Source organism: Canis lupus, chromosome 18 (genome assembly GCF_003254725.2).
Source record: "Canis lupus dingo isolate Sandy chromosome 18, ASM325472v2, whole genome shotgun sequence".
Lineage (NCBI taxonomy): Eukaryota > Metazoa > Chordata > Mammalia > Carnivora > Canidae > Canis > Canis lupus.
Window position 1 is genome coordinate 25,221,168 of NC_064260.1, and position 136,390 is coordinate 25,357,557.

Genomic DNA, 136,390 nt, shown 5'->3' on the forward strand with positions numbered 1-136,390 from the left:
TCGATTTGAGTCTTTCCTTTCTATTCGATTTGATTCTATTCAATTCTTTTCTATTCGATTCGATTTATTTTGAATCTTTTCTATTCGATTCTATTCGATTCGATTTTTTCTATTCTATTCGATTCGAATAGATTAGATTCTTTTCTATTCGATTTGATTCGATACGATTCAATTCTTTTATATTTGATTCGATTCAATTCGATCCTTTTCTATTCGATTCCATTCGATTCGATTCTTTTCTTTTCGATTCGATTCAATTCAATTAGCTTCGATTTGATTCTTTTCTATTCAATTCGATTCTTTTCTATTCTAATCTATTCGATTCGATTTGATTCTTTTCTGTTTGATTCGATTCTTTTCGATTCTTTTTATTCTATTCGATTCGATATGATGCGATTGTATTCTTTTCGATTCGATTCGATTTTATTCTATTCTTTTCTATTCAATTCGATTAGATTCAATTCGATTTGATTCTTTTCTATTCGATTCCATTCAATTTCTTTCTATTCGATTTGATTTGATTATTTTCTATTCGTTTCAATTCTATTCAATTCGATTCTTTTCTATTCGATTCGATTCATTTCTATTCGATCGATTTGATTCTTTTCTCTTCTATTCAATTCGATTCTTTTCTATTCTATTCGATTCGATTATTTTCTATTTGATTTGATTCTATTCAATTCTTTTTATTCTATTCAATTCGATTCCATGCAATTCGATTCTTTTCTTTCCATTCGATTCGATTCGATTCTTTTCTATTCGATTCGATTAGATTCGATTCAATTTGATTCGATTCGGTTCTTTTCTATTCGATTCAATTCGATTCGATTCTTTTCTATTCGATTCGATTCGATTCTCTTCTATTCGATTCGATTTGATTCTATTCGATTCTTTTCTATTCGATCAATTTGATTCCATTCGATTCTTTTCTATTCTATCGATTCAATTCAATTCGATTCGATTCAATTCTTTTCTATTCTATTCTATTCTTTTCTATTCGATTCGATTTGATTCGATTCTTTTCTATTCTCTTTGATTCTATTCGATGTGATTCGATTCTTTTCTATTCCATTCAAATCAATTCGATTCGATTCTTTTCTATTCGATTCAATTCGATTCAATTCTTTTCTATTCGATTCGATTTGATTCTTTTCTATTAACTTCAATTCATTTCGATTTGATTCTTTTCTATTCAATTCTATTAGATTCTTTTCTATTCTACTATATTCTCTTCTATTCGATTCGATTCTTTTCTATTCGATTCGATTCTTTTCTATTTGATTCGATTCGATTCGATTCGATTTTTTTCTATTGTGGTCCATTCGATTCCATTCTTTTATATTCAATTTGATTCGCTCGATTCAATTCTCTTCTATTCTACTTGATTCGATTTGTTTGAAATCTTTTCAATTGATTTGATTTGATTCGATTCTTTTCTATTCGATTTGATTCCATTCTTTTCTGTTCGATTCATTTCGATTCAATTCTTTTCTATTCGATTCAATTTTTTTTATTTGATTCGATTTGAATCTAACACAAACCCTAAACCTAACACCTACCCTCACCCGAACCTTACCCTAACTCGAAACCTAACCCTTACCCGAACCCGAAACCTAAACTTCACCCTAACCCTATCCCGAACCCTAACCCGAAACCTAACCGTAATACTAACCCTAACCCTTGTACTAAATCTAACCCGAACCCTAACCCTAACCCGAACACTAACCCTAACCCAAACCCTAACCATAACCATAACCCAAACCCTAACCATAATCCTAACCCTAACACGAACCCTAACCCGAACCTGAACCCTAACCCTAACACCTAACCCGAACCCAAACCCTAACCCGAAACCTAACCCTAACTAGAACCCTAATCCTAACCCGAACCTGAACCCTAACCCTATCCGAACCCTAACCCGAACCCTAACTCTAACCCTAACCCAAACCTAACCCGATCCCTAACACTAACCATAACCCCTAACCCGAACCCTAACCCGAACCCTAACCCTAACCCTAACCTGAACCCTAACCCGAACCCGAACCCTAACCCGAACCCGAACCCTAACCCTCACCCTAATCCCTTACCTGAACCCGAACCCGAACCCTATCCCGAACACGAACCAGAACCCTAACCCTAACCCGAAACCCGAACCTGATCCCGAACCCGAACCCAAACCGTAACCCGAACCCCTAACTCGAACCCGAACCATAACCCGACCCCGAAAATGAACCCTAACCCTAACCTTTACCCAAACCTAACCCGAACCCAAACCCTAACCCGAACCCGAACCCTAAAACCCTTACCCTAACTCTAACACTAACTGAACCCTAACCCAAACCATAACCCTCTAACCATAACCCTAACCCGAACCTTCACTCTAACCTTAACCCCTAACCGTAACCCTAACCCTAACCCGAACCGGAACCCTAACCCTAACCCAAACCTGAACCCGACCCCAAACTGTAACCCGAACCCCTATCCCGAACCCGAGCCATAACCCGAACCCAAACCCGAACCTGAAACTGAACTAGTTCCGCAACCCTAACCCGTACCTGAACCCTAACCCTAACCCTAACCCTTTAACTCTAAGCTTTTAACCTTTTACCTTAACTCTCTAACCCTAACCCTAACCCATTGTAACCATTTTGGCTAAGTTGCCTAATGATGCCTTATTTGTTCAGACATAGCAGTGCCTGGGTCAGGCCTTCAGTGCACCAGGTGCAGGATGAGCTGGCTTGTGAGGACCTTGCCAGGACATCGTGATGGCATTCCTCGTCTTCAGGTCATGTGATGCCACAAGTGATTGTAAGTCAGGGTGGATGATGTAAGCCTAGTTTCACTGAGAACATGACAAAAACATTTAAGTGACAGAACAGTATGTATTAAACATACACACATACTATGTAAGTGAAGCGAAAAGTAAACAATGGGGCCAAACCGAGGAATAGGAGTTCCAAGAATCAGGCTGGTGGAGCCAGGGTGTGGGGGTGTCGCTCTCATGGGGGAAGTGACCAGGGGACTTGCTACTGGTCATGACAGTGCAGCGCCCGGGTATGAGCTCTGGCCGACCCATGACCCCCGGGGCTCTGGGGGCATTCTAGCTACGGAGGATCTGCAGGTGGCACATTGGCCTGAGCACGGCCTCTGGGACATGTTCTTCGTTCCTGGGTGTGGCTCTTTCTCAGCTTCTTGAGGCTGTTGATTATTGTTTTGTTTTCCTCTGAACTGCACTATTATGTGTGGGTTCAATACTGTTAGTTGACACGAATTCTTTCTAGAAATAAGTGGAATACAGATCATACTTGTTTCCTACGGAGATCTGAATATATTCTATAATAGCCTTTTCCCAGGCCCCTGGGTCTTCATCAACTCGCCCTGAAACCAACTCCAAGAATTTAGAAACCTATTATACTTTTAACGGTTTCAAAAAATTAGTTTGGTTTTTTAAAAAATTCAACAAAATCATACTTTTAATAGTCTATAAAATGATCTGCAAACATTGAATGAGCCAGTTTCCCAGGACGAGGGAAGAGTTGGCTTCGTGGTGGGCGGGGTTTGCGCTAACGTGTACTCACTGTTGCCCTCGCGTGGCCACTCTGCACATAGCATATGGCTGAATGTGTTCCAACCCATCACATTCAAGGGAGAAGATAAAACGAGGTTGGTCGTGGATCCCCTAGCTCCTAAAAATCACCATATAGTTTATGAGCCATATTCTAAATCAGAGTGCATCTTAACTAGATATTCAGGTTAGGATCAGGGTAAAGCTGCGTACATTAATTATAGACAGCTTTTTGTATGTCAATCATACATCCATAAAGTGTTTAAAGAATATAAAATGGGAGGGAATATAGTCACTGAGAGCACTGATCACATTACTTGCCACAGTAAATGTGTAAATAAACATGATTGTTGTTTAACCCCAGCTGGGGACCGGGAGCTGGTCCTACAGGTACTTGGCAGGTAGCCTCTGTGGCCAGCTGCCCACCTCCCCCCAACACTCCACCCAGCTCAGCACCTCCTCTGCTGTGCTCCGGCGCAGCCCAGGCAGAGGCGCCGGGTCCAGGTGTGGCTCCCACCTGTCAGCCACAGCTTGGTTCCGACAGGTAGAGAAGGCAGCCAGCTTCACAGACACATGACATTTTCTTTTGGTTACTTGCTGTCTGCCTCCCCTTTTTGTCACCCTGGTTCTTAACCTTTAGCTCCTGTGAGAACCTGGGCTTGCAGATTCCTGTTGACATTTCAAAGTGTGCGGATCTTTGTTCTGTGTCCTTGGGTCTGGAGATAAAGGTGGGAAAATTTACACTGTGAAAGCAACAAAAATAAATATCAAGTGTGCTCTGCCCTCGGTACCTCAGACCTGAAAGAAATGACAAACTACACACCTCATGTTATACACAACAGCTTCAGGGACTCATCAAAGTATGTAAAGTGAAATTTTACTGAAAGAAATTTCATTATTGAGCTTCTACCTTGTAGAAGACAGTTTGGTATAAAAGCCCCTAAGAAAATGTTTTTTTATTTTTTATTTTTTTAAAGATTTATTTATTTATTTATGATAGACATAGAGAGAGAGAGAGGCAGAAACACAGGAGGAGGGAGCAGCAGGCTCCATGCCGGGAGCCCGACGTGGGACTCGATCCCGGGACTCCAGGATCGCGCCCTGGGCCAAAGGCAGGCACTAAACCACTGAGCCACCCAGGGATCCCCGAAAATGTTTTTTAAAGAGTGTTAATGTAAAGCATGTTTCGTGGGTGGAATCTTTTACTTCTCAGTGAAGGTGAGATGAGCAGATAGTATGGCTCAGATTCCTGCTGCATTTCCATCACTACCATCAGGGAGTGTCCCTGAGGTCCCCAGGGGGCTGGCCCCTGGGAGAGGCTTACAGTCTATCACTGCAAGGCTGGTGGGCCTCCCTGGTGGTCTGGGTCAGGCACAGCCTGAGGTGGGTGAGGCAGAGGGTGGGAGCATGGAGGGGTTGGTGACAGTTTTGCCCAGAGTTGTCATGGCAAATGGTGGTACATGGGGAACAGAAAGCCAGAGGAGACCTGGGTGATCCCGAGGTGCTGGCTGAATGTCTTGGACAGGACAGCAGTTGCTTTTTCCTGGTGCTTTAACCATTCGGCGTCACCTCCCTCCACCCCTGACCCCAGCCCTGTCAGTTTCTGGTCTGGCCAGTGCCTGGTCACACTGACATGTGTGGTCACACAATGACACAACTGTGATCATCCTCCTGGGGCATTCCCAGTCCCCTTACCCCCTGGTCTGGTCAACCCTGCACCCCCCCCCCCCACAGGCCTCCTGAGCATCTCCTGTAGTAGCACTTGTCACACCACACTGTCATTTATTGTCTCTCCTTTCTGCTAGGAGTAGATTTCTCCCACAGCCGCCTGGCTGGATGACAGGTGGATGAATGGAATCTGGATCTTTTGTCCTGGAACAGCAGGTATCCATCCAAACCCTGAGGGGCAGGGTGACTCTCCATCCCTCTGTGCACTGCCAGCCTCGGTGGAGTATAGTGCCCAGGACCAGGGATTTGGGAGTCCTCCCAGATGAAGTTTGTTCTATGAAGGTGGATTTCTTCTGACATCATTATGTAACCACACAATATGGCCATTGCTGTGGGACAGGAAGCATGCTACTGTGTTGTATTCCTGTACACTGTGGTTAACAAAGAGTAAACACATGCTTGCACTCTCACATTCACACTTAGACCTTCATTTCTGAGCATCACTACCATACAAACTACAGTGAATTTTTGTTGGGTTGCAGACATGCAGACAGGTCATTAAAAGTATAAATAGAGGAGGATGGATATGGAGTTCTGGCTAAAATGATGGAAGTCCTTGCCTCTGGGGGTAAAGAAAGATTTTTACCCCAAAGGTGCTACATTCTACTCAAAGGGGTGGCATGATAATATTATCTTTTAGAACAGGGATCTGCACATATTTCTATAAAGTCATCCGTAAAGGTTTTCTGTTACGTGTTGCAATCCACATGGTCTCTCTGACAATGACTCCACTCTGGCATTGTGGCTTGAAAGCAGCCACAGGGGACACATAACTAATGCATGTGGCTGTGTTCCAACCACATTTTATTTACAGAAAAGAAGGGGAGGTCACATTTGGCCCAGGGATCATAGTTTCCCACACCTCCTTTTATTAAAAGCAAATAAATTAACCCCAGGTAACCCCTACCCCTAACCCCAGCCCTAACCTTTAACCCCTGAACCCTAACCTGGAGGTTGAGTACTATATTAGTATTCTCCTGATACATGAACAAATTTCCACAAACTTAGTGGCCTAGAACAACAGAAATGTATTCTCCTCCAGCTATGAAGCTCAGAAATCTAGTCTGGGTGGGCAGAGCTGTGTTCCTTCTGGAGTCTCCTGGGGAAAATCCCTTCCCTGGCTTTTTCCACCTTGTGGAGGACTACTGCATTCCATGGCTAACAGTCCCTTCCTGCATCTTCAAAGCTTCTAGAAAGGAATGTGGCTCTGCTGAAACCTTGATTTAAAACTCTGCAAGACCTAGCAAAACAGTGACAAGTATACCTGTGTTACTGTAAGCCACTACATTGATGGAAATTCATCATGCCAGTCATAGAAAACCAACCCATGAGTGAAGGTGGGGGTCATATACAGGAACAAATTCAGCGTGGAGGTGGGGGTTAGGGTCACAATCATGTGTGGGTGAGTCAGGGTGTGGGTGAGCATCAAGGTCATCCTGAAGGTCAAGGTTAGTGTGAAAGTGAGCAGGGTCGTAAACAGTACTTCAGGATGAATGTCAGAGTGGGTTTTAGGTAAATGGTCAGAGTGAACATCAAATTATGACTCACTTTGAAAATAACCCACGAGGGTTGGGTCCAATGTCCGGTTCAGGGTGAGAGTAGGTTCAAGGTTAAAGTCATAATCAGAGTCAGAGAGAAGGCAAGGGTCAATTCCGGGTCAGTATCGTGGTGAATGCCAGATTCAGAATCAGGTTAAGTATATGATGCAATGTGAATAATGGAGTGAGGGTCAAAGTTGGTTATTTTCAAAGTGAAGGTCATGTTCAGGATCAAGGATAGGGTGAGTGTAGGGTCAGAATCAGAGCCAAGTGTGACCTCAGCATAGTGGCTGCAAGAGTCTTCCTTTTTTTCCTCTCCTCTTTTATTTACAACTACTTCGATATTCATGATTAAACAAAAGTGCCTCTGTTCATCACATCAGGACACCCAGATTTCTACCCACTTATGCAAAAGGAAGTAGGTAGACAGGACCATGAAGGGGGTTTCAGATCCAAGGAAGTTGATGAGCCTGCCCCACCCTAACTTGCTAGGATTGGGGGAAGCACAACTCAAAAGTACAAAACAGGGAAATACTCACTGGAGATAGAGAATTTGTTGTGGAAGCCCAGCCAGCCTGATGGGAAAACCAGGCACACCACTGAAGCAGGGTAGAGATGGGTTTGATGCAGAGGAGAAGAAAGAATTCAAGTCGGCCCCTCCCCAGGGCAACACTGGCAACAGCTTGCCCCTCAGTGCAGGTGGAAAGAAAAGTGGTGAGTGAGTCCATGAGCCAAGAGAAGTGGAGGAAATGGAAAGGGGCAGACAAAAGGCATTGCAGGAACATGTTCCCTGCTGTCTGCTTCAAGACTTCAGCAGGAGATGTGCCTGTGGATGTCTGGGAGTCTCGCCACTGTAAGATCCCCTTACTGGGGGCATGGGCACCCCCAAAGCCCTAGGTACAGCCACCTACCTGTCCCTACTCTGCTGCAGCCCTGAGAGAAACCAGCTCAAGTAGAGAAACCAAAAATATGAGCAATAGTGCCACCTTCTATAGAACCAAAGAAAGGTTTCTAATTGCCAGCCAGTTGAAACAAAGCTTCTTACTTAAGGAAGGTGTTCACTGGGTTCGCAGCGGTTTAGCGCCACCTGCAGCCCAGCGCATGATCCTGGAGACCCTGGATCGAGTCCCATGTCAGGCTCTCTGTATGATGCCTGCTTCTTCCTCTGCCTGTGTCTCTGCCTTTCTGTCTCTATGAATAAATAAATAAAATCTTAAAAAAAAAAAAAAGGAAGGTGTTCACTAACTCCAAATACCAGACAGAGGCACACTTCATCACATGATATGAGCAATCACAGTAATGTAGTGCCACAAAAAAAAAAAAAAATCTCCAGTAACCCATCTCTCAGGCATGCAATATTGTAGTCTAACTGATAAAGAATTCAAAATAGCTGTTATGGAGAGATTCAGTGTGTTAAAGAAAGTTCAGAGGGCAGGACACCTGGTGGCTCAGCGGTTGAGCATCTGCCTTCAGCTCAGGGCATGATCCCAGGGTCCCGGGATCAAGTCCCATATTGGGCTCCCTGCATGGAGCCTGCTTCTCCCTCTGCCTCTCCCTCTGTGTGTCTCTCACGAATAAATAAATAAAATCTTAAGAAAAAACAAAGAAAATTCAGAAGGGCAATTCAAGGAACTCAGGTATAAAATTGAAGGGCAGAAGGAGTTCTTTGCCAAAGAGATTGAAAGATTTAAAAACAACCAAACAGAAATTCTGGAGCTGAAGAATTCAATGAATGAGATCAAGACTCATTAGAGAGGTTAGGTAACAGGACAGACCAGATGGACGAAACAATAAAGGATTTGGGGATGGGAATTTAGAAATGACTCAGGAGAGAGAACCAAGATTTTTAAAAAGTTAAGAAACCCTATGAGAGCTATGGTTTTCAATGAGAAAAGTAAATGTAAGAACAACAGATGCCAGAGAAGAGAGGGACAAGGCAGCAGAGAGTCTATTTAGAGAATGACTAAGAACTTCCCAAACCTGAAAAGAATTGGACATATGCATTCAAGAAATTAATAAAACACCCTATTATCTCAATGCAGAAAGACCTTCTCCAAGGAAGGTCATTCATCACATTTGACATTACAATGAAGCTGTCACATAAAGAAAGCATCCTAAAGTCAGCCAAGGAACAAAAGAAAGTAACCTACAAAAGAACCCCCTTTGGCTACAGCAGATTTCTCAGGAGAAATTCCAAAGGCCAGGAGAGAGTCGAATGACCTATTCAGTGTTAAATGATAAAAACTGCCAGCCAAGAATACTTCAGCAAGCAAAGGTACCCTTCAGATATAAAGGAGAAATCAAGGCTTTGCTAGACACACCAAAGCTGAGGGAGCTCACCACCACTAGACTGGCCTTGAAGGAAATGCTCAAAGGGCTTCTTCAGCTGAACTGAAAAGGCTTTAATTAGTGACATAAATGCAAATGAAAGTAAACACAATTACAAAATGGCAACTGTGTTAGAAGGGTGTATTAACCACTTACTTATAGTTTGTAGGCTAAAGGAAAAGAGCATGACAAATAACTGAAGCCACTATCACTTCTCAGTGAATTTGCAGCACAAAAGGAAGTATACTGTAGCATCAAAAATAAAGGGAAAGAGTAAAATGGTGTAAACTTTACAGGGAATGAAAATAAGGTGCTATCAACATAAAAAGGACTATCTTATCTAACAGGTGTTGTTTGTAATCCACGATGGTAAAAACAAAGTAAAACTCTAGAGTCACAAAACCAGACAAAGGCGAGACCAAACACACTGTGGAAAGCCAGCACTTCACAAAGGGAGACAGAAACAGAGGGGGAAAATAACAAAGGAGATACAAAACAAACAGATGCCAAAACATAAGGTGGCAGTATTGAGTTCTTACTTGTCAACAGTTACTCTAAATACAATTTGAATTCACCAATCAAGGGGCACAGTGGCTGCATGGATTAAAACATGAGAACCAACAGCAGCAGAACATGCATTCTCCTGTAGGGCATGTAGGACTTTCTCCAGAAAGGACCACACGATAGGACACACAACAAATCTTAGCTCATTTAATCATCTTTTCTGACCACAATGGCATGGAACTAGAAATCAGTAAGAGGAAAGCTGGAGAATCCACAACTATGTGGAAACTAAAGAACACACTTCTGAACAAATCAGTGGATCAATGAAGAAATCAAAAGGAAAATTAAAAATTACCTTAAAGGAAATGAAAATGAAAAGACAACATTTGAAACTTATGGAAGGCAGCAAAGACAGCTCTGAAAGTTTCAAGTTTAAAGTAAGTGCATAGATTAAGAAATTGGGGAAAACCTCAAATAAGCAACCTATCTTTACACCTTAAGGAACTTAAAAAAAAAAGAAAAATTAAGCCCAAAGTTAGCAGAAGGAAGGAAACAATAAAGCTCAGAGCAGAAATAAATGAAATAGGGATAATAAAATAGAAAGCACTGATGAAACTGAGAACTAGTTCCATGAATAAGATAAACAAAATCAACAAAACTTTAGCTAGACTAAGGAAAAAACCAAAAAGACTCAAATAAAATTAAAAGTGAAAAAAGGAGACATTAGGGGCACCTGGGTGACTTGGCCAGTTAGGGGTCTGTCTCTTGATTTTGGCTCAGGTCATGATCTTGGGGTCCTGAGATCAAGTCCCACATCAGCTCTCTGCCCAGTTGGGGAGTTTGTTTCTCCCTCTCCCTCCGCTTCTGCTCTTCCCCCTGCTTGTGCTCTATCTCTCTCACAAATAAATAAATAAAATCATTTTTTTAAAAAAAGAAAAGAAAAAGTAGACATTACAACTGAGACTACAGAAAAACAGGATTGTGAGATTAAACCATTACAAGTCAAAACCTTAGATAACTTAAAAGAAATGGATCCATTCCTAGAAATAAACAACTTACCAAACTGAATCAGGAAGAAATAAAAAATCTGAATAAACCAATAGTGAAAAAAAGAGGTTGAATCTGGAATCAAAAACTTCCCAAAAAAACCTTCCCCAGGACCAGACAGCCTCACTGGAGATTCTACCAAAGAAGAATCAACACCAATTCTTCTCAAACTCTCCTAAAAAATTGAGGAATAGAAAGAGTATTTCCAAAGTCACCTTGTGAGGCTGGCATTGTCCTGATACCAAAGCCAGAAGACATCACAAGGAAAGAAAGCTACAGACCAATAAATAATTTGATGAATCCAGATGTAAAATTTCTCAACAACATATTAGCAAAATGAATTCAAGAACACATAAAAGGAGCATACACCATGAGCAAGTAGGATTTATCCCTGGAATGCAAGGATCATTGAACACACAAAAATCAATAAATGTAATGCATCACATTAACAAATGAAAGAAAAATCACATGATCATCTTAATAGATGCATAAAATGTATTTGACAAATACATCATTTCACAAAAACCCCTCAGCCAATCAGGTACAGAAGGAACATGCCTCAATATATTAAAAACTAGACATTATAAGCCCATGGCTAAAAATATACTCACTGGTGAAAAATTGAAAGCTTTACTTCAAGGATCAGGAACAAGATGTGGATGCCCACAGACACCACTCTTAGTACAGTATTAGAAGTCCTAGCTAAAGCAACTAGGCGAGACAAAGCAATCACAGGCATCCAAATCAGGAAAGAAGTGAACTTCTCACTATTTGCAGTTAATAAGATTCTGTATATAGAAAATCTGGAGGCTGTTAGATTTCAGTCAAGTTGTGGGATACAAAATCAATTTACAGATATCAGTTATATTCCTACACACTAAGAATGAAACATCTGTAAAAAGAAATAAAGTTATCCCGTAACAAAAGCATCAAAAAGGATAAAATACTTAGGAATAAATTTAACCAAGGATGTGAAAGTCCTGTATAATGAAAACTTCAAGACTTTGCTGAAAGAAATCAAAGAAATAGAAAGACAAACAAATGGAAAGACATCCTGTGTTCATGGATCAGAAGAATTTATATTGTTAAAATGTCCTTAAAAGAACAAAGCCAGAGATATCACACTTCCTGACTTCAGACTATACTACACACCTTCAGTAATAAAAACAGTATGTTACTGCATAGACAGAAAAAATAGACACATAGACCAATGGAACAGAATGGAAGGCACAGATTGGAACTATGCTTATATACTCGAGAAATACTCAACAAGGAAGCCAAGAACACACAACAGGGAAAGCACAGTCCTTTCCACAAGTGAGGTGGAGAAAATTGGATGAGCACAGACAATGAAATTAGATCCACATCATACACCAGTCACAAAAATTCACTCAAAGAGATTAAAGACTGGGACACCCGGGTGGCTCAGCAGTTTAGCACCGCCTTTGGCCCAGGGCATGATCCTAGAGTCCCAGGATCGAGTCCCACATCGGGCTCCCTGCATGGGGCCTGCTTCTCCCTCTGCCTGTGTCTCTGCCTCTCTCTCTTTCTCTGTGCCTCTCATGAATAAATAAATAAAATCTTTTTTTAAACATTTTAAAAAAGAGATTAAAGACTGAAACAGAAGGACCTGGTACTATAAAACTCTTAGAAGTAAAGGTAGGGATGGAGCCGCCTAACATTGGTTTTGGCAATGATTCCTTGAATATGACACCAAAAGCACCAAAGACAAAAGTGAAAGTGAACAAACAGGGCTCCGTGAAACTTTAAATCTTCTGCAAAAGGAACCACTAACAAAATGAGAAAGCACTTTACAGAATGGAAGAAAATCATTGCAAGCCATACATTGGACAAGGAGTTAACATTGAAAATATATAAAGAACTCATACAACTCAAAATCAAAAACAAACTGATTGAAAATTGGATAGAACTAGACCTTTCTCCAAAGAACACATCCCAATGGCCAATACACACATGAAAATATCCTCCACATCACTGACCATCAGAGAAATGTAAATCAAAACTACAATGAGGTTTCTCCTCACACCTGTCAGCATGGCTATTATCAAGAAGACAAGAGATAAAAATTGCTGACAAGAATATGGAGAAAAGAGAACTCTTGCTGCTCACAATGGAAAACACTGGAGTGTCACAATGGAGCACACTGTTGGTGCTCATAATTGAGAACAACATGAAGGCTTCTCAAAAAATCAAAAGTAGACCCACCAGGAAAGGGAGGTGGGTGGGGGTGGGGGTGACTGGGTGACAGGCACTGAGGGGGGCACTTGATGGGATGAGCACTGGGTGTTATGCTATATGTTGGCAAATTGAACTCCAATAAAAAAAAAATTAATTTAATTTAAAAAGTAGACCCACCAATGATCCAGGGATTCCACTTCTGGGTATGCACACAAAGGAATAAATAAAAATAAAAATAAATAAAAAACAGGATTTTGAGGAGAGATACGCACTCCTGTATTTATTGCAGCACTGTTTACAATAGCCAATAAGTGTCTATGGACAGATGACTGGATAAAGAAGCTATGATAAATAAATAAAACGGAATATTATTGAGCCATGAGAAAAGAAGGTATCTTGCCATTTGCAACAACATGATGGACCTTGTGGAAGTTATGCTGAGTGAAATAAGTCAGAGAAAGACAAATACTATCTGACATCACTTATATGTGTAATCTAAAAAAGCCAAAACAAACAAACAAACAAACTTGTGAAAACAGAGAGTAAAATGGTGGTGACCAGGCCACAGGGAGTGAAAGGGAGAAGGAAGATGTTGCCTAAGGGTACAAATTCATAACAGTAAGTACAGTCAACAATATTGTATTATAATCAACAAACTTGCTAGGAACTAGAACTTAATTATTCTAACCTCTAAAAAGAAAATAATTATGCAATATGTGAGAAGTGCTAATTGTTGCAATCATATGATATATAATATATTAAGATATATAAATGTATCAACATGCACACCTTAACTTTACACAATGTTATATGTCAAATATATTTCAATTTAAAAAATGGATCAGGGTCAAGATCTGGGCGAGTCTATAGGGTGAACATCAAAGCAAGGCTGCACATCAGAGTCACAGTCTGGGGCAGGATAAGGGCCTGAGTCAGTAAAGGATTTGAGAAAGGTTCAGGGTTGGGTCAGGGTGAAGTACAGTTTCATGACCAGTAGTGGGCGGGTCAGGGTCATGAGGGTCAGGAACATGATCAAGTCCAGCTGAGGTTCAGTCAGATCACTGTTAGGGGAAGGGTCAAGGTCAGTGTTATGGTGAGAATCAGCAAGAGGGTCGGGGTCAGTGGTAAGTGAAGGTCAGAAGGGTCAGAGTGAGGGTCAGAGTCAGGTTAGGTTGAGTTTTATCAGCAGGGCATCAGGGTGTCTCAGGGCCTGGATGACAATTAGTCCAAATCAATCCAGGGTTGTTGAGTGCTAGAATCAGGGTCAAGGTCAGAGTTAAGAGTAGGGTCAGATCTGGGTGAGATACAGAGTCTGGGTGATGATTGTGTTTCAGGGTCAAGTCAGAGTCCAGTTTATCAATGAGAGAAGATCAGGATTAGGGTCAAATTTAAATGACTGCTAATTTTATGGTCAAGGTCATGATAACAGTCTGGGTGGGATGGTCAGAGTCCAAGCAAGCATCAGTATTAAAGTTAGGATAAGGTCATAGTCAGCGTCCTGAAAGGGTCAGATAATCAGGATGATATTTTCAGAGTGAAGTTCTGACTGAAAGGGTTCTATGAGGGATGTAGCCAAAGTCAGTGTCAGAGTCAGACACGATCAGGGGAGGGTCTGGGTAACACCCTCACGTAAGAGTGAGGTTGAGGGAAGGCCAAGCTGTGGGTAGAGTTCGAGAGAGCGTTACTGTTAGAGGGTAAAGCGTAGGGTAGAATCAGAGTCAAGGTCAGGGATCAGGGTATGTGAGGGTATGTGACCATGACCCTGTTAAGTGTAACAGGGTCATGGTCAAGGTGAGGGTCAAGGTCAGTGTCAAAGTGAGCTTGGTCAGCAATCCCTGCCCCACTGCCCAGCACCACCTGCAGCTTTTGCAGATGCCACCTCCTGAGAGGCTCTCCCCTACTGAGCCATAGGTCTACCTGCCTCATCTGCCAGGAGTCCTCATGCCCTACCCTCCCTGCCCACCTGCAAGGGGAGACAAGTGGCACGAAGGCAGGGATCTTGGAACAGAATGTTTTGTTCATTGATGGATTCTAAGCATTCAGAAGAATCTGTGGCACAAACAATACTCGTTGTTTTAAGCAACGAGTATCCATTAAGATATTTCTGGAGGAAAAAAGAACATCTGGAAATAAACTGTTCACAGTAGTTCTCTCTGTAGAAGAATTACAAGAAACTTTCATGATTCTAATTGATATATATCCATACGGTTTCAAATTGTCAAAAATTAACACTGATTACTTTATAATCACCAAAAATGGATTTTTCCACTTTGAGAGAAAAACAAAGCACTCCAAATACAGTTCCTGATAAAGTGACTGGGACAGATACTCATTGCACTGCAGCTATTATCCAAACCTCAAATAACTGGCAGCCTCTTGGGGAGCCTTGGAGCATCCTCAAAGAAACCCAATTGTAGTTCTCTCCTCTAAAGAAGAAAGACAAACCAAGAGGCAAGACAATGCGGAAGGTCTAGTTATTCAACAGCAGCTTTGAAAAGGAATCCTCAATCCCCTGAGGGGATACATTTCCCCATTTCTACTTCACTCCTCTCGCAGACATTTCTGTCCTTTGTAGGCTAGAGCCTGGTAGAAAAAGGTGATTGTCTTTTTTTTTTTTTTTTAAGATTTTATTTATTTGTTCATGAGAGACACAGAGAGAGGCAGAGACACAGGCAGAGGGAGAAGCAGGCTCCATGCAGGGAGCCAGACGTGGGACTTGATCCCGACTCTCCAGGATCATGCCATGGGCCAAAGGCAGCGCTAAACCGCTGAGCCACCCAGGGATCCTCAAGGTAATTGTCTTAAATGTACTTATACACAACTGCGGAGGACACAGTTTGGAGGTGCAGGTGGACAGGACACCTGTAACAGTGGGACAGCGGAGTCTCAATGTAGCCCACCGGGAAGGAGAACTTGTGTGCAGGCAGCTGCCTCAGGACCAGGGCCCAGATGTGCTTTAGGATCGGTTGGTCAACAGACACCCTGGGAAGGTGCCCAGCATGAACTTCCAAAGGAAAACATCCTCCGCTGTTGGCTCTGCTGCATGGTCCTCACCACCCAGGTTCCCTGAAAGGAACAGGGCACCTCGAAGAGTCAGCGGAAACTCCAGAGCTAATATCCAAGTGCACTGTGCACTAAATTCCACCTTCACCCTGGCTTCTTCTCTTTTTTTCTACAAGTGTAATAAAAAATAACACTTTGAAAATAGTTCAAAGTACACTATTTCACTACATTCCCAAACAAATCCTGTGAGGTAGGTATTATCGGTTATCCTCGTTTTACAAAATGGAAGACTGAGGCCTTAGCAGGCACAAAATTCAGAGGATCCTTTCCTGTCTAGAGGATATTCTTTCTGCACCACTTACAGAAGCTGTGGCCATCCCTGGGCCCACAGAGAGGAGGCCACCAGCTGCTTCTGAGACTAGGGACATGTGCTCTCTCACCATCCAGGGCCATGACCCCCACCAGCGGATTCTCAGTGTAGATCCTGAAACTCCTACACCTCCACACCCATCCCCAGACCTTATAGAACCAGAACCTGAAAAGGATAGTTCAGGAATCTGAACTTTAAGTTCTCCAGACAGATGGATTGTGGAACATCCAGGTTGAGAAGTCTCATATGGAACAGAACACAGGTGATTTTCATTAGTTCCCAGTTCTCTAAAGTCACCATGAACAATGGCTTAGGGAACTGAACCATCGCTTCTAGGGGAAACACAGAGTTATGATAGTTTGGTCAACACCTCAAAATATAACCTTGCTTCATGTGTGTTTCTGCTTAACGACCCTTGTGTAATACACATGACAGATTAACACTGAACTCTGTCAACACCATAACTCCTGCCTGAAGGAAGCCTACCTACCTTGCGTATTTTCTCCGTGTGTACCCCACACCCTTCCCGTGCTTCACACTTCAGCATTAAGGGTATTTTAAGGCAGTGGAATCACTGACAAAAAGCACAAAACTGTAAACATGGGGCACTAATCGAACTAGAAAAGAACACTTGTTCACAGCAAGAGCCGAAACAAGAAGGTAGCGCCCTCGCGGGAAAGGTGTGTGCGGGGTGGCTGCTCGGCGGCCCACAGTGATTCACAAATATGAAAGCTGAGAATAAAATCTCTGAATAAGTAGGAGTTGAATCAAGCCTCTCGCACGTGTTTATCTCGTGTTTGTGTGACGGCCGTGACTCGTGGGGCCAGGGCCTCCCACCCACTGCACCGGCCCCTCACCTGTTGCAGCCACAGCCAGCCCTTGCGGTGGACGATGAAGTGCAGTGCGTGCGTCTCCTCATAGGTCACCGGCTTGTCCCCCTTGCCCACTCTGACCTGGACCCCCCAGTTCTAGGAGCACAGAGGCTGTGAGTCTCCACGCCCACCAACCCAAGCTGCAGTCCCCACCCCCGCCCCCAGTGCCTGCACCTCTCCACCCTGGGTCCTCATACCCGGTGCATGTCCGGTCCCTCCACACCACACTGTGCACCCCCCAGCCTCTCCACCTTGGCGCCCAGGCCCCCCGATTCCACTGGCCCCAGACTCTGTCGCCCCAGGCCCTCCTCCATGCCGCACCCGGATCCTAACCCTAACCCACACATTCAGCACACCCCTGAAACACCAACCCTGAGCTGGACCCTCACCCAAACCCTCCCTGCAAATCAGCCCTCTGGGGGAGGTCTCCACACTCCCAGCAGACTACACCCACCAAGCTCCTGGGCCCTAATCCTAACCCTAGTCATGGCTCTGGCACTACCCTGGCCGAAATCCAAAGTCTGGAAAACAAGGGATTTGGGACACCTGAGCGACACCGGAAGACTCAGTCAGCAACACAGAAGGAAATCCTGCCATTTGGAAGACCAGAGAGGCACTAGAGCAGGAAGATTTTGAATGAAAACCAAAGCCAAACCATACATTTAGCATCACCATAAACACAAACTCTAACTCTAACCCTAACCCCTAACCTAATCTGTTTTTTAATTCATAGTTTAACGCTGACTTAGGAAAGCACTCTTCACTGAGACTTCCATTGTTAAGAAGAGGCACTGCTTTTCTGAAAGGGGCATTTATCAGTAAATACCATGATGACAAGGACAGAGTTTATGTTCTTTGAACTCGGAAGAACAGTTTTGGTTTATTTGGTTCCATTTTAGTTAATGGTGAGAGGCTAAAACTTCTGTGTGCTATTTGCAGTGATAGACTAGCTGATGAAGCATTGGGACTATCAGAACTCGAGGGGCATTTACGTATCAAACCTGAGCGCAAAACCAAATTGCTTCAAAGAAGTGGTATTAAGCTTACAAGCTGACAGAACCAGGTTTTCAATATTTCACATACATGCACTTAAATACTTTGCAGGCTTTTGACAAAGTGGTACTTGGGTTGCAAAGACCCAACAAGTATACACAACAGCCGATGCGTTCACAGGAGGCTGTGTCACAGGCATGAAGCACCGAAGTCGCTCTTTGAAAATACTGTGTTTGTCTATGCCACAGAAAGAGCTTTGGCACAACTTTCCAAAGACACTGCTGCTCGACGTAGCAAGGAGCTGGTTAATGAAACAAAAGTCCAATTCAGAACAAATCAAACTACCAGAATATTTTTCATCATAACCTGATGAATCCAGTTACAAATGACATGGATATGCGTGATCTGAATACACTGATGATGCAAAATGAGAAATTTGTTTTTTGCTTCATTGCTGACAAAATTGTGAGTCTAAACCATATATGAAACCACACACAGCTACGTTGCCAACTGGTGTAGTTTGGAGACCGACTGTGTGTTGTGTCCTGATGGCCTAGCTGCAATGAGAAGGCGGCTGTGGAGCAGCCTCCTAGAGTGACCGGCTAGCACCAGGACCTCAGGCGACGGATTGCTTTCCCTAATGACCATGCCTCTCCTGAAAAATGTCAGCCGACCCAAGCAGTGTGCTCAGGGAGGCGGTAAAATTGTGGCTCGCATAACAAACGATGTAAAAGATTTCAGATTATCCTCTTTATTGTGTATCCTACAGAAGCTCCTCATGTCATAAGCAAATGCTGATGGATTTTTAAACAGGACAATTCTCAAGGGGAGGAGTCCAGCTGAGAATGTTTTACTGCAGATGAGCACCTAGGGTTTCTGTGAGCCATGGTGGCCCCAGCTCAGTAACATCACGAGATTGTGATAATGAATTCCATAATTAACAAAGATTATCTTAGTATCTGCACATCTGTGAAAATTGTAACCAAACACCTTAGGAATGAATAGAATGTCGGGTTTTTTGGTAGAAAGTTTTGAATATAATTTATAGGGATGGATCAAATAAAGATCCATCCCTATAAAGTCAACAAATGCTGAACATAGCTGCCTCTCATCGTTAAATAAACGCAATCAGAAAACAGAAAGCCAGGGATGCCTGGGGGGCTCAGCAGTTGAGCATCTGCCTTCAGCTCAGGGCGTGACCCTGGGCTCCTGGGATCGAGTCCCACATCGAGCTCCTGGTGAGGAGCCTGCTTCTCCCTCTGCCTGTGTCTCTGCCTCTCTCTGTGTCTCTCACGAATAAATAAAATCCTTAAAACAAACAAACAGAAGGCCAGGATCCTCCCAGAGCACTGAGCAGGATCTGCAGCAGTGTGGTGAGAGTCTGAAGAGCCAAGGGAGGGGGGGGCATCACCAGTGTCCAGGGGGCGTTTGTGTTTTGCTGCATTTTGCTTGAAGTCAGGTGATGTTACAGCACAAATGCACACTGATAGGGATGATGCACTAGAAATACAAGCCTAATGTTGCAGAAAGAGGCTTCCCTCGGGGAGAAGCGGCAGGAGCAGCATTGCCCTTGGTGTGCTGGAAGACAGGTCCTCTCACAGAACACGAGGACACACGAATACATGCCTGTGAAGGCGGGCACGCTTGTGGATTAGTGTTGTGACCGTGTATAGTTTTTCTTCTGATTTCTTCAGTTTCTCGGTGAAACGAGAGCTAAGGCCCAGAAGGTAAGGTGAGCGTGGCGGTGACTAGTGACCACCTCAAAGGATGTGAGGACGCCCACCCTGGAGGCCTGGAAGCCACGGGCAGCAGTGAGGACCCACCCAAGGCGAGTTCTGCATGTGAGGTGGGCTGAGGGGGCAGGTGCAAGGAGACTGGTGGGGTCGCCCACCTGGGGCAGGAAGCGACGGCAGGGGAGGGGCGCGTTGTCATGACGGTGCCCTAAAGCGGGGCCCAGAAGCGCGTGGGGACTGTGAAGGTCAGCCGGGTGCTCCTCGAACACCCGCCGGGCAGCAGAGCCATGGGTGCTGCGGGGACCGGGAAGTGGCCCTCAGTGCGGCCCGGAGGAGGGGACGGCGAGGTGGCCAGGGCAGGGGTGAGAGCTCGGTGGATTAGGTCCGCGCCAGCAAAGTCACCACGACCAGTCAGCAGGGTCCCAGGAGGAGGAGGACTGAGTCGCTGGCCGGGATGGGGGTTGGAGTGGCTGTCGCGGGCCAGTGCCCCCGGGAAGGCTGCACCGCCACGGCTGCCAGCTTGCGCTTCCGGGGCCGGAGTCTGGAGAAGAAGAGAAGCCCCAGCCCCAGCGCAGCCAAGGGGCGCCCAGTCCACCTCCAGCAGCGACCACACTCTGGAGACGTGGGCGGAAGATAGCGAAGACAAGGGACCGCTGGGCAGGCTGTCTCCCCTGGGCCGGCCCGACTGTCGGAATCCCCTGGGGGAGTCAGGACAGCTAGCCAGGCTCTGGCCCCAGGGACGCTGCCTCTGGGCCGCGCTGGAGTCCAGGCTGCTCTGCATCTGCCCCGGGGATGCAGCAGGCAGCAGAGACCAGTGAATAAAGGGCGGTGGCGGGCACAGCCCAGGCAACAGCCCGGGGACACGAGCGCACCGCCCTGAGTTCCAATCCGGAAGCTAACGTGACACTTTGTGCCAAACACACTTCAATAATCTAATTAAATGCAGAGGGTGATGGGCCTCGGAGCGCAGGTGGCGCCCACAGCCGTCCCAGAATCCACCATCCCTGGGCTCTTCGGGGACAGCGGCTCCAGGGGCCTTAGCTAGTCCCACGGACACAGCCGCACTGTCCCGTTACAGGTGATCCCCGCACGCGGCATCTGTCCTTCCCCCGCGAGTTCCGTGTATGGTGGGATAGAGGAGCCTGGCTCTTCCCGCAGGATACTTGTCAGCAGGCACCTGAGCTGGGAGAAGCTGTGTCGGGAGCGCTCAGGACACGGGTCGGCTTGGCAAAGACTCCCCAGCAGAGGCGGGTGAGGAACAGGGTGACAGAGGGTGACAAAGGCACCATAGTAATCAAGCCAGAGTGGTTTGGGGAAGACAGAGACCTGCCCCAATGCTGGTCAAGGGCTGAAGCTCTGCATCCCCAGGAGCACCCTGAGGACACCTCTGGCCACCAGATGGCAGCAGGGGACAGGACTGGCTGCTCCTGGGCAGGTCACCTGGGGACACAAGCAGGTGTCTCAACCCCCCTCCCCGGCTCCGTGCTAACATCTGCGCCACCTCCTAGACTTCCCAGGGCTGACCTCGCTAGGGTGGGAAGCTGTGTCTCAGACTGTGGCCCCTCCTCGCTTCCTGTGGTGGTGGGATAATCCCACCAGGCCTCGGGGTGGGGGGCACCTCAGTCTCTCTGAGGCCCACCTCCACCCCCTGGACCCTAATGTCCACTGGGGCCTCCTGCAGCCCTGGGCCCACCTCTCACTACCCAGATCCACAGGACCGGGGAGCCCCTACCCCTGACCTAGTGGAGAGCCTCAGGCGTGTTGAGCAGAGTGGGGGGGGGATCCCCCACACACTCAAGAGAAAGGCCTGAGCCCAACCCCAGAGACTACCACTCTCAATCACAAACCAGGCCTGGCCAGAGCCCCGTGGTGTTCTGGCCCCACCGACCCCACATCTCACCCTCTCCCATGTCACCTCAACCCCAAACCACATGCACACCACCCCTCACACGGCGCCCAAGCCTGCTGCTGCTCGACACCCATGTGATCCCAGGGTGAGGACACACCCCCAGCTGCCCAACCTTCACTCTCACTGCCAAAGTCTTGACGGGCAGGTTGGGGCCACCCCCAGGCCAGATGCCACCTGTGAGGCATAAAGCCGGCAGAGGCAGCTCCTGAGAGACCTCTGCTGTCTGCCATGAAGGGAAGCAGCACCCTCCTGCTGGTGGCCCTCTCCTTGCTCTGCTCCTGCGGTGAGTCTGAGTGCTCCCAGCACCCAGGGGCCCTGTGTGGGGGGTGGATGGGGACCTGGGCAGCTGCAAACCTAGGCACTAGGCCCTTCACAGCGATGGGCAGCAGCCTTGCCATGCCAGGTCCCCGACCGGCCTCCGTCAGAGAACGCAGGTGTGGGCATCGACCCTGACACCCCCACCGACCGCACTCCCCACAAAGCCCCACCCCCACCCAGCCCAGCGCCAGCCTCTGCCCCAGCCCTAGCGTCACCAAGCCCGATGTCACCAAGCCAGCCCAGTCAGACCCCAACCCTCCAAGCTGTGGGTCAGCCGACCTCATGTGGGAAGACTCCAGCCGAGGCTTCCCTCGTGACGCTGGGGGAACCGAGGGTGGAGTGAGGCAGATGAGGTCAGGAGTGACAGGAGGGGTCTGTGGGCGTGTAGAGTTGGGGGAGGAGGCAGGTGGTCATTGTGGGGGCTGGAGTGCTGGGAGGTCTGGAGTGACGGGCTAGGAGGCAATCCTGCTGTCCTGGTGTCATCCCGCCCCCGCCCCCATAGGGCTGGCCTCTGACGAGGACAGCAGTGAGTTTTTCATGGACTTCCTGCAAACGCTGCTGGTGGGGTCCCCAGAGGAGCTGTACGAGGGGCCCCTGGGCAAGTACGACGTCAATGCAGATGCCAAAGCGGCGCTGACTGAGCTCAAGTCCTGCATAGACGGCCTACAGCCCATGCACAAGGCGGAGCTGGTCAAGCTACTGGTACCAGGGCTGCGGCCGGGGTGGGGGAGGGTAACCCAATTCCTGCCCTACTGGCCTTCCACCAAATGCCATGGCTCCCAATTATGCCCCCAATGTAGCCCACCACCCCTACAGATACCCTGACCCGGCACCGTCAGAAGTGGACATCCCAGACCTCGCTCCCCACAATCACCCCCAGCCTCCCCTACATGCACATACATGCGCAGAAACATCTGTGTACAAGAACACGCACACATCCACACGGGCGCACACACCCCTTCCCCAGCTGCTGGGGGGGACTGGCCAAAAACTGCCAGAGCCTACTATTCCCCAGGGGCTGGCCTGGGCCTATCTGCCCAATGGAGATGGGGCTTTCTAGTTATTGATCACCAGCGATGGGACCCCCAGCCCCCTTGGCCTACACCTATCTGCCTTCCAGGTGCAAGTGCTGGGCAGTGAAGATGAAGCCTAACAAACCCCAGTCATGGCTCCAGGCGGCCACAGGACCAGCTACACAACCAGCCACAGCCACGCCACCCCATCACCACTTTCCTGTGCGTGAACTTACCCGAAAACTATTCAGTCAATAAAGCCTCCTGCAGATCAGGCACTGGCTCCTGTCTCTCCGCACACTCAGGGCTCACTTGCATGCACAGGGTCCCATCCACAGAGCCTGCACGTAGAAGTAGCCCCACACAGAGGGCAGACCCGCCAGACCCCCGTGAAGATAGAGCAAGACAGACAGACAGGCGGGTGGGTAGACCCAGGAAGGTCTGCGGAGACACTGGGGGAAGCAGAGCAGTGCCTCAGTGCAGGGAGGGGCAAAGCCCCCGGGGGAGGACCCGGCCAGGACTGGGAGGGTGGGCTGGGCGCTCTGTCTGAAGGCTGTCCTTCCAAGGTGATAAACATACACGATATGCACGTGGCACAGGGCCAGGGGTTGGAAGCCATCTCCCCAAAGGTACCCAAGAGTCTACCTGGAAGTAATGCTGACCTGCTCCGTAGCCCCAAGAGGAACCTTGACAGAGTCAAGAAGAAAGCGCACTTGCTCTTGAGGACACTCATGCCCCCAGGGGTGGGCATGGCCAGCAGTGGCAAGGGAGGAAGAGCAGGGTCTGAGAAAGGTTCCACAGGAGGCAGCAGCCGCCCACCGCAACTCCCCAGCCAGCGCCAATCCTACCCTCACCTTGGATCCCAGGGTCCCAACTACCGGAGCCTCAGCTCCCCCAGGTCAGTGACCTTCCCTGGAGGCGGGGCTGCCTAGGTCCATCTCTGTCCCTCGCAGCTTCACTCCCCACCACTCCAGGTCTGGGCCCCATGGCTTCCTCGTCCAGCTCAGAACCTTGCTGTCCCTTCTCCAGCCCTCAGAGCCTCTGCCCCACCTATCGCAATGGGGAGCAGAGCAAAGTCCCAAAGCCTGGTGAGGAGGGGTTCCGGGCAGAGGCCATTGTCTCCAGCACACAGATAGTGATCTAGAACCTGCTGCCCACAGAGCCACATTCTAGAGCTTGGAGGCTAGGACCCCTCCCCAATTCTCCAAGCCCCCTGGAAAGAGGAGAGAGAGGAAGGAGCCTTCCTCTCCATGCCCCTTTTTCGAGAACCCCCTGGCACTGAGGCCAGCTCGACGGGACCACCTCTGAGGAGGCTTGGTCCATAGGTTGCTCTGAGCGCAGCTCCTGCACCAGAGAGGTGAGGGTCCCCCTGGGGCAGCCTGCCCCCCCGACCATGGCACAGTCTCAGCCAGACATTTCCCACTTGTGCCCGCTGCCCCTTGCCCAGCAGTGGCCGGGGTCCTCTGAGTGGGAGGTACCTGCCCAGAGCCCCCTGAGAGCCAGGGAGGGGTGTTTGGTGAGGGCTGGGAGAGTGACCACAGTGCTGAGAAGGCTTCTGGGCTTGTGCACAGCAAGGGGCTGGCGCTCCTCCTCCTGGGGGTTGGTGAGGGCAGAGCAAGCCCACTACTCCGGGCAGATGTTCTGAAAGTCTGGGCCCCAGGTCAAGACCTCACTGAGGAGGCTGTGGCCTGAGGTCCTGCCCATCACTGCAGACAAAGTGGGGGGGTGCGAGTTGGGTCTTCCCGCCACCTGGTCACCCTCCCGTCCATGGACAGAGCCAGCCATGGCGGAGGAAGTATGGGTGGGCACCTGGAGGCCCCATCGCCCCCGGGGGCCCATTATGGCCCTCTACAGCAGCCCAGGACCCAAATACCTGATTCCACCCACCACGGGTAAGCACCTGGGATCTTGGGGGCAGAAGCCGGGGCTCGGGTGGGCCTGGGAAGGGTCTGGGGAAGGTCTGGGGGTGGGAGGCTGGGACACTGAGGAGGGTCGAGGGGGACGTGGGGTGGCCCTGGGGGTCTGGGATGGGTTTGGGGAAGGTTTGGGGGGATCTGGGACAGGCCTGGGGAGAGTTTAGACAGTGTGTGGGGACCTGAGAGATGGGTGTGTGGGGTGGGCCTGGGGGCTCACCCCTGACTCCCAGCCCTCGAACCCCTGTGGGGCCATTTGGTGGTTGGAGGATGGTGTCTGGCTCCAGGTCGCTCAGAGACCCTGTCCCACAGGCTTTATGAAGCACACTCCCACCAAGCTCCGTGCACCAGCCTATAGTTTCCGTGGGGCCCCCATGCTCCTGGCAGAGAATTGCTCCCCAGGGCCTCGCTACAGTGTGAACCCCAAGATACTGAGGACGGGCAAGGACCTCGGCCCCGCCTACTCCATCCTGGGGCGTTATTGCACCAAGACCATCATGACCCCTGGTCCCGGTAAGTAACTCCGATCTGCCTGCAGCCCTGCCAAGCCCTGTTGACGAGCACAGTGTGTCCTGCTGGGGTGAGGTGGGAGGGATACAGGCATCCTGGGCCTCCTAGCCCCTCATTTTCCTCACGAGGCCCACATCAGAGCCTGCGACCTCCTGCTCCACAGCTGCATCTATCTTCCCAACCCCCACAGCCCCTGGACACCCCTTGACCAAGGTATTGGGACCTGGGAGCCCTGCGGTGTTAGAGGTGTTCCCCTCCCCGGGCAGGGCCAGGAGCCCGTCGCAAGGTCCTTTCCCTCCCAGCACTCCCTGCACTCCTTTCCCGAGCCAGGTGACTACTTTCCAGAGAAATCTACCAAGCACGTGTTTGACTCCGCTCCCAGCCACTCCATTTCCGCCCGCACCAAGACCTTCCGAGTGGACAGCACCCCAGGTGTGCAGCCGTCCTGTCAGCCAACATCCGACCGCTTGGGGGTCCCAGCCAGGGTGGTGGGGGAGGATGGGTAGGCCGGGCGGCCTGGTGGCTGCACCCCTGGAAGTGGAGGCCCCCGGGGAAGGAGCCATCTGAGGCCCTGGAGGCAGCACTCTGTCCAGCCAGACACTCAGGGCTTGTGCTCCCCGCAGGCCCCGCTGCCTACATGCTGCCTGTGGTAATGGGGCCCCACACTGTCGGCAAGGCCTCCCAGCCCTCCTTCTCCATCAAGGGTCGCAGCAAGCTGGGCAGCTTCAGTGATGACCTACAAAAGGCAAGCCCCCCTCCCCACACTCCCCTGCCAGGGCACAGCACTGCTCAGCCCCCAGAGGTAGCCCTCGGGCCCCTTCCCCCAGACCCTGCTCCCACCAGACTGAAGCCCATCAACTGTCTGTCCTCTGGGTATCTGTGCCCCCCGCCCCAGCAAGGTTACAGTCTAGGGTGAAGAGGGCAATGGATAAGGGCACAGATGACCATGACCACAGTGCTGAGAAGGCTTGACCACGGAAGGGGTTTGCAGCGTGCTGTGGGGAGGACAAGAGGCAGCCTTTGATAAGGTGGCACCTAGTAATATGGAAAGAGAAAGAAAAGCTGTGAGCTACCTGGGGGAGGGGGGGTTCCAGCTGCAGGTGCAAAGGCCCTGAGGTGGGCATGTGCACGGGAGCTTGAGGAGCCTGGGGAGAGTCCCAAGGTGCCATCATAGCACTGCTGAGCTCACCAGCCCAGCCCATGGCCATCAAGTCCCACAGGACAGAGTCCCAGCTGGAGAGGGGCCTCTCTAGCACACACCAAAGGGACAAGCCTGGGACTGGTGCAAACTAGGGTGTCACTGCCACGGCGATGCTGCTATAGAAGGGCCATGTCCCACACAGAGGTCATCCCCACAGTGTGACTGCTGTCTAGAGACAAAAGGGGGACCCCTGACACAGACACACAGTGACCCAGGCTCGACACCCATGGCCCAATGCTGGCCCCCTACCCTTTGGGGTCCTACGCCCTGGCCGGCTGAGGCTGTCTGAGCCTCTTTCGCCTCCTAGACCCCAGGTCCTGCGGCCTACCGCCAGACGGATGTGCAGGTGACGAAGCTCAAGGCTCCACGGTACACCATGGCAGCCCGGGTGGAGCCCCCAGGGGACAAGACCCTCAAGCCAGGACCAGGAGCCCACAGTCCTGAGAAGGTCTAGGAAGAGCAGGGCCCAGAGGGGTGGGGGGTACAGTAGGGAGGGAGTGGGGATGGGGGTGACACGGCCCCGAGGAGGTGGGGGTGCAGGGCAGAGTAGGGGCACCATGCAGAGTGGGTGTGGTGGGGAAGGGCCTGTGAGGGTCCCAGGGGCCAAGCACCCCCGGTGGCAGGCCTGCCTCCCCAGAAACCAGCGAGTGTTCGTGGGCTGAGCGCTCGTGCACGCCAGCCTGTGTGCAAACCTGGCAGCGTGGTCTCGCTCTGGTCCCCCTGGCACAGCCTCAGGAGCGACAGCAAAGCTCCTGGCAGCGGCTCTGGCTCCAGGGAGGGCAGTGCATCGGGGGCGGGAGGGGAGCAGGCTCTTCTCACGGCCTCCCGCTCCCAGGTGACAATGACCAAGCCAAGCGCCCCCGTCGTCACCTTCGGCATCAAACATTCCGACTACATGACGCCCCTGGTGGTGGACGTGGAGTAGCCCCGGCCGAGCCCGGCACCCAGAGCCTTGGCACGTCCCGCTCCCGCAACAGCAGAGGCCGGGGTGGGCCCCGGAGGCCGCGGCACCCCCTGCGTGGCTGGGCTGTGGCCGCCGGGGCTGCGGGGCGGGACACACTTGGACAATGGGGACCGGTTATTTTTTCTACTCTTTTGCATGTGCTAATCTTCTTTCCTGCTGTGCTCAGATATTTAATAAATCAGATTTCACAGTAACAGGTTTGTCCTGGCAGCGCAATCAAGCTTTTCCAAAAAGAGGCCCCCCGGGGTCCTATCCTGGCCTCCACGGCCTGGGGTCCGAGTGGAGAGGAGGGCACAGCACCCCTGGATCCCCTGCCATGCCCACCCTCCTATTTCCACCCTGGGTCCCGCACTTCCCATTTCATTGTACACTCCAGGGACGGTCACGCCAGCATCCGTCCCCTTCCACATGGTCATCTCCCTGCGTGAGACTCACCCTGGAATCTGGACGAGAACCTGGGGCCACCCTCGGGAAAGCGATACTGCGTGGCCTCTGAGACCAGGCCATACAGCATACAGGTGGACCAGCTCCTCTGTGCAGCTAGACAGCCCCCTCCTCTGCTCACTCCAGCACCAGCCACTGTGGTGTGAGCATGACACTCAGCAAGGCCACGCAGGCGTCAACCAGCAGGCTCAAGAGCATGGATTTAGGTGACAGCAGCCGAAGGCTCAGGTCTGACGGCCGAGGCCTAAAGTTCTAGACAGACGCGGTCCCCACACTGTGCTCAAATTCCAACCACATTAATCCTAAAATGTAAATTACTTTAATTGTGACTACATCTAAAGTGATCTGTCACACAACAAAGGCAACACGGGGAGCTCGAGGATGTGGGCCAGGAAAGGGCCTCCCAAGTGAGGCCAAGGACTGGTGTTCCTAGAGGCTGCAGGGAGTCCGAGGCCAGGCCTTTGAGGAGTGGAGTGTGGATCTCACCTCATTTCCAGAGAGAGGGTGCCGTGCAGACTGCAGGGGGGGAGGGGAGGCCCCACTGTTGTCCCCATGAGCCCATCAGCCATAGCCATATGGAGCTCAGTACAGCCACTGACCTGGGACCATGTGAGGCTGTATTCTGAGCACCTCACATTTACTCATTTACCCCTGGGGGGTGATTACAGAAACCTGGCTGACACAGTAGCAAGCCTGTGACCGCCCACCTGTGTGTGTTGGGGGCGGGGGGCACACGAGGAAGGGACACAGCAGAACCAGAGACAGAGGGAAGCGGGGGCGCAGACCACCAGTATCCACGGCCAGCCTGCCGTCCGGGATCAGCGCCAGATGAAACGGTCAAGCGCCCAAGAAAATGAGAACAGCAAGACTGTTTACTTCATCACGAAGCTGTTTATTCCAAATGTGTATTAAGTGCCTTGTCCTTGAATGATGAGATAGAGTCTGGCAGTGTGTCCTCACTTGGCACGGGCTGAGCCCCCGGTCCTTGTCGTTTTAGGGGTCTCAGGGACCGTCAGTAAACCGTGTGTAAACCTGGACGGTGTGGTCTCAGGCAGGACAAAAGCTCCGGCAGGTCAGCAGCAGAGCTGCCACGCCCCCTTCCTGGGATCCATCCCAATGCGAGAATGAGAAACAAGACGGTGAATCAGAAATGAACTGAAACTCAGACCCCAAATAGCTGGAAGGGCCACACAGAGCTGTGGAGTGGAGGTGGGGAGGCAGGACAGTGTGCAGCCGCGGGCTGTCTCGAGGGGACAGCAGAAAGCACTTGTCAAGACTACCCAAAACACAAAACCTAAACCAGCCCACATCGACCCCGTAGTCTGGTGTGTCTCTCACAGCTGAGGCATGTTCTCAGGGAGAGGTCAGCAGCACAGGCCCAGGGAGGGGGGGGGGGACGCAGGCCACGGGTGCACCTGCCGTGTGGCCAGATGGACACTGCAGGCTCCATTAACCTTGGTGACCAGCGGACGTGTCCCGGTGGCAAGACAAGACGTAGCAGGAGACCACCAGAGAGCTAACTCAGATCCATGGTGTGTACGTGGCGACTGCGGAGGAAAGACCACAGGGCCCGAGAGGGAACGTCGAGTCAGGGACACAGCAAAGCTCCACAGGCAGGGAGGCCAGCTGACCTCCCTGGATGAGCAACTAGCATCTGGAGGCTAAGGGCACTCAGAAGATGAGGCCGAGCAGCCCAATAGCTGCTGTGCAGGAGATAAGGAAGCTATGATGACCACGTGCCAAGCTTGCTGCAGGGACAAGGGCAAGAGAGGGGAGGGAGGCAAGGAGAACACAGAGCAGCGGCAGTGCTGAAGGGGAGGCGCCCAGGGCCAGAGAACGGAGCTGATGTGTGGTCGGCGCACGTGTGATCACCCACGGGATGAGGGGGGGAATGGGCGGACAGCAAACCAAGTTGTCCTCTGGGAGGAAGGGGGAGCGACTGGGCTGGCAGAGGATCGGAATATAGGGGAAGGAACCGGGGAGGACACAGCTAGCAAATCATTTCTTATGTGTCTTCATGCACATACGAGGGTGCGGACGCCCAGCTGGGCCTGCACTTTGTGGTTTGTGTGAACATGGGGCTGGCCAAGCGGGCAGTGAGGGCTCAAGGAGAGGCCAGGGATGAGGCAATGATGAAGAGTCCCCTTATTCAGGGAATACTCACTGCTGAAAGGCCTCACATGGTGGAGGGAAAGCTGCCCGGTGACCCCTGGGTCTTATAAAACTTGTTAGGGAGCCCTCTCGTCTTGACCACAGAGGTGCTGCACCCCCACCCCAAACACACAGACAGAAACCCTTCTAGAGCTCCCATCTCTGGTCTCCCAGAAATACGTCTTTGGTGTTAGGTAGATCCTGAGTTCCTGCTCCTGAATACAAGACTGTGGATCCAGAAGGATCAGGGCCCAGTGCCTCTGGCCAAGGTTGAAGTCCACTTCTTCATCCACAACCCCCTGCCCTTCTCCGAGGGTCTGGGGGGCAGACGTGACCTCGGGGCGGAACCCCTGGCGCAGACCTGCCCATGTTCAGCAGCCCTACCGAGTAGCTGCTCCTCTGAACAGAGCAGATGGTGCTCAAAGTTCATAACCGAACCCCCTTCCTGTGTCAGCTCCAGGCTGCTCACGTATCGGACGTGACCTTACCCAAAGCCTCAAGACGTCGAAGCCCCAGGGGACAAGGAAGGGCTGCTGGCCACAGGTGGCCACGTCGAGGATTCACACCCAGCTCTGCCAGGGCCTCCACACCCCGAGTAGCACAGGGGCTGGGGCTTGGTGTCCCCAAGGGAAGGAGCTGCACTGCATGGGACCAGCCAACAGGAGCTCACTTGGGCGCAGGCAGCCGTCAACTCCCAGGCACACAGCAAGAAAACTCCCAGGCCGGGATCCCCCTTTCAAAGGAGTATTTTGCAGGTAGGTCCTCAGGAGCCTAGGCCACCAGGCGGGGGAAGACCCTGGTTGCCCCTGCACCCACAGAAGTCGGCTTCTGGTGGCTCACGTCCTTGCCCTTGACAGAAGGTAGGAGAGGATGAAGAAGACCACGATCAGGCCCAGGGCCATGCCACACAGAAGCTTCCGGTTGTCTCGCCCGGACCTCGCCATGGTGGAAAAGCGCTTCACGCTCCCGGTGAGCAGGCCTGTCATGCTAGTGAAATCCGAGTCCTGAGGGAGGAATCCCAGCAAGGTCACACAGGGCGGCGCCTCCACGACTGCCACGCAGGTGCCGCAGCGCCACCAGGGCCTGCCCGAGCGGCCCGCGCCCCGCGCCGACGGAGCCCCTTACCATGCTGTCCAGGTACCGGTTCTGGTCTTCTGCGTCCCTGTCGATGTCCAGGGCCAGCTGCTCAGAACACGGGGCGGGGGGCAAGGTCAGGCCAGAAAGACTCGGTGGGTCCCGCCCGCGAGGCCAGCGGACCCGCCAACACCCGCCGGCGGGATCAGGCCGGGCCTCCCCGGGCCTCAGACACCAGCGCCCCGAGGAAGCCCGGGACCCTCCCCAGCCTCTGCCCTCCTGTCCCCGCTCGCAGGGAGGACCGCACTGACCGACTTGAGCCTGGTGACCTTGGAGGCCAAGCTGTCGGCCATCCGCTTGTTCTCCCGGTCTAGAATCTCCTCCACGGCCGCGGGGCTCTGGGCTGCGAGAAGGGACAGTCTGAGCCTAGGACCGCGGGCGCGGAGGCCCCGGTGAGGGGGGCCGCGGCCCCTGCTCGGCCCCCGCGCTGCCCCGGGGCTCCCTCCGTCCTGCGGACAAGCCAGGGGCCGCGGCCGGGGCCGGGGCCGGGGCGGGGGCGGGGGCCGGGGCGGGGGCGGGGGCGCGAGCGCGGACAGCCCGCGGAGGACGGCGCCCGGGGGTGGGCCCGCGCTGGGAGGCAGTCACCCGGCGGGGCCGCTCGGAGCAGCACTGGCGGGGGCGCGGCGGCCCCGCAGGTCGGCCGGCAGCCAAGGCTGAGCAGCGCAGGCCCGAGGCCCCCGCACCCCGCGCGGCCCCGGGGCGACCCCGACCGTCGGCCACCGCCCGGGCTCGGGGCGCGGACGTGCGGCGGGCCGGACGCCCCGATGGCGGGCCCGGGTGCGCACGAAGGCCGAGGCGGGCTGTCAGCGTCCCGCCGCCCGCCCTCGGCTCCTGCCGCCCCTCCCGGGGAGACCAGGGGCTCTGGGGCACGCGAGGGGCCCGCCCGCCGGAGGCCCCGGGCGGAGCAGCCGCGGCCCCCCGACCCCAACCCGCCGCTCACCCCGCGCCCAGTCCGCCATGGCGCCCGCCCCCGGCCCCGCCCCGCCAGCGGCCCGGCCACCGCCTCAGCGGACGTGGCGCAACCGGGGAGGACCGGGACCCCGCCGCTTCCGCTCTGCCCGCCGACTTCCGGCCGACGTCCGGCCGACTTCCGGACTAGGGGGGCGGGCCTTAAGTGCCGAGGACGCGTGACAGACGCCGCCAGCGGCCAATGGCGCGGAGGGCGGGGCCGGGTCCCGCTCCGGGCGTCCCCGCTCTCCCCCGAGGGCCTGGCTGCTGGGGTCGCCGCGGGTCCCCGCCCCAGGCGTTGCCGAGGGGACGCGGTGGAGGCCAGGGCCTGGAAGACGCAGGGGTGACGCACTCCGAAGGGAAGCGAAGCCAGACGGGGGCCGGGAGTGTGCCGGCAGCAGAGGCCGTAGCGGCCGGTGCCTCTTGCCTTGGTCCCGGCGCCGCGGGAACGGAGGCGGCCCACAAAGGCTGGCTGCACGGCGGGCACCGCTGCGACCACACACACGGGAGAGGGAGCTCAGTCCAGGCCACACACCTGGGACGTGGCTGCCGGTGATCCTGACCCTCCCCGCCCTCCCCTGGAGCTCAGGGACATGTTTGCGTCCCCGCCGCGGCCACCGAACGACCTTCCCCCGGATCCCTTCTTATCGTCCGGCCTCAGCAGAAATGCTACTTCCGCACATCCCTTTGCAGCCCACTTTATTCGCCACAGCGCTGAGACCGCTGCCCGTGGCTCCTTGCCCTCACGTGCGAGCTCACGCTCCCAGAGGGCCGGGAACCAGCGGTCGGCGGGTCCCGGGGCCGCAAAGTCCTTCCCACTTCGCTTTTCCCCCGGACTTGCACTGGTGCTAGGCATCCAGGGGGGCGTGCGTGGGAAGGTGAGTGGGTCCCCGTTAGCTTCGGAGGCCGCTCAGCTCCGAGGTCGAAAAATCACCTAGTAGGACCTTTGAAACTCGCGCTCACTCCCCGGCAAAACACTCAAGTCCCAGCCAGCTGATCCAGGTCTCGCCCCCTTAATGAACCTACAGCCCTGGCCCCGCCCCGCGGCGCGCGCTCCCAGTCCCGGCATGCCGCGCGCGCAGCCCTGGCCCCGCCCCGCCCCGCGCGCTCCCAGTCCCGGCCTGCCCCGCGCGCAGCCCTGGCCCCGCCCCGCCCCGCCCCGCCCCGCGCGCTCCCAGTCCCGGCCTGCCCCGCGCGCCCAGTCGGGGCGGAGCGGCGGAACTCCGCCCGGAGCCGGGAAGCAGCTCCCCTTCCCGCCGGCTCGGCGCGGGATCCCGGAGGCGCCATGGATCCCCGGGTGGTTGCGGATGCCGTGGAAGCGGGCGAGGAGGACGTGATCATGGAGGCTCTGCGCACGTACAACCGGGAGGTGAGCGCGAGCCGTGAACGTGCTTGCACGGAAGAGGTGGGCCGGGCGGGGCTCGCGTGTGCGGACCCGGGCCTGCGGGCTGCGGGCGGCGGGCGGCGCGCGGCGGAGGGGCCGGGGTCTGCGCGCACCTTGGGGGGCGGGGAGAGGCGGGGGGGGCGTGCGGGCGCCCGCGGCGGCCGAGCCCGCTGAGCCTCCCCGTCTCTGCAGAACTCCCAGAGCTTCACGTTTGACGACGCCCAGCAGGAGGACCGGAAGGTGGGTGCGGACCGAGGGCAGGGGGCGGGGGCGCGTGGCCCCGGGGTAGGGGGCCTGCTGGAGCCGCTCTTCTTCCCGCCCACAGAGGCTGGCGGAGCTGCTGGTCTCGGTCCTGGAGCAGGGCTTGCCACCCCCCCGCCGCGTCACCTGGCTGCAGAGCATCCGCATCCTGTCCAGGGACCGAAGCTGCCTGGACCCTTTCACCAGCCGCCAGAGCCTGCAGGCCCTTGCCTGCTATGCCGGCATCGCCTTGGAGGGGTCTGGCCCGGAGCCTCTGGACATGGACGTTGTCCTCGAGTCCCTGAAGTGCCTGTGCAACCTCGTGCTGAGCAGCCCGGTGGCACAGGTGCTGGCAGCAGAGGCCCGCCTGGTGGTGAGGCTCGCAGAGCGCGTGGGGCTGTATCGCAAGAGTAGCTTTCCACACGACATCCAGTTCTTTGATCTGCGCCTCCTCTTCTTGCTCACGGCACTTCGCACTGACGTTAGGCAGCAGCTGTTTCAGGAATTGCGGGGAGTGCACCTGCTGACTGATGCGCTGGAGCTGACCCTGGGAATGAGCCCTGACGAGAACCCCCCGGAGCTTCTTCCTCCCCAGGAGACCGAGCGGGCCATGGAGATCCTCAAAGTGCTCTTCAATATCACCTTCGACTCCATCAAGAGGGAGGTAGATGAGGTGAGGACTGACTTGAGCCCACAGGTAGGCCTTAACGGTGTGGACACTTGCTGGCTCTGTTTGCCTATAGCGAACTCGTAGGTTCCAGGTATCAGATGGGGAGAGGACGGGAAGAGCTCTCAGCCTATTGGGAGGAGGCAGGGAGCTGTACATCATGTACAGGGGCCTTCAGAGACTGTCTGAGAAAGGCAGAGGGCATACCTGGCACTTGCAGCCTGGTAGGAGGGCTGTTTGGTACATGGAGAGGTCACGAGCAGGACACTAGAGTAGGTTGTGGTTTTTATCCCAGGAAGACCTGGTAATGGTCTTGGTTAAGGAAATGCTTTCAAGGCTACGTGGGGGAGGACGAGGGGTTGGGCACACAGTAGAGAAAATGCATAGTCCGTGCATGTGATCCCAGAGTGGGGCCTCCTCTCACAGGAACCCCTTTCTTTTTGGTCAGGAAGATGCGGCCCTTTATCGGCACCTGGGGACCATTCTGCGGCACTGTGTGATGGTCGCTGCTGCTGGAGACCGCACAGAGGAGTTCCACGGGTGAGGGTGGGGCCCGTTCAATGGAAGGGAAGTGTGCTCAGGGGTCTAGACAGCAGTTCTCACCTTGGCTGTCGGCTAGGCTTCCCCCTGGAGAGGCTTCACCTACAGGGGTGGGATTTCCATCAGTGCGTGTCTACGGTAAGGGGCTAGGACAAGAGAAACGAATCCAAGAACGGTATCTGTGTCTGCAGTGGAGTTAGTAGTAACCAACCACGTGGTAGTTAGCGAGTAACTGCTGAGTTCTGTTTCGGCGACTTGTGCCTGGGCAGGTTCGGGCGCTCCAGAGATTGTCCGTGGGGCTTCGACCCAGACGGAGCGTGCCCCCTTTCTTAGGAACTCACCCCACCGACTATGTGGGAACATCTCTAGGGTCAGTCTTACCCTCAGTACCGGCCCCTGGTTCTGGTCATCAAATCCCTAGATGCTAGTTCAAGTCACATGCGGCCTCTTTAGGGGGCAGCAAGGCTTGTACTTATGCTGGGGGGTCGGACCTATCAAGCCCTCCTCCTGATCTGTCCTCAGCCACACAGTGAATCTCCTGGGGAACTTGCCCCTCAAGTGTCTGGACGTCCTCCTTACCCTGGAGCCACACAAAGGCTCCCTGGAGTTCCTGGGAGCGAACATGGATGTGATTCACGTCCTTCTCAGCTTCCTGGAGAAGCGTCTGCACCAGGTGGGCAGAGGGACCTGACCTGTGGGGTCCTCAGTGGCTCTGACTTTCCCAAGCAGCCTTGATCACTGCTTTTTTTACGGTCACACTGGTAAGCAGAGTGTGATTCAGGCCATTTCTCCAGCTGCTTCGTGGTCCAGTTTGGCAGAAAACCAGATTCTTCCTCCCTCAGAAACACGTGGCCCCTCTCACACGCACACACTTGAAGGTTTTACCTGTGCTGGTTATCTTGACGGGTTTTCAGAGTCAACAGCGGAGTTTGTGTCTTAGAGCTGTTTGTGGCTGTCTCTAGAGTCCTTGCCTGTGCCGTCAGAGCGCTAGCATTGCTGTGTGCAGGCAGCCCTCGGGACGAGTGACACTTGTCTCTTGGCATCCCTTGGGGAACCCACCACCACCTCGAGCCAGAGGCTGCCTGGTTCCCATGCCTGCACACAGGACGTTGGCCAGCTAGACCTCCAACCAGCCCCTCTGGGATACTGCAAAGCAAGATGGAGTGAGATTAGTTGTCACGTTGCTCACGTGCGCTATGAGCTGGGTCCCTTGCATTGCACATCATGGTTGTGACTGCTTCTGCCACAACCCGGGGTGGGGGGGGGGTGGTCCAGGGAGGTCACTGGGCGGGGGGGAAGCCGGGGAAGGACAGGAGCTCTTTGCTCACTGGGTCCATGAAGCCCACAGGGTAGGGATTTTGTTTTTGCGTTTTGGTCACTATTTTTTGAGGACGGGTCACGTGCCACTGGTGTGCTAACGGCTACGAATGTTTTGTGTTTTTCCTACGACTTTGGTGTGTGGGTGAGGAGGTTAGAGCAGATGAGTGGCCCCAAGTCCCAGAGCACACGAGAGCCCTAAGTGCAGTTCCATCCGCGGCCCCTTGAGGCTCCCAGACGCCCAACGCCCACTCTTGGCCCCTCAGCTGACTAACTGTGGCAAGGCGTCTTCCCGAGCGCCTCCTGCCAGGACCATCCAGTGTGCGCGTGTAGCCCCCTGACCTCAGGTCAGGTGGGGGCGGTGACAGAGGCTCCTCTGCAGACGCACCGGCTGAAAGAGAGTGTGGCCCCCGTGCTGAGCGTGCTGACGGAGTGTGCTCGCATGCACCGCCCGGCCAGGAAGTTCCTGAAGGCCCAGGTATGGGGGCTAGGGGCCAGGACGGAACTCTGGTCAGACCCCAGCCACTCCAGGCCCAGGCTGAGGGACGGCTGCCTCCCAGGTGCTGCCCCCACTGCGGGACGTGAGGACTCGGCCTGAGGTCGGAGAGCTGTTGCGGAACAAGCTTGTTCGCCTCATGACGCACCTGGACACTGACGTGAAGCGAGTGGCCGCGGAGTTTCTGTTTGTCCTGTGCTCTGAGAGTGGTGAGTGCTGGGATCTGCCCCCACACCTGCCCCTCGCCACCTTCACACACTGACCTCTGCCCTGCCCCTCAGTGCCCCGATTCATCAAGTACACTGGCTACGGAAATGCTGCCGGCCTCCTGGCTGCCAGGGGCCTCATGGCAGGCGGCCGGCCTGAGGGCCAGTATTCGGAGGACGAGGACACGGACACAGATGAGTACAAGGAAGCCAAGGCCAGGTGTGTGCTCCTCCACCCTTGGCTGCCCTCACTTGGCCTGGTCCCAGTTCCCACACCCACAGGGTCCCGCAGGGTGAGTGGGACGGGATGACAGATGTGTCAGACTTTGGGGAGTCAGGCCTTGGTTCTTGGTATCAGGTTATTCCATTGAGAACATGGGCTGCAGGAGCCAGGCAGTTAGGGGACCAGCAGATCCAGGTGGCAGGAGCTGGTTCACTGCTGCTCCTGGAGGGAGGCCCCTGCAGCCACCTTGCTTCTTGCCATTCCTAGGAGAATGGGTTTCTTGGCAGTCCAGGCCCAAGCAGGATGTGTAGGACCCCACCCACCCGGGGCAGCTGCCTCTTGTTCTAGAGAGGCACTCATGCATTCCCTATGCCCCCTCCCCTGGGAAGCAGCATAAACCCGGTGACCGGGAGGGTGGAGGAAAAGCCGCCCAACCCCATGGAGGGCATGACGGAGGAGCAGAAGGAGCACGAGGCCATGAAGCTGGTGAACATGTTTGACAAGCTCTCCAGGTACGTGGTGTGGTGAGGAGGGGCCCCTGGCGGGGAGAAGGGAGAACAGAATCCCAGGCCCGGGTCCAGCCTAGTGAGCTGCAGGGGGTGGGGTCAGTGACGGGCTTATGCAGGGCTGCCTCACTCAGGTTGGAGACAAAGGAAACGCCTCAGGAAAGGATTAGATTTGAGGTTGGTATTACGTTTATCTCATAGATGAGATGAAAATTGAGACCTAGAGAAATTAAGAGACTGTGTAAGGCCCCAAAGCCACCAGGTAGTAGTTGGGACTCAGGCGTGTCTGACACAAGTTCCCACCCTGGCTTCCCTAGTAAACGGGAGCAGCTTGGAGCACATGCACGGAGCCAGGGGTAAGCGGGACTGCCTCACCTGCCGGGCCCCTCCCCCAGCCTCACCATGTTCTTCCCTCGCAGGCACAGAGTCATCCAGCCCATGGGGATGAGTCCCCGGGGTCAGCTGACGTCTCTGCAGGATGCTATCTGTGAGACCATGGAAGGGCAGCTCTCCTCGGAACCTGACTCAGACCCCGACTGAGGACAGCCAGGCTCTGGTTCCCCCTTCAGAACTGGTGCTGCTTCCAGAGATGTCCTTGGGACTGTGACCCGGGGAAACCATGTCCCTCTCCAGCTCAGAGATCCCTCTCTCTCTTTACCTCCAAAGTTCTGTTAATGATTTGTTTCTGGTCCGGTTTCTTATCTTTAGGACTGTGAGGGTCTGGTCCTGCTGCGACTCTGGGAACTCAGCCTTGATTTCTACTGATGAAGTGGCCTCGGGTGTATGCCAAGAGGATGGGGGCAGAGGCTGAGTGTGGGCACACCCAAGCATGTCCCAGTCTGGCATGCCTGCCTAGAGCTTCCACAGCAAGCAAGTGCTGCAGTTCACAGGAAAAGAGCTTGCCAGAACTGTACACACTAAGGACAGAAACATACATCCAAGGTATGCGCTGCTACTTCTGTCCCCACTGAGCTCAGGACTGGTAGCCTCTTCCGCATCCTAGGTCCTCGCTCAGCCGTCTGCTCTAGTATCCACAGCACCCAAGCGCTCACCGCTTGTGACAGTGGAGTCCTGACCTTCCCACTGGCGTAGACCATAAATACATGAGGAAAATGTACCTTGTAAAACCCTAAGTCTGGATTTCTATCACGTTCCACAAAGCATCCTAGAAACACCATCTTGGAATAAAGAGTTTCAAGCAGGAGCCTATGTATGAGGAATTAATTTCATTCCTTTCAGAATTCAGCCCTTTTTCTACAACATTAGTCACATCTGTTTTTGAGGAGTCTGTTAAGTGTGCCATGGGCAGGGAAATGATGCCCAGCATGAGGGACCACACACAGGGTAAGAGCCAGCGATCAGGAAGGTGTGCCTGAGTGGTGCTGTCCAAGCTGGGCCTTGCGGCAGCCCCAGCACAACAAACCTCAACAGGAGCAAGAAGTGCGGGGTGAGCCAGGGGCCAGCTGAGGTTTTCTCAGAAACGCCTTCCACCACATAGAGGTTAATCCTGGGGGCGTTACTGGGAAGGCCTGCTGGGGAAGCTGAGGGGGAGGCATCCAGGTAGAGTGAACAAGGTACGACGCCCTTCAATGAGGGGTGCTGGGGCTCTGTGGGAAACGGCACTAGGCCCCACTCCAGGGTGAATCCAGGGGCATGTTCTCCATCCTTGAGTTATTCCAGTGGGGAGGAATGTCCACACACGCCCAAGGTCCCCTTTCTACATCCATTGTCAACACTCACATTCCCTTTGAGGAGACCACAGTGTTTATTTCATGCCAAAAATGAACAATGTTTCCCTAATTAAAGATAACCCCACAAAAGAGGCCAACAGGCTATAGGACCCTATTGTATTACTTCGGACCCAGGACCACGCCTTGGGAACAGCTGTGGCCACTCAGCCCAAGACCAGGTCTAAGGGACAGAGGCTGAGTCTGCCCTTCGGATGGAGACCTGGACACTGAGCAGATTCAGTCTGGGCTTCCTGCTGGTCTGAGTTCAAGAGGGTCACTGTCAGAAGAAAGCTTTTGTTTGGCATCAAGAGCTTCAGATTGAAGAGTCAAACAGCAGAAAGATGCCGGCAGCTTGGCACCCATGATTGGGGTGGCCCACAGCGTGAGCAGAACACGACTTGGGCAGCCTCACACTCTTCCTCAGGCCACCGGTCCTGGTTCAGCCAAAATTGTTTACTCAGAGGTGGGCAGTGACTCCTTGGAACCGTTTCTGTTCCCAGGAGGGGTGGGGGACCAGCCATGATCCTATCCGTCCCGTCCATCGAGCTGGAACATGGAGGAGAAAGGGAATCAGTCCTGTAGATCTCAGGGCCTGGGTTCCAACTATTTAATCAAATAAAAGCTTTTCTGCCTCTGCCAATGCTGCCATTGAGCCCAAGTAACACGATGCCAGCAGGGCTGGGCGGCAAAACACAGGGCTTCATTTAAGTAACCAGGTGAGATGTGCTGAAGCTCACAAGCTCAAAAATAGGCATTATTTGTGGAATTAACCCCAAGGTGGACTGCAGTTCATCCCTCGGTATTTCCTATTGGATAGCAACTCTTCGTATGCGTAAACCAAAACCAGAACCCACTTTACATAAAATTATAAAGATTTTAATTACATCTTCACATAAGATTATAAAATTGCACAGACCAAAGTCTGTAGGACTTCTTCCAAAAGTCCTTGGGGGCCACTTGGCTTAGTCTTGTACGGAAATAGGAGGTCAGAGCCAGGAAGCTGCTAGGTGGATCTGACCAAAGCACCCGCTGCCTGTCTTCCTGATGTGCAAAGTATAGGCTCCGGAGCTACCTGCATTCTCTACTTCCCTAAAATGATCCAGCAATATGACTTTGACATTTATAATAAGATAAGGGGTGATACCAGCCTACATCTTAGCCATTAGAGCCAAACTCTGGAATGGAGAGATAGAAAAAATAGCAGCCACAATGTCTAAAATGTGTGGAAGTCTCCTGGCCTTAATAAGCCTTATATTCTTTCTTTGGTTCAACTTGGTAAGAAAGCAGACTGCAGCCAGAGGCTGGGGGCTTCTGCCCGGAAGGGTGAGGGGAAGGCCTGACCCCGGACCCGAGACCCCTGCCCCCCTGGGCGGTGTCACATGAGGATCCTCAGTGATGACTGGACTTTGAAAGCTTAATGCTGCCTCCTTTAGAAAATCAGCACTCACGCCAGGGCCACGCATGCTAACCGATTCTCCTGGGAAACTTCACTTGGAACAGGTTTGGAACCTCAGGAGCACCGAGCGTCTTTGGCTTTGCACCCACAGCGGATCGATACGGGCCAGCAGCTCTCGTGATCATCACAGGAATGCCTTCCCAGGGTGGGCTTCACCCCACACCAGCACACACAAGTTCAGCTCCTCAAAGCTCATCTCCGAGCCACACTCAGCCTGGAGCTAGCTGCTGGCGGTGCTTTACTTAGAGGACCCAGCCGGTCTGCCCGCACCCAACCGCAGCTCCGTCGCTGGGGAACAGGCAGCCAGCGTCGCTCTCGTAAGCACACGGACAGCCTCGGACAGTGGCCGGGACTGGGTTAACACCGATGTGCGCTATTCCTGTCACTGTCTTAGCCAGCTAGGGCTCCACATCAGGGGCACCTGGACCCCAGAGCAGCGAGGACCCTGCTTGCAGTCTGTACCTTTTCGGTTTCCTGCTGGATGAGGTCCTGCAGCTCTTCTCTCCAGCCCAGAAGCTCCACCAGCCTTTCCACGCTGTGAACCACATCCCCCAGCTGGACCACATCCCTGCTGCGAGGACACCAGGCAAAGGGCCCCACCACGTCCCGGTTGATGAGCAGTCGGGGCACTGAGCTCCGCACAGCCTCAGACAAGCTGGCGAAAGGTTCTACCTGAAAAATTGCCCACACGTGAGGAGGCCAGCACCCACCCTGTCCTCCAAGCCCCGCAGGACACGTCATGCACAGCCTGAGGCTTTGAAAGAGCAGCTCAGACCGATGGTAAGGCCTTGGATACAGGGCACATACACCACCATTTCCTTCTAGTCACGCAGCCTGCCCGGGCTCTAGGCCTGGGTCCCTTTATGTCTCTGTCCATGTCCTTCTGCTTCCCACACTCCTGGCCTCTGCGGGTCTCCCTGCCCAGGCGCATCTGGGGTCCAGCAACTGCGCCCTCTTTTATCTGTCCTGTCCCACCACACACGTCTCCTCCCAGCAGCATCTCGTCTGTCTGCCCTCACTCCTTGGGAGCAAGGACCTGGGCTCACAGGGGGCTCCTGGGGCACCCACAGGGGTGGATGCCCCACCTCTGCACACTCTCCACCATTCAGACTTCTAGGGAGTCCCAACTCGGTGCCTTTGGGCTGCTTCATCCAGCTCCCACGTGAAATTTCCATTCAGAAGCAATAATATAAGAAAGAGATAATTGAGACTGGCTTATTATCTGGGAGGAAAATGCTCAATTCCTGCCTTCGCTGAAAAAATTTCGGGTGAGTGAAAGAAATGTTACGTGATTTACATGTAAACAAAACAATTCTTAAAGAAAACTTAGGTTTTATAAGTAAAGGTAGGAAAGGACTCTTAAGGCCTGATAAGTCAAGTCAGATGAGACAAAGGAAAGTCATGATAGGTCTGACTACATAATACTATCACATTATTATCTACATAAAAATACGACGTAGAAAATAATTTTTAAACCTCATCACCATAAACTGCAAGCATTTTACAACATGTGACAAATATTGCTAATTGCTAAACTAATTTTAAACATTTTATATCATTTATGGATTTATATTGCTAATTTAATGACTAAGAAAAAAAAGAATGAAAATGAGCAAGAGATACAAATATTCAATCCAAAGAGAATACAGTGGTTAATAAAACATGAAAAGATGAACTTCAATATTACAGAAATGTGAGATCTCCCTCTCTTCCTCTCTCTCTCTCACACACACACACAATTTCTAGCCAAATCAGATGGATAAACTTAAACACAGGTAATGTTTGCTGTTGGGGAGGATGAGGAAAATGGCCACTCATATACAACTGGTGACAGTTTACGTAGTGTATTTTTCTGGAAGGCAACTTCTCAGTATTTACTGAGGTACTCACATGAATGTGTGAACATGTGTACACTTGGTTATTCACTACATCATTATTTTTAATATAAAATCTATATACTTTATTTTTGTTGCCCATCAATAGAAATTTGCTTATTCATCCATCATCCCTTATCTTAAAACTCTGGGGGCTGGGTGTGTTCCAGAATTCAGAATATTTCAGATTTTAGAAAACATCATTTGGTTTATATACAATTATTATGTCACAACTCAGTGGGATCTGGAGGGGCAATTAATAATCAAGTTTATTGCTGAGTATTTCTTCCACACAGCATATGAGATGAAGTTGGAGCAATACTGCAGATTACTCGGTGCTAGAGACAAGCACTCTGATTGGGGGGTCCCAGCAGGGACACTGGGCGCTAACAAGGTAGTTGGTCTCTATGCATGGTGCTGCCCCACCTCTGGTTAAAGGTCACCACAAGGTGCAGCAGAGAAGCTGTGAGGACACCGCATAACACTCGCAGTGCTGGAGGGGGTGGAGGGATTCCTTCCTTTGCCCTCGATCTATGTGATGTATGAACACTGCCCTCTGCGGCGTTACCTGGCCACCCGCCATCGCCACCCGGACCACCACCTGCAGGGTCTCCAGCAGCTCTCCCCGCCACAACACCTGCGGGGTCAGGAGGTCAGACCCTGTCACTGTTGCCCTCTGTTCGCTCACTCCATGTGGCTGTGGCCACTGCGCAGTGCCTGCTGCCAGACACCCTCAGCTGACACGTGCATCCCCTTCTGCCCTCAGCTCCGGGGTCCCCTTCCGACAGTCATGGAAACCAAGCTGATGTCCCAATCAGTTCCTAACCCTTCCCAGCCTTCCTGTCCCACTTGTTATTTCACCCATAACATGTGTCAGCACCTAACACTGTGTCACTTGCTTGCAACATCGTATTGTCTGTCCAAGGCCCTACAACAGGGCCCGGCACACAGCGGGCGCATTTGCTGGATGAATGCACCTAACTCTAGGCCTCTGTGGCCAACCACACAGGCCACAGAGTACAGGCCTTTCTGGCGCTTCTGCTCCTCGGCACCAGCACCCAACCAGGCAGAGCTCATCACAGGGTCGTGTTTGTTGCTCTTGTCACATCCTGAGCTTCAGATCTAGAGGTAGACCAGCTTCTAGAATGTGTCCACAGGTGTGTCCTAGGTACCTCAAACACAATTGTACAGAACTGAGCTCGGAACCCTCCCTCCAAATACCTTGTTACCAAAAAAAGGCCTGAGTGCCCACAGACACAACCAGACCACTCCATCTCCTGTCCCCAAGTCCAGCCGTTCTTCTCTTTGCCCTCTCTCATGGTCAGATGATCTGACCGGGCCCACAGCCTCACCTTCATGAGAACCCACCTCCCAGGCATCTCCTTCAATCCCCACTCCCCAGCAGGTTCTGGGACCTTGAGCACTGGCTAAGCCCCTGGCTCAACCACTTCAAGTCTACCGCTTCTAGCACAAAACCAGCCTCTGTGATGTGGCCTGGTAAGTCTGTCCTGCCCTACTCTCCAGGTCCCTCCTTCCTCCCTTCCCTTACACACCGTGCCCCACCCATGCTGATGGTGCCTCCAAAGCTGAGCACCCTCCCTCTTCCCCATTCTGCCCAGACTGCCAATCCCTTGGCCAGGAATACCTCTGCTTCCCGACCAGTTGAACCTACTCATCTTCCGAAGCTAGGACGCCAGATGTGAAGGCTCCAAGAGCAGCTGGTGCCACCCCCAGCAGCCTCACCTCCTCGGCCCTGTCCTTATAGCCTCCCCTGCCCCTGCACACTCAGTCCACCACTGGACCTGCTGACAAACCTCCAGGGAGGTCCCGAGGATGAGCAGCAGATCTGCCATTGGGAAATCAAGTACATGCAGCAGGAACCTCTGAGGCAGTGTCTCCCCAAAGAACACGATGTCAGGCTTCAAAACGCCAGTGCACACTGGGCAGCGGGGGATCTTGTCCATGCTCACGTCGGCCTGTGCAACACACATAGACAACAGGCCAAGGACAATGTCACGACATACTCAGGCTGCCAGACGGGAGGGGGCGGGGTGGGGAGTGCACTTGCTGTGAGGAGCACCAGGCGACGTATGGAGGTGAGTCACTAGATCGTACACCTGAAACTAATGTAACACTGTATGTTACCTAATTTAAATAAAACTTTTTAAAAAGACTGCTTTTACTAAGAAATTTTCAAACATTCATAACAGCTGAATAATGAACCCAGATTTGGCATTTATTGACATTTTGCCAATTTTGTTTCAATGGCTCCCTGAAACTGGGGACACACTGGAGTATTTGAAGGTGCATCCTGAAGAGCCCATGATATCTAGCACATGTAACGCCAGGCTGTGCCCTTTAGGGGCTTATCAGAGACATTCAGATGCTAAGGAAATAGTATGTGACACAGTCCTCAGGAGGTACTCTGCAGGCATTTGGCCTACACTAAACATGATTCAGTGAGAAAGCTGGTATAAAGTTTGTACCTGATTGAAGTGATCATGACATCACCCTAGACCTGGAAGGCATTCAAGCAGGAGCTGTAAGCAGTGTTGCCACAGACCACTAGCTTGCAGGCCAAGGTGAGGTAGACGCAAATCACTGCTCTGCCCTAAGATGCCTGTGTTCATGTGCTGGGCTGGGTGTCAAAGGAAGGAGCCTAAGAACGAGGACAACAGCTTCCTAAGACAAACCTTCCTGGCCCTGTCTTAGCAAGCTGAGCCCAGCCAGAACCAGCAGACACAACAGACCAAGGAGACACTACTCAGAGACTTCAGATACTATTAGAGACACATTAAGGCCATTTTGTGTTTAACTTTTTTTTTAAAAAAAGGGTTTGAAGTATCTGTTGGGGATAGAAAAATATAAAAAATAATGTAGTGGATTTGAAAAAGAACCAAAGAGAACTTCTAGTAATAAAAGTAACAAAAATTAGGAAGGCATTATTGTGATGAGCACTGGGTGTTGTATATAGGTGATAAATCACTAAGTTGTACTCCTGAAACTGATACTGTGATATATGTTAACTAACTAAATTTAAATAAAAATTAGGAAGAAAAAAATGGGGCAAGTAATTCAGATCTGGAAATGAGCCCACAGCTGGTTGAGGTTTCACATCTCATTAAACCTTTTCCAAACAAAAAACAGTAACAAAAATTAGCACTTAGTGGAAGAACCTTATTTTATACAACAGAATAGAAGGTTGGTAAACTGGAAAATAGATCAAAAGACATTATTCAGAACACAGCACAGAGAAGCAAGATGGAACACACAGAAGAGCCATGGGTGGGAGCGTGAGGTCTCATGGGAGTTTAAGTAGAGCTCCACAAGGGAGGTGAGGGAGTGGGAGATGCAATCGACATCTGAGAGGCAACAGCCAGGGATTTTTCCACTAATGATGAAAACCACAGATTCAGAAAGCCCTATAAATTTTAAGCAGAATAAGTAAACAAAAGGAAATCCATATGGAGAGTTACCCCAGTAACAGTGTAAAACTCTAAAACTCCAAAGACAAAGAGAAAAGATTTAAAAATAAGCAGAGAACAGATACAAACTGATTCTAAAGTTTATATGGAAAGCAAAAGACCAGAATAGCCAACACAATATTGAGGCAAAGAACAAGACTGACACTATCTGACTTCAAGACTTATTATAAAAAGCCACAGGAATCAGGACTGTGGCTCTATTGTAGGGAGCAGAAGAATAGATCAGGGGAACAGAACAGAGAGGCTGGAAGTACCCTCACACAAACACAGTCAACTCTTCTTTGACAAAGGACCAAATCTCATCTCTTCAACAAATGGTGCTGGACATTATGAAAATTAATAAAGGGAAACCCTGCTAATGTGGATTCAGGAGGTCGGAAGGAGCCCTACTGCTCAAACATCAATCACACGAAGAAGTGTGAACTACAGACCCAACAGAAGAACCCTCAACAGGAAGAACCATCAACGGCAGGTCCCAACAGGGGAAGATGTGCACCCCCCCTCTACAACAAATTGGCTACCCCAGCGATCAGCTGGTGAGACACCATCATTCCCCAGACCTGTCTCTCAAGCCCCTCCCTACTCCTTCCTCTCCATCAAATGTCCCTCTCCTTTGTTGTTTGGACGTGCCTACGGTTTTGTCATAGCTTGCTTGTCCCAAATTACAATTTTCCACTCTCCTGAATAAACCCATTTTGTTGGTAAAATAGTGAGCAGTGTTATTTTTAAGGAAAACTTTACCTGGTGTCAGAAGTGGGACGCAGGCAGCTACCTCCAGCGGCTCTGAGGCTGGTGAGCACACACACAGGTGCCGGTCCCCACAGACCTGGTCAGGCTTGCTGCTCTCTTGCCGGCCCTGGGGTTTGAGAATAAGTCGTCTCCTGGACATGAGCTTCACTCTGTTCTGAGCTCTCCAGCCTTTATTCAGGACCTGTTTTAAGGCTTTGTCCTTCCTGAGAGTACTTGTTTGGCCTTTGGTCTGACTCCTTTCTAAAGCTAGGCTGTTCCTACTGGAACTGTGCCGTTTAGACATTGTTCTCTTCCCTCTAGAGAAAAGCCTCTGGGAAGTGGGATGCCAGCGATCAAAATGCTGTGAGGACGGCCTTGCCCCCACACTTCTGGGACCTCAGCCAGTTCTAGGTTTCAGAATGGTGGCCCCTCCTCGTGTGCATTCTTAACTAAATGGACTGACTCAACCAAAAGGCATTCACAACCTCAACAGCCATCGTGGGGAACCTCCCATCTCCCCAAATTGACTTTTCTCACAATGGAATTGGACAGCCATGGCTGGAAACTTGTCAACACTGAATTGGATGCTTATTTTAATTGGTACCTCAAGGCTTCCAAACATTTTTAGGATTCAAAGTTTGTTTTGCCTCAGTTAATTTAGAAATAGTATTTTGCAAAGAGGCAAACAACTGTAAGAAGTCAACGGGGCTTCTGAGGCCTCTTCCCCTTCCCATCCTCTTTGTCTCCAGACAGGTGGGGCCACCTTATACTCGGGCCCTGCCTCTGGAGCCTTTTCCCTCTTCCTTTGGCACTGGCCCTCCCCTCCCCTATACCCATTCCTCCTTCTAATCCTTTCACTGAGCTTCCCTTTATCTCCAAACCTCTCCCCACCCCTCCTCTCCTGACCCTATTAACACCTACCCCTCTAAAGTAAACTCTGCTGGAGGTCCAAATGAATGCCAAATGGCTTATGCTGCCCGGACTAAGGCTGAATTTGGAGCTGTACTGAAACAATTTCCCAAAGTGACTGAGGACCCTATACGTTTGCTGAAGATTTAACACAGTTATTCAAACTTACTGATCTGATTTCTCAGATTTGTATCAATTGGTCCACATGCTTGCTGCTGAGGGTCAGACCAAACGCTGGATGAAACCAGCTCAATGGGAGCACCCTGAAAGGGATTGAGAGAAACAGATGCCTAAGTTTTGGCAAAGTGCTAGAACTCGCTAGAAATCTCCACCAAAGGATTACAGTACCTCTTCCCTAAGCCTGCTGACTGGACAGGATTCAAGCTTGCACAGAAAAGCCTGATGAAAATGTTCATGACTATACAACTGACACCACACTGTCTTCAAAGAAAATTCTTCCTTTAGATGCTAAATCCACCCAATTAGCCTTTAACTCTACTTATTAATGAGCTGAACCAGCATCTTATGGGAAACTGTACACTCCAGGTTTATTTAATTTGGCAAACCACCTCTCTGGCATCCTAGATGAGTCACCTAAAAGAAAGACCACTATCATTCTCAATTTTCACTCCAGTAAATGGAGGCCTCTAAACAACCAGCTCCCCCACCCCAGCTTCCCCACAGCTCCCCCCCACCCCACTTGTTTCTGCTGCTTTTTAAAAAAGATTTAATTTATTTATTCACGAGAGACAGAGGGAGAGAGAGAGAGAGAGAGGCAGAGACACAGGCAGAAGGAGAAGCAGGCTCCATGCAGGGAGCCCAATGTGGGACTCGATCCCCAGTCTCCAGGATCAGGCCCTGGGCCGAAGGCAGGCGCTAAACCGCGGAGCCACCCAGGGATCCCCTCTGCTGCTATTACACAGAGCAAGAGTTGCAGCAAATGACTTTTCAGAGATAACACCAAAGGCACAATTCATGGAAGAAAAATATATTAGACCTCATTAAAGTGAAAAACCCTGCTCTGTGAAAAACACTGTCAAGAAAATGAGAACACAATATTTTCAAAGAAGAAGAAAATATTTACAAAAGACATCTGATAAAGGATTGTTATCCATAATATACAAAAAATTCTTAAAACTCAATAATAAGAAAATGAGCAACCTAATTTAAAAATGGAAAAAATAAATAAATAAATAAAAAATAAAAAATAAAAATGGGCCAAAGACCTGAGTAGACAGCTCACCAAAGAAGATGCATAGGTAGCAAATGAGCATTTGAAAAGATACTCCACATCATATGTCACCATGGAATTGCACATTAAAACAACACAATACCATTACACACCTATCAGAACAGCCAAATTCTAGAACATGGACAAAACCAAATGCTGCGTGCTCTTACTCACTGCTGGTGGCAATAGAAAGTGGTACAGCCACATTGAAAGGCACTAAACATGCACCGACCATACAATCCAGCACTCATGTTCCTTGGTATTTACCAAAGATGCTGAAAAGTCATGTCCATGCAAAAATATCGCATGTGGATGTTTATAGCAGCTTTGTTCATAATTGCCAAAACACAGAAGCGGCCAAGATATCCTTTAGTAGATGAATGGATAACTAAGGCCCAGCCACACAAGGGAATATTATTCAACACTAAAAAGATGTGAGCTATGAAGGCATAAAAAGACGTGGAAGAAACTTAAAGGCATCTAACTGATGGAAGTCAGTCTGAAAAGGCTGCATATGTATGAGTCCAACTCTGAAATTCTGGAAAAGACAAAACCATGGAGACAGTAAAAGGATCAGTGGTTCCCCAGGGTTGTGTACCAGGGGTTAACTGATTAGTGGGTACAGTTTTCCTTTGGGGTGATGAAAATGTTCTGGAATCAGACTGAGGTAGTAGTTGCACAACACTGGGAAATATATTAAATGCTAATGAATTGTACACTTCAAAATGTTTAATTTTATGGTTATGTGATTTTCAACTCATTAAAAAATAAAACAAAAGAAAAACAAAAAAAACAAAAAAAAATAATAAAACATATGCCTCATCAATATTTCAGAGTTTCATCTTTATTTAAGATTTTCCAGTCTATCCTATTCTGATTGTAGAAACCCATCCTACAGAAACATCCCCAGAAGTACACAAGGGTATGAGCACAGGTATAATTGATGCATTAAACCTAATAGTAAAAATAACAAACATCAAAAAATACCCCACAGTAGGTGAATGCCTACATGTTAACACTCCGGTTACTAAAAATAGTAAGCAAAGCTGTAGTTATTGACACAGACATCCATGAAGTTTTGTTCTATAACAAAGCAGGTTGTAGAACATTAACCCTAATAATCCTATTACTGGGGAGCCTGGGTGGCTCAGTTGCTTAAGCGCCGCCAACTCTTGGTTTCAGCTCAGGTCATGATCTCAGGGTCGTGAGATCAGGCCCCACATCGGACTCTGTGTTCAGTGGGAAGTTGGCTTGAGATTCTCTCTCCCTCTCCCTCTGCCCCTCTTGCTCATGTTCTCACAAATAAATTTTTAAAAATTTCAATAATCCTATTAATTAAAAAAATTGTCACTGTGTAGTGTAAGGATACAGACACAGCCATGTACGTTTAGGTATGCCTTTTTTTTTTTTAAGGTTTAGAACATTATACACTAAACTGTTAAGAGTGGGCTATAGAAACTCCCTATAGGTTGAAGGGAGATATGTTTTTCCCTACATATTTCTTAATTTTTTACAAGTGTGTATTACTTTTCCAATTTGAAAATAAAGAAAAGCACTCCACAGCTTTACAGTTCTGGTGTCTTCCAATACAATGCTCATAAAATGTCACTATTCCAGATCACTCCCACTGCAAAGTGCAGAAGGGAGAGAACCATCAGCGTGACAACTCACCCAAATGTCCTTCCCTGAGGAGGGTCTTCGGCAGACAGTGCATGTGGCGGAGGCGAAGGATCCATGAGCTTCAACCAGCTTTGAGGCAGGGATCCCAGCTACTGAAATTCAAACCAAAGCTAAGTGCTGCTGGCCCCAGGGTGGGCGCACAAGCCCCAGCGCGTAAACTCTGAACTTGGCAGACCCCAGAGGGAGTCACAGCCTTCAGTGCAAGCCTGGCTGTCCGTGCCTCCCCCACCTACAGATGATGTCCCACTGACCAGAATGAGCATCAGGGATGAGGGCTTCCAGACGGAGCCAAATTACGGTAAAACAAAGCCTGTCAACAAGTTTGCTATAAACTCAGATAAAATTACATTTGATACCTAGGGAAAAATTACCTATTCCATAGAGACCAAGCAAAAGTGAAAAAACTATACAGGGGCACCTGCGTGGCCCAGTCAGTTGAGCATCTGACTCTTGATTTTGGCTCAGGTCATGATCTCAGGGCCGTGGCGTTGAGCCCCAGGCAGGCTTCACACTCCGTGCTCCACGGGGAGTCAGCTTGGGGTTCTCCCTCTCCCTCTCCCTCTGCTCCTCCCCCGATGGGTACATGCACGCGTGCTCTCATACTCTCCCTCAAGAAAACTATATAAAGACAGTAGCTTCCAAAAAACTGCAGAAAAACAGAGGTAACTTATGACAGTTCCCTGTTCCCACTGCCAGCCACTGAGCTGTGGGTGGGCAAGCAGCCCCAGCCACAAGTGGCTTCCACTGTTCCCGTTATTGTCAAAACCTCCATATGCTAAAGCCACAGCCAGATGCTCCCACCTTCCCACAAGGCCTGTCCTACTCCATCTCCAGAAAAGATCATCCCCGTGGGGTATCCACTGCTGCCTATGTAATTCCAAGCTGCAGAACCCTTCTAGCAAGGAATCATTTTCCTGAGTCCAGGAATGACTCCTTTTTTCAAATCACAAGATGCTAAGTCAGCTCTAACAGCACCCATCAGCAGCGTCGATGCCCATAAGAGAAAGGCTTGGTGAGTGCCTAAGATGCAGCGTCTGTGAACTACTGGTTGTGGCTGTTATCGACACAGTCAGAAACCATTACACATCCTGTTTGATAATACTAAGGCATTAATAGTGGTCTCTCTGTGGACAATGGCATCCTAATTATATTTTAAAAGTCTTGGGGCAGCCCGGGTGGCTGAGCGGTTTAGCGCCACCTTCATCCCAGGGTGGGATCCTGGAGACCCAGGATCGAGTCCCATGTCGGGCTCCCTGCATGAAGCCTGCTTCTTCCTCTGCCACTCTCTGTATATGTGTGTCTCTCATGAATAAATAAATTTTAAAAAATCTTTAAAAATAAATATATAAAAGTCTTTATCTTCTAGAGATAACCAGTGAAGTACTTATAGACTATTTATAGATTAAGTTTATGATGTCAGGGATTTGCTTCAAGATAACCAGGGTGAGAGAAAAGGTGGGGGTAGGAAGACACAGATAAAGCAAGGACTGGCTATGATGAAGGCATGGGGGTTCATTACATTCCTCTCTTTATTTTTATGTGCTCAAAAAATGTAATAAATTTCTTTAAACAAAATCACCCTACCAGCTTCTAGCAAAACTAGAAGCTCCTGATGTCAATTTTAGTTCTGTCCAAAACTCACAGCCCAGCAACTATGCCAGAACATCAGGTCCACCAATGAGATCCCAACAGTGACTCTTAGACACATGGTGCACTTTTTGTCAGGGACAATGGCATCACTAGTTGGCTTGAAATCAACCAGAGGACAGGCACCCAAGCCTTCTGTGCAGAGAGGAGGTGGCGACAGGCGGAGAGCTCACCTCTCTCGAGCCCATCAATATTCTGCGTGTAGAGCCGCAGAAGCAGCCCCTTGTCGTGGAGCAGTCGGAGGAAGTAGTGTATGATGTTGGGCCTGTAGTTCTTAAGGTACAGCTCCTTGGCCAAAGTGAAAAAGGGCTTGGGGTTGTGAGAGAAGAAAGCCAGCTCAAAAACAGCCTCGGGGTATGGGAGGTCATACTGCTGCAGGTTGCTATAGAGGCCGCTCCCGGGAGACCTGCGAAGAGGAGCAAGAGGCTCTGAGCCCTGAGGAAGAGGCAGGGCCATGAGGCAGACCGGGGTGCCAAGGGAGGAGCTGCTGGGCACCTGAAGTCCGGAATGCCGCTGGGCGTGCTGATGCCAGCCCCCACCATGACCAGCACCCTCTGGCAGGCTCTGGCTCGAATCAGTTCTGCTATATCCTGCAGAAAAAGCTTCTTCTTATGGTCACCTCCGCTTCCAAAGATGCTTGAGGTTCTAGTGGAAAAAGATATGGGTCTTCTTCCGCCTGTAATGCTGACAGAAAAAGAGAGTGGCCAGGTGACCAGGGACTGTCAAACTCATGCTAGCCCTCCTACCACCCCCAGCAATGAGAATGATCAGACACCTCCCTCCTGTACCCCAAAATGACCACTTTTCTCATCATGGGTGACTACTGGGCTACAAGAGAAAGAAGTGTCAACTCAGAAATCAAAACTTATTTGGGAGCAAAAAATTCAGATTACTTGGAACTGTGCAAACAAGGGATGTATCATCTCTTAATTCCTGCTATCCAGTGCCAGCACTAAGAGAACAAGGGTCCACACCAAAGGTGTAGGGGCTTAGTGGGGGCTCTGGGTGTGCTCTCTGTAGAGACATATACTGCAGCGTACCCGGGATGTGACAAATACACAGTGACATTTAAAGAAAGCCAATGTCTCAGACTTTACACCAAATATCATCAGGAGGAAAAATGGGTTCTAGAGACCATTCCAGAAAGAAACACTCATGCTCTCACTGCAGTGGGTAGACTCAGCTCAGGTTCTCTCTGCAAATCACTGGAAGGTTTCTCAAGTCACCCCCAGGAGCCAGGAGCCGAGACGCTCACAAGGCTATGGTAATAGGGACATTGGATGGTCTTCTGTAGGAAAAGAGAGCAAAACACAATGAACAAATCACAGGCTTCAGCAGGACCTCAGGACTTATAAAATATGACTCAATAACCAGGAAAGCAACAGGAAGAAACAAAAGTAGTATGAGGAACACAAAGCCTGTCTCGTCTCTGAAAATGTCCCACTGCAGTGAGTCTGCAGCCATGGGAGGTATGTGTCACTACAGCCTCACCTCATACAGGCCTGGAAGGGCCTCTGGGCTTACTGCTCTGCTCTTAGGGCCCCTGCCTGGCATCTGACCAAGCTGCACGACTTCTTCATCTCCTGGTATCACGCTGGCAACTCACCCAGAGTTCAGGACTGCCAGCTCCACTGCACAGGGCGCCTTTCTCACACCCCAAAGACTGGCGGCCCCCATGTCCATTCTTCCGGGAGAAGGCCGTTGATGACCCTCCCCCAGGACATCTCTGACTCCGGTATAGAGACTCCTCCACCCTGATGGGAAAAGAGATTCAACAAATGGAATTGACAACCCTCCTCAAATGAGTGACGAATCTAAAGTGAATACAGACATAAAGACAGGAAACTGACAGCACTTCTTTTACTCATTTGTGATGCAGGCAAGAAATAAGCACCCTAAAAGCGCATTGTCAGATACACATCAGAACAATTCAAGAGTATGAATCTTCTAGAAGTATGGCCCCAACTCACTCTCCTGTTTGCTCCTTGTCTGTTGTATTCCTTTGCTCCTTACGGAACTGGCACAGCAAGCTCTGTGCAGACCCACCCAGTGGACACACGGTCAGTGAGGCTTTCCCTGAAACTCTCTGCTCCCCACCCTAACACAGCATATCCCCCCCCAGTGACAATTCCAACTCCATGCCCTCTTATATACCCCCTTTCCAACCAAGTAAAAGGGCCCCCTGGCTCTTGTCTATGTCCCAAACCCAGCTCCCTCTGCCCTGAAAAGACCTTTCTTCCCCTCAGTATGTCCAAATCTCCCACAGCCAAGGCCAGGACCAAATGCCACCTCCTTCGTGAAGCGGCTGCTGAACCCGTGAGCAATCACTTTGCCCTCATTTGATTCCCTGCTTCTTCGGGGAGGCTCACATCTCTCCCTTCCTGCGGTGGCCCTGCACGGCACCTCGCACACTCTACCCTGGGGTCAGGGACTTGCTGCTCACAGCCCACTTGCTTCTGGGTTGCTGCTTCGCCCACCACATAAAGCATCATCTTGGTTTTCAAAAGAATGGATTTCTGAAACATATGTACCAGAGAAAAGGGAGGAGAACAAAGGAAGGTGCGCGTGCAGAGCCAAAGGACAGTCAGAGCCCTAGCTTGCTGCTGGTCTCACCAGGTCACTCACACATCCTGAGCCTTGGCTGCTAGTGCCAAGAGCAAGAAACGATTCTCACAGTCTTGCTCGAGAAGACCTATAGCTGTAGATCTTTTCCTCAGAAAGTATAGGAAGTACACACAGCACGGAAAACAGTGCCTCCCCCTTCTCCTCCCCACTCCTGCAGAGATGCCCACAGACCTAGAAGAAGTTGTGCTGCATCAGAGATTTCCGTAAAAGCACCTACCAAGCAGTTTTTCTGAGTTCAAGTTTCTAAGTCTCCAAAGGAGATTTTCTAGTGAAGACTGGCTGGATGGTCAAGAAGAGAAGGTGCTCTGGCCACAGCCACAGCTGTTAAACGCCCCATGTCACTCAGCATCTGGAACAACCCTTCCCCCACAGTCTTCACCCAAACATTTACTGAGCTCCTCCTACATGCAAGTTATTAGGAAAAACATAAAAGGAATTAAAGGGAAATTGTGATATTGTGATTTATAATAAAAACGTTTTTGATCTTCATCCCCAAACCCTGGGAATTTCTAAGAGCAAAGGGCACATCTCTTGTGACCGTGGCTGGTCTCTTGTCCTCAGTTCCGGAGATCCCCCAGAGCTGTGGAGGTAAGGTGGGCATCCCGTCTTACGTACCCAGCCCCTACCCACCACAGCTGGGTGTATGTTCATGAGGGGACTTTGGGAAGGTCCTAAGGATGGGGGCTGGGGGCCAGGGCCAACCAACTGTGATTGGAGGGTTGGAGCCTCCATCAAAACTCAAGGGGGTTAGGGGTCAGAGGGCTTCCAGGTCAGTGAACCGCCTGCCCAGGCCCCTGGGCCCCGAACTCCAGGAGGCAGAAGGGACCAGGGACCCCTGCAGACCTCACCCCATGTATCGCTCCACCTGGCCTCTCAGTCAATAAAACTGCAATCCACTCGGTCAGCTGGTCTCCCGAGGTCTGTGAGCTGCTCCAGCAAATGAACGAAACCAGAGATGACCCTGAGGACCCGGCTCCATAGCCGGTCAGTCGGAAGCACAGGAGACAAGCTGGTTGGTGTCTGAACTGGGGGCTGTCTTGTGGGAGTGCGTCCCTCACCCGCGGTGCTTTCTAGACCGGAACGGGGTTCACCTGCTGGGACACCGGTCAGCGCAATAAAGGGCCCTCGGATGAACAGAAGATCGCTTGGCATCCTTTAAACTCCTCACCGGTACTTGTAGTAACTGTAAGACGGCATCACGCAGATGCACCAGTCCTGAAGCATTAATCCGCTGCTGCGCACCTAAGGTACTTTAACGGCTGTGCGCCCACGCCATCCCCACGCCCGCGTTCGGTCCCCAGGCAACGAGAACCGGAAGAACGGGCGGCGCCTAACGCGCGGCGGACACCAGCAGGGGGCGCTCCCCCCCCCTTCCCGCAGACGGAGGAAGCCGGGCTTGGCGGCGCCAGCACGAGGAAGGCGGCATCCTCCAGCACAGGCGCCCCAGCCGGGGAGAGCCAGTCACAGCCCTGCGGGGAGAGCCCAGCCAATGAGAGCCCAGCACAGCCAGTGAGAGCCCAGCCAGTGAGAGCCCAGCCCAGCCAGTGGGAGCCCAGCACAGCCAGTGAGAGCACAGCCCAGCCAATGAGAGCCCAGCACAGCCAGTGAGAGCCCAGCACAGCCAGTGAGAGCACAGCCCAGCCAATGAGAGCCCAGCACAGCCAGTGAGAGCCCAGCCCAGCCAGTGAGAGCCCAGCACAGCCAGTGAGAGCACAGCCCAGCCAATGAGAGCCCAGCACAGCCAGTGAGAGCCCAGCCCAGCCAATGAGAGCCCAGCACAGCCAGTGAGAGCACAGCCCAGCCAATGAGAGCCCAGCACAGCCAGTGAGAGCCCAGCACAGCCAATGAGAGCCCAGCACAGCCAATGAGAGCCCAGCCAATGAGAGCCCAGCACAGCCAGTGACAGCCCTGCCCAGCCAGAGAGCACAGTTCCACCGATGAAAAGCCACTACACTTCCAGCTCCGTTTATTCCAAAGGATCTTTTTTTTTTTAAATTATTCCCAAGCCCCACCCCCTTCTTCTCTAAAAGAGCATTTCGGTCCTCTGTTTCGGGAACTCGCCTACGGTTTTGCCATAGCTTTCTTCCTTGAATGACAGAGAACTGAATACTAAATACATCTATTTTGCTGGCAAAATAACAGGTTTATTTCTAAGGTCAACAGCAAGGATCCCAAAATGTACAATTACTGCATAGAAGGGTATGAACATATGCTAGTAGAAGTATTAATTGCACACTTATTGGGAGCAAAAATAAACCAAAAACGTATGTGCCCTGAGGCTCAGGAGTTCCACTACGTTTATTCAAAAAGTGGGTATAAACAATACACCCGAGCATTATTTGTAATAACTAATTTCAATAAAAGAAAGATTCAATACATCAGGAAACCTCAATTGAATGGAATTTTACAGATCACCCCCAACCTGGGACGGGGTGGTGGGGCATTCTCAGTTTCCCGCAGAGACAGGCAGTGGGAGACTCCGAATGGTCAACGCCCAAGAAGTCCAGGCTCCATCTCGACCCTTCTCTGCGGGGACAGAAGCAACAGGTCCCTCTTCCCTAACTGTACGCTCCCCCCATAAGGTGAGGCAGAGTCTGGGGAGCTCTTCGTTGGGGTAGATCTGGTGGTTCGAATAAAAACAGTCGTGGGGAAAAAAAAGAAGTCTGCAGATTAGTGTAAACGACTGAGGAAACATTTATGTTTTGAGATGAAAGCAAGCGCAAGACCTACTGTCTAGTAGAACCAGCAAGCTGCACTCCAGAATCCGAGTGTCAACAACGAACACACAAGTGCGGCCTGTGCACATGCAAAACGCCGTAGAAAGCAGCCAAGCGCTGCCACGGTGACCTCTGGAACACCCCGGGCGTGTGGCAGTACTTAGCTCCTGCAGGTTCTCGGGTCCCACCGACCGCGCGAGGACAGAGCCGAACCCCGCTGGCTCTGCAAGCCTGGCCCGCGCCCCCCTCGCGGCTGCCAGCCGCCGGGCCGGACCGAGGCCCACTCACCTGCCGGGCCCCAGAGCCCGAGGGCCGCGAGAGCAGGCCGAGCGCACCGCGTCATGGCCCCGCTCCGCCGCCGCCCGCCCGCAGCCTTGACCCTAGGGCGCAGGTCCGCCCCGCTCCGCGAGCCAGGCTGGGGCGGACGCCAGGCGAGGGCGGCTTCCTAGCCGGTCGGGCTCCCGCCTCTCGCCCCGGAGACCAGAGCAGGAGCCTGCGTGTCTCTGCCCCGCTCCCCGTCCGTTTCCGCCGGGCGGGGGAGGCGCACGCTCCGCGGACTCCCGCCCGGCATCACATCTTCGGCGGTCCTCGCGACGCTCCGCGGAAGCCAGTCCTACCGAGGCCCCCACGGAGGGAGAACGTCGGCTTCCAAGCCGGGAGAGGGCCGGGCGGCCCGAGGCTCTCGAACCGCGGAACCGCTCGGCCGGCGCGCGGGAAACCGGGCCAACCGCACCCGGAATTCCCTGCGAGGCCGCGCGCGGTCACCCCGACAACCAGGGGGCGCCGCCGGACGCCGGGGCGCTCCCGGCCTGCCCCGCGCGGCGCGACGCCGGAAGTGAGCGAGCATTTCCGGCGGCCCTCGCCGTGGTGCTGACGCCTCCGTGGTGCCGCTCCCCGGCCTTCCCGCCGTCATGAAGGACGTACCGGGCTTCCTGCAGCAGAGCCAGAGCTCCGGGCCCGGCCAGGCCGCCGTGTGGCACCGCCTGGAGGAGCTTTACACGAAGAAGTGAGCGCCCAGCCGTGGCCCCGCGTCCCGGGACGGAGGGCGAGGCGGACGCGGGCGGCCGTGACGGGCCGGGGGGCTCGGGTCGGCCCCGCGTGCTGAGAGGAGGCGGGGGGCTGGGCCCGCGGGGAGGGGCGCTGGGGGGGCGGGGGGCTGGGCCCGCGGGGAGGGGCGCTGGGGGGCGGAGGGCTAGGCTAGGCTGAGGAGGGGCGCTGGGGGGCGGGGGACTAGGCTAGGCTGAGGAGGGGCGCTGAGGGGGCGGGGGGCTAGGCCTGCGGGGAGGGGCGCTGGGGGGCGGGGGGCTAGGCTAGGCTGAGGAGGGGCGCTGAGGGGGCGGGGGGCTAGGCCTGCGGGGAGGGGCGCTGGGGGGCGGGGGACTAGGCTAGGCTGAGGAGGGGCGCTGAGGGGGCGGGGGGCTAGGCCCGCGGGGAGGGGCGCTGGGGGGCGGGGGGCTAGGCTAGGCTGAGGAGGGGCGCTGGGGGGCGGGGGGGGGCGGGGGGCTAGGCTAGGCTGAGGAGGGGCGCTGGGGGGGCAGGGGGCTAGGCTAGGCTGAGGAGGGGCGCTGAGGGGGTGGGGGGCTAGGCCCGCGGGGACGGAGGACAGAGCCAGAGGCCGAGTTCGGGGGGTGTCGGGTGCGCTGGGCCCCTGCGCGAGGGGCCGGGATCTGAACCCCCCTTCGGCTCTCTCCAGGAGGGTTCGGGGCTCTCAGGGACGCTCGCTCTCGGTTCCCGTCCTTGTGACTGGAGGGTCCTGGTGTCGCAGCCCGTCTCCGGAGCCCATAAGCCCGAGCGCGGTGCAGCTGTTGGTTTCCCTGTTGCTTGTCTCCGGCCACTCCCCGGGCTTCAGCCCCGGCGCCGCTCTCCCAGGGCCCCTCCTTTCCATTGCATTTCACGTGGGGCTTCACGCCGCTGGAAGATCCCGAAGTTTGGGCTTGGAAGCAGGAGGAGTTTTGCGACAAATTACCGTCGCCTGGCACAGCCACGCACCAGCCCGGCCTTGAGTGGAGAGAAGAACCCGCTAGCCTTGTGTGGGAAAGGGCACCTCCTGTGGCGACTCCCCTGCTAACGCTGGCCTTGAGCCTGGTGCCTTGTACGCAGAGAGGGTGAATACATGTTTGGAGGATGTTCGGCTCTTAGTGTTTTTTGAGAGGAGATTCTTAGTGTTTGGCAATAACTGCATTTTGTATTCTTCAAAGCATTTTATTTGCATTCTTAAAAATTAGACTTTGGTTTCATATGTACGGTCATTTTTCTAGAGGGTTTATTCGTTTGCCCACCTAATCCTTCATTCATCCCATTTACAGGGGAGGAAACCAGCTCAATGTAGAAGAGCCTACATTTCAACTTAGGGGTGATTCCAAATTCGTGTTTTCAGTCAAACCTCATAGTAACTAGAGAGAAACTAAGATGATGTTCTCCGGCCTAACATACTGTTGCATAGCAGAGCCAGGAAAAGAGCTCAGGTTTAGCTTTCTTCCTGTTACACGGTAGAAACTGGCTACTGTTTGTTGTTTGATAGAACCACCACGCTGTGACTCGAGGGGCCTGTGACTCAATATTAGTTTATCTCTGAAGGGCCTTGTGTTTTTCAGATTGTGGCATCAACTGACACTCCAGGTGCTTGATTTTGTGCAGGACCCATGCTTTGCCCAAGGAGATGGCCTCATTAAGGTAAATGATTTGCCATGCCAGGTCAGATGATATAAATTTGCTAAAAGATTTTTAAAAATAAGAGGTGGGCTTTATATTAATACACTATACCCACTCAGCAGTCACTTGAAGTCAGGTACCATTCTAAGGGCTTTACTTATTTACTCCTTACAACAAGATTGGGAGATAAGCATTACTGTCATCCTATTTATTCGGTGTAGAACTTAACACCAAGACATTGAGTAACTTGCCAGAGATCACAGCTAACAGATGGTAGAAGAGACTTCACAGTCTGGCTGTTTTTAAAATCCATGCCTAAAATGCCATCTTACAGGATAGGATAAGATAGCCTTATATCTTATTGTTCATAAACTGTTTTTTTCAGTACTGTTTTTGGAAACTGTTATTCAGAAACTAAAAGTGCAAAATCGGGGGAGAGGGGAAGGCGGATAAACTACAGTGGAGGATAACCATCAGACTCTTACAGATAGCCGTCATCGCTGCTCTTCCTTCACTCTCTGATTCCGCCTGCTTGCCCAAATGCTTTGTCTTGGGTAGTGTGGAAGGCAGAGCCCTTTTAGAGTTCTATCAACGGGGAAAAATAAAGTTCTCTGCCCCAGCCTTCCCCACACTCCCTCACAAACCCCCAACAGTTTGTTCAGTGGTAGCTTCCTCTTTGAAATCTTTCCTGACATCTTACTCTTTGATGCCTTTCTCTCAGATGCTGAATGAATCAGAGATTTATGCTTGCATTGGAACAAAAACTAGTTATTGATAGCTTGAGGTATTCACCCCGGATACATTACTTTATACAAGCCTCCAGTGAAGCTTACTTGCCACCTTCTTACCCCACCGCCTGGTGCCCTAAGACCTCCTCGTGTTTTATACCCACAACATGTCACTACTTCAGAGGAACTTGTATTCATCTGCAAACCTAAAAATTTGGCTGGGCATTCTGTTTTCTGGATTATGTCAAAAAAAAATGACAAGTTGGGTCTATCTTAATATTTGTTCCTTGAAGTTTTAAATTCCAGTGATGAAGTAATCCATGATTATTCATCTCTGTTCTTTGCTTCCTTGTCTTTAAATCACTTTCTACACAGAGCAAAATATTCCTTCAACCCACAGGTAACATAACACTTACTTAGGTCGGCAGGCTAGAGTTTACTGTTTCAGTGGACAAGCAAACCTTTAAAAATTGTAGGGACTCAGCCCATAGGACTTGCAGATATATATATATATATATAGTGTTCATGAATCTGCAGTCACCAGTAGTAATTTTCAGTTTCCTTTTTCTTTATTTTTTTATTTTTTTATTTTTATTTATTTATGATAGGCACACAGTGAGAGAGAGAGAGGCAGAGACACAGGCAGAGGGAAAAGCAGGCTCCATGCACCGGGAGCCCGACGTGGGATTCAATCCAGGGTCTCTAGGATCACGCCCGGGGCTAAAGGCAGGCGCTAAACCGCTGCGCCACCCAGGGATCCCAATTTCCTTTTTCTTTGAAGAGGTTTTTGCTTAGGTAATTCCATAAATTATAGCGGGTATCAGAAAAGTTGAAAATATCTTTTTTTTTTTTTTTTTTTTTGAAAATATCTTATTGATGAAGAAGATATCTTTGAAATAGTCTTTGGTAGTGAAAAAGCCATTTTATTTAGATGGCTCTTTCTGGGTGCCAAATTTATTTATTTATTTATTTATGACAGTCACACAGAGAGAGAGAGCGAGAGAGGCAGAGACTAGGCAGAGGGAGAAGCAGGCTCCATGCACCGGGAGCCCAACGTGGGATTCGATCCTGGGTCTCCAGGATCGCGCCCTGGGCCAAAGGCAGGCGCTAAACCGCTGCGCCACCCAGGGATCCCCAAATTTATTTATTTATTTATTTTAAAAAGATTGTATTTATTCATGAGAGGCACAGAGAGAGAGAGCCAGAGACACAGGCAGAGGGAGGAGTAGGCTCCATGCAGGGAGCCTGACTGGGACTTGATCCTGTGTCTCCAGGAATCACACCCAGGGCAGAAGGCGGGACGGGGCTAAACTGCTGGGCCACTCAGGCTGTCCTGGGTGCCAAATTTAAATAATAAAGTGGCTCCTGGGGGGACATTCCCCCCTCCCCAGTTTTATTGAGAAATAATTGACGTGTAACACTGTGTTAGTTTAAGGTGTGCAGTGTAATGATTCGGTACATGTATATATGCAAAATGGTCACAGTAAGTCTAATTAACATCCGCCTCACATAATTATGCTTTTTTTTTCTTCTCATGATGACAGCTTTTATGATCTACTGCCTTAGTAACTTTCAAATATACAGACAGTATTATTAACTGTAGTCACTGTGCTGTACATTATATGTCCAAGATTTAATTATTTTATGACTGGACGTTTGTACCTTTTGACCACCTTCACCCGTTTCTTGCACCCTGCTCCCAGCCCCTGCCTCTGGCCACCACCAATCTGCTCTCTGTATCTGTGAGTTCAGTTTTTTAGGTTTCACGTAGTAGTGAGTCACACAGTACTTGTCTTTCATTGTCTTAGTTTATTTCACTAAGCAAAACTCCCTCCAGTTTCGTCCATATTGTCCAAAAATGGCAGGGTTTCCTTCTTTTTATGACTGAATAATATTCCGCACTCTGTGTGCATATATACCACATTTTCTTTCACAGGGACATTTCCATCTTTCTGTCTTCCTATCCCAGAGGAATTGCAGACTCTCCTTATCCGAGTAGACCTTATCTCGAGGCTCCCTCCTTCCACTCTGCCCAGTTACTTGACAAGCTCAGAGTTCACTGTCAGCTCCCCTTTCCAGCGAGCAGCAAATCTCTCAGACCCTGTTGTTGCTCCCTCATCTCCTGTCTTGACTAGTGGCCTCAGCTGGTCTCTGTCCCTCACTCTTCCCTCCCTCCCCTCCCCTCCCCCAGTCATGCTTATCAGGTAGGAGTGAGGTCAGGAGTTTCTATGGGTTCAGGCTTGACTTCGGGGCAAGGACGGGGGCCCCAGTGCCTCCCACTGTCTGTGTCCTTCAAAGTGCTCCTGAAACTGCAGCGTTTGTTTGCTTCAGTGCTTTTGCACATGTTTATTCCCATCCAGAATTTTCTCCCAATGCCATACCTCCTCTCCCATACCAAATTTGTCCAGGTCTCTAACTGCTCTTCCTTCCTTAAAACTCAGTTATCACCATTTCTGGAATCACCTTCTTTGGAACCTCTCCTTTTGGCTAATCGACCCATGTGGGTTTTTTCCCTTGTTTGTAAACTCACAGTATTGTCATTTATTTGTTCACAAGTCTGCTCTCCTGGGACAGGAATCCTTGAAAGCCCAGCTTTTATTTTATACATTCTGTGTCTGTAGTACCTAGCAAAGAGTCTGTATAAGTACTCAAGTGTTTGCAGAATAGCTAATAAATTTGGTAACATAGGCTGCAACCTTCTAAAATATGAAGGTTAGTGAATCTTTCAAATTGATAGTCTCTTTTACTGAAAGTATTTTGGAGAAAGAATGTAGGAATTGATCTTTAGGAGATTGTTATAGGTCAGGGATCTAATTTCCAGAAAAAAAAATCATAGGTTCTTTCATAATCCATTGGTGATTAATACATCTAAATATGGGTCCCCTGTCATTTCACAAACATTTCTGTGGTGCCTGCTGTGTGGCAGGCATTGCAGTCATGTTCAACTTTGTAGAATGAAAGACATCCTGTAATCACTCTACGTGTTTTGGTTCCACAGCTTTATGAAAACTTCATCAGTGAATTTGAACACAGGTAAAACACCTTTGTCAGTTTTTTACTTTGAACATTAACTTTGAACATTGATACTTAATGACACTCAAAGCCTGGTGATTTTTATTTCAGGGTGAATCCTCTGTCCCTGGTAGAAATTATTCTTCACGTAGTTAGACAGATGACTGGTGAGTCTCACTTTGTTTCATAAAGAAGCAGATACAAATGGTAATTAAAATGATTTCAAAATATAAGTTAAATAAACTTTACATTTTGATAGAAAATAACAGCCTCGGGCAACCTAGTTGGCTCAGCGATTTAGCTCTGCCATCGACCCAGGGCATGATCTTGGAGACCCGGGATCGAGCCCCACGTCGGGCTCCCTGCATGGAGCCTGCTTCTCCCTCTGCCTGTGTATCTGCCTCCCTCTCTCTCTCTTTCTCATGAATACATAAATAAAATCTTTAAAAAAAAGAAAATACCAGACTCTAAGTTACCTTTTTATTGTATGTTCTAACCTAAAGATTATCTTACCTAAGTGTTGTGATTGGTAGGAACCGATCTCTAAGGAGACACTGTCTTTTTTAAAAGATACTGTGCTTTTTTTGACATTGTTCTTCTGTCTTTTCTAGATCCTAATGTGGCTCTTACTTTTCTGGAAAAGACTCGCGAAAAGGTAAATGTGAAGTCTGAGTCAGATCTTTAGAATATGCGTGACTTATAGTTTGTGTTTACGTTTGCTACACACACTGTAGAGATCAATTTGTTTCTAGTCATGTAAGTGAAGCCATATGCAGATGTTTTGTTAATCTTCTGCCCACACTTCTCAGGTTCCCTTGTTTCTGATGTCTGTAGGTGAAAAGTAGCGATGAGGCAGTGATCCTGTGTAAAACTGCAATTGGAGCTCTAAAATTAAACATCGGGGACCTACAGGTTACAAAGGTAATGTTACCATAATACGGGCTTATCTTTAGTTTAAAAAGTTGTTTATGGAGTCATGGGGGAAAATCTCATTTTTTCTGTTTTAACTTTTAAGGTGACTTTACATTATAGAAAAGTTGCAAACAGCAGAAAGAACTCTCATTTACCTCCCTCACACACTCTCATTGCCCCATCATTCTCTGTGTGTGCTTGTAGTGTTTTGTTTTGTTTTTTCCAAAACCATTGAGAGTCAGTTGCTGATATGAGTCTTGTTACCATTTAACATAAGGGGACTGCCCTGGGTGAGCACAGCACGTCCATCAGCAGGGTCCAGACAGCCTCAGACTGTTCACATGGGCCCTCGCTGACCAGGGTCAGCTCACTCAGTGCACCAGGTCACAGGCTGCTCCTCCTCTCTCTCTGCCTCCTAATCTTTGCTGAAATTTCCTGTCCTTATTTTTGATTTAGTGTAATTTTGGGGACAGATGTGGATATCAGTGGCAGTAAAACCAACTTGTGTGGTCAGTCTACCTTAGTGAACCAGAGACTACATGTGTGTTTATGTTGTTTGGGTTTGTGTTAAGAAAATATTGGGGTAACCGTTCATGTTCTCATTGCCCGGAAATAACACTTCTTACTTTTTGTTGCTTCCCAGTTCTAGCCTTCATACATACTTATTACATTTTGCTTTGAAATATTTAACACCTCTCGAAAGCCACAGAATACTGGAAGGAATCCCCACCCAGCATAGGAATGACGCAGCACTGCACAGTCGGAGCTGCTGGGCCCTGACAGCACATTCCTGCTCCAGCAGCGCTCTCTGCGCATGTCCTGATGCTCACTAGACAGGGATGTGTTCCGTCTAAGTGAGGTTTAGTGTTGTTTTAAGTTCACGGGCTCAGTGTGAGGTTTGAGAATCATCGTGTTGGTACCTGTGACCCATTCGTTCTTACTGGCCCTTCATATTTCACTGTGACTTTCACAGTGTATGGGATTCAGAGTGTTCAGAGTGTTAGGAACAGTGCTGTTATTTATCTCGGCATTTCTATGGCTGCTTCCTCGTGTATGTGGGCACAATCTCACCAAGGCACGTGCCTGGTGTGTGCCATCTGCCTTTACCAGATGGGGTCAGACCTTTCCCCAAGATGGCTCACACTACCCTGGCACCATACAAGCACTTCCAAAGCTCCGTATCATCAACACTTGGTATTTTCAGACTATTTAATTTTTGCCAGTCTGGTGAAGATGAAATGCCATCTCATTGGGGGTTTATTGACCGCTCCATTCATGTCTCCACTTCTGTAAATTGCCTGTGAATACTTTTTCTTTTATCCATTTTACGGTGCTACTTTCCCCTCTGTTGATTAGTAAGAATTCTTTATATAGCTTTAGTTGTACCCCCTTGCGGGTTATGTGAAAAATGTCCTTTCCCAGTCCGTATAGCTTTTCTTTCTTCTGTCTTGGATGAACTGAAGCTCTCTATTTTAACATAGTCTTGTCTGTCTGTTTCCTTAAAAATGTTTTAAGTCAGGGCCGCCTGAGTGGTTCAGTGGATTGAACATCTGCCCTCAGCTCAGGTCATGATCCCAGGGTCCTGGGATCAAGTCCCGCATCAGGTTCCCTGCTCAGTGGGGAGCCTGCTTCTCCCTTTTTCTCTGCCGTTTCCCCTGCTTGTGTACATTCACGCTCTCTCTCAAATAAATCTTTAAAAAAAAGTTTTAAGTTAAAAAGAAAGGCGATTTTGCCTCCTGCATGTAGGAAACAATTGAAGATGTCGAAGAGATGCTCAACAACCTCCCTGGTGTGACCTCGGTTCACAGTCGTTTCTATGACCTCTCCAGTAAATACTATCAAACAATCGGAAACCATGCATCCTACTACAAAGATGCTCTGCGGTTTCTGGGCTGCGTCGATATCAAGGATCTGCCAGGTAACATGGAGCCGTTAAAGTCCATGTCGAAGGAGCGTGTTCTTGAGGCGTAGTAGCAGGTCTGGGCTGGGAAATTACTCTGGTATATCCATCCATCCACTGAAGAAAGCCCAAGTGGTGAGAGGGTGGAAAGAGCCATGCAAGCATTAGTTTCTATGTGAGTCTGCCTTCAGCATTTAGCTCAGGTGAAAACAAGGCTGCGCCCTATAGCCCTTCCCTGTTCCTTCTCTGTCTCCCCTGTTCTCTGAACCAGAGGCCTTGGTGAGAAGCCAGCCATGTCGACGCCTTGGCCCCAGCTCATGAAGGGTGTGGTGAAGCCCTATACCTGAGAACCTGGTTCTGGAAACTGAAAAGACCCAGGGGGATTCCTTACAAAAACCTTTTCAAGGATTTGAGGAATGGAAAGAAAAGTGAACAATGAGTTTTAGGAAAAGTGCAAGGAGTATGTTTAGAAAAGAAATGTGAGCCCATTTTAGATGTTTCTTGCAGTACACTTGTTGAAGCGTGGAGGCCAGCGTCCCGTAGAAATGTTAATGCAGTTTTAATTCCAGCAACTCCAGAAAAACATACTGGAAAAATCAAGTAATGCAGGCAGGCGAGGGGAATTGTTGTGTAGGAACAGAAGTAGGTTCACTCTAGTCCAAAAAGAGGCTAGATGAGGTGATTTTAAGAGAAACAAGGTATTGCTTCCAGGGAGTAGCTGAAAATATAAATAGATTCACGTATTTAGGTAAAGATGAGTAAATAAACGTCTTTCCCATAAAACCCCTATATATGGTTCCAGGTATAATTTAAGGTAGTCCAGTACTTTAACAAAAGATGACTAGTGGGGCGCCTGGGTGGCTCAGTCACTAAGCAGCCGGTTCTGGGTTTCAACTCCAGTCACGATCTTGGACGCCCTGAGATTGAGCCCCGTGTCGGAGCTTTGTGCTAGGCATGGAGCCTGCTTCAGATTCTCTCCTCCCCCTCCCCACCTCTCAAAAAAAAAAAAAACCCAAAAGAGATAAAACAATTTTCAAAGGCTTTGTGAAATAACCATCGCAGGAAATGGTTTCTTTACTTTTTTATGAGATTTTTAAAGCCAAACAGGACTGATGCTCATAACTGGGATATGTCACTGGAGCTGTGTTGTTGCTGTAGTGTCTGAACAGCAGGAGAGAGCTTTCACGCTGGGACTAGCAGGACTTCTTGGCGAGGGCGTTTTTAACTTTGGAGAACTCGTAAGTGGACCCTGGGCACAGATTTCTTAACAAGGGGGAGACTAATGTGGTTTTTTTTGCCAGCTAACCATCTCATCCTCGCAGCTCATGCACCCCGTGCTGGAATCACTGAGGAGCACCGACCGGCAGTGGCTGATTGACACCCTGTATGCCTTTAACAGTGGTAACGTAGAGAGATTCCAGACGCTGAAGACTGCCTGGGGCCAGCAGGTCAGTCAGGAAGGACAACTGAGCGCTCCTGCCACGCTCCTGGCTCTCGTTCATCCTGTGTCTGTACATTTATTCCACAGACATTTTCTGTTCACTTGCCTGCTACACACCAGGCACTAGGAAGACAGATTAAGACAGGCCTGTCCTGCTCTCAGAGCAGAGGGTTAAGGGGCTGGTTACGGTACTTAGTTATTGTGGTAGTGAAAAGTGTGATGGGGGAGCGTCATCTGGGTGACAGGGGTGTCACAGAAAACTACCCAAAAGAGGTAATGCCCTTTGTCTGATCTTAGGCATGGGTAGAGTTTAGCCAAGTGAAGAATATGAGAAGAGTACATACAGCAGAGGAAAGGGAAGCCTTTCGCATGTTGCTGAACTGAAACAGTCTGTGAGGCTAAAGTGACTGAGTGATGAGAGCTGGGGAGAGCCTCGGGTGTGGGACGGCAGGACAGTCCTGCAGGAAGGGAGTGGTCAGTATAGAGGGAAAGGGGTGGGCAGGGGAGAGGCCAGCAGGCCAGGAGAGGAGCCATTGGGAGGTGTGAATTAGGGAGAAGAGGTATTAAATGAGGACCTGAGCTTTCATAGTTAAGCTTATTTTTTTAATGAAATTATTAGAAGCAAATATTACTAAATTGTTCATAGTGATAGGGATTATGGTTGTATTACTGTTTTTTACACTTTTCTGAAACTTCAATTTTTTTAAATTCAAAATAAGCTAATAGAAATGACACATAATGGAGCTGAGTAGATGTGAATGGGCTGTGAAGAGGCAGAGAGCAAATCCATCCAACCCCAGCTGTAGCGTGTGTTGATCTCTGAAAGAAACAAATGTGCCGCCTGGCAAACAAGCTGTCTGGCTGTAGAAACCTAAGGAAAAAGAACTTCAGGGGTGTGTTGCCAGCGCTATCGAAGCAGCGAGGGCCCATTTCAGGGGAGTGGGCTCTTTCTGAAGAACTTTTCCTGCCTTGTCTCTGTGGCAGAAATGGCCCCAGGAGCTCTGCCTGTGTTGGGGTGTGAGTTCTTAGATGATTGAATCAGGGAATTCATCCTCCTTTTTGTCTCTGCTCATCAGTAACCCATGACCGAGTCTCCTTGAAAGGCCTGCACCTGGGTCCTGGCCCCTGGTGTCCCTGGCATTAGTGTAAATCTTCCCTCGTAAATGGCTTATGCAGGAGCACGGTTTTTCAGGGATGAACCAGTTAGTGATGTCCTGAGAGAAGTGAGCCTCCGGGACCCTGCAGTATATGGTGTTTTCGTTCGATCTGCTGTAGAAAAAATTTCAAAGCCCAGGTTAGGTAAGTGATGTCTTTCTCCTTTTCAGCCTGATTTGGCAGCCAACGAGGCCCAGCTGCTGAGGAAAATCCAATTGTTGTGCCTCATGGAGGTAAGCAAGCTGCAGGAACTACTCTGATTTCAGACCCTGCAGATGAGCCCTCGGGGTCCTGCACACTCTCTAGGCTGCACCCCCTCTCCATCACCTTCCCTTTTTTTCTGTCACCATTTGCATTTTTAAGTTTGTATGTGGGTCTCATCTTCGACGATGACTGAGCTAGAGTAGCTGCCGCCTCGTTGTATGCACCATTCTTCATCAACATGCTCGTCTCTCTTTCCCTGTAGAGTGTAAGCTTCTTAAGGAAAGCAGCCTTGTGGGTCTGGGCCAGCACACTGTCCCCAGCTCAAGCACTTGCTCAGGGCATGAATACTGACCGTTGCCGACAGTGGCTGTGGAGTTCAGTTCACTGTGTCCTCTTAAGCATGGAAAGCTCGCTCCTAATAAGATCCACGGCTACTACGGTTAAGGAAGAGTTTAGCGTATGCGATAGTAATAGCTGTATTTTCAGAACATGTATTATCAGAAGCATCCTTATGAGTCAGCTCTCTGACAGTCTTTATTTGGAAAAATAGTTAACAAACAAAAAAATGTTTTTCAGATGACTTTCACACGACCTGCCAATCACAGACAACTCACTTTTGAAGAAATTGCCAAAAGTGCTAAAATCACTGTGAACGAGGTACAGCTTTTGGATTCAGGAGGGTCAGTGGGAAAGCCCAGAGGGATCAGGGCTCCTGTGAGCATGCTCCAGGCCCAGACCTGGTGTCATGTCCCCCCACACGCGGGGCCTTGGGCTGTCTCCCATGGCCGCTCTCTGCGCAGGTGGAGTTGCTGGTGATGAAGGCGCTCTCAGTGGGGCTGGTGAAAGGCAGCATTGACGAGGTGGATAAGCGAGTTCACATGACCTGGGTGCAGCCCCGTGTGCTGGATCTGCAGCAGGTAACACAGTTCATGTCCGTGGGTGGTTCATATGCTCTCTGTGCTTGTCTTGGTTTCACTTGGATGGAAGCCATTTAGGAAGAAAGCAGTATTGACAGGGGATTCTGGAGAATCTATTACTGCTGTTTGGAATAAGGGTTTTTCAGAGAACCTAATTTAATACAAGCCTGGGTTTGAACCCTGTGTTTAAAAGCTTATCCTAATTACAGTGTTGGCTGTGCTGATGATGCCTTTTAATCTTAAAATTGGTACTCAGATCAAATATGTTCCTAGTTCTGTGGTTTGAGCTCAGGTCCATTTGTCCATATTTGCTGGAAATTTAATCCTGTGAATTTCCTCTATTCTTGCCTGCTTTCTTTCATGCAGGTTTTTTTTAAATGTCATTGCGATAAGAACTACCTGGGATAATCCCATCTCGCACAGCCCACTCCCCCAGCTCTGATGCACCATAGAATTAGCTGGAGAGGTGCAGCTGTGATTCCCAAGTATCCTAACACCCTGGTCCTGCTTTGCCTCAGATCAAGGGGATGAAGGACCGCCTGGAGTTCTGGTGCACCGACGTGAGGAGCATGGAGATGCTGGTGGAGCACCAGGCCCACGACATCCTCACCTAGTGCCCCTGCCTCACCGTCTGTGGCAGCTGGGAAGACCTGTGTTCCTGAGGAAGTAGGGGGTGGGATTGTGTTTGTGGAGTGGGGACTGTTCTCCCTGCTGTGAAATCAGGACGTCACTCATGGGGGGCCCGCCTGCAGAGAGAAGCCTCCTTTGTGGGGGTGTCCCGTAGTTCTCAGTGGGGAGGGGTCACGGGTCTCCAGTGAGGAGGAGGCGGGCAAGAGTGTGTGTGCGCCCCGAGGAACGAGGAGTAGCCCTCAAGTGTGTGGGGATGCCACTCAGGCTCATCTCCACCATCTACCTGTGTCAACATCTCTGCTGTTGTTCAAGAATGTTCCTGTAATAAACGCCTTTGTTTTGTCTATTTGTGGTTCTGCTTTCTTAGTCTTAGCTCCCAGGTCAAGCCTAGGCCCAAGAGATGATAAAGCAGGAGATGAGAGACGGCTTGGTGGGGGTCTGGCTTCGGCCCTCTTCTCCTACCCTGGGAAAAGGGCGTCTCTGCATGTACGGCCACTGAGCAGAGCTGGGCACAGACGTGTCCACTGCGATCGACAGAGTTGTCCACCCACTACCACCCAGCCGGCCCTCAGCCCAGGGCATCCAGGGAGGGGGGATGCTCATATAGAAAGAATCACCAAGTGAACACTAGGTGGAGGGAAGGTTTAATGCGATCTTTCATCCAGTGCCTGGATCCTGAGCTGCGGGGCCTTCATTTGGTGGAGCCTGTCTTGTAGCTCTCCAGGTGGAACAGGACCCAGCCCGCGGGGGTCAGGAAGCTGAGGAACATCACGGATAGCCCGATGGCTTGCTCCTGGGTGAGGAAAGCACATGTGAGTCCACCAGGCCAGTACCAACATTCCTGGGTCACTGCAGTGTGGACCCCTGGCAACCAGAGTGGCAGTCCACACTTAGGGACGTCCTGCCCCACCCCCTGTGCTCCCGTGGGACCCCTCGGCCCAGCCTGACATCTGGTGTGTGAGTGGGGACACTGGTCCTCAGCGTGGACTTGGGCTGGCAGCCCTCTGCCTATGCAGCAGGACCCTCTCCTCAGCGCCCCCCCAAGAGCCTGCTGGGCCTGGCCTTGTGTGCCTCGACCTTGAACTCCTGACCTGGCAAAACATGTGCACGTCAGGTGCTGTGCGGGACAGATTCTGGCCATACAAGGGCAGGGTCATTTTCCCTAAATGGCGGTCCTGCTCAGAAGCCTGGACAGAGGAGACAGGACTCCCTGCACTGTGAGCCATGCCACCCGGGGCCCGGTTCCAAAGAACCTACTACACTTCGCCTTCACTCAGTTTCTTCCTGAAACAGCCTGGGCCCAATCATCCCTGCCCGTTCCCTTAAGCAGTCAGACGCCAGGTTGGAGACCAGTCCTTCCTTTTGACTTTGCCTCCCAGTGGTTTCAAAGCAACGTGAGCCCAGAACGAGGCCATTAGGCCGGGTTCTGAGCTTAGCCTCACCACGTGACCTTGAACAGATGACTTTCTAAACTTAGTTTATTGCTGCTTAACACAGAGGTAGTTGTGTGCTCTCCTGGAGCCTGAGGGAGCCTGAGGGCTGTGTTTTCGCCTGTGCTCTTGTGGGCCTTCTGGGCAGCCCACTTTCCCCACCCGTGGGCGGTGAAGCTGGAGTGTACACTGAGTGCCCTTCAAGCTCTGCCGTTGGCCGGAGGGCAAGTGGGGGCCTGAGAACAGAAAGACCAGCATCCCCAGCTGACCGCTAGCTGCTTTAGGAGCCTGACCTCCAGGCGATGGACCCAAGGACCCCCTTCCCCCTTCCTGGGGTGGGGGCTGATTTCTATCGCGAGGATCACCTGCGGGATCTGTGAGCCTGAGAATACAAGTCTCCTCCCCTTTATCAGCCTGGCCTCCCGTGTCCTCCCAAACCCACCTCATCTGCAAAACAACGCAGGACTGCCCACTCCCCGTGCTCCGGCCAGCACCCCTCCGTGGAGGTTCTTACCATGGGAGAAGTGGGCGTCCTGGCCGGCTTGGCAGAGACGTGTGCCCTGGGGACCACCCAGCCCCTCAGGGGCGTCTGCAGCAGCCTGGGGGCCAAGGCCAACTTGAGCATGGTGGTCCAGCCGCACTCCGGGAGTCCAGCAAGGTCCGTGTATCCGCTCGGCACGTCCTCTGCTCACTCGGGTGCTGGGGCTTTTTATAGCTCAAGTGGGGAGCGGCAGCTGTCCCCTCCTGTCACGGTGCTTGGCCGACAGGACACCAGCTTGGAAGCGGGAGACCAGCGGCGTCAGGCTGCAGCCTCCAGGCCCAGCCTGTGCTGTGGCCCCCAGGGGCTTCGAGCCTGTCCCCGTGCAGGCAGGCTTGGCCTTCTCTGCGAACAGCCTGCAGGTCTCTGTCAAGAAGGCGCCCGACAAAGAGGCAGGACTGGGGAAGTCGGAGAATTTGAGAAAGCAGGGGGGGAAGTGACAGGATTTAAGAGGAACCCAAGTTACTGGAGTAGCCACTGACAGCGCCCTGTGGAGCTATTTCAAAGTTCTCCAACTTCGGGATTCCGGGCTGAGCTGCCCCGCCTGTGGATCTCCGTCCCGGGCCCGGCTGTGAGTCCGAGCGGCGCAGCCTCACCCCCAGAGGGGACCCCGCGTCTGCAGCGCCGGGAAGCCCAGGGGAGCTGAGCAGACACGCTGAGCCCCGAGCAGGCCCGGGGTGCTCTGGGCCCACGTTGCTCGTGAGGGGTCCCAGGGCCATTTGTGCTGGGGCTGCGATGCCCAGCGGCCCCGGAGAGTCGGCCTGTGAGCCACCCCACACCGCGTGTGAGCTCGGAGCCTCCCGGTCTCTCTTCTCTTCGTTCTTCAGAGACTGCGTCGCTCATGTCTTCCCACAACGATCATCTACTCGAGAATTTGTTTTCCTGCTCTGAGGGGTTGTGTCCCCCTGTCTCACTATACAACCCTCCGCCCCCGCTGCTCATTTCCCCAAAGTCACAGACGTGACCAGATGTGACCCACCGTCGACCGCAGTGACTCTGCTCCAGGACAGCAGTGGCCCTGAGCCCCTGGGCTGAGTCGCGGCCAAGCTCGCATCCCCAGCAGCTGCTGCAGCCCTCTGTCCCTGCTTACTGGATGCTGAACCCCTGCTCCAGGTCCTGCCTGAGCGCTGCCAGCCCGTCCACCTCCTGCTGAGCGCGTGGGCCTCGGGGTTGCAGCTGCTGACCGGCCATGGTACTTAGGGTGTGCCGATGCTCATGACCGCTGTCCCCACCCTGAGCGCACTGGCCGAGGCCCTGCGGACCATCCGGGCCGGCCCATCCGCTGCCCGGCTGTTCGGGTCCAAGTGTGAGCACCGTGCCCATTTCCTCCGCTGCTCACACTCCATAGGCCCCAGCCCCGCCCAGTCCAACCTTGACCGTGTGCTCCGAGGCTGCCAGCCCAGGGCCCCCGCCCAGCGGCCAGGGTGGCCCTCGGGGAGCCGCCGCCCCGCCCACCCGTGCCCCGCCCGGCTGCTCCCCTGGCTTCGGGGCCCTCAGCTGCTGCCCTACACCCTCCTGCGGCCTCGCCTGGGTGGCCTTTGCCTCCTGTTTCCGAGCCCTCGGGCCCCGTCCCAATGTCCCCACGGCCTCCCCTTGGTCGCACCCACGTGCTGATGGGCTGCTCTCGGTTGCCTGAGCCATGAGGACCAGGCCCTGCTGGCTGCCCTGAGCGGCTGGGCCTGGCGGGCGAGCAGCACTGCGGAAGGCCGCAGGGGCCGGTGTGGCCGCGGGGCAGCGGGGACAGGCCCGAGCGTGGCTGGTACTGGCGTGGCTCGGGGATGCGGGGCCCGGCAGCAGTTCGCTGCACCGTCAGCGCGGCCTGGATGGGCATGTGCAGCCCGGGCGCTCCGTGGCTGTCGGGCCCAGGAGCACGGCCACTGTCCTCCCCGCGGCCACGGCATGGCTCGTCCGTCGGCCTCCGGGAGGGCTGACGCCTGACTCCGCAGTGGTTCTTCCCGGAAGCCGTGGGGTGCAGATGCCGAGCTGCCCGCCCCCTGCATGCAGCCCCAGCGGCTTGGCTCTCCTGCGAGGAGGAAGCGCTCGGGGCGGGAGGACGGCTGCCCTGTGACCTCGGTCCCTCCTCTGCAGTAATCCCTTCCGCCTAAGCCCTTAATCACAGCTTTGGGGTCCGGTTGGGAACAGGCCGCGGGTCACGATCCATCACGCGCCTACAGTGTTTCTTCCTGCACGAAGGAGGCCCGCTGTCCGCAGGCGCCCAGGCCTGGTTCCCAGGGAGGGCTCCTCTGCGTCCCCAGCCTGGGGGGCCGGGGTGTAGGGGTAGGGTGCCGCCACATGGAGGACGCCCTGCTGAGGGCCACGGCCCAAGGGCGGGAAGCGTCCCCCCCTCTCCAGAGGACCTCTGCGCACCAGCCTGCCCCCCTTTGCCTGCGTCCCCAGAAGCCTGGGCTCTCCAGCCTTCCCTGGGCGCAAACGTGCCTTCCGCGTCTCGGTGCTCATGTCGCTTTGGGGGCTCCTCCGGCCACCGCAGTGAGCTTCAGACTTCACCGTGACCAAGTTTTCAGGGTTCAAACCAAACCCTACACAGATCCATCCTGCCCGCACCACACACAGATGCCGCCGGAGGTGGGGAGCCTGGCACGGGCCCCCTTCATTGCCCCAAGGCTGCACGATGCCCCCACAGAGTGCTGCTCTGTGCGCTGGACTCTCCTCCACCTGGAAGGACAGTGCGATGACCCACAGAGAAAGGGGCAGTGGCCAAGTGGGGGACTAGGGGTCATGTTGAATAAGACAGTAAAAGGCTCTGAGGGGTGCAGGGTGGGATGAGTCCCCCCGCCTCCGTAACTGCAGGAGAAATCAAGGCTTGGAAAAGGAGCAGGGCCCGGGGACCAGGGAGAGCCAGGCCTGGTCCCACCTGTCATGGCAGGAGTGGCATCAGGAAGGGCTCCCGAGGGCTCTGGAAGGTCGACGTACCCTGTCGCTTGGGTCTTCACCCCCATCTCCCTCCTCCACCCACACCTGGCACATAGCTTCCCCTGCCCTTGCCCTCACCCTACCGCCCCTGGGGAGACCAGCCACCTGCACACATCCTCCCTCTCAAGGCCACGGGCTTCCTGGAAGGTCTGGGGTCACATTGTGGGCACATGGCACCACCCTGTGTCCGTACCCGGAACCACAGGAGACAAAGCAGATAGGCTGACCATGAGGCACAGGTTCTAGCGTCAGGGACCCAGAAAACAGGCACATGCATGCAAACGTGCATATTACTCATTTTTAGATTCTATTAACTTATTTTAGAAACAGAGAGCAGGTGCAGGGGGAGGAGCAGAGGGAGAGGGAGAAGCAGACTGAGTGCTGAGTGCAGAGCCTGACACGGGGCTCGATTCCACGACCCAGAGATCACGACCTCAAATCAAGAGGCAGACGCTCAAACAACCGCACCACCCAGGTGCCCCAAACTTTTGAAAATAGATTTCATCACTTAAAACATCGGTTCTCAAAGTCTGGCCCATGGACCAGCAGCATCAGTGTCACCTGGAAACTTCTAGAACTCATTTAGGAAGTCTGGTGGTCTCGGCTGCCGTGACAATAGCTCTCCTAGGGAACTATGATGCACGTATATGGCTGAGAACCATTTTGTGTCATATAAAAATTTATGCTTCATGATACTTTGTTCAAAACTAAATTTCCACTTCCAAAAAGATTAAACTCTCACCCAGACTGCAAAACTCAGCCCCTTCCCTTTATCCACAGACACAGGTCCACTGCGTGCTTCTCAGCCATGCAGCACCGAGTGAACACTCAGCTCGTGGGTAGAGATGGAGTCTCCAGCCGCGCCTTCCTCAGCCCACCTCTGCCTCACTGCCCTGGAGCCCGCTCTCAGAGGGGCCTGCTCATGTGGGACGTGCCCGCAGACACTCCAGGCCACTCCAGTCAGTACTTCACCAGCACCCCGTTCTCTGGCATGACGGCTAATTGCATGTGTCAGCTCTGCCGGGCCCCGATGCCCAGATATTGGGTCAAACATTATTCTGGATGTTCCTGTGAAGGCGATTTTTGGTTGAGACTAACATTTAAATGGGTGGACTTAGAGTAAAGCAGATCACTCTGCACAATGTGGGTGGGCCTCGTTCAATCAGTTAAAGGCCTTGACAGAACAAAGACTGATTCCCCAAGCAAGAAGGAATCCTGCCAGCAGATGGCCTTTGGACTCGAGGCACAGCATCAGCTCCACCCTGGACCTCCAGACTGCTGGCCCACTCGGCCCATTTTGGAGTCTTCCACGGTCACATGAGCCCATTCCTTAAAGTAACCCCCACCCCAGCCCCACACACCCTGTTGGTCCTGACTCTGTGGTAGGACTCTAATGAATATGGTCACAGGACTGTGCCAGCAGAGGGCCCCTGGGGGCTCAGCAGTGGAACACCTGCCTTCAGCTCCGGGCGTGACCCTGGGGTCCCAGGATCGAGTCCCAAGTCGGGCTCCCTGCAGGAAGCCTGCTTCTCCCTCTGCCTGTGTCTCTGCCTCTCTCTCTCTCTCTTTCTGTGTGTCTCTCATGAATAAATAAATAAAATTTAAAAAAAAATGTGCCAGAACAGAAGCCCTTTAGCTGCTTTGTCCTTTCACCTTTGGCAATAAAAATACAATTGTTACATTTTCCTGTCTTTAAATGATACTAATGTAACCCAGACATGCCACTAGCAGGAACGCTTCACACCACCGAGACCTGAAGCATCACTTTCTCTGGCTGTGTCACGAGCGGTCACAGACGTAGCCAGCCCAGAACGGTGTGCTGACCGTCTCCAGGGTTCTGGGTCAGCAGCCCCGGTGTGGTTGCTGGTCCTTTGCTCAGGTCTCACTTGCTGACCTCAGGAGTCCTGGGGCCATGGTTCCCATCCGTGGCTCAGGGTCCTCCTCCAAGGTCAGCTGGTTGGCAGAGTTGAGGTCCTCGAGGGAGTCCTGACCCCTGGCTGGCCGTCGGCCGGGGTCTCTGCTCACGGAGGCCACCCTTGGATCTTCGCTCCCTCAAGAAGTAATTCATAACATCTTGTTTGCTATTTCAAGGCCAGCAAGAGAATCTTTCTTGCTTCAAATCCTTCTGGCATTTTTTAAAAAGATTTTATTTATTTATTCATGAGAGACACACACACAGAGAGAGAGAGAGAGAGAGAGAGAGAGAGAGAGAGGCAGAGACACAGGTAGAGGGAGAAGCAGGCTCCATGCAGGGAGCCCGACATAGACTTGATCCCGGGTCTCCCGGGTCTCCAGGGTCACGCTCTGGGCTGAAGGCGGGTGCTAAACCGCTGAGCCACCCGGGGATCCCTTTCTGCTCTTTCAGGGTTTCAGGCCTGCCACTTTCAAACTGGAACTTCAGGAGATCCCTGGGTGGCTCAGCGGTTGAGTGTCTGCCTTTGGCTCAGGTCATGATCCCGGGGTCCTAGGATCGAGTTCCGTGTCGGGCTCCTTGCATGGAGCCTGCTTCTCCCTCTGCCTCTGTCTCTGCCTCTCTCTGTGTCTCTCATGGATAAATAAATAAAATCTTAAAAAAAAAAAAAAAAAAACCCTGGAATTTCACCATCAGGTCTCCTGGGGCCCCAGCATGTCAACTGCAGATCTCGGGACTTCAGTCTCCACCATCATGTGAGCCAATTCCTTGTAACAAATCTATAACTGTCTGCATCCTGTTAGCTCTGTTTCCCTGGAGAACCCTGGCTAATGCAATTAGTGGGGTACATTTGTCACAATTAATGAGCGAATATTGATGCATCATTATTAACTAAAGTCTACACTTTTGGGGTGCCTAGCTGGCTCAGTCAGTGAAGTGTCTGCCTTGGGCTCAGGTCATGATCCAGGGGTCCTGGGATCAAGCTCCGTGTTGGGCTCCCTGCTCAGAGGAGAGTCTGCTTCTCCCTCTCCCTCTGCTGCTCCTCCTGCTTATGCTCTCTCTCTCTAATAAATAAATAAAATCTTAAAAAAAAAAAGTCCACACTCTATTCGGATTTCCTCAGTTTCCCCCTAATGTCCTCTTCCTATTCCAAGACCTCACACAGGACCCCACATGATGTTCAGTCCTCATGTCTCCCGAGGCCCCTCTGGGCTGTGACAGCTTCTCTCGCTTTCGGGTTTTGATGACCTTGACAGTCTGGAGGAGGCCGGGTCGGGTATGCTGTAGGAGGTCGCGGTATTGCAATGTGTTGGCGGTTTTTCTCCCCATTAGGCTGGAGTTGTGGGGTTTGGGAGGATGTGCGCAGAGGCCAAGTGCCACTTGCATCACGTCGTGTCACAGATACGCACGTCGCCGTGACTCAGCAAGTGGTGCCGCCCTGGATGGCCTGGCTGTGCTTGCTCGTCGGGGCCTCTTGCATGACGCTGCTCACCGCCCCCTCTTCCATCCCGTGCTCTTTGGGAGGAGAGCCCTCTGCACAGCCCACACTTAAAAAGCGCAGGGTTATGCTCCACCTCCTTAAGGGTAGAATATCTGCATAAATTATTTGGAATTATTACATGAGATATTTGTCTCCCATTTATTCCTATTTATTGTTTTATCCACCTGTTATTATTTATTCAGTTATTTATGTCAGTATGAACTCATGGGCTTTGCTTTATATGTTGGATTATAACCAATACTATTTTACTTTATTTGCTCAATTTTTTTGGCATTGAGAGTTCTTTCTTTTGGCTCCTGTGTCCCTTTCACATACATAGCCTGATCGTTATGGCTTGTTTCTTCCTTTGTTTGTTTTGAGCACTTCCTCAGTTCCTGGCATGATAAAATGCTCCAGCCTCATCTTGCCTATTTTTTGCCCCAGTCTGAAAATAAGCCAAGGAGACCTGGTCCCTTTTGTTGGTGAGTAGCACTAGAAACCAAGATCTGGGCAGTGGGTAGACACATGACTTAATGCATTTGTCAAAATTCATAGAACTTCACAGCCCAAAGAGTGAACATTAATGTGTGCAAATTTTAAAATATCATTAGGATCTCAGGGACTCCTCGAGTGGAACAAAGGATACATATATGAAACAATCACATTATACATATATGAAACAATCTCTGTGAAGGGAGTGGGGGAAGGCGCTGACCCCAGTAACAGGAAATGAGTGGAGTCTGTACAGATAGAGGCAAAGAAACTGCAGTGTGTCACTCCAGCTTATACAGTAGAAAGCCAACTCAATAGAAAACACAAATGAGTAACATAACTGCCTTCCTGGACACATGGCTGCACTACCTTTCCCACCCTTTCCTGCTGTTAGGATTGACCACACAATTCTGAGTGGAAGCGATATGAGTAAGTTCCTGGTCTGACCATAAACATTCTCGTGCATCAAGTTGTTTCCTAGAGCTATGTTTATAGTATGGAGAAAATGGGAATAATCTAGTTTGCATTAGTAAGATACTAGTTAAATAACTTGTGGTCTGAGAAGGTGAAAAGAATGAGATATATTTATATACACCAACATGAAAAAGATGTCCGAACCATATTGGTTGGTTAAAAAACAAATTAAGAAGCATCATATCATATCCACACAATGGGATACTATTCATCAATAAAAAAGGAACAGATATGTTACCACATGGATGAATCAAACTACACTAAGTGAAAGGGCCAGGCTCAGCAACCTACAGTCCACCTCAAGGATTGGCAAACCATCACCTATGAGAAAATTCAGGTCACATCTGGTTTTGGTATCTCCTGTGAGTAAAGAATGGTTTTGTTTTGTTTTTTACATTTTTAAACAGTTATATAAAAAAAGGGAAAAGAAAAGAAAAAGAATACATGCAAAAATACATTTTAAAATAAAGAATAATGAAAATACATCATATGAAGGAGTATCTAGGTGGCTCAGTCAAATAAGTGCCTGTCTTCAGCTCAGGTCATGATCCCAGGGTCCTGGGATCAAGCCCTGCATCAGGCTCCATGCTCACTGGGGAGTATGCTTTTCCCTCTCCCTCTGCCTCTGACCCTCTCCACCACTTGTGTTCTCTCTTGCTCGCTCTAGGCTCTCTCTCTCTCTCTCTCTCAAATTAATAAATAAACCCTTTAAAAAATACAGCATATGAAAACTTGTGAGATGCAGCTAAACTCATGCCTTGAGGGAAACTTACGGTTTTAAAAGGATACATACAAAGGAAGAAAAACTGAAAACCAACGATCTAAGAATTTCTCAATAATTTAGGTGGAAAAACAGCATATGAAGCATATTTAAAAGAGCACATTCCATGTACTCCAAGAAGTAAAAGGAATAAATAAATAAATAAATAAATAAATAAATAAATAAATAAATGTAGAAAATAAATGCACAAGAGAGGTGAAAAATTTTATTCTTTAAGCAATTAATAGAGATATTCCAGGTATAAACTATTCAAGAAAAGTGAAAAATTTTATTCTTTAAGCAATTAATAGAGATATTCCAGGTAAAAACTATTCAAGAAAAGAAGATACAAATATCCAATTTCAATAATGAAAAACAATGAACACAGAAACAAAAATCCTCAACAAAATATTAACAAACCCAAAATTCAACAGTAAAAGGGTCATATGCCATGATCAAGTGGGATTTATTCCAGGGATGCCATGGTGGTTCAACATCCACAAACCAATTAGTGTGATACACCACATTAACAAAATGAAGAATAAAAATTATATGATCATCCCAAAAGATGCAGGAAAAGAAAGCACTTGACAAAATTTAACATCTATTTGTGATAAAAATTCTCAATACAGTGGGTAGTGGGGAAACATACCTCAACATAAGGCCATATATGATAAGCCCGTAGGTAAGATCATACTCAACAGTGAAAGACTGAGGGCTTTCCCTCTAAGACCAGGAACAAGACAAGGATACCCATTCTTGCTACTTTTATTCAGCATAGTATTGGAAGTCCTAGCCATTGCAATTAGGCAAGAAAAAGAAATAAAATGCATCCAAATAAAAAAAGAAGTAAAACTGTCAATATTTGTAAATGACATATTATATACAGAAAGTCTAAAGACTCCACCAGACAACTGTTAGAACTAATAAGTGAATTAAGTAAAGTTGCAGGATACAAAATCAACCTACAAAAAATCTGTTGTGTTTCTATACACTAATAGCAAACTATCAGAAAGACAAACTAAGGAAACAATTCCATGTACAATTCCATCAAAAAGAGTAAAATACTTAGGAATAAAAATAACCAAGGAAGAGAAAGACTTGTATACTGATAATTACAAGACATTGATGAAAGGAAGTGAAGATGACACAAGTAAATGGAAAGACATTCTGTGCTCATATTTTGGAAGAGTTAACACCGCTACAATGTCCACAGTACCAAAGTGATCTACAGATTCAATGCAATCTCTATTAAAATTCCAATGGCATTTTTCACAGAAATAGAATAAACAACCCAAAATTTGTATGGAACCACAAAAGACCTTGAATAGTCAAAACAATCCTGACCAAAAAAAAAAGCTGGAGTTACCATTTCAGACTATATTACAAAGCTATAGCAATCAAAACAGTCTGATATTGATATAAAACAGACACAGAATCAATGTACCCAATGGAACAGAATAGAGTCCAGAAATATATCCATACACATATGGCCATATAATTTATGACAAAAGAGCCAAGAACATACAGTGGGGAGAGGACAGTCTCTTCCACTAACGGTGCCAGAAACACTGGACAGCCAGTGTTGGTCCAGTCTCATTCTCATGCAGAAGAATGAGATTGGACCCCTTTCTTACACCACAGACAAAAATCAGCTCAGAATGGATTAAAGACGTAATGTATGACCCGAAACCATAAAAGTTCTAGAAGAAAACCCAGGCAGTAAGCTCCTTGACCCCAGTCTTGGACATGATTGCTGGATTTGACACCAGAAGCAATGGCAAAGGACGCAAAACTAAACAAGTGGGACTACACCAAACAAGAAAGCTTCTGCACAGCCAGAGAACCATTGACACAACAAAAAAGAAACCTGCTGAATGGGAGCAAATACTTGCAAATCATACATGTGATAATGAGTTAATATTTAAAATATATAAATAGATAGGGGCACCTGGGTGACTCAGTCGGTTCAGCGTCCAACTCTTGATTTTGGCTCAGGTCCTGATTTCTGGCTCCAGAGATGGAGCCCTGCATGGACTCCCTGCTCAGTGTGAAGTCCACTTCCTCTCTTCCTCTCCCTCTACCCTCTGCCAGCTCATATGTTCTCTTTCTCTAAAATAAATGAATAAATCTTATATATATATATATATATATATATATATATATATATATCATACAACTCAATAGCAAAAAAAAAAGAAAGAAACAATATGATTAAGAAATGGCCAGAAGGTCTGAACAGATATTTATCCAAACAAGACATCCAGATGGCCAACAGGTACATGAAAAGATGCTCAACATCATCAGGGAAATAAAAACCAAAACCACAGTGATGTATTACCTCTCACCTGTCAAAACGGCTACTATCAAAAAGACAAGAAATAAATATTGGTGAAGATGTGGAGAAACGAAAAGCCTTGTGCACTGTTGGTGGGAATGTAAATTGATGCAGCCACTGTGGAAAATGGTACAAAGCTTCCTCGAAAAGTTAAAGACCGAACTACCAGATGATCCAGTAATTCCATTACTGGATATTTACCCAAAGGAAATTAAAATACTAACTTGAAAAGATATCTAAACCCTCATTTTCCTTGCAGCATTATTTACAATGTCCAAGACATGGAAACGTGTTAATCAACCAATGAATCAACCAATAAACCAAAGTTTATACTACTTTAAAGGAGTGGCATAAATACACAAAGGACTATTATTGAGTCACACACACACACACACACACACACACACACACACACAAGGAAATCTTACCATTTGCAACAACATGGATGTACCATTATGCCATTATGCTAAGTAAAATAAATATGACAGAGAAAGAAAAATACCATACAATTTCACTTATATGTGGAATCTAAACAAACAAAAACTAAACTCTTAGATACAGAGAATAGATTAATGGTTGCCACAGAAGGGGGATGGTGAGTGGACAAAATGGGTGAAGAAGGCCAAAAGTTATAAAAGAAATAAATCATGGGGATTTGATGTACAGCATTATGGTGACAGTTGTTATTGTGACTATCCTATGTACTGTGTATTTGAAATTTTCTAAGATAGTCGATCTTAAAATTCTTAACACAAGAAAAAATTTTGTAACGTGTGATGATGGATGTTAACTAGATTTATGGTGGTGATCATTTTGCAATATTTACAACTAACAAATCATTATATTGTACACCTGAAACTAATACAAAATTTTAAGTCAATTATAACTTTTGAGAAATGACCCAGTGTTTCCCTAGCCCTATAATCAGCTGAACTGCACCATTCTACCTATTGCTTGGAACTTGGGCATTAAAAATCAAACAAACAAGCCATAACAACTATAACAAATCACTAACAAAAACACATCCACTACTTAAATCCTACCCCGTCCACAAGATAAAGGGGGGAAGGAATGGTCTTTCCCATTTCTCCCTCATTTTACTACCTCACATTTTGGTGTATGTTTTTTTGTTTGTTTGTTTTGTTTTGTTTTGTTTTTTTCCTCTTCTACTTCAAGTCCTCTGTCCTGACTTTACCTGTATGAAAAAAGTGGGATCCAGAATGAAACTGACTCTTGATCTGGGACTTCTGTCTCCACCTCCAAGGGAAGGGGTGAGGAGAAGAGGATTATTCCAGAGACTTTGAGCTTTTCCCTTCACATCTTTTGTAAACTTCCATTTCCCATTATAGTCCCCAAATTTATTTTTTTTTAAGATTTTATTTATGTATTTGAGGAGAGGAGGGGGCAGATGGAGAGAATCTCCAAGCAGACTCCTCACTGAGTGCAAAGCTGGACCCAGGGCTCAATCTCATGACGCTGAGATCACAACCTGATCTGAAACTAAGAGTCGGATGCTTAACCAAATGAGCTACCCAGGGGCCCCAATTTCCGGTTTTAATAAAAAGAACGAAAAGGGGGCATTATTATAGACATTACAAATAAAAATTAATAAGAGAATATTGTGGACTTTATGTTAATAAAATGAAAATACAGATGAAATTTGACAAGTTCACAGAAAAAAATGCAAGTATAAAAAATTATTTTGTTGTGAGAAATAATAGAAAATCTAGGTAATTTTATTTCTGGAAATCTAATAAAGAAATTGAATTTATAATTTAAAGCCTCTGCACAAAGAAAAATTTGAGGTTCAAATGGCTTCACCAGTGAATTGTACCTCACCTTTTATACAAAGAAAACTCAAGCCCCGGGACGTCCGAGTGGCTCAGCGGTTGAGGGTCTGCCTTCGGCTCAGGTCCCAGAATCGAGTCCCGCATCAGGCTCCCAGCATGGGGCCTGCTTCTCCCTCTCCCTGTGTCTCTGCCTCTGTGTCTCTCAGGAATAAATAAATAAAACCTTTAAAAAGAGAGAGAGAAAAAAAGAAAACTCAAGCCCCAGATAGATTCACTGGTAAATTTTGCCAAAATTTAGGGAAAGAAATAGTAGCAATCTTGCACAAACTTTTCCAGAGAATAGAAAAAACAAAGAAAGGAATGTGTCTCATTTATTTTTTTTTAATGAAGCAAACATCTTTGTCAATAAAACCTGATAAGGACATTGATTTAAATGAAAAAGTACAGGTAAATGTCTCTCATGAACATAGACACAAAAGTTCTCAAGAAAACATAAGCAAATCAAATCCAGCAGTGTATAAAAAGAATATGACCTTCTGACTAAATTGGATTTAGAGGCTTGTTTACTTTTTAAAATTAAACAATGCAATTCATTACAGTAACAGACAAAGGAGCAAACAAAGTTACCTCAACTGGTAAAAAAAAAAAAATGTGATAAAAGTCAACATCCATTCATCGTTTTTTTAAGTAGCAATTAGGCATAGAAAGAATTTCCTTAGTTTTATATTTATTTTTAAAAGAAAGAGTAGGGACACCTGGTGGCTCAGTGGTTGAGCATCTGCCTCTGGCTCAGGGCATGACCCCGGGGTCCCACAGGGAGCCTGCTTCTCCCTCTGCCTGTGTCTCTGCCTCTGTGTGTGTGTCTCCTCAATATTTACTTATTCATGAGAGGCACAGAGAGAGAGAGAGAGGCAGAGACACAGGCAGAGGGAGAAGCAGGCTCCATGTGGGGAGCCCGACGTGGGACTTGATCCTGGGTCTCCAGGATCACGCTCTGAGCTGAAGGCGGCACTAAACCACTGAGCCACCCAGGCTGCCCTGACAAAATCTTTTAAAAAATAAAAATAAAGAGTATGTTAACTAACTAAAATTTAAATTAAAAAATAAATAAAAAGAAAGAAAACAACGGGCACAAACATGGGGTTTTGGATGCAGCCGAGGCAGGCAGCACGGCTGGCCATGAAAGGATTCACCCAGGGCAGAGCACAGGGGATGGAAGTTTCCGGAAGGCACTGCAGGGGGCTGGCGCAGGGGGTTGGTGGGCAGGACAGCAAAGGCAGGATCCTCTGCCAGGTGGCGGTGGTGAGAGGCTGTAGTCACAGGCGGAGTGAAGGAGTACGGCAATGGCCAGGATGTTCTCTTTTCTGGTGATCCTAGGGACTGTGCCTGGTCATAAGTAGCCATTGGTCAGTGAGGGTCAATGGCCTAGAGCAGTTGGCATCCACGGGGACACGGGGACCCTCTGGCCTTGCTCAGATGTCCACTGCTCAAGGCCGCCGCCCAAAAGCGGCCTCTGCGACTAACACTGTTAGTCAAGGGTGGAATATTGAGAGGTCTCTATCTCAGAATCAGAGGGAGCCAAAGACGTCCTCTATCACGAGTTCAAGCCAACATTACATCGTAGGCCCTGCACGAGTCAAGAGACAAGAACAAGAAGTAAAAGTTATGAGGATTGGAAAGAAGAAAAATAAAACTATAATTACTTGAGACAATATGGACGCAGATGTCTAAAATCCAAAAGAATCTGCAAACAAGCTATTTTAATGAATAGATGTGTTGGCCAAGGCCACTGGGTACGAGGTCAAAATCTGTTGTAGTTTCATACTATCAATAAGCAATTAGAAAGCAAAACAAAAAGGAGGTATTTTACAAAGCGTAAAAAATTTACAAAAATAACAAATGGACTTTGGTTTTTCATCCAGCATATAAGAAGCTTGAAGATCACCACTGCCCCCCCCAACAAGTGAGACCCTGAAAAACTAACGATTCTTCTTCGATCCAATAAGGCAAATGAGATCCCAGGACAAAGGATTGTCCCCGCGATAGGAGAGACAGAGAGGCAGACGCAGAGAGGCCAACTCCAGCTGCAGAGACCCCGCTGGGACCCAGGCCAGGGTGAGGGAGCCCGGAGCGGCAGTGCCGAGTCCCTGCAGGCTCAGTGTGGACAGGTTGGAGGCAGAGACGCCAGAGGGACACAGTCACTGCGTTCTCAGCGACGATCAGAGAAACACCCCTTGGCACCGTCGGGGCAGCGGGAAGGGACACGACCGCCCTCGGCCTTCCTGCCCCACCTGCACCGGATGAAGCTCCCCGGGCCGAGCACAGCCTCACGAGACACTGAGCCGCAGTCGAGGACGGGGACCCCCGTCCCAGGTCACTCACAGCCCAGCTGCCAACGACTTCGAGGCCTGCGAAAGGAAAGAAGCAAACAATGGGCCCAGGAAGCAACAGGCGCCTCGTCAAAGGTGTGCAGGCGGCAAGTGGCCGGGACACACAGCCGCACATCTTATGCCATTTCAGTCTCAACTTAAAGCACCTGTGAGGTCCCGTCCCACCTGTCGGTGGCCCAAGCCTGGAGTGGGCCTCGAGCGCCGTGGTTGCGCTGGGAGTGCAGAGCGCAGCAGCCCGTGGGGGGCGGGGGGGAGGTGTCCTGGGGGTCCCAGGCCTTGGTGCTCACCCACGTGACACACCAGCCTGCCCCCACCCGGACACCCGCACGGGAACATGCACAGCAGCTCCCGCATGATCGCCCAAGCCCGCAGGCAGCCCGAGGCATCAGTGGAGGAAGGAGGCTGTAGGCCGTTGGGGGCCCCGGACACGACGGAGCAGACAGAAGGTACCCCAAAAGGCCGCGCCCTGGTCCAGCCTCCTCACTGGCTGAAGATCACGGGGCGCCACGCCCAGGGCACCAGGGCACCAGGCACGCCAGCCGCTGGCAGAGGCCGGGACTCACGTGGACAGAGTGGGCCATGCCAGCACTTCGGGGGCTCGGCTGTCGCTCTCGTGACCCCGAACCCCATGCTGGCCACAGGGCCGGTGGCCGGTAGGGACAGCCCGGGAGCCGGGCCGCCCGCAGGGAGGGGACGGGCCAGGTGCAGGCACCTGGGGGCCGGTGGCTCCATTCTGGGCCCATGGGGGGACATGCAGGGGCTGTGACCTCCCCTGGGCTCTCGCGGGGACCCTGTGGCTGCAGTGTGGGGCCCTGCAACAGGCCACCGAGGCGGCGCGGGGATGGCGGGGGTCGGGCCAGGGCCAGCAGCGGGGCGGGTGCACGGTGGCCGTGGCCAGGTCGCCGCCAGGGCTCTGGCCCCACGACGGGAACATCTGGGATGGTGGGCCACATGTGAAGCCCACCTGTGGAGAAGGCTCGGGAGTGGCCCTGGGTCGGGACTTTGAGCCAGCCAAGGGTTGCAGGGGTGGGGCTGGCGCTGGGGTTCTGGGAGGGGATGAAATTTGGGTGGAAACCTTTGGGAGTCCACTGCAGGGGTGTTTAACACATGAGTCTGGGTGGGGGTCGGGGCACAAGAGCAAGGGGGGGCAGAAAGGGTGGGGTCAGCTCAGGGAGACGGCAGGAAGCTCCCAGAAGCTCCGCAGGGAGACTAGTGTGCAAGAGGCTGGGAAGTGGGGTGTTTGCCACGGTGGGGGGACCACTAGTAGTGGGTAACCCAGGAGAGTAGGGGGTCTCTGGCAAGGTCCAAGGGGCTGAGGAGCCCAGCCCTGGGGCAGGGCTGAGGGCCCTGGGGATGGGGAGGGGGTACCATGAGGGCCGTGGTGGGGCACCGTGGGGGTGGGGGGGCACCATGAGGCCCGGGGAGGGCTGGGGGGGCATCATGAGGGCCATGGGGGCCAGGAGCCCATTGGAGTGGCTCTGGGCTGGGTCCGAGGGTTACCAGGGACCTAAAGACAGAGGCCAAGGATGGGACCATTGAAAGAGGTCAAATTGGTGAAGGAAAAGCCGTCGGGAAGACGGGCCGTGCCAACCGCAGAATCCCGATGGTCCCACAGGAGCGTGGGAGAGGGTGGCCAGGCGCTAGGCTGTCCAGGGAAGTGGGGGCTCGAGGTTGGCGGACTCCCGGCATTGGGACGGGGCGCCGGGCCAAGGGCAAGCAGCCAGGGGATCCCGGGTGCAGGGCGCAGGCCGAGCTCCGGGCGGTTCGAGGGTGCGGGAGGCCCCCTGCTGCTGAGGAGTACCCCACTGTCGCGGTAGGCACCAACCGGGGAGCCTGATGTCCCGGCCGGGGTTTCCTTCTGCCCCCCAAGCCACAAGGGTGGCGCCCAGCTGCACCCTGTCACGAACAGCCTGGTAAGATGTTGAAGTAGCTCCTTCAAACTACACATGTCCTCTGTCCCCGAGGTACTGCCCGCGACATGGGAGAGCCAGAGCCGGGGGTGGGGGTGGGGGTGGCAGGTGGTTGCAGGCCTCTGGGGACAGTCATCTGAGCAAAGGAGGCAAGGACGCAGCTGCTGCGCCATCTCTGGGGGCCAGGCCACCCTTCATGCAGGAACCCTACCACGGCCCTCCGTCCCCACCCGACCTGCCCACAGGGGAACCCGGACAAGAGTGGAAGCTGCCCTGTCCTCCCCTGCGCTGCCGAGGCCGGAGGTTCAGGGCCCCGGGCTGCTGGAAGGGGCCCGGCAGCTGCCGGCGGGTGAGTACTGGGTGCCGAGAGGATTACGGGGCTCCGGCCCCGGCCCCCCCCCCCGGCCCCCACGGTGCCCCCCCGGCCCCCCCGGCCCTTACGGTGACCCCCCTTCCCCACCATTCCCCCCCCCACGGCCTTCACAGTGCCCCCCCCAGGCCCGGGCCCCAGGAGACACCTGCGCTGGCAGGTGCGGGGGACAGTGCGTGAAAAGCTGATAAACTTTATGGCCCCTGTGCTCCCAGCGGGCGGCGGGCGAGCTGGTCCTCAAGGTCCTCAAGGACCAGCTCAAGGCCCTTCCCGGCTAAACAAACAGGCCCTGGCTCCCGACCTCTCTAGGCAGGATACCTGAGCTAATAATTAATCAGGTCACAGATATGGCGACTTTTTTTCTTACTAATCGTGGTAAAATACACAGAACAGAAAATGTACCGTCTTCACTGTCTCTAAGCCACAGCCCAGGGGCTCCACGCACATTCACACTGTCGTGTGACCACCATCTGCTCTCTGTCCCTGTGAATGTGGAGACTCGAGGGATCTTGTGTGGGTGGAATCCTGCAGGATGTGTCCCCTGGTGTCTGGCCTGTCACTCAGCCTCACGTCCCCTAGGGCCACTCATACTGTGGCAGGTGTCAGCGCGTCCCTCTCTGTGCAGGCCGAGTGATAGTTCTGTGTTACTTTAAACAGTGTAAACCCTCTGTCCGGGGCTGCGGCTGCGTCGCCCCCTCCTAGACCAGTTGCCACCAGTGGAGCATCTGAGCAGCAGGCTTCCCAGGGAAGGAGCCTCCTCTCTGGATCCACGGCGGAAAGGCAAGGGCGTCCCCAGAGGGACTGTGGACACGAAGGCACAGAAGGCATGGTCTGGCTTCCACGGGGGCACGGGGGACTGGAGGTGGGCTTGGAGGTGGCCTGGACTCGTGGGGTCATCCCGAGGTCAGGCTGCTCCTCTGGCCTCAGTGGGGGCTCCACCCTCACAGGCTCATCACTGGGGGTCAGGCCCCGTGTCCACGTGTGTGTAGGACGGGCGGGAGCGCGGCCAGGAGCCAGAGGCTGTGCCCCACCCCCACCCCCCTCCGTGTCCTCTGCGGCAGGAGCTCGGCACCCGGCAGGCTTCAGGCTGTCTCTCCTCTGTCGTTGGCCTGACTGTCCCGCGGTCACCTCCTGGGACATGAAGACTTAGACGAAGGCCCTTAACTAATCACACAGAATGGGGCCCTGATGGGCTTTCAGGCATTTTAGGGGATTCCTTGTTACATTTGGGAGCTTGTTTTCTTTTTCCAAAGATTTTATTTGTTTGTTTGTTTGCTTATTTATTTATTTGACCCAGAGAGACGAGGAGGGGGGAGCGGTAGAGGCAGAGGGAGAAGCAGGCTCCCCTCTGAGCAGGGAGCCCGATGAGGACCTCGACCCCACGACACCGGGATCATGACCGGAGTTGAAGGCGATGGCAGACACTTCACTGACTGAGCCCCCGGGGCTCCTGGAATTAATGTTTTCAAAACATCTTTAGTGAGGGGCGCCTGGGGGGCCCAGTCAGTGAATCATCTGCCTTCGGTTCAGATCATGATCCTGGGCTCCTGGGATCGAGCCCCACTCGGGCTCCCTGCTCAGCCGGGGTCTGCTTCTCCCTCTGCCCCTCCCTCTGCTCACACTGTCTCTCTCCATCACTCTCTCTCAAATAAATAAATAAAGTATTTGAAAACAAAACCCCAAAAACATATTTGGCGAGATATAACTTATATACCATAAAATTCACCCACTTAAAGGTTATATCCAATGGTCCTCAGAACTCTTATTCATAGAGTTCTACAACCATCGCCACAGTCAGTTCTAGAACATTCCACCACTCCAAAAAGAAACCCCGTATCTATTAGCAGTCGCTCCCATCCCCCCCCCCAGCCCCTGGCCACTTCTAGTCTGTATTTTATCTCTGTGGATTTGCCTGTTTTGCACATCTCCTGTGAGTAGAATCATACAGTACTTGGCATTCTGGGTCTGGCTTCTTTCACCGAGCACAGTGTTGTCAGGGTTCATCCACGTGGTAACACGCGTCAGGACTTCATCCCTCCGTGTGGCGGTGTAGCATCCCACTGCGTGGACGGGCCACATTTCATGTATCCAGTCTTCAGTCGACATTGGTGTTGCTGGCACTTCTTGGCTAGTAGACGCACACGTTTTTTTTTTGTTTGTTTTTTTTAAAGATTTTAATTTATTTATTCATGAAAGACAGAGAGAGAGAGGCAGAGGCACAGGCAGAGGGAGGAGCAGGCTCCATGCCGGGAGCCCGATGTGGGACTCGATCCCGGGTCTCCAGGGTCACACCCTGGGCCAAAGGCAGGCGCTAAACCACTGAGCCACCCAGGGATTCCCGACGCACACGTTTTTGTGTGGATGTTGTCTTCAATTCCCTCGGGAAGATACCACCAAGGTACTTACTAGGTTATAGGGCAGCATCATGTTTAACATTCTGAGGAGCTGACAAGCTATTTCCCAAAATGGCTGCACCACTGTGCATTTCCACCAGCAGCATGTGAGACTTCTAATTTTTCTACCTCCTCACCAACACCTCTCATTGTCCATCCTTTTCATTATAACCATCCTACCGGAGGTGAAGCCGTATTGCGTTACGGTTTTTTAAAATAGACTTTATTTTTTAGAGCACTTTAAGGTTTATGAAAAGCTTCACAGAAAGTACAGAGAATTTTTAGACGCATATATATGTATAAACATATATATATGTATTATATAAATCTAACCTTATTATTGACACCATGTGTTAGTGTCGTACATTTGTTACAACTGATGAGTCAATATTGATGCATTATTAACTAAAGCCCAGAGTTTACATTAGGGTTCTCTCTTGGCTGTACATTCTGTGGGTTTGGATAAATGCATCATGTCGTGTGTCTACCATTAGAGTGTCACGAAGAGTAGTTTCACTGCCATAAAAATCCCCTAAGCGCCATTATTCATCCCACTCTCCCTCTAACCCCTTGCAACCACTGATCTTTTTACTGTCTCCATAGTTTTGTCTTTTCCAGAATTTCACAGATGTGGAATCCTACAATGCGTAGCCTTTTCAGACTAACTTCTTTCACTTAGTAATATGCACTTAGGATTCCTGCATGTCTTTTCATGGCTTGATAGCTCGTTTCTCTTTATCACTCATTAATACCCCATTGTGTGGATGTCCCAGAGTTTGCTTATCCATTAACCTATTGAAGAACATCCACTTCCAAGTTTTGGAAGTCATGAACAAAGATGCTATAAATATCTGTATGCAGGTTTCTGTGTGCACATGAGCTTTCAGCTCATTTAGGCAAATATCTAGGAGCATGATTGCTGGATTGTATGGTTAAGAGTCTGTAAGAAACCACCAAACTGTCTCCCAAAGTGGCTGCACCATTTTGCAATGAGTAAGAGCTCCTATTGCTCTGTATCCTTGCCAACATGTGAGGCCAGTGTTCTGGGTCTTAACCATCCCAATAGATGTGCAGTGGTCGCTCATTATTTCAAGTTGCATTCCCCTGACGATACAGGATGCTCAGCTTCTTTTCATGTGCTTATTTGCCATCTGAATATCTTCTTTGGTGAAGCATCCAGATCTTTTGACCACTGCTTAAGGAGGTTGTTTTCTTATTTGGGAGTCTTGACAGTTCTTTATATATTTTGGATAACATTTCTTTATCAGATATGTCTTTTGCAAATATTTAGTACCAGTCTGTGGCTTGTCTTTTCATCCTTTTAACAATGTCTTTTGCAGAACAGAAGTTTTTAACTTTGGGGATCCATGGGTGGCTCAGCGGTTTAGCGCCTGCCTAAACCCAGGATCGAGTCCCACGTCAGGCTCCCGGCATGGAGCCTGCTCCTCCCTCCTCCTGTGTCTCTGCCTCTCTCTCTCTCTCTATGTCTATCAAAAAAAAGAAGTTTTTAACTTTAATGAAGTCAAATGTATCAATTTTCTCTTCCATGGGTCTTGCCTTTGGCATTGTATCTAAAACACCATTGCCAAACCCAAGGTAACCTAGATTTCCTCATATGTCCTCTTCTAAAAACGTCATTGTTTTCTATTTAACATTTAGATCTATGACCCATTTTTGCATTGATTTTTGTGAAAGGTTAAAATCTGTGTCTAGATTTTTCCTTTCATGTAGATACCCAGTTGCTCCTGTACCATTTGTTGAAAAAAAGCTATCCTTTCCAGGCAAAACACATGAAGGGGATTGAGAGGTACAAATTTCCAATTAGAAAATAAACTACACCCAAGGATGCAAAGTACAGCATAAGGAATATGGTCAATAATATCGCAACAACTTTGTATGGTGACAGATGGTAACTATACTTATTGTAGTGAGTATTTCACGAAGTATGTAAATGTTGAATCACTATGTTGTATATCTGAAACTAATATTGCATGTCACTTATGCATCAATAAAATAAAGTAAATATAAAACTTTTAACCAGAAAAAAAAAAAAGACTATCCTTTCTCCGTTGAATTGCCTTTCCTCCTTTGTCAATGATAAGTTGACTAATTGTATGGGTCTCTATGTGGCCTCTCTATTCTATTCCATTGATCTATTTCTCTAGCCTTTTGCCAATAGCACACTGTCCTGATCATTGTAGCTTTACAGTAAGTCCTGAATCATTTGTTCCAACACAGTATTGTGTTGGCTCTTCTGGGTCTTTTGCTTCTCTGTATAAACTTTAAAATAAGTCAATGTCACAAAATAACTTGCTGGGATTTTAATTGGGATTATATTGAATCTATAAATCAATCTGGATAGAATTGACAGTTTTATAATATTGAATCGTCCCATCCAAAACATGGGATATTTCTCCATTGATTTAGATTTTTTATATCTTTCATCAGAGCTGTGTTGTTTTCCTCATACAGATCATGTACATATTTTGTTAGATTTATACCCAAGTATTTTACCTTCTTTGGTGCTAATGTAAATGATGTTATGTTTAATTTCAAATTCCAGTTATTCATTGCTGGTATAAAGGAAAGCAAGCAACTTTTGTATATTTATCTTGTATCCTGCAGCTTCACAAAAATTGCCTATTAGCTCCAGGAGTTTTTTATTCTTTGGAATTTTCTACATAGACAATAATGTCATATGTGGGGAAAAAAGTAAATTTCTTCCTTCCTAATCTGTATACCCTCATTACATTTTCTGGTCTTATTTCATAGGCTAAGACTTCCTTTGTTGACTAGGACTGGTGAGAGGGAATTTCCTTGTCTCATTCTCAACCTTAGGAGGAAAGCTTCTAGTTTCCCACCATCAAGATGGAAGGATTCTTAGTAGATTTTTTTTTATTAAGTGAGGAAGTTCCCCTCTATTCTTAGTTTGCTGAGAGTTTTTCTCATGAAAGAGTGTTGAATTATGCCAATTTTTTTCTATATCTGTTGATTTGATGATGTGATTTTTCTTTCTTAGCCTGTTGATGTGATAGATTACACTAACTGATTTGGGGGAATTTTTTTTTTAAGATTTTATTTATTTATTCATGAGACACACAGAGAGAAGCAGAGACACAGACAGAGGGAGAAGCAGGTTCCCTGCAGGGAGCCCGATGCACAATTTGATCCCAGAACCCTGAAATCATGACCTAAGCCAAAGGCAGACGCTCAACCACTGAGCCACCTAAGTGCCCCACACTAACTGATTTTTTAATATTAAACCAGCCTTGCATACCAGATAAATCTCATTTGGTTGCAGTGTATAATTAATTTTACTCATGTTGGATTCAATTTGCTAATATTTAGTTGATTATTTTCACATCTATGTCCATGAGAGATATTGTTCAATTTTTTTTGTAATGTCTACTTCTGGTCTTGGTATTAAGATAATGCTGGCTTCACAGTATGAGTTACACAATGTTCTCTCTGCTTCTATTTTCTGGAAGAGATAGTAGAGCTGTTATTTCTTCTTTAGAATTCACCAGTGAACACATCTGGACCTAGTACTTTCTGTTTTGGAACATGATTAATTTGTGATTCTTTTTAGTAGATAGACATATTCATATTATCTACTTATCCTTGTGAAAGTTTTAGTATATTGTATCTTTCAAGGAATTGATCTACTTCATCTAAAATGTCAAATTTGTGAGCATAGGGTTGTTCATAATATTCTTTTATTTTCCTTTTAATGTCCATGGGATCTGTAGTAATGGCCCTTTTCTCATTCTGGTATTGATAACTTGTACCTTTTTTAAAGATTTATTTATTTGTCTATTTATTTATTTATTTATTTATTTATTTATTTATTTATTTATTTATTTGAGAGAGAGGGCTTGAGAGCATGAGCGAGAGAGACAGAGGGAGAGGGAGAAAGAATCTCAAGCAGACACCACACTGAGTTTGGAGCCCAATGTGGGGCTTGATCTCACAACTCCGAGATGAGCTGAACCGAAACTAAGAGTTGGACATTTAACTGACTGCACCACCCAGGCATCCCTTATCTCTCTTTCTTTTTTACAGGTTAGTCTTGTTAGAGGCTGATGAATTTTATTGATATTTTCAAAGAACTAGCTTTTCATTCTTTTATCTGTTTCTACTAACTTCCTGCTTTCAGTTTCATTGATTTCTTATCTGGTTTTTATTATTTCATCTTTTTTCCTGGTTACTTTGGATCTAATTTGCCTTCCCTCCCCTTGTTTCTCAGTGTAGCATCTTAAATTACTGATTTTAGAATTTTTTTCTTTTCTATAATTTTCCTCTAAGCAGCAATTTATATGAATCTTGCAAATTTTGAGAAGTTGTTTTTCCTTTTCATTTGGGCAACAATATTTTAAATTTTCTCTTGAGACTTCATCTTTGACCATTGTGTTATTGGAAAGTGTGTTGTTTAATCTCCAAATATTTCAGGATTTTCTAGGTATCTTTCTGTTATTGAATGCTAGTTAAATTCCTGTGATCTGAGAACAAACATTGTATGATTTCTATTCTTTTAAATTTGTTAAGGTGTGTTTTATGGCCCAGAATGTGGTCTATCTTGGTGAATGTTCCATATGAGCTTGAGAAGAGTGTGTGTTCTGCTGTTGTTGGTTGAAGTAGTCAATGGATGTCCATTACCTCCAGTTGATTGATGGTCCTAAGTTCAACTATGTCCTTACTGACTTCCTGCCTGCTAAATCTGTCCATTTCTGGAAGAGGGGTATTGACATTTCCAAATATAAAAATGGGTTCACCTATTTCTCCTTGAAATTCAGTTTCTTCCTCAGGTATCTGACACTCTGTTACTAGGTGCATACACGTCAAGGATTGTTATGACTACTTGGAGGATTAACCCTTTATCATTATGTATGCCCCTCTTTATCTCTGATGATTTTCCTTAGTCCTAAAAATGCTTTGTCTGCTTCGCTATTTGATGCCTTTGCTTTTGAAATTAATAAAACTACTCCAGTTTTTTTCTGTTTTATTGAGATAACAACTGACATACATGTAAACTGTGTGTTTAAGGTATACAGCATAATGATTTGACTTACACATATCATGAAATGATTACCACATAAATTCCGTTAATATCCATCATCTCAGGGGCATCTGGGTGGCTCAATTGGTAAAGTGTCTGCCTTCGGCTCAGGTCATGATGTCAAGGTCCTGGGATCAAGCCCACATCAGGCTCCCTGATCAGCAGAGAGCTTTCTTCTCCCTCTCTCCATTGCCACCCGCCCCCCCCCCACTTGTGTGCTCTCTCTCTCTCTCTGTCAAATAAATAAAATCTTTAAAACATATATATCCATCATCTCAAATAGATATCAAAAGAAAAATGTCCTTCTTTTATTTTTGATGAGACCTCTCAGGAATTTACTCTCAACATTTTTTGTATATGCATAGCATCCAGCAGCATTAACTGCGGTCACCATGTTGTCTTTTACATCCCCAGTGATCATTTATCTTATAACTGGAATTTTGTACCTTTTGACCACCTTAATTGACCCAGTTTTATTTTTATTAGCATTAGCTTGGTATATCTTTCTCCACTCTTTGACTTTTAACCTATCTGTGTCTTTATATTTAATGTTGGTTCCTTACGGACAACATACACTTGGGTCATGCTTTTTATCCACTCCGATAGTTTCTCTCTTTTAATTGGCATTTAGGTCACTTATGTTTAAAATGATTATTGGTATAGTTGAATTAGTATTTACTACATTTGTAACCATTTGCTATTTGATGCCTTTGCTTCACTTTCATGGTTTTTTTCCCTTCCACTCTTTTTTCTGCCTTCTCTGGTTTTGAGTATTTTACATCATTCTGGTTTCTCTCTTCCCTTAGCATATCAAATATACTCCTTTTTATTTTTATTTTTTTGAAAGGGAGAGAGAGAGAGAGACAGAGACCACAAGCAGGGAGCGAGGGACAGAGGGAAAGGGAGAGAAAGAATCTTAAGCAGGCTCCACACACAGCCTGGAGCCTGATGCGAGGCTCAGTCTCACAACCCTGAGATCGTGACCTGAGCAGAAATCCAGAGTCAGATGCTTAGCTGACTGAGCTACCCAGGTACCCCGACTATACTTCTTTTTTAAATGCTTAAAAAAGAAGCATTGGTTGCCCTAGAATCTGTAACCTGCTTTTACAGTTACACTAAGTCTGCTTTCATCTAATACTGCACCACTTCACAGATAGTACAAGTATTTTATAACAGGCTATTCCTAAGTCTTCCCTCCCATTCCTTATGACATTACTGTCACACATCTCCCCTACTCACAAGCTACATTCAACCAATATATTGCTATTATTATCTTGAACAAACTGATAGATCAGTTAAGTATAAGAAAAAATATTTTGGGATGCCTGGGTGGCTCAGCAGTTGAGCATCTGCCTTTGGCCCAGGGCATGATCCTGGAGTCCTGGGGTCAAGTCCCACATTGGGCAAGGGAGCCTGCTTCTCCCTCTGCCTGTGTCTCTGCCTCTCTCTCTCTGTCTCTCATGAATGAATAAATAAATTTTTTTAAAAAATAAAAGAAAAATATTTTATTTTACCTTCATTTATTCTTTCAGTAGGCCTCTTCATTTATGTAGATCTGAATTTTGACCTATACTCTTTTTCTTCTCTCTGAGGAACTCCTATTAACATTTCTTGCAGGGCAGCCTGGGTGGCACAGCGGTTTAGCACCACCTCCGGCCCGGGGTGTAATCCTGGAGACCCGGGATCGAGTCCCGGGACGGGCTCCCTGAGTGGAGTCTGCTTCTCCCTCTGCCTGTGTCTCTGCCTCTCTCTCTCTCTCTCTCTCTTTCTGTATTTTTCATGAATAAATATATAAAATCTAAAAAAAAAAAACTTTTCTTGCAGGGCTGATCTTCTGGTGACAAATCTCCACAATTTTTGTTTGTGTGAGAAAGCTCTTATTCCTGCCTTCACTTTAGGATAATGTCACTCATTACAGAATTCTAGGTAGATGGGTTTTTTTTCTTTCAACAATTTAAATACCTCATTCCACTCTTTTTGCTTGCGTGATTTCTAAGAGAGGTCTGATGTAATCTGTATCTTTGTTCTATTGGTGAGCTTTTACCCCCCGCCCAGCTTCTTCTGAATTCTTCTCTGAGTGAGATAGAAAGGCTGGAGAGGGCTGGGGCTGAATATTTTCCATCCTTCGGTAGGTTAGGATGTATTAAAATCCATATTGGATACCCAGAGGGCAGACTATGTGAAGACCCTGGAGGAAAGAACTGTCTACAAGTCTGAGAGAAATGCCTTAGAAGAAACCAGCCTCGCTGATTCCTTGGTCTTGAGCCACCAGACTTTCTGAAGGCTAAAAGACAAGACATCTAGCTCCCAAACTCCCAGTGTACGAACATATAAAAGGAAGTGAATCACTGCAGTGAAAACCCTCGTCAGAGAAAAGGGGAACGAGAACCAGCCAGGCTGCCTGGCCAGCGCCTACTGGTGGGGGGCACAGCACAGACTCCCAGTTACACTGATTGATTTTGGGATGTCAAGCCAACCTTGCACTACTGGGATAAATTCCACTTAGCCACAGTTTGTAATTCTTTTCATATGTTAATGATTCTGTTTTCTAGGAGTTTGTTGAAGATTTTTTTGTGTGTCTATTTATCAGGGAGACTGGTCTTTAGTCTTCTTGTGGTGTTTGCCTTGTCTGTTTGGTATCAGGGAAATATGGCCTCACAAAATGAGCTGGGCAAGTATTTTTCTTATTTATGTTTTTTGTAAACGTTTGTGAGGGAGTGTTTAGAATGCTTTAAATGTTTGATAGAAATAAATAAAGAAATAAATAAATAAATAAATAAATAAATAAATAAATAAATGTATGTTTGATAGAATCACCAGAAATGCTGTCTGGGCCTGGACTTTTCTTTGTGGGAATTTTTCTTTATTATTAATTCAATCTCTTGTTGTAGATCTATTCAGACTTTTTTTTTTTGTCCGTTTCAATAGTTTGTGTCTTTCTAGGAATTTGCCCATTTCAGCCAAGTTATCTAATTTTAGCACACAGAGGATGGGTCAGCTGTAGGTCCATCTTTTCCTCATCGTTCCCACTCCTCCTGAAGTGGTTCTCTTTCTGAGATCAAGATGTGACGTAGAATGTTCAGAACAGGGAAAGGAGCGTGCTGCGAGGGCATGAGCACGCAAGAATGAGGTTTTCTGAAGACAGGAGAGCTCGGGGAGGGGAACCCCCCAAGGAGGAGTGGGTGATGCTGAAGACATCAGAGAGACCTTGTTGGCAGCTGCCATCAGGACAAAACATGAGAGTGAGGATGAAATGTTCCAAGTTTTCCTGGGGAGCAAAATCCTTGCAGGAGGAACCTTCGAGGGATTTCACGATGCAGTCTAAGTTACTTGGCAGAGATTTCAAGATTGCGCCTTTGGAAGTGGCCCTGCTCAGCAGCTAAACATGTGGGGATACCCACACCGCCTCCCTTCATTTCCTTTCCTCTCCTGCTTCTTTCTTTCTTTCTTTCTTTCTTTCTTTTTTTCTTTCTTTCTTTCTTTCTTTCTTTCTTTCTTTCTTTCTTTCTTTCGAGAGACAGAGAGTTGGTGGTGGGGGAGGCAGAGAGAGAAGGAGAAGCAGGCTCCCCACAGAGCAGGAAGCCAAAAGTGAGACTCGATCCTAGGACTCTGGGATCCTGACCTGCACTGAAGGCAGATGCTTCACCCACTGAGCCATGCAGGTGCCCCTGGCTACCTCTTTCTTAGAAAGAAAGCCTTTGGCTGTCTCCACCCCCCAAACTGCACCCCTCCACCTGCTCCCAACCTCCTCTCCTCATCCCTTCCACACTTGGCTCACAGCAAGGCTCCCCAATACTGGCTCCCACTATCAAAGCCTTTTCCAGGACTGTTATCAGCAGCTGCTGAGAGTCTATTGGGCCCAGAGTCCATTTAAGGAGGGTCCATCTCAGGAGATGGGGATGACCTTGAAATGCCCAAATCACAGGCCTCGGGGCTCTTGGGCGGGCAGATGCACGCCCTTCCTCCAGCCCGGTGTCGACTCTGAGCGCTCCCCTTGGTTCGGGAGATTGAGGGAAGGAAGGGAGCGTGTACTTCAAGGAAAAGCTCATGGTCAGCAGTGTTAGGTGCGGGGACAGGTGAGCAAGTTTAGAAAGCAGGGTGTTCTCGATGACCCAGAGCTTCACAGTGAGAGGACATCCCCGGGACTGGAGAGCCGGGAACAGGCAACACAGAGTGGGCCAGGCTTTGCGTCCTCCTGCAGGCCGGAGTGCCGTTGCCGGGCCTCCCGCGGGTGAGGAACAGACTCTGAGAGGTTAAGGAGCTTGTTCAAGGTCATCCAGCTACTGGGTGGTGGAGGCAGGATTTGATCCTGACAGTCTGGCTAGGAGATGGTGCTGTTGATGGTGGCACTTTCTGTCCGAGATGACAGTGAAAGGGGGACACTGCAGTTGTAAAGAACTTGCTTTCAAGAAATTATACTGTGGAGGGGAAAAGCGAATGTGCATTTAGGAGAATCACAGCACTGGGACATCTGTCTCTGCCTGGGGGAGTGAGGGTGTGCAGAGTGTCTCAGGGTCGGAGTCGGGTTTCATGAGGGGACCTGAGGGGTGCATTGGGGCCTTTGGAACTGGGGCTGCTGCCCAGGGCCCTGCAGTGTCCCCCGAGCTGTGCAGGCCCCACATTAGGCCCACGGTCCAGCCCTGACACACCTACATGTCGTCTATTTGTTGTTGCTTTGCCTCTAAAGAATGCCAGCCGTGTCAGAGGAGCTAAGTCAGGAGCCAGCAGGTCAAGGGAGCTGGGACCCCATAAGAGCTCGCAACAGTAGCACCCCAACCCCCGACCTGCCCCGGCAGCCGAGGCCCAACTGTGCTAAGGGCTTGTCTCCAGGACCCTGACTCCGAGGAGACTCAGTCCACTCCTCTGCTTGGCTGGGTGTTGCCCACACCATGGCCTAGAGTAAGGGCCTTGCCCCCGCTCTGGGCCTGCCCCGGTGAAGCTGCTTCAACATACAGGGCACGTGCACTGCCCCTACCTTCCCGTGCTCTGTAGGGGCAGAGAGACCTGTTCGTGCTCACAGAGTCCTCGGGTACTGGCAGAGCCCCTCCAGGCTCTCTGCTCCCAACCCTGCCCTGCATCCAGAGGCTGCCCAGCTAGATGGGTGAGGACCTGGCAGGGATTCAGGGAGTAGGAGTGAGGGAGGGGCTACCCTCAGGCAGATGTAAGTGTGGCTAAATGGAGCCAGACCTATGAAAGCCTGAGCCCACCTCAGGGAGACACGGATCTATTTATTTTAAACAGAAAAATTAAAAAAGCCAGGAAGAAATGGGCACCTCTGTGAGTCCCCTCCTCCTGGTGGAGGGGGGCAGTCAGAATAGATGTCCCCAGGACCCTGGATTCTCTTCCCAAGGGGCAGTTTTCGAGGCTCCTGGCAGAAGCAGGATTAAACACAAGGATGGCTTATGGCCGGAAAGGCAGTGACGATTCCAGAACACCTGTTCTTGCAGTTTCACAGAAATGCTCAGAGAGACGCTGAGTTCATTTTCTGCGGCTGCTGTAAATGCCACTACAAACCTGGCCTAAAGCAACACACATTTATTCTCTCACAGTTCTGCAGGTCAGAAGTCCACAACCAGTTTCTCTGGGCTGGGTTCCCCGTGCTGGCTCGGCCACATCCCCTCCAGAGGCTCTAGAGGACGTGTCCTCGCCTTGCCTTTCCGAGCTGCATTTCCAGCTCCTAGTGCTGCTTTCTTGGGCTCTGGGCTCACGGCCCCTCCTACAACTTCAAAGCCAGCAGCCCAGCATCTGGCTTCAGTGTCACACTGACTCCCCCTCTGCCACTATCCATGACCCTGGAGACGGCACTTACAGCCCACTTGCACAATCCAGGACAACCTCTGGACCCTGAATTCGATCACATCTGCAAAGCCCCTTTTGGCATATGAGGGGACATTCACAGGTTCCAGAGATTAGGACCCCAATAGGCTTTGGGGTCTATTATTTAGCCGACCACAGATACAGTCACACAAAGACAGTATTAACGTGGTCACACAGATAGACCCAGACACACACACACACACACACACACACACACACCTCACATGGGCAGACACTGTCAGCAGAACCTTACACTCATCTGGTCACACAGTCCCACAGCAGTCCCACACACCCCTCACCTCCAAACCTCTTCTCATCAGCCTCCTCAAGGCAGATTTGAGAAGCCTCAGAGCTCCCTTCCCTGGCCCACGTGACAGCCTTCCTTTCCCTGATAAGAGCATGCAAGTCCCAGCGTCCCCTCTCCCTTAGAAGCCCTTCTTCCCCGCTGCCTTCAGAATCCAAGCTATCTTGAGGCCTTAAAGCCAAAGGTCTAGTTCTGAGCCCCACACAGTCCACCCTACTCTGCAGTCACCTGCTCGCAGCTGTGCCTCGCTGCCACACCCTACGGGGTTTCAGAGCACAGGAAGAGAAAAAAGATTAGAAGAAAATCAAAGGTCACCAAGCAAAAACTCTTAAAGGGTGATTGTGAGTGTGCACCACAGTGCCTGAGTTGGGGAGCTCGGCAACTGCTGGACGGAGGTCTCAGTCCTGGCTGAGCCAGAGCACCAGGGTCTGGGGCATGGACGAGGCTGGACAACAACTCCACTAGAGTTTGGCTCCGGTCAACCTGAGGAGAGATCACATTTCTGATCCCCACTAAGGGCTAGTCCTAGGGCCCAGATTCCATGGACCCACCAGAGGCCTGCTGTAGGTGAGTGCTGGCATTCAGGGTCATCGCTCGGGAAGCCCTCCACGGCCTCACCTCACCCTGCCCGCTCCCTGGGGCTTCACACCTGCTTATCCACAATCTCCCCCCAACATCCCCCAGGCTCAGGATTCTAGGGACTCCTTCGGCACAGAAGGCATCAGGGGTCTGTTCCCCAGAGGAGCTCGGACTCTGCGGGTGGTCTAGGCATCCGCCTGGGCCCCACCAGAGGGTGCCATGAGATGAGTGGCATGGGGAGCTGAGGAGCAGCTGGGCCAGGGGGTGAGCCTGGCTGTCTGCTGAGGCCAGCTCTGTTCCAGGCTCCCAGGGGACGGGCAGGGAAGAGAGAGGAAAGGGGATCGTGAAGGCCCTGTGGACACCTCGTTTTCGGCTTTTGACCTGGCCTAGGCTGGTGTGTGGGGAGCACAGGGGAAGGGAGGTGCAGAGCAGGAAGGTGCGGCCTACTTTGGGTCAGGGTGGCCAGTGCCTGCCCCGGAGTGACCCCATTTCATCAGCAGGCGGCACAGCCTTAGAGCAAACCCCACCTACTCCCTCCATACGCCCCCCACCCCAGGTCCTGGGGCAGGGAGAGATTTCTGTCCCCGCTGAGTGCCTGGGGTCACCTGGAGGGATGGGGGCGCATCTGAGCCACTGACCTGGGGCCCCCGACTCAGTCGGGCGTGGGGGGGCAGTGAGGCAGCGCCGGTGTCACCGTGCACGCACCTGTTGATGCCGCAGCCCCCCCAGCGTGGAGTTCCTTGTGGCTGTAGCGCGGGACCTGCTGCAGGCCACGTTCGAAGACCTGAACCAGGAGCAGCTGAAGCGCTTCCGCCACAAGCTGCGGGATGCGACCCTGGACGGCCGCAACATCCCGTGGGGGCGGCTGGATGGCTTGGACGCCATGGACCTCGCGGCCCAGCTAACCCACTTCTACGGGCCGGAGCCTGCGCTGGATGTGACCAGAAAGACCCTGAAGAGGGCGGACATGCTGGACGTGGCCGCGCGACTCAAGGAGCAGCAGCTGCAGCGTGAGCGTGGGCAGGGGGTCGCCTGGGTCCCTGCCTCCGGGTTGGCCTCCGCCTGAGCACAGTCTGGGTCCCGGGCCTCATCCTTCCCGCTTCCCTGGAAAAGGTCCAGTGCGCCCGCGGCTGGGATCCTGGGTGTTCCTGAGTGTGCTCCTCTGCGCCCCCGCATCCCTGCACCCCTCCCGCTGCAGCCCCCACCCGGCCCCTGCACCTTCGCGGGGCCTCACCGCAGGTCTCCTTTCCAGGGCTCGGCCCCAGCTCCTCCACACTGCGCTCCGTATCGGGTAGGTCTCTCTCCGTGGGAAGCGCGGGCCCTAAGTGGGTTAGTGACCCTCAGGTTAGTGGCCCTCCGGCTGGCAGCACATGTGTCAGAGGAGCCCGACGGCTGATCCCAGGGAGGGGAGCGCATGGGAAGGCTGGCTGGGGAGGCAGCCCTGAACCCAGTGGCTTGGGGACCTTGGAGGCGGCCCATTGACACCGCCCGTCCCTTCCCATCCCCGTCCTCCCTCCTGCCCTCCCTGCCCCCGGCGCCCACCAGAGTACAAGAAGAAGTACCGGGACCACGTCCTGCAGCAGCACGCCAAGGTCAAGGAGAGGAACGCGCGCTCGGTCAAGATCAACAAGCGCTTCACCAAGCTGCTGATTGCGCGCGAGGGCGCCGCACTGCCTGACGAGGCCCTGGGGTGCACGAAGGAGCTGGAGCCCGAGCCCCAGCGAGCGCGGCGCTCCGACACCCACACCTTCAACCGCCTGTTCGGCCGAGACGAGGAAGGCCAGCGGCCCCTGACGGTCGTGCTGCAGGGCCCAGCGGGCATCGGCAAAACCATGGCAGCCAAGAAGATCCTGTACGACTGGGCGGCCGGCAAGCTGTACCACGGCCAGGTGGACTTCGCCTTCTTCCTGCCCTGCCGCGAGCTGCTCGAGCGCCCGGGCGCCTGCAGCCTGGCCGACCTGGTCCTGGACCAGTGCCCCCAGCGCAAGGCGCCCCTGAAGCCCATGCTGGCGCGGCCCGAGCGGCTGCTCTTCATCCTGGACGGTGCGGACGACCTGCCCCCGCTGGCGCCCCACGCAGCGCCCTGCACCGACCCCTTCCAGGCGGCCGACGCCGCGCGGGTGCTGGGCGGCCTGCTGGGCAAGACACTGCTGCCTGCCGCCCGCCTGCTGGTGACGGCGCGCACCACGGCGCCCGGGAGGCTCCTGGACCGCCTATGCTCCCCGCAGTGCGCCGAGGTGTGCGGCTTCTCCGACAAGGACAAGAAGAAGTACTTCCATAAGTTTTTCCGGGACGAGAGGCTGGCGGAGCGTGCCTACCGCTTCGTGAAGGAGAACGAGACGCTCTTTGCACTGTGCTTCGTGCCCTTCGTGTGCTGGATCGTGTGCACCGTCCTGCGCCAGCAGCTCGAGCTCGGCCAGGACCTGTCGCGCACCTCCAAGACCACCACGTCCGTGTACCTGCTGTTCATCATCAGTGTGCTGAGCTCCGCACCTGCCGCCGACGCTCCCCGAATGCGGGCCGAGCTGCGAAAGCTGTGCCGCCTGGCCCGCGAAGGCACCCTCGGGCACCGGGCGCAGTTCGCAGAGAAGGACCTGGAACGACTGGAACTTCGCGGCTCTAAAGTCCAGACGCTGTTTCTCAGCAAGAAGGAGCTGCCAGGGGTGCTGCAGACGGATGTCACCTACCAGTTCATGGACCAGAGCTTCCAGGAGTTCTTCTCGGCGCTGTCCTACCTGCTGGAGGAGGAGCGGGATCTCCGGGCACTTCTGCAGGGCGAAAGCCACCTCACGCTCACCACACGCTTCCTCTTCGGGCTGCTGAACCCAGATCGCGTGTCCGACATGCAGCGCCACTTCGGCGTGGCGGTTCCAGAGCGTGTGAAGCAGGATGTCCTGCTGTGGATGCAGGAACAGGGCCAGGGCCGCCGTAGGGCGGCACCTGAGAAGACGGCAGGGACAGATGCTGCGGAGGACGCCGAGGAGCCCGAAGAGGAGGAGTGCGAGCCCAACTACCCGCTGGAGCTGCTGTACTGCCTGTACGAGACGCAGGAGGACGCCTTCGTGCGCCAGGCCCTGCGTTGCCTGCCGGAGCTGGAGCTGGAGAGGGTGCGCCTCAGCCGCATGGACCTGGTCATCCTGAGCTACTGTGTCAGGTGCTGCCCACCCGGGCAGGCCCTGCGACTGGTTAGCTGTGGGCTGGCCCCCGCACAGAAGAAAAAGAAGAGCCTGATGAAGCGACTGCACAGCAGCCTGGGCGGCAGCTCGTGAGTCCACGGGCGGAGGGTGGGGGGGCACGTGTGTCCGTGCATCCATCCCTGCAGGAGGACTGGGTCCACACCCGCCTCCTGCTCCCCCAGAGGAGGAGCCCACCCCCTTGCAAGGCAGCCTCCCAGTGTCCCTCTGTCCATCTCCTTCCCTGGGTAGCCCTGGCCCTGCCAATCCCCAGCCGTCCACATCCACGGCAAACCTCTGAGCATGGCTATGCGGCTCGCCCCAGCTTTCTCATACAGTCTGGAATGCCCCATGCCTGCTGTGCCCTGACCTTGGCACCTGTTCTTCTCTCCGTCCAGAACACTCTGTTTGCTATCTATCATCAGCACTTTCCCAGGCTCCCCCAGTTAGCCTGGGACCCCTTTGCCCCCAGAAGTGCCCCATAGACCACTGTATGCCATGACCTCCACCCAGCTCTGTCTCTTTCCCCACACCCTCAGCTCCTTCAGGGCAAGTTGTCTTAGCTCCAACCGGCACTTGACCCCCTGCTCAGCATCTGTTCAGATGACAAATGTCGGGATGTCGGGAGGGGCTGGAGCTGGGGCTGCCCACTGCAGGTGCCAGGGTTGACCCACCTCAGAATGTGGGTGACATGCCCCCCGCTGGACCCACATAGACTGCTCCAGCATGAAGGTGCCTGCGACCACCGATGAATGATTTCAATCTGGGTTTGGCGTGAAGGGGATAGAGGGATCCTGGCTCAGTTTAGGGTCAAAGGGCATCATCAGCTCTGACACCTCAGGACCACAGGAAAGAGGTAGGGATTGATAGAGGACAGGTGAGCTTCACCTTGCTCTCTCTCCTAACAGTTCACAAGCCAGCAAGAGAAAACCCCAGCCTTCTCCACTACGTCCACTCTTCGAGGCCATGACTGACGAACATTGTGGTCTGAACAGCCTGACGTGAGTGACCATGCCCGCCCCCCTTGGAAGGGATGCAAAGCAGGATACTCTAGGCAAGGACAGAGGCATAGTAGCCCTGTCTGGAAAGGGCTCAGGGGACAGGCTGAGAGCCCATGGCCTCTGGTGTCTCAAGCTGGGGTCAACAGGTTGTAGCCACACAGGGTGGAGGAGGAAGAGATGGGGACAGGGGCTCCATCACCAACTTAGGTGATAGAAAGGAGGGGTTGGCCCCAGTTTGAGGGGGAAGTAGGGTGCAGCTAAGCATTCTGGGAGAAGGATAAAGAAGACCACAACATGCTTTCCTTCCAAAGAAAGAAAACAAGCAAACAAAGGAAGGCTGCTAGGTCCTGTTAGAAAGTGCCTGGCAGTCCCTGTGAACTCTCACAAGCCCCGGAGGGAAGTGTGCAGGGCACAGGCCTTGAGTCCAGGCCGCCCAGCCCTTGGCCAGGATGGTCTGTCTGAGCTCGTTTCTTCACCCACGAAATGCAGCCAGTCAATCCTGCCTCGAGGGTTGGTATGGGATCGAGTATGGCAGCCCGAGTACACGACTGTCACCAAGGGAGCTGAGTAAGAGAAGCGGTAGGAACTCGTGCCGGAGAAAAAAAACAAAAACAAAAACAAAAAAAAAAAGGAACTCGTGCCGGAGGGGGCATGGCGAGATAGGGACAGGCGCATGTCCACGGTGACTTGGCCACACAGCTCGGTAGGACGGTATTTCAGCAACCTGGGGGGGAGCGGGGCCACGCAGGGGACGGGCACATCTGGCCTGCCAGTCTGCCACGAAACGGAACGCGTAAGGTGTTCACCAGGCGTTATTTAGAGTGGCAGGAAAGGAGAACCAACATAGCTGCTCAGTCCTTGGGGACCGGCTAAGGGGATGAGCTGTGGCCTACCCTAGCTGGAGAGGCAACCATATGCAACTAAATGGGCTGGCACAGGCTCTAAACTGGCTCATCGGGAAGCTGACCGTGCAGTGCAGCCCGGCCCACTGCACGTGGCCCCCAGGTACACAGGTGGTGGCAAAGGACAGGGAAACCCTGCTCCTCTGGTGCCAACATGTCTGCAGACCGAAGCAGCCACCCAAGGGGCGCACGGTACGCAGAGCTGGGGTAGAGCAGCACGGCCCCGGGGCCTGGAGGCAGACCCGTGTGCTCTGACCGCAGGCTGTGCCGCTGCAAGCTGCCTGACTCTGTGTGCCACGACCTGTCTGAGGCCCTGAGGGAGGCCCCGGCCCTCACAGAGCTGGGCCTTCTCCACAACCAGCTCAGCGAGGCGGGCCTGCGCGTGCTCCTCGAGGGTCTGGCCTGGCCCCAGTGCCGCGTGCAGAAGCTCCGGTGAGACCTGGCCCGGGGGAGCCCCGGGAGGCCCGGGGGCAGGGCGGAGGCGGAGGCGGAGGGCCGGGCCCCCCAGCACACCTGAGGCCCCCCTTCCCCCAGGGTGCAGCAGCCCAGCCTCCAGGAAGCGCCTCAGTACATCATCAGCATCCTCAGGCAGAGCGTGGCGTTGTCCACCCTGGATCTCGGCGACTGCCAGCTGCCGGGGCCCGTGGTCACCTCCCTGTGTGCGGCCCTGCAGCACCCAGGATGCCGCCTGCAGACCCTCAGGTAGACGCAGGGGCGGGAAAGGTGCTGCCAACGCAGCCTCTCAGGCCTGGCTTGTGTTGGGGGACTGGGGACGCCCCCCAGACCCTGAAGAAGAGCCCCTCCCAGGGCCCCCCCGAGCGGCCACACTCAGACCCTGTGCTCCAGAGCCCTGGCCCCAGCCCTTGGCTTCCAGCGCCCAGCCAGACCAAACGTCCACCTGTCGTCCGGTGCCCATGCGAGTCGGCCCGTGATCCCCATGCCCATGGACTTCCCTAGAGGCTCTGGCCCCCAGCCCCTGACCCCTTCCCCAGCCTCTGGCACCGTGTGCCTGTAGCACAGCCCAGGCCAACACCCCATCACTGCCCCCGCACGGCTGTCCCCCCAGCCCTGGCCTCAGCTTCCCCAACCAACTCCTGCTTGTCTTCCGTGTGCATGGCCACAGTCTGACCTCCGTGGAGCTGAGCAAGGAGTCACTGAAGGAGCTGCAGGCAGTGAAGACAGCAAAGCCGGGTCTGGTCATCATCCACCCAGCCCTGGACAGTCACCCCAAGCCTTCCAAGGGACTCAGCGATGCCCTCTAAAGCCCTGAAGGTCAGGGGGAGGACTCCAGTCAGCCCTACGGAGTAGATTTCCTCATCCCACGGGCAGGAGGGTGTTGCTCTCCGCTCTGGGCAGCTCTTGAGCCCAAGAGGTTGGGGGCAGGCAGACGGGAGGTGTCCCCTCCACTCACAGCCTAAGCACAGGTTTTGCCTCTGTCTCAGATGCCCAGGAACCCCTCCTCCCCCACCCCCACCGCTGCTCCACCCACCTTCCTGTCTTAGGGCCCTCGAGCCTTCCCCCAACAGAGGCCACCAGCAGTGATGACCCCAACAGTTCCCAGTTATCCTGCACCTGCCGTGCATTGGCCATTACCTGGTGTGCTCAGTGCAGAGGGACCCCTTCGCTGACCCCATCCCCATCTGTATACAGGCCCACAGCCCCACAGCCCTGCCTCTGGCCACAGGGGACCAAGCAGGGGCTGACCTCTGACCAAAGGTGAGCGTCCCTCCCCAGGAATTTGGGGGTTGACCATCCCTGAGGCTGTGTGGTTCTAGTCCAGAGGTGCCCATTCACTGTCTGGGTCTTCAGGGATGGACACCAGGGGAGAGGGGAGACGGAGCAGCCCCCAACACTGATAATACATTCTCCTTTGAATGAATGAATGAATGAATGAATCTTGGATTCATTTCTGCTGATTTCTGTTGTACGCGGCCAAGCACCCTAACGACTGTTCACAATCTTTCCTCTGATCCCCAACCTGTCCCAGGAAGGGAACTGAGGCTCGGGGTTGCAGCCTGACTGGAGGGAGCTCTAAGGTGAGGCCTGGCTTGGATGGACAGGCCAGTGGTGCACAGCCCCCAAAGCCTCGGGTCTCTGCTCAACACCGCGGGGCTCAGCCAGTTCCTGAGGACCAAGGGGGTCGGTGCCTTCCCTGCTCCGGGGAAATCCCCCTTCCGTCATCAGCGTTCAAGTCCAGCCATTCATCCCACAAAACAGACAAAAACCCCTGCCCTCCTGCACCTGCCAGGAAGACAGACTAACAGGTTTAGACAGGGGCCAGCCAGGGCTTTGGGGGAGCGTAAAGCAGGGCCAAGTGTTGGGAGACCATGCGGCCCAGGGGTTCTGGTTACAAGTAAGGAGTCTAGGAAAGTCTAACCGAGCGCAGGGTGCTTGAAAACAGAAAGATGTCCAACCCCGAGCCCTGAGAAGTCTGGACGGGAAAATGTTCCAGGCAGAGCTACAGCAAGGACAAGGCCGTGACGAGGAGTGTCTTGGGCAGGTCGGGCTGCTGTGACAAAACACCATAGACTGGGGGGCTTCCCAGAAGTTTATTTCTCTGGCGCTGGAGCAAGGGTCCAGGTGGTGAGGCCCCTCCTGCCGCAGAAGGCTGTCCTCTCACTGCCTCTTGTCTGGGTGGCTCCCAGGCCTTTCCTAGAAGGGCTCTAATCCCACTCTCGACAGCTCTTGACCTCCTTAACTCCCGAAGCCCCCGCTTCCACATAAAGTCAGATTTGGAATCCGATTTCAACCCGAGGATTTAGGGGCACACATTCAGTCCATAACAGGGAGCATGCTTGGACCGTTGCAGAAGCAGCCCGGAGGCCGGAGTGGCAGCCAGGCGAGAGGAGGGGGTCAGGGTGGGGTCGAGGTGCCGGCTGGCCGTCCTCCAGACAAGGTGGGCACCACCGCCGCAGGCCTCTGAACAGAAGGCCCCGGCCCGACCGGGGCACCGTGAGGGTGACCACAGGGACCAGGACCCTGGAAGGCAGAGCAGAGCAGAGAGGCTGCTCCGCCTCAAGAGGCTGCCTGGGGTCAGGGGAGCGGGGAGCCCTGGCAAGTGAAGAACCAAGTGGGTGTGGGGACAGCGCAGGCCTCCGCAGCTGCACAGGCGGTGTCCGGCACCTGTGGGGGGGGGGGGGGTGAGTGAGAGGAGCTGCTTTCCAGAGGCTCGTTGGAGCCTGAGCCGGGGCTTGTGGCTCAGGCCAGGCCAGGGAGCGCAGCTGGTGCCGCCCTGGAGTGCCCCGTGGGCCCGTGGGGAGGGGGCCAGAGCAGGGGGGGTCAGGAGCAGGGGGTGGGCCCGGGAGCAGAGGGGGGGGAGGGGCCGGGAGCAGGGGGTGGGGGCCTGGAGCAGGATGGGCGGGGGGGGGGGGGCCAGGAGCAGAGGGGGGGGCAGGGGGGGCCTGGAGCAGAGGCGGGGGGGGGGGGGCGCCGGGAGCAGAGGCAGGGGGCGGGAGCGGGGGGGGGGCCTGGAGCAGAGGCGGGGGTGGCTCCGGGAGCAGAAGCGGGGGGGGGGGGGGGCTGGGGGGGCCGGGAGCAGAGGAGGGGGGCGCCGGGAGCGGGGCGGTGGGGGGCCGGGAACAGGTGGGGCCTGGAGCAGAGGCGGGGGGGGGGGGGCGCCGGAAGCAGAGGCAGGAGGGGGGGTAACAGGGGGCGCCGGGAGCAGAGGCGGGGGGGGGGGGCGGGAGCAGGGGGGGGCCTCCTGGAGCAGAGGCGCTGGGGGCTCCGGGAGCAGAGGCGCTGGGGAGAGCCGGGAGCAGAGGCGGGAGGGGGGTAGCAAGGGGGGGCCAGGAGCAGAGGCTGGGGGCGGGAGCAGGGGGGGGCCTGGAGCAGAGGCGGGGGTGGCTCCGGGAGCAGAAGCGGGGTGGGGGGCCGGGAGCGGGGGGGGGGCCGGGAGCACGAGGGGGGCCGGGAGCGGAGAGGGGCCCGGGAGCAGAGGCGGGGGGTTGGGGGGGGGCAAGGTGCGGCGAAGTGAAGGGCTCCTCCGGGAGCAGACGGGGCCCCCCACGAGGCCACGGGCCCTGGCCCTATCCATCCCAGGCACGTCCCTAAGGTCACAGTTCAAAGTGTGCTCCTCACGCGGTTTCCCGCGGGTGCCACCCGCGCAGCAGCGGCGCCAGGCCCGCTCCCCGGGGGAGGAACCCCGCCCCGGCCCGCCCCGCCCCGCCCCCTCCGGCCCCACCACCGCTCCGCCCCGAGGGAGGGACCCCGCCCCGCCCTGCACCGCCCCGGGAGAGGGACCCCGCCCCCCTCCGCCCCCCTCCGCCCCCCTCCGCCCCGCCTTCCCCTCCGCCTGCCCCGCGCGGCCCTGGGGGCGGGGACAGCACGACCTTCCGGCGACGGGGCGGCCGCGGTGAGCCCCGCCCCCCAGGCCCAGCCGAGCCCCGCCCCGCCCCGCCCTGCTGAGCGCCGTTGTCCGGAAGGCTGAGGCTTCCTCACTGCCCCTAAAAGATCAGGGCTCGTGGGGGTGCGGCTTGGAGAGACCCTGAATTGAGATCCTAAGGTGGGAGTTCGGGGGCCCAGCTGGGTCTCTGGACATCAGTTTTAGGAGTCTGGGCATCTCTTGGGGTGAAAGTTTCCTGGGGTAGCTCAAAAGTGGGGGCTGCCCGGGTGGCCCGCACCCCTCCCCACCCGCTGCTGGATGCATCACCCAAGTTGGGGGGGGCTTTGGGGTTTAGGGACAGTCCGAGGAGGGAGGAAGGGGGAGGCCGGGCCAGCGGTGGGAGCCGTGACTCCCCCTTTGCAGACCGCGCGGCTGAGCACGCCTTTCCATGGAGGATGCGGGTGAGGACCCCACCGTATTCACTGCCCGTTCCCTGCCCAGTGACCCCCGGCTCTTGGCCACCGTGACCAACGCGTACTTGGGCACGCGTGTGTATCATGACACACTGCATGTGAGCGGCGTGTACAACGGGGCTGGCGGGGACACACACCGGGCCCTTTTGCCCAGTCCCCTCAATGTCCAGCTGGAGGCGCCTGCAGAGACAGGACGTGAGCTGACGGAGACGTTTGTCCTGGACACAAACACAGGTGACCACGGCCCTGCTCCCCCACCCGAGCCCCTGTTGCAGCTGAGGGGGAAACAGCAGCAGGCCCAGGAGCAGCCCCATCCAGGCCCCTCCTCCTCCCAGCTCAGGATGCCTCACTCACAAAGAACGGCAGGGCAGGGCTTCGGCCCTGCAGGGCACCCCCCAGCTGGTAGGAGCCTGGGGTCCTCTGCAGACCGCCCTGCAGGCCCCCCCCCCCCAGCTGGTAGGAGCCTGGGTCCTCTGCAGACCACCCTCCAGAGCCTGGGGTAGGAGCCTGGGTCCTCTCCTGGGTCCTCTGCAGACCGGGCAGTGAGGGCTCCCACGGCAGATCCACTGTACTGAGGGGTTGGCCCTGCCCTTTGCCAGGCTCCTTTCTGCACACCCTGGAGGGCCCCAGCTTTCAGGCCTCCCAGCGCATCTACGCCCACCGCACACTGCCTCACGTCATGGCTTTCACTGTGTCCATCACCCGTGTGGCCATGGGGAGCTGGCCCATCACGGTGCTGCTGCGGTCAGCCTTCTCCCCGGAAAGCCCAGACCTGGACCTGCATCTGGGTCCTGATTTCCAAGGAGCCCGGTGAGGAGGGGGTCAGGGCCGGCCGGCGCTCCAAGGAGGGAGCCGGTCCCTTAGACATGGCCACACTCTTGCAGGTACCTTTATGGCCATACGCTTACCCCAGAGCAACCTGGAGGGCCCCAGCAGGAGGTACACATGCTGTGGACACCGGTGCCCCCAGCTCTGACCCTTGGGGAAAGCGAGGAAGACCAGACCTGGGAGTTCTTGACCGTGGTGGGTGGCAGCCAGGCCGAGGCCCAACTCTGCTTCACCGAGGCCCTGCAGCTGCAGGTGGGGGGCACTCTGTACGCTGCGCACGCCCGGGCCTGGGCCCAGCTCTGGGCTACCTGTGGCCTGGATGTGGTGGGGCCCCTCCCCCTGCGCCAGGCCTTGCGTGGTGCCCTCTACTATCTGGTCAGTGCCCTGCCCCAGCCCGGGGCCCCAGGATACACCTGCCACGGTCTCAGCCCTGGGGGATTGTCCAACGGGAGCCGAGAGGAATGCTACTGGGGCCACGTCTTCTGGGACCAGGTATGCACCATTCCACCCCGCACGCAGCAGCCACGGGGCAGCCCGCAGACACAGAGGATGCTGTGCTGAGGGCGTAGCGCGGCTGCCGGCTCTGCCCCCCGGGATGGGGCCTGCGATTTGGGAAGCACAGAGGCCACGGCGGAAGGGAAGGCTGCCTGGAGGATGTGGGATCTCTGACAAAGAACATATAGGAGTTGGGTAGAAAAGAGTGATTCAGGCAAAGCGACCAGAAGGGACAAACACCACAGCTGGACAGCACCTGGCGGGGCAACAGGATACCTCCCCAGGGCACCGAGAGCAGCTCTCGGGTTGTAGGTAGCTGGGGAGTGACCCTGACAAAGGTGTGCTCGGGAAGGACTTGGGGGCGCTGAGGGGAGCCCAGGGGAGGAGGGGGAGGCCTCGGCTGGTACAGTGGGCGGGGCCGGGGTGCTACTGCGTCCTCATCAGATTGTCCAGCAGCCAGAGGCCCGCTCCGGTGGAGCCAAGTCCCTCACCCCCGGTCGGGCAGCTGCCGAGCGGTGGTGCTCCGTGCCTGGATTCTGGCCTTGCTCCCGGGGGCCGCAGATGCCTGCTGGGGACTAACCCGAGGAGCCCGGGGCCTGGAGACGGCGACGTGGGCTGGGGGGTGCGGGCGGGCAGCCTCGGAGGGCCCGGGAGGGAGCCGGCGGGCGGGGGCAAGGAGCTGGACGGAGCCCGGGCCTTTCGGGAGGCAGCGTGGAGCCGGCTGGCTGGGCCAAGGCACACGGGGCAGGCGGGGACACAAACGGGCACACAGATGCTGGGGGAGCTCCTGAGCCAGGGGCACTTCCTTGCTCTCAGGATCTCTGGATGTTCCCGACCGTTCTGTTGTTCCAGCCGGAGGCCGCCAGGGCCCTCCTGGAGTACCGCATCCGGACACTGGATGGGGCCCTGGACAACGCCCGGAAGCTGGGTTACCAGGTGAGGGGGACCTGGCACCCACCCTACAGGGCTCCTGCGGGCTGGTGTCCCCACATTCCTCCTCGGCCTGCACCCATCCCGTCAGGTTCTCCTCTGGGTAGGGCTGGGATTCCTGGATTCTTCCAGGGGCTCGGCAGCACCCTGGCTCCAGGTCAGAGCAGCCTAGCTGGGCCCAGCTCGAGTCCCCTTGCCGCCCTGGCCTGTGACGGGGACACAGCGGGGTGCCCCTCCATGAGGGCATCCGCACATGCGGTGCGCCCACTTCTGTCCTCCGTGGCTGGGGATTGGTGGGCCGCCCGTGGACCACCCAGAGCCCTGGAGGCTGCTCCTCCCCCGCGGCCCTCAGGGAGCCAAGTTTGCCTGGGAGAGCGCAGGCTCTGGTCGGGAGGTCTGCCCCGAGGACGTCTACGGCGCCCAGGAGATTCACGTCAACGGAGCTGTGGTGCTGGCCTTCCAGCTGTACTATCATGCCACCCAGGTGAGGGGTCCCGACCCCCCAGGCCCGGGCACGCCCCACCCCCGCCACGGCAGGCCCTCGGAGGGGCCCCGGCGAGACCTCGGGTGGCGTGGCCCCTGCCCACTGCCCGCGGCTTCCCCAGGACGTGCAGCTCTTCCGCGAGGCCGGTGGCTGGGACGTGGTCAGGGCCGTGGCTGAGTTCTGGTGCAGCCGCGTGGAGTGGAGCCCCGAGGAGGAGGAGTACCAGCTGAAGGGTGAGGCGCGAGGAGGGCAGGGCCATCCCTGGGGGCGTGGGGGGCGGTGGTCGGGGAGAGGCGGGGACAGCCGCGGCTGGTGGACGCTCCTCAGGGGCACGTGGTCTCTGGCTCCGGCGTTGCCAGCCCCACGCGGGCTGCTGGCATCGGGGCAGGTCCCTGGGACCCTGCCCTGGACACCAGCTCCTGTCCGTGTGCGTAGGAGTCATGCCGCCCGACGAATACCACTCAGGGGTCGACAACTCCGTGTACACCAACGTCCTGGTCCAGAACAAGTAGGACCCGAGACCCCTGCGCCGCTGCCCGCACGCGGGGGGCCGGGGGGCTGGGCCTGCAGCTCCCTCTCCCTGCCTCCCCGCAGCCTGCGCTTCGCTGCGGCCCTGGCCCGGGACCTGGGGCGGCCTGTCCCCACTGAGTGGCTGGCGGTGGCTGAAAAGATCAAGGTGCCCTTCGACCCGAGGCAGGACTTCCACCCTGAGTTTGACGGGTACCAGCCTGGTGAGCGCCCTCAGGCTGCTTCGGGCCCCTTCACCCTCCCCTGGACCCATGTCCCCGCCTTCCCGCCCCCTCGCCCATCAGCGCCCGTCCCTCCCCAGGAGAGGAGGTGAAGCAGGCGGACGTGGTGCTCCTGGGGTACCCCGTCCCTTTCCACCTGAGCCCTCACACTCGCAGGAGGAACCTGGAGATTTATGAGGCTGCAACGTCCCCAAGAGGCCCGGCCATGACCTGGGTAAGGAGGCTTCGGAGGGAGGGGCGGGCCGGCGGTCCTCGGGGCGGCTTCACCCGGCCCCCCAGCCCCAGTACCGGCCCCCAGCGGGGCTCCCCTCCAGCACGTCCTCTGACTCTGGCCCCAGAGCATGTTCGCCGTGGGCTGGATGGAGCTGAAGGATCCCCGGCGGGCCCAGGACTTCCTGGAGAGGAGCTTTGCCAACATAGCTGAGCCCTTCAAGGTCGGCAGCGGCGGGTCAGCCCTCGTGCCCAGCACACCTGCCTCCACCCTGGCCCCCGGGGTCGGGGCGGGAGCCCAGCCTCAGGGGCGGTCACCAAAGGGTCAGAGCCTGGCCTGGGGTCGGGGTGGCGGCCTGGCGGCCTGGCAGCCTGGCACTAACCGCGGTGCCCGGGCAGGTGTGGACGGAGAATGCAGATGGCTCAGGCGCTGTGAACTTCCTGACCGGCATGGGGGGCTTCCTGCAGGCGGCGCTCTGTGGATTCACAGGGTTCCGGTGAGTGGGGCGCTGGCCAGGAGCAGTCGCGTGCCCCCCACTTCCTGCTCTCACCACCGCCTCCCTCCCGCAGGATCACCGGAGCTGGCGTGACCTTCGACCCCATGTGTCCGGCGGGGGTCTCTGCAGTGCGCGTCCGGGGCCTGTGTTACCAGGGGAACAGGCTGGACTTCTCCTTCTCCGAGGGCTCCGTGACGATTGAGGTTAAAGCCCAGCCAGGACCCGGGGCCCCGCCGCTGGAGGCTGAGCTGTGGCTGACGCACACACGAGTTCCCTTGCTCCCAGGTGGGCAGCCAGCCCAGACTCACCGAAGCATCCAGAGCAGGTGAGCGCCCCAGGGCTGCCCCCTGCATGTGTGCCCCCACTCCAGATGCCCCCTCTCCCTGCAGGGCACAGAGTCTCCTTCCCCCATTCTGCTGGACGGATACAGAGGTCACTCCCGCCTGGAGCAGAGGCAGCAGGTTCCACTCCAGGAGTTTCCTAAGAGAACTTTGAGGACATTAGACCCCTGCCCCACAACCCATGGGACCCCAGTTTCCTCGCCCTGGTGCTGTCTTGGGCACTCTGCGCCTGCATGAACAAGCAAGGCTTCCGGATGTCTCCCAGGTCCTCCGGGCCGGCTCCTCCCTCTGTGGGCACCCCCCTCCGGCTGCACCCACCCCTCCTCAGCACCCTCCTGGCTCCTGGGAAAATCTGAATTCGTTGGCCCAAAGTTCAAGACGGTCTGCCTCTAACCCGAGGCCCTCTGCAGCTGAGCCATGGCCTCACACTCAGCCACATCTGTGCCTGCCTTTGTGGGCCGATGCCCACGCCTGTACCTGCACCAGTACCCTGCCCCAGGACCCCACAGGGTGGGGCGGGTGGGGCGCAAGCCTCCTTGTAGGGGATGGCAGGGCCGAGGGGCAGGAGGCACACTTGGCCCCCTGCAGAGTCCTCGGGACTCTCCATCACAGACCACAAAGGAACTTCGCGTGTCATGCAGGCGAGGGGCGGGCACAGTGGAATTGAGGTGTGCTCAGCAACCTCAGTCCGTGGCTCCTCCAGCCTCCGGGCCACTTCAGTGAGGCTGCACCATCTCCATCACGGGCCTTTCTCAGCTAGGAAGAGTGGGGGCAGGGTGCAGAGCAGGACCGTGCACCTCGCCTCCAACCAGCCTGGAAGACTCAAGGCCACAGGCCTGGGCCCACCTGTCCTGACAGGCTGCCCCTCCTCCTGGGGCCTCAGCCCATCTGTGGGCACATCCAACTTGGGGCCTTGAGGGTTTCTCAATGAGGGGAGATGGTACCCGCTGCCAAAATTTTGGTGAGAGCCGTGCCACGTGCACCAAGTGTGGCTGAGGAATTAAAGGTCCGTGCTGGGAGAAAGTCTGCTGCCTTGAGGAGCTGGCGCCCCCTTCCTGCCGAGAGTGAGGCCTATGTAAAGGATGGGGTCACACAGGAAGTGCAGTGGATGCTTGTACAGAGCCGGCGGGGGGCCTGCCACTGTCCTTCGCTCAGGCCACCCACTGTCCCGCGTCTGTCCTGGCTGGACAGTTAGTCCAAGCTCTCCAAGAAGCAGATGGCCATGAGGAGGGCAGGTGGAGGCAACGAGGGGTCCCCGGGCTTGTCTCTGCAGCACGTGGTACGAAGGGTGGCCTCCGAGGGTGCACAGCAGCCTTGCAGATCCGCAGGGAGGTCGGTGCTGGTCCCTGCAGGCACATGACTTCAGGGAATGAAGCCTGCACCTTCGAGGGCTTGCCCAGGTGCCCCAGGCTCTCCCTCACCCACTGGCCACGTGGCAAAGCCCAGGGCAGGTCGGCCAGAGCAGGGCGTGCTGGCGGGCACCGTCCCGGTAGAGCAGAGGCTTACCTTTGCAGCCCTGGAGCCCGGCGTGGGCACAAGTACTCCCGACGCTGATACAGCCCGGTCCCTCCTGCCTGTACGCGCCGCGTACGTGTGCCTCTACCTGTACACAGCGAGGGGCCCTCCACGGAGACCAGGGAGGGTGGCCATACACGCGTGCCAGCCACGTCTGGTCAGGGCTCCGTGGCAGCCACTGACCTGAACTTCACCGGGCTCCTCGGCCTGCCCAGGAGGCAGCCCGGGATGCAGAGGACGGCTGGCCACCCTCCCCATGCCTGTCTTCACCACACACTGTGTCTTCAGCACCTGGGCACAGGCCAGACAATCTCGGGGCCCCTCACCAGGTGTGGGGACCCGCAGACCATAGCAGGCTTGCTTGGGGGCATGCACATGGGTCTCACACCAGCTGATCCTCACTCCCAGCCTGTGAGCTGCTCCCTTCTTGGGCCAAACCTGGAGCTCAGGGTTGGCACACCGTATCCATCCTGGTCCAAGTGCTGGCCCACTGCCCTTATCCTCAGTCCCACATGGGACCAGCACCTGGCGCGGGCCAGTGCACCGTGTCAGGCCCCAGGCCCCAGGCACCACACCCCTCCCTGCAGCACATGTTCCGGCCCAGGGCAGGACACCGTCTAGCACCCTGTGTCAGCTAGGCCAGCTGTTGGCTGTCGCAGGAGAGAGGACTACTCGGAGGCTCCAGGTACAGCGGTGAAGCCGACCCCCCACACCCAGCCCAGGCTGATGGGTAGGCAAAGGGGGCTCCTTGGGTGGGGACGGAGCCCTGGGTGGGGTGCCCACAAGCCTGAACCACCCTGAGGTTAAGGCCCCTGCAATTAGACTGCCCTGTCATTGGACCAGCCACAGTGAGGCCGGAGGGACCTCACCCCCAGCCATACAGGGTGTGTGCATGCTTAGCCACCCCCCTCTTTGCCAGCTCTGCTGGTTCCTGGGAAGGGGGGCCGTGCTCAAGGGAGAGAGACTATACAAGGATGCGTATCTAGTACTAGGGATGCTCAGCCCCCCAGCTTTCACCTTCTGCCTAAACGCATGTGTGTGGGATGCATGTGGGCACGGGTGACCGGAGGGTCATGCCTCTGCACTCCTGTGTCTCTGTGTTCAGCGTCACTGACCCAGGAGGGATGGAACCCACTGTGGGGACCGCGATCTCTCAGAACAAGGAATGCAGGAGTCCTAGGGACAGACAGAAGGACCCAAACAAGGGGGCTGGCACTCGCCTGACCCACCAAGGGAAACATGCAGGGCCAGGAAGAGGGGTGTCCTCTCAGGGACTCCTGGAGGGTACAAGTCCACACAAGTGCACACGCAGAGGGGGAAGGGCACACGTGTTCTGGAAGAGAGACCACTAAACCACAGGCCCAGCAGGGCAGCAGACATCAAAACCCCGAGTTCCCAAACTGCGTTCTAAAATACTCTGGCGCCTCCACCCCAGAAGCCACAAGCCACCCAGTGCCTGAGTGAAGGCGACCATCAGGGCACGGCCCAGCACACAGAATGGGTCATCCAACCGTCATGCTGGGGTCAGTCCAGGGGGATGCAGCTTGGGTGGCCCCTCGGGTGGCTCCTCTCCCACCCCAGCAAAAAGGCCAGGAGGCACTTTCTGGAACCAGGCACTTTTAATTGTGAAACCAAGCCTGAGTCTGATGGGCGAGGAGGGAGGGTGCACCCTGGGCACAGTGTTGGGGGAGGGGGCATCACAGTTGGAGTGAGGCCACCGGGATCCACACAATAGATCTTCAGGGTCAGCGTTAGGCGCCCAGGCTGGGGTGGGAGGGGGTGGGGCATCAGGCCCTGTGCTGGAGTCAGGGTTCCGGGCAGGGACGGGGGGACAGGATGGAGTCCCTGGGGACACTGCCCTGGGGGGTGGTCCTGGGGTCAGGGTCCACGGGTCAGGATGCGGACAAGGCCCAGCCCGTCAGTCATAGTCCGAGTCCTCGAACTTGGTGCTAAAGAAGGCCGCAGAGTCCTTGGCCAGCCGGGACAGGTGCAGCGCCCCGGTCACCACCAGCGCCAACAGCAGCAGAGGCGGCACCAGCGCCCACATCGTGGCCAGGATGTTGTAGCACTTGGCTTTGGAGCCGAATCGCCGGGCTGCCTCCAGGTCTCCAGCCACCTTCTGGTCTCGGGCCTGTGGACCAGGGGCAGGGCCAGGTCTCTACGCGTGCAGGGGGGAGAGGCCATCCCTGCCAGCATCAGCTTCCGAGGACCCTCTGTGGGTGGGGAGTCCTGGGGTGCCGAGAAGCCCCAGGAGCTGAAGCCTGGGGGGCTTTGGTCACTGGAGTCCCCCGAGTGTGAAACATCATTTGATGAAAGAAGCCCCCTTGCATAGCGCCCCCCAGCCTGTGCCCTCTGACGCGCCCGCCTCGCCCCGGGTAGGACCCTGCGCTTCCTGAACAGCACCTGCCGCAGCGCAACCACCCCACGAAGTGAGGAGCAGGTCCACGGCCTGGCGGATCCAGTGTCCCTCCCACCGGCGGTGCCCCCGGGACGCCCCGCCGCAGCCTCCCAGCCCCTGCACCAGCCCCGAGGGACCCCGCCCGCCCGCCCACCTTGATGGAGTAGGCCAGCGCCAGGAAGCCGAGGCAGCACAGGTTCAGGTAGAGGGTGCTGAACACCGACCAGAGCAGGTGGTCCCGGGGCGGGGGCCTCGGCGCCCCGACGGCCAGGGCCGTGTGCGCCGCGCCGTCCGCCTTGCGGGGCGCCGGGGCCCGGGGGTCCTCGCGGGGGTACGCCGTGTCCATGGGCTCCAGCGCCGTCTCCTCCGGCTCGGGCTCCCGGGGCCGGGGCACCGGGGCCGCTTATACCCGCCGCCCGCCGCCCGCCGCGGCCCCGCCGGCGCCGCCCGCTCAGTGTGACGACGAATGACGGCCCGGCCCGGGGCGCCGCCCCGCCCCCGAGCCCCGAGGCCCCGCCCCCGAGCCCCGAGGCCCCGCCCCCGAGCCCCGAGGCCCCGCCCCCGAGGCCCCTCGCCTTCCGAGGCCCCGCCCCCGCCCCGAGGCCCCGCCTCCGAGCCGCTGAGCCCCGCCCCGCCCCCGGAGCCCCGCCCCCCGCGCCGCGGAGACCCCGCCCCGCCCTCGAGCCCTGGAGCCCCCGCCCCGCGAGTCTGTCCCCCGCCCCCCCGGAGCCCCCGCCCCGCCCCTCGAGAGCCTCCCTGCCCCCCGACCGCCCCGCCCCCGCCATGCTAGCCTCCCGCCCCCAGCCCCCGGAGCTCCCGCCCGCTGACCTCCCGCCCCCCGGAGTGCCGCCCCCCGCCGTCCCCAGCTCTCCCAGAGCTTCCGGAGCCCCCCCCCGCCACCTAGCCCCCGCCCGCTGATCGCCCCGCCCCCGCCCCTCAAGCCTGCCCCCCCAGCCCCCGCCTTCCCCCCCAGGAGCCTCCCCCCTCCCGGCCGAGCCCCAGCCGACCCCCCACCTGAGTCCCTCTGGCTCCCCGCTGCCGCCGCCGCCCTCCGCACCTGCACCCCGCGCCCCACCCCCACCCCCAAGCAGGCCCCCCCCCCCCCCCCCCCGTCCCAGCCCCGCTGACCCCCCAGCTCCCCAGCCGCCTGCGAGGGGCAGGGGTGTGCTCCGCCGGGGCTGCCCGCCCTGCCCACCGAGCCCCGGCCCCGCGGCCCAAAGGACTTGGAGGTGCCCCTGGGGACCCCGGTGGATGCTTGTCGCCTCAGCTGTGGAGAAGGGCTGGAGGCCCCCAGGGTTGGGCCCTCGACCCTGACCCCCAGCCCGCGCCCCAGCCCTGCCCCGGGCTCCCCGTGCTCCCCCGGCTCCCGGCGTCCAGCGCAGGGAGCGGCCCCAGGCGACCACGGGGTGGGACACAGGAGGCCCCGCGCCACCGGCCCAAGCCGGTGCTGCCCAGAGCTCTGGGCCATGGGCCCAGGGGCCGGCCCCGCTCCATGAGCCCACGGCTGCTCAGCCTCCTCGGGGCCCTCAGGGGGTGGAGGGGGAGCTCAGGGCTGTTCTGGGCCCCCTGGAGGGTCCGCAGCCTATTGGCTGACCCTTCCGTGGAGGGGACACACTTCTCGGTAAACCCCAGACGGAGACGCTTACTCTGGCAGAAGGGCCCTGGGGTCTCCCACCTAACTGCCCTGCAACCTCCTGTTGGGGTTGTTATAACGAAGTACCATAGGTTTAGGGGGCTCGTAGACAAAGGACATTTAGGGTCACAAGTCTGGAAGCTGGGAGGCAGGCAGAGTGGGCCGGTTCGGGTGAGACCCTCTTCCTGGGTGCAGTGGCTATCTCCTCACTGTGAGCCACAAGTTGGGAGGGGCTTGTGGGGTCTCCTACAACGAGGCTGATGCTATCATGACCCACTTACTTCCCAAAGCCCCCACTTCCTATGCCATCACTTTGGGTTTTAGGATTTCAACATATAAATTCGGGAGGACACAAACCAGGGGCCGCCAGACACATGGAGCCCCATGATTCCTTGGGCCCATCACACCCCATCAGAAAGGGACCAGGATGATGCTTTGCCCATTGACATATTGTGATACTGTGATTTATAAGACATATTTTTCTTCATCCCCATTTCTGGTACAGAATCCCTAAAGCCTTGGGAATTTCTCAAGTGATCAGCTGTTTTTGTTATGTTAATGAGGCAAGTTCTGAACCCCTGGGTTGGGGACCACAGGTCGATCTGGGGACACTGCGTCTGTCTCCCCACCCCTGGCCCTGGGCATCTCTTCCATCTGGCTGCTCCCCACCTGTGTCCATTCATAGGCTGCTGGGGACATGGGAAGGAGAACGTCCCCCGACTCCATGGGCCGCTCTCGTGAATCAGTACAACCAAGAGGTCACTGTGGAGGCCAAGAAAATTAAGGCCATTCCACTTTAAGTTCAGCGTTAGCACAAGTCCAGCCATCCCAGGCCCCTGGGAATAAGAGCTGAGATTTACATTACTTCAGTTACAGGAAGCAAACAGCTTGCAGCTACACGTCCTAGAAAGCCCCATATTAGAATAAAAACAGAGCTCAATGCCCTTGAAGGAGCCATATCAGAACGTAAACAGAACTTGAGAAATTCCTCCCCACCTCCTGGAGGTCCCCGAGACCAGCCCTGAAAACTAAGCTGAAACCCACCTCGGGGTCCAAGTCCCTGCTCCGCTGTGTCTTAGACCCAAGCTCCAGCTTGTAAATAAACCCTCGTGTGTCTGCATCAGAGTCGGCTCCTCGGTGGTTTCTCGGACTCGCGATCTTGGGCACAACAGTCACGGAGGGCTCCGGGGGGCCCCACGTGGTCAGAGCACAGGTGCGGCCCTGGCTGGTGACAAGGCTCCAGGGACAGTTGGTAAAAATGAACCCTGGCCTGAGCGACCTGCTGAGCCCTTGGGCAGAAGGGCTGGGAATGGAGGCGATGCTGACGCCCTGTGGGGTCTGACACCTGCTTAGTGCCTGTGGCCCGTCCTCTCACCCTATGCTCCCCGCCACCCCGCACATTGGAACTGGGTTAAACTTAAGTATGAAGCCGCTAGGGGGCAGTCCCGGTGGCGCAGCGGTTTAGCGCCACCTGCAGCCGGGGGTGTGCTCCTGGAGACCCGGGATAGAGTCCCACGTCGGGCTCCCTGCATGGAGCCTGCTTCTCTCTTTGCCTGTGTCTCTGCCCCTCTCTTTTGCTCTCCCTGAATAAATAAATAAATAAATCTTTAACAAAATAAATAAATAATAACCTGCCAAATGGGTTTAATTGGGAAGAGTAGAAAATTACAATTCTAGAAAGGCAAACGATGGCAAAACTGTACAAAAATCCCAAAACAGAGGAACAAAGATCTTTCATAGATTGGGGGGGGGGGGGGCTGTTGTAAAGAAGTCCATTGGAGTGACCTGGGGGCTGGGGGTCTTGGCTTCCCACTGGTTAGGCTGTCACTGTCGGGAGGGGGGGTTGCTGTGCCCCACCTGGATGGGCTGTGCTCTCCCGGGATGCCCTGTGCTCCCACCTGCTGCGGGGTGGCTGGCACTCCCTGGCTAGGTGTCAGGGATGCAGGACCGCCCTTCCCCACCTACTTAGTTACTCCCTCCAGGATTCAGGACCCTAATCTACATATGGGCCTGGGCCTAAGTCCGTCTCTACCCTAAGACACCCAAGTTCTGAATGTGGGTCTGAATGGCCCCCACCTGGGGAAGACTCTGGGGGTCGGGGCTGATGGAGGCTTGAGGACACAGGCGACCACCCGCACACACGTCACGTTCGGGACGAGACCCAGGCAGGCCCCGGGGGGCTCCTGCAGCACCGCGCATCTGCTTCCAGGCAGTTTGGTCGGCTCCAAGCTTGGCCGCGGTGCCAGGAAACCCTGAGAACCCGCCAGCGCACAGATCCCACAACGTGTCCCTCGGCGGGGCCTTGGGCGCCTGCAACCCCGGCCCAGCCGCGAGGGGACGGCCACTGCGCCGCCGCAGGGTGGGGGGGCCTGGGAGCCCCTGGGCCTCGCCCTCACCCCAGCAGCTGTGTAGTCCACTCCACGCTACTGGCCTGTGTAGCACAGATGACCTGGGGCGGCGGCAGCCCTGGGGCCAGCGGGGGTCCACCCGGCCCTCCCTGACCTCCCCCAACACTGGGCACCAGGGCCAGGTCCTCTCCCCGGGGCCCGGTGCTGGGTCCATCAGGACACCTTCGGGCTCGGTGTGCGGCCACAACACCAGGACCACAGCGAGGTTTCACAGGACACCTGCAGGGTGGGGGGGTGAGGGGGGCGGTGGGCAGGAAGCAGCTGGGGGCGCCCTGGGGGTGCTGCACAGTGAACTGGGAAACGCGAGGCTGGACTGGGGTGTGGAGCCCACTGGCCCCCAGGCTGCGGCGAGAGCTCCCAGCGGCCCAGGACTGCGGGCAGCAGAGGACCTGCAGCCTTGGCTCTCGGGCGGGGCCGTGTCCTGGCTCCCGAGCTGAGCCGACCGAACCCTGAGAAGGGGGCGCAGGCCGGAAGCAGAAGGGGAAAGTCCCCACTTCCTCCATCACCACACACGACATCCACAGAGCAGGTGGGGGGGCGGGGAGGGAAGGCAGGGGTGCGTGACCTCGCTGGCCTATGCCCGCGGGGCTGCCACATGGACCCTTGACACAAGCCGGACGCCCCTTCCGCCTGCTGGGTCCTGACCTGCGCATGCACAATGCCGCACCCCCTCCCCACCACGGACTCCAGGCAGGAAGGGGAATGGATTCCAGACAGGAGGCCTGCGACCCCTGGGATGCGGCCTGGGGGCCTGGGGGCTCTCTGTGTGGGGCCTGAGGGGCCTGCTGTGCGCGGTGGGGGCCCTGCAGCACCTGGAGTCTGGATGGGGGCGCCTCACAGGCCACAAGAGGTCCTGGGGCCACCCTGAGCCCTGGATGAGGAGGTGGGGCAGCGGGGACAGCACCTGACTTGAGAGCCTGGGACAGGGAACCCCCAGAGACCTCAGCCCTTGACCCGCCAGCACCCGCCCAGCCCCGCCCAGCACCTGTGTAGCCTGACACCAATCTTTGGTTCCGCTTTCCGCCCTCCTGGACCCAGCCAATTCCCAACTCCCTGAGCACCAAAATATGAATTTTCAGAGAAAAGGAAACCACTGGGGAAGGTGGGGCCCAGAGCTGCCTCCCGCGTCCGCCCCCCACGAGCTGCATCGCCCACCATGAGCGGCAACCCTCTCCCATCCGGGGAGGCACAGCCCCTGCAGGTGGAGCAGAGCCCATCGGGGGGTCTGAGCCGACCAGGGGGAGCACAGCCCCCCCCCCCCACAGTGACAGCCTAACCAGTGGGAAGCCAGGACCCCCAACCCCAGGTCACTCCAATGGACTTCTCCTTTACAACAGCCCCTCCCTCCCCCCCCAATCTATGAAAGATCTTTGTTCCTCTGTTTTGGGATTTTTGTACAGTTGTGCCATCGTTTGCCTTTCTAGAATTGTAATTTTCTACTCGTCCCGATTAAACCCATTTGGCAAAAAAATAAAATAAAAAATAAAAAATAAACCCATTTGGCGGTCAAATAACGGCAGCTTTAACCTTAGTTTAACCCAGTTCCAACGTGCGGGGGGAGGACGGGCCACACGCACTAAGCAGCGTCAGACCCCGCAGGGCGTCAGCATCGCCTCCATTCCCAGCCCTTCTGCCCAAGGGTCAGCGGGTCGCAAGGGCCAGGGTTCATTTTTACCAACTGTCCCTGGACCCTCGTCACCAGCCGGGGCCGCACCAGTGCTCTGACCACGTGGGCCCCCCCCGGAGCCCTCCGTGGCCTCTTGGTTGTACTGATTCGCGAGAGCGGCCCAAGGAGTCGGGAGACGTTCTCCTTCCCACGTCCCTAGCGGCTCATGCAAGGACGTGGGTCGGGAGCAGACAGATGGAAGAGATGCCAGGGCGGGGGTGGGGAGACGTCCACGGCCGTTCCAGGCACAGCACTGTCCCCACGTCGGCCGAGGTCCCCAAGCCAGGGGTTCAGAACCTCACCCTTAGGGTTCCCGGTGCGGGGGGTGGCCCGTTCGCGGGTGGGGCATCGCCGCGGGCACGGGCCCCGGCCTGAGGGGCAGGCACAGTCACGTTCTCGCAGCTCTTGGGAGGATGGTCACAGCGGGCAAAACCGTCCCTGAGCTGTGGTGCCGGGAGCAGGGTCCTGCTGGGAGGCGACCCTCTCGTGCTGCCTACAAAGCCCTTCGAGGTGATGCTTTTGCAAACCGGAGGACGGAGCTGAGGCCTCCCGCAGGCCAGGGCGGCCCACGGGCAGGTGCTGGCTGCGGAGCGCGGGGCGGAGGGGCTCCACCCCTGAGTGCTTCCTCGAGGCCACGCGCTCCGGGGCCGCCAGGTGCCCGGGCCCCAGGGTGGGTGGCGGGGTGAGGCCGCGGATGAGCCTCGGAGGCATCGCAGCACCTCCCAAGGGCGCTCTGGAGGGAACAGTTTCTTCCGGCCACGGGGGCAGCGGTCCCGGGATGAAGACGGACAGGCGTCCACCCCGAGACGCCCGGGGCGGCCCAGAGTAGGGGCGGGGAAGGGAGGACGGACACGCTCCTCCGCAGCAAGGGATCCGTCAGGTGCCGCGGATCCGGGAAGGTGGGGCTGCCCTGCCCACCCGGCCGGGGTCTCACCCCACTGGCCTCTTGGGGCCGGGATCGCCTCCTTCACCGACTGGATGGCTGATGGGCCAGCGTGCCCCCCTCCACCAAGGGTACCCTGAGTCTCCCCCGTGCATCTGCGAGTTAGGACGCCGGATGCGGGGCAGGGACGCGGGACTGGGGAACCGCAGCCGGAGCCCCAGTGCTCGGGGTCTGCCTTGGGGCAGCCACAGTGTCCCCGATACGGAGGCCACGACACGAGGAGGTGATGATGTGACCCCACTCGGGGCAAGGGTACACCCCAACTCGAGAGCAGGGACACGGAGCTTATACCGCTGGACGTAGAGGCTACGCTCCTGGCAGCAGGTTTCCCGCCACCTTCCCCGCCACGGGGTCCCTGGGAGCTAGGAACAGCCTGAATCTACTGCCCCTCTTCCCCACACGAGCCATCGGTCAGGGCGCAGACTTCTGGGGAGCAGGGACCCCTCCCACGCCGCCCTCCTGTGTCCCCGCAGCCAGAGGCTAGATGCAGGCCAGGCCCCGACGAGCCCACCTGGCACACACGCCGGAGCAGGTGCAGGCGGGCGACGGGCCGAGGGTGGGCAGCGGGGCCGCGGGCGTCTCCAAGGGCCCCCCAGCGAGAGCGCAGCAGGTCACAGGCACGTGCTTTATTGACACCAGCGCTAGAGGGACGTGAAGGTGACAGTGCGACGGGAGGGGCCCCGAGGCCTCCGGCGCCGACTACGACCCTCCGTAATGTTTTACCATCTCGGAAACTGTTTCGAAAATCACCAGGGAGCCGGTTGAGACAAGAATGACGAAGGTGACGGTCAGGAGGAGGCCCAGGACCAGCGCCCAGATGTTGAGGCACCTGGCGGTGGAGGCGAAGCTCTGCGCCCCGGTCAGGTCGCCCGCCATCTTCCGGTCCCTGGTCTGGGGACGACACGCGGACATGGGGTGAGGGGCGGGTCCTCCCAGACCAGGGACTCAGGGGCGCCCTGGCGGGCCCTGCCCTTCACCCCCACCCAGGACCCCGTCCACCTCCCTGGAGCCTGAGCAGGTCGGGGCCCCAGGGCCTGTCCCTCCTGGGGCCTCCACGTCCTTCCTCGGCCCTGAGCCCCCCTGGACACCCCGGGGTCACCCCTGCCCGGCTCTGGCCCCTCCCTGGCCTCAGTTTCCCCTGAAGTCCCTTCTTCTTCCTGGGGGGGCTTTGGGGCCACACGGGAAGCCCAGGGATGTGGTTTCTAGTATTGGTCAGTAGGGGAACCCGTGGGACCCTGGGCGTAGGGCTGCTGCAGCCTCCCTGCAGGTACAGGCGCCCCCATCCCCACCCCGCACCCCAGGGACTCCCCCTCCCACCCCCACCCACCTTCTCGGAGTAGGCGAAGGCCACGAAGCCCAGGCAACACCAGTTCATGAAGACGGTGTTGAACAGGGACCAGACGACGTGGTCGGGCACGACTGTGTCACCGCGGATGTTGATCACGGTGGTGGTAGCGGGAGCTGCGCTCTGGGGCGCCCCGACCCGAGGACCACCACCTCGTGCTCTTCCTTGAGCATCTCGTAGGTGGGGGGGCCGGCGGCGCGGGCGCCAGGGAGCAAGGGCCGAGGGGCGCGGCTCATGGTGGCAGGTGCAGCTCGCAGAATGCGGATGCGGGAGGCAGCTCGGGGCCCCACCTTCCCCAGTGGTTTCCTTTCCCCAAAGTTTCTGTTTCCTGGCTTTTCTGAAAGTGGTGAACTGGCCAGGTACCAGGAGGGTGGCCCCAGACCCGGTGTCAGGTTACAGGGGGCCGGGCGGGGCAGGCTGAGGACAGGTGGTCCTGGCTCTCTCCCTGCTCAGGGGTGTGCAGGGGGTCCCCGGGCCTGTTCCCCCGCCTCCCACTCCCCGCACCCTTGACCTGCCCCCGCTGGTCTCGGCTTATTACTAAAAAGGGTGGAGACGGGCCGCCTGCGGGTGCTCCCTGATCCCAAGGAGCCTCCGCTGGAGCTTCCAGCAAACTTTGGAAAACTTGTAAAATAGGAGACTTGGGAATCACACACCACAAGCGTAGCCTCCTGGGCACAAGGTGTCAGGTTGTCAGGTGCGTGTTGGAGGCCGAGGGACAGGTGGAAGGGGGTCGGGCCGGGGGAGTGCAGGGAGAGAGAGAGCTGGCCCTGGGGGGAACCCTGGCCAGGAGCATGCCGGGAGCCGGAGCACCCAGGAAATCAGCGGGCGGCCCCAGGTCACCCGGTCGGCAGGCAGGGGGCAGGGTGACTGCAGGCGCCGGCCTGTGACCTGGGTGTCTCTGAGGACGTAGGGACTTGCCTTCCAAGGAGGGGACAGGAGCCAGTGGGGGTGCTGGAGGCTGCTGAGGGAGGGAGCCGGGCCGGGGCTGCCCCACTGTGGACCCCGCAGCCTGGACACCCCAGGCAGGTGCCCGACAGGGTCCCACCCTGACACCGGCCTGCGGCCACGCATTCCCGCAGCCTCTGCAGGCTGCCGTGTAGACCGGGCCCAGCACCCACCCCCTCTGGGACCTCCCACACCACTGCCTGTGCGAAGTGCCCCCTGCCCGGGGAGAGGAGCCGAGGACGGCCCCACACCCCACGCCCCAAGCCCCCCGCCCACGCCCCCCGTGTGGCCCAGGCTCTGGCCCCAGCTCACACCCAAGCCCCATGACCCCCAGCGGCCGGGAGACCCTTGGCAGGGCCCTGGGCAGCCACTGCATCCTGCGGGCAGGGCCGCGGTGGGGGGACGGGTCCCTCCTCTCAGGTTTCCTGTCCAAGGGCTTAGTTGCAGGGTGTGGTTGTCGCTTCTGCCGTCAGCGCACAGGGGAGAGCTCTGTGCCTCCCCAGCCCGGCTCGCGGCTCCCACACACCTGGAAGGCAGAGCCTGACCCTGGGGACCCAGGCTGTGCTGGACTCGTGGCGTCCTTGGGTCAGGGAACCCCCCAGGACCCTGGCCAGGCCTTGCTCCTACCAGGCACCAGCACCAGCCAAGCCCGAGGACGTGCCTGCCCCCCGGAGCCCCACACTGGGCAGGGGGCTGGTGTGCTCAGGCCCAGGGCACCGGGGGCTCCCCGCACATCCCCCGGCCCCGGGAGGGAGGTCACAGCATGTCACACACAGGGCTCTTTATTCAAGTCGGCTGCACACAGGCCAGTCTGTGCACCTGGAGCAGAGGGCTGGGGGCTGGGGCGCAGCCGGCGGGCGAGGAGGGGCCCAGGGCGTCCTGCGGGGGCTCTTAGTGGTAGCGGCCGCTCTCCTGCATGACCTGTAACAGGGCCCCGTAGGCCGCGGCATAGGCCATGCCCAGAAGGACAATGGATATGATGCCCAGGACCAGTGCCCAGATGTTGAGGCACCTGGCGGTGGAGGCGAAGCTCTGCGCCCCGGTCAGGTCGCCCACCATCTTCCGGTCCCTGGCCTGGGGACGACACGCAGACAGTGGGGTGAGGGGCGGGTCCTCCCAGACCAGGGACTCAGGGGCGCCCTGGCGGGCCCTGCCCTTCACCCCCACCTGGGACCCCGTCCACCTCCCTGGAGCCTGAGCAGGTCGGGGCCCCGGGGCCTGTCCGTTCTGGGGCCTCCACGTCCTTCCTCGGCCCTCGGCCCCCTCTGGACACCCCGGGGTCACCCCTGCCCGGCTCTGGGCCCCTCCCTGGCCACTCGCCCCGTCAGGCTGAGCAGCGTTCAGGGCAGTGGCTTCCTCTGGCCCAGACTCGGGTTCCAAATTCGATGTGCGGAGGCTCCAGGGGGTAGGAGAGCTTCTGGGGATGGTGGGCACAGGGGGACCCTGCCCTCCGCTGGCACCACGTGTGGCCTCCCCGCGCCTTCCTGGGGCCAGCCACATGGGCCGCGCACTCACCACACACACGTGGGCTCCCGCGAGCGCCCTCTGGGCGGGAGTCCCTGAGGTTGGCACCCTGGGCGGAGGCCCCGGCCCGCACCCACCCACCTTCACGGAGTAGACGAAGGCCACGAAGCCCAGGCAGAACGAGTTCAGGAAGATGGTGTTGAACAGGGACCAGACGACATGGTCGGGCACGACCGTCTCCTCCGGGACGTTGATCACCGTGGTTGTCGCAGGAGCCGTGCTCAGGAGGGCCCCCCGCACGTCCACCTTGTTCTGCATCATCTCTCGAGGGGAGGCACAGGCGTGCCCGGGGAAGAAGAGTGCAGGTGGCCATGTGGCCCCAAGCAGGTGTGGCCGGGAGCTGGGCAGGGCCTGGGGGTAGGTTGGGCTTGGTTTCCTGGTGCTGTGCAGGCTCCGTGGGCGGGGGCTAGGCCGGGCTGCTGAGGCCTGTCACTCACTGTCATCTGCCTGACTCATATCTTATTGTCCTTGATCTATTGTCAAGTCAACGGCCTCACACAAGGTGCTGCTGCACCCACTGGCAGCGGGGGGCCCTGGGCCTCCAGCACATTCCTGCCGTGCATTTGCGGGCCTGGCGCTTAGGTGCAGGATGTGCGTGTGGCACCTGACGTGGGTGCCCTCCGGGTCCGCCGTCGCCGCCCGGGGCCTATGCCAAGCACCTGGTGGTCGTGGGTCCCCGTGCGCCCCTTGGGGCTGCCCTCCGCGGGGCTGCCGCGTGTCTGCGCATCTGGGATTCTCCCTGGGCTCGTGTGCTGCAGCCGCATCTCAGGCGTCTTAGTGTCTGTGGCTGCTTTGTTCCTCCCTGGGGCCCCGGAGACCCTGTCGTGTGGACGCAGGGCCTGTGTCCTGCAGCGGTGACACGCTGGCACGCAGCTGCTGGCACGCGGGCCGCCATGGGCGACGCGGGGCACGGCAGTCCTGGGCACCTCACAGCGGCTCTGCGTCCCCTGTGGGCATCTTCCCTCTGGGCTGCGCCCTCTGTCACCACGGCCGGCCCTCGGTCCTGGGGTTGCAGGGAGGTGACCTGGCCCCGCAGGGCCTCCCGCAGCGCTCAGCTATTGCCCACGTCCTGGGGTGCCCCGAGTACCCAGGCCCGCTGTGGGGGTGCGTGTGTCACCCGGGATCGGGTGCCAGCCACCAGGACTGTGGCCTGCCCGCCACACCACTCCCTGCGCCCCGCTGGCCCCGCGGCTGGTGGCCTTGGGCTCCCCTGAGGCCACAGAGGACAGCCTGCTCCGGGCAGACGTCCCAGCACCGGGTCCCTGCCAGCCGGGAGCACCAGGCCCTGTCCTGTCCCTGGTCCCCCACGGGGCATGGGGCGGGGTCCCGGGAGCTCAGGACTCAGGGGCCTTCGCCAGGTCTCCCGCAGACGCTCGTGTCCCCTTGATCCACTGCAGCGACGTCCTCCTCAGCGCCGGATCTTCCACGTCCGCGTAGACGCGGCCTGTCCTCTTACGGACGGCCTGTTGAGATGAAGCCTCGCGGCTTCCTGGGCCCCGAGCCCCTTCCCTCAGCCCCGCGGCCTTGGACCCGGCTCTTTGGGGTCCTTTCCCGTTGTCCAGGCCACGTCGGACTCTTGCTGGTGCCTGGCGGCTGCTCCTTCCAGAACATGGGCCGTCTTCCCTCGGGTGCCTCAGCGGTTTCTGGTGGAAACTCGGTCCGCAGGACATGCGGCAGCAATTCCGGCTCTGGTTTCCGGTTCCCAGGTTCGTTCTTGCCTCTCGCTCTAACATGAGTGCCTGGCTTGGGTAGTTTTTCTCCCCTGTGACCCCAGCCCAAGGCCACATGTTGTGTTGGCAGGGACGCGGGACCACGTCCTCCTGAGCCCCCCTAACTGGTCACTGATCCCTCTACCATTTCAACCCTGCCTTGTTGTATAAATCGCTCTGCACATTAATCCAACCAAGGTCTGGCTCCTTCGAAGGAATATTTTCTGATGTGAATGTTTGATATTTTTCCGACCCCAGGAATGTTCACTCCACGTATGTATTCCAGGGTTCGTTCTGCGGATGAGCTGACCCACAGCTGAGATTGTGTCTTCCCTGAGTCCCGGCCTGTCCCCCCTTTATTGCGGGCTGCACCGTTTCTGTGAGTCCCCTTGGCTTGAACCTCAGGCTCTGTTGCAGAGGAAAGCAGTGTCTGGGGGAGAGGTCAGGAACTACCTGCTTCTAAGCCCTGCCTCTCTTCCCAGCAAGACATCTGAGCCACTTCCCTGGAGCGGCGGTGGGAACTTGGCTCTGAGGAGCCGAGTGCTCAGTGGACAGAGAGCATTGCTCTCAGGACCCAAAGGACAGCCGGGGTCCCCCATCTCTGTGCTGCAAGGCCCAGGCACAGCTTCTATGCAAAGATGGGGATGGGGAGCTGGGCAGAGGGAGCCCCAGTCTCTGGACTTCACTCTCCTGGGGCTCGGCAGAGACTCAGCAGTAGGCAGCCAGGCAAGGCGAAGTCCCTCCTCCCAGGATGAAGCCCTCTGGATGCTGCTAGGGGAGGGGAGCCCTGTGTCTGGCCTCTTCAGTCTGGAGAGGAGTCTGCACCTTGAGGACCTGGCAGAGTGATGGAGGAAGGGGGAGGGAGAAGGAGGGAAGGGGAAGGGAAGGGGAAGGAGGGTGGGGGAGGAGGAGAGGGGAAAGGAGAGAGGAGTGGGAGGGGGGAGGCAGAGAGTGGGAGAGGGAGAGCAGGAGGGGGAGGGAAAGGGAAGGAGGGGGAGGGAAGGGGAGGGAGGGAGAGGGAAAGAGGGGGAGGGAAGGGGAGGGAGGGAAGGGGAAGGAGGAGGAGGGAAGGGGAAGGAGGGGGAGGGAAGGGGAAGGAGGGGGAGGGAAGGGGAAGGAGGAGAAGGGAAGGGGAGGGAGGGGGAGGGAAGGGGAAGGAGGGGGAGGGAAGAGAAGAGAGGGAAGGGGAGGGAGGAAGGGAAGGAGGGACAGGGAAGGGCAGGGAGGGGGAGGGCAGAGGAGAAAGGGTATAACCTTCCTTCCTAGTCAGCAGTTCTTACTGTTCTAAGTTTTCATAGACGTTCTTGAACCGCGGTTTCTTCACCTGCTGGTCATCCC

General features: G+C 54.0%; 11 protein-coding genes and 1 long non-coding RNA gene across 30 annotated transcripts; 6 read left to right on the plus strand and 6 right to left on the minus strand.

The window, feature by feature from the left end:
- The first annotated feature begins 21,914 nt into the window (after positions 1–21,914).
- SCGB1C1 (secretoglobin family 1C member 1) lies at positions 21,915–23,394 on the plus strand. The gene is made up of 3 exons (XM_025452644.3): positions 21,915–22,072; positions 22,610–22,809; positions 23,228–23,394. Exons 1-3 carry the CDS (start codon positions 22,018–22,020, stop codon positions 23,258–23,260), a joined length of 288 nt encoding a protein of 95 aa, XP_025308429.1. The 5' UTR covers positions 21,915–22,017; the 3' UTR covers positions 23,261–23,394.
- An 897-nt stretch (positions 23,395–24,291) lies between these two features.
- Positions 24,292–27,881, plus strand: ODF3 (outer dense fiber of sperm tails 3). Its single transcript, XM_049096687.1, has 7 exons — positions 24,292–24,477; positions 24,896–25,012; positions 25,346–25,546; positions 25,874–25,975; positions 26,167–26,293; positions 27,051–27,192; positions 27,580–27,881. The coding sequence occupies exons 2-7, from the start codon at positions 24,904–24,906 to the stop codon at positions 27,667–27,669; spliced, it is 771 nt and encodes a 256-aa protein (XP_048952644.1). The 5' UTR covers positions 24,292–24,477; positions 24,896–24,903; the 3' UTR covers positions 27,670–27,881.
- A 1,142-nt stretch (positions 27,882–29,023) lies between these two features.
- Positions 29,024–32,514, minus strand: BET1L (Bet1 golgi vesicular membrane trafficking protein like). Its single transcript, XM_025452643.3, has 4 exons — positions 32,378–32,514; positions 31,689–31,780; positions 31,429–31,485; positions 29,024–31,307 (listed from the first exon to the last, which is right to left on the minus strand). The coding sequence occupies exons 1-4, from the start codon at positions 32,394–32,396 to the stop codon at positions 31,140–31,142; spliced, it is 336 nt and encodes a 111-aa protein (XP_025308428.1). The 5' UTR covers positions 32,397–32,514; the 3' UTR covers positions 29,024–31,139.
- A 1,041-nt stretch (positions 32,515–33,555) lies between these two features.
- RIC8A (RIC8 guanine nucleotide exchange factor A) lies at positions 33,556–39,168 on the plus strand. 2 transcript variants are annotated; one of them, XM_049096682.1, is made up of 10 exons: positions 33,560–33,754; positions 33,962–34,009; positions 34,095–34,682; positions 35,125–35,216; positions 35,739–35,889; positions 36,916–37,011; positions 37,094–37,238; positions 37,311–37,455; positions 37,851–37,970; positions 38,384–39,168. In XM_049096682.1, the coding sequence occupies exons 1-10, from the start codon at positions 33,671–33,673 to the stop codon at positions 38,502–38,504; spliced, it is 1,590 nt and encodes a 529-aa protein (XP_048952639.1). In that variant the 5' UTR covers positions 33,560–33,670; the 3' UTR covers positions 38,505–39,168. The 2 variants fall into 2 exon arrangements, with proteins under 2 accessions (XP_048952640.1, XP_048952639.1); XM_049096683.1 differs by lacking the exon at positions 37,851–37,970 and having other exon boundaries at positions 33,556–33,754; positions 38,673–39,168.
- A 542-nt stretch (positions 39,169–39,710) lies between these two features.
- SIRT3 (sirtuin 3) lies at positions 39,711–58,830 on the minus strand. Of its 12 annotated transcripts, none has more exons than XM_035701419.2 (9): positions 56,179–58,299; positions 55,548–55,731; positions 54,312–54,459; positions 53,201–53,389; positions 52,879–53,111; positions 51,050–51,150; positions 44,839–45,000; positions 41,613–41,822; positions 39,711–40,240 (listed from the first exon to the last, which is right to left on the minus strand). In XM_035701419.2, exons 3-9 carry the CDS (start codon positions 54,386–54,388, stop codon positions 40,220–40,222), a joined length of 993 nt encoding a protein of 330 aa, XP_035557312.1. In that variant the 5' UTR covers positions 54,389–54,459; positions 55,548–55,731; positions 56,179–58,299; the 3' UTR covers positions 39,711–40,219. The 12 variants fall into 12 exon arrangements, with proteins under 12 accessions (XP_035557312.1, XP_035557311.1, XP_035557317.1 ...); XM_035701418.2 differs by having other exon boundaries at positions 55,075–55,731; XM_035701424.2 differs by adding an exon at positions 53,871–53,993 and having other exon boundaries at positions 54,312–55,731.
- A 43-nt stretch (positions 58,831–58,873) lies between these two features.
- Positions 58,874–71,944, plus strand: PSMD13 (proteasome 26S subunit, non-ATPase 13). Its single transcript, XM_025452629.3, has 13 exons — positions 58,874–59,053; positions 60,642–60,720; positions 64,426–64,460; positions 64,551–64,606; positions 65,051–65,094; positions 65,274–65,360; positions 67,098–67,269; positions 68,410–68,489; positions 68,574–68,699; positions 70,018–70,080; positions 70,628–70,708; positions 70,852–70,968; positions 71,487–71,944. Exons 1-13 carry the CDS (start codon positions 58,959–58,961, stop codon positions 71,580–71,582), a joined length of 1,131 nt encoding a protein of 376 aa, XP_025308414.1. The 5' UTR covers positions 58,874–58,958; the 3' UTR covers positions 71,583–71,944.
- Positions 71,945–72,225: 281 nt separating this feature from the next.
- Positions 72,226–74,943, minus strand: LOC112663555 (uncharacterized). Its single transcript, XR_003139330.3, has 2 exons — positions 73,543–74,943; positions 72,226–72,391 (listed from the first exon to the last, which is right to left on the minus strand). It is a non-coding gene; the product is annotated as an uncharacterized LOC112663555 (long non-coding RNA).
- Positions 74,944–104,265: 29,322 nt separating this feature from the next.
- NLRP6 (NLR family pyrin domain containing 6) lies at positions 104,266–111,533 on the plus strand. Its single transcript, XM_025452627.3, has 8 exons — positions 104,266–104,550; positions 105,283–105,572; positions 105,815–105,853; positions 106,108–107,827; positions 108,644–108,736; positions 109,900–110,070; positions 110,173–110,340; positions 110,762–111,533. The coding sequence occupies exons 1-8, from the start codon at positions 104,525–104,527 to the stop codon at positions 110,898–110,900; spliced, it is 2,646 nt and encodes an 881-aa protein (XP_025308412.1). The 5' UTR covers positions 104,266–104,524; the 3' UTR covers positions 110,901–111,533.
- A 2,475-nt stretch (positions 111,534–114,008) lies between these two features.
- PGGHG (protein-glucosylgalactosylhydroxylysine glucosidase) lies at positions 114,009–119,989 on the plus strand. Of its 7 annotated transcripts, none has more exons than XM_025452617.3 (14): positions 114,009–114,139; positions 114,383–114,666; positions 115,032–115,242; positions 115,317–115,752; positions 116,572–116,691; positions 117,038–117,169; positions 117,291–117,402; positions 117,605–117,677; positions 117,764–117,900; positions 117,999–118,132; positions 118,257–118,352; positions 118,528–118,625; positions 118,699–118,950; positions 118,996–119,989. In XM_025452617.3, the coding sequence occupies exons 2-14, from the start codon at positions 114,408–114,410 to the stop codon at positions 119,201–119,203; spliced, it is 2,268 nt and encodes a 755-aa protein (XP_025308402.3). In that variant the 5' UTR covers positions 114,009–114,139; positions 114,383–114,407; the 3' UTR covers positions 119,204–119,989. The 7 variants fall into 7 exon arrangements, 5 of the variants coding, with proteins under 5 accessions (XP_025308402.3, XP_025308403.3, XP_025308404.3 ...); XM_025452618.3 differs by having other exon boundaries at positions 118,699–118,910; positions 119,015–119,989; XM_025452619.3 differs by having other exon boundaries at positions 115,317–115,512.
- Positions 119,990–122,081: 2,092 nt separating this feature from the next.
- On the minus strand, positions 122,082–123,338 carry IFITM5 (interferon induced transmembrane protein 5). The gene is made up of 2 exons (XM_025452624.3): positions 123,034–123,338; positions 122,082–122,612 (listed from the first exon to the last, which is right to left on the minus strand). The coding sequence occupies exons 1-2, from the start codon at positions 123,223–123,225 to the stop codon at positions 122,400–122,402; spliced, it is 405 nt and encodes a 134-aa protein (XP_025308409.1). The 5' UTR covers positions 123,226–123,338; the 3' UTR covers positions 122,082–122,399.
- A 6,802-nt stretch (positions 123,339–130,140) lies between these two features.
- Positions 130,141–132,023, minus strand: LOC112663546 (interferon-induced transmembrane protein 1-like). The gene is given in 3 exon segments (XM_025452622.3): positions 130,141–130,420; positions 130,857–131,009; positions 131,012–132,023. Coding segments are annotated over 3 exon segments (444 nt in total). The 5' UTR covers positions 131,111–132,023; the 3' UTR covers positions 130,141–130,228.
- A 562-nt stretch (positions 132,024–132,585) lies between these two features.
- On the minus strand, positions 132,586–133,681 carry LOC112663548 (interferon-induced transmembrane protein 1-like). Its single transcript, XM_025452626.3, has 2 exons — positions 133,425–133,681; positions 132,586–132,893 (listed from the first exon to the last, which is right to left on the minus strand). The coding sequence occupies exons 1-2, from the start codon at positions 133,602–133,604 to the stop codon at positions 132,711–132,713; spliced, it is 363 nt and encodes a 120-aa protein (XP_025308411.1). The 5' UTR covers positions 133,605–133,681; the 3' UTR covers positions 132,586–132,710.
- Positions 133,682–136,390: the final 2,709 nt, after the last annotated feature.

Bases quoted from the DNA above. Each gene is read 5' to 3' on its own strand.
- SCGB1C1 (XM_025452644.3), top strand. From the start codon at position 22,018: ATGAAGGGAAGCAGCACCCTCCTGCTGGTGGCCCTCTCCTTGCTCTGC. The intron at 22,073-22,609 runs GTGAGTCTGAGT...CCGCCCCCATAG, and splicing joins CTCCTTGCTCTGCTCCTGCG to GGCTGGCCTCTGACGAGGAC. The intron at 22,810-23,227 runs GTACCAGGGCTG...TCTGCCTTCCAG, and splicing joins CGGAGCTGGTCAAGCTACTG to GTGCAAGTGCTGGGCAGTGA.
- ODF3 (XM_049096687.1), top strand. From the start codon at position 24,904: ATGGCGGAGGAAGTATGGGTGGGCACCTGGAGGCCCCATCGCCCCCGG. The intron at 25,547-25,873 runs GTAAGTAACTCC...TTCCCGAGCCAG, and splicing joins CATCATGACCCCTGGTCCCG to GTGACTACTTTCCAGAGAAA. The intron at 27,193-27,579 runs GTCTAGGAAGAG...TCCCGCTCCCAG, and splicing joins GAGCCCACAGTCCTGAGAAG to GTGACAATGACCAAGCCAAG.
- BET1L (XM_025452643.3), bottom strand. The intron at 31,486-31,688 runs GTCAGTGCGGTC...TGTTCTGAGCAG, and splicing joins AGGTCACCAGGCTCAAGTCG to CTGGCCCTGGACATCGACAG. The intron at 31,308-31,428 runs GTAAGGGGCTCC...TTCCTCCCTCAG, and splicing joins ACCGGTACCTGGACAGCATG to GACTCGGATTTCACTAGCAT.
- RIC8A (XM_049096682.1), top strand. From the start codon at position 33,671: ATGGATCCCCGGGTGGTTGCGGATGCCGTGGAAGCGGGCGAGGAGGAC. The intron at 35,890-36,915 runs GTGGGCAGAGGG...GCTCCTCTGCAG, and splicing joins TGGAGAAGCGTCTGCACCAG to ACGCACCGGCTGAAAGAGAG. The intron at 37,971-38,383 runs GTACGTGGTGTG...CTTCCCTCGCAG, and splicing joins ATGTTTGACAAGCTCTCCAG to GCACAGAGTCATCCAGCCCA.
- SIRT3 (XM_035701415.2), bottom strand. From the start codon at position 56,482: ATGCCAAGCGATCTTCTGTTCATCCGAGGGCCCTTTATTGCGCTGACC. The intron at 51,151-52,878 runs GTGAGCTCTCCG...TTTGAATTTCAG, and splicing joins TATTGATGGGCTCGAGAGAG to TAGCTGGGATCCCTGCCTCA. The intron at 40,241-41,612 runs GTACAGACTGCA...TCCATGTTCCAG, and splicing joins TCCAGCAGGAAACCGAAAAG to CTCGATGGACGGGACGGATA.
- PSMD13 (XM_025452629.3), top strand. From the start codon at position 58,959: ATGAAGGACGTACCGGGCTTCCTGCAGCAGAGCCAGAGCTCCGGGCCC. The intron at 59,054-60,641 runs GTGAGCGCCCAG...TGTGTTTTTCAG, and splicing joins GAGGAGCTTTACACGAAGAA to ATTGTGGCATCAACTGACAC. The intron at 65,095-65,273 runs GTAAATGTGAAG...TGATGTCTGTAG, and splicing joins TGGAAAAGACTCGCGAAAAG to GTGAAAAGTAGCGATGAGGC.
- NLRP6 (XM_025452627.3), top strand. From the start codon at position 104,525: ATGGACCCACCAGAGGCCTGCTGTAG. The intron at 104,551-105,282 runs GTGAGTGCTGGC...TTGATGCCGCAG, and splicing joins CCACCAGAGGCCTGCTGTAG to CCCCCCCAGCGTGGAGTTCC. The intron at 105,854-106,107 runs GTAGGTCTCTCT...GGCGCCCACCAG, and splicing joins CACACTGCGCTCCGTATCGG to AGTACAAGAAGAAGTACCGG.
- PGGHG (XM_025452617.3), top strand. From the start codon at position 114,408: ATGGAGGATGCGGGTGAGGACCCCACCGTATTCACTGCCCGTTCCCTG. The intron at 114,667-115,031 runs GTGACCACGGCC...GCCCTTTGCCAG, and splicing joins TGTCCTGGACACAAACACAG to GCTCCTTTCTGCACACCCTG. The intron at 116,692-117,037 runs GTGAGGGGGACC...CGCGGCCCTCAG, and splicing joins CCCGGAAGCTGGGTTACCAG to GGAGCCAAGTTTGCCTGGGA.
- IFITM5 (XM_025452624.3), bottom strand. From the start codon at position 123,225: ATGGACACGGCGTACCCCCGCGAGGACCCCCGGGCCCCGGCGCCCCGC. The intron at 122,613-123,033 runs GTGGGCGGGCGG...CCTGGTCCACAG, and splicing joins CGCTGGCCTACTCCATCAAG to GCCCGAGACCAGAAGGTGGC.
- LOC112663548 (XM_025452626.3), bottom strand. From the start codon at position 133,604: ATGATGCAGAACAAGGTGGACGTGCGGGGGGCCCTCCTGAGCACGGCT. The intron at 132,894-133,424 runs GTGGGTGGGTGC...TGTCGTCCCCAG, and splicing joins CCTTCGTCTACTCCGTGAAG to GCCAGGGACCGGAAGATGGT.